The sequence below is a fragment of the Chlorocebus sabaeus genome, chromosome 9, assembly GCF_047675955.1.
Source record: "Chlorocebus sabaeus isolate Y175 chromosome 9, mChlSab1.0.hap1, whole genome shotgun sequence".
Taxonomy (NCBI): domain Eukaryota; kingdom Metazoa; phylum Chordata; class Mammalia; order Primates; family Cercopithecidae; genus Chlorocebus; species Chlorocebus sabaeus.
Window position 1 is genome coordinate 48,287,109 of NC_132912.1, and position 106,280 is coordinate 48,393,388.

At 48.4% G+C, this 106,280-nt stretch overlaps 4 protein-coding genes and 1 pseudogene across 8 annotated transcripts; 3 read left to right on the top strand and 2 right to left on the bottom strand.

Moving 5' to 3' along the window:
- The first annotated feature begins 3,614 nt into the window (after nt 1–3,614).
- Nucleotides 3,615–29,667, top strand: TMEM72 (transmembrane protein 72). The gene is made up of 5 exons (XM_007962486.3): nt 3,615–4,067; nt 20,232–20,298; nt 24,339–24,410; nt 25,976–26,115; nt 26,991–29,667. The coding sequence occupies exons 1-5, from the start codon at nt 3,764–3,766 to the stop codon at nt 27,470–27,472; spliced, it is 1,065 nt and encodes a 354-aa protein (XP_007960677.3). The 5' UTR covers nt 3,615–3,763; the 3' UTR covers nt 27,473–29,667.
- A 22,490-nt stretch (nt 29,668–52,157) lies between these two features.
- Nucleotides 52,158–86,466, top strand: RASSF4 (Ras association domain family member 4). 2 transcript variants are annotated; one of them, XM_007962488.3, is made up of 11 exons: nt 52,158–52,262; nt 62,869–62,964; nt 64,474–64,549; nt 75,231–75,373; nt 76,731–76,822; nt 77,508–77,665; nt 81,955–82,056; nt 82,344–82,395; nt 83,619–83,740; nt 84,578–84,675; nt 85,945–86,466. In XM_007962488.3, the coding sequence occupies exons 2-11, from the start codon at nt 62,903–62,905 to the stop codon at nt 86,003–86,005; spliced, it is 966 nt and encodes a 321-aa protein (XP_007960679.1). In that variant the 5' UTR covers nt 52,158–52,262; nt 62,869–62,902; the 3' UTR covers nt 86,006–86,466. The 2 variants fall into 2 exon arrangements, with proteins under 2 accessions (XP_007960679.1, XP_007960682.1); XM_007962491.3 differs by lacking the exon at nt 84,578–84,675.
- DEPP1 (DEPP autophagy regulator 1) lies at nt 70,127–71,601 on the bottom strand. Its single transcript, XM_007962493.3, has 2 exons — nt 71,377–71,601; nt 70,127–70,820 (listed from the first exon to the last, which is right to left on the bottom strand). The coding sequence occupies exon 2, from the start codon at nt 70,793–70,795 to the stop codon at nt 70,157–70,159; it is 639 nt and encodes a 212-aa protein (XP_007960684.2). The 5' UTR covers nt 70,796–70,820; nt 71,377–71,601; the 3' UTR covers nt 70,127–70,156.
- Nucleotides 86,467–92,946: 6,480 nt separating the features above from the next.
- On the bottom strand, nt 92,947–93,712 carry LOC119619975 (uncharacterized protein ZNF22-AS1-like; annotated as a pseudogene).
- Nucleotides 93,653–98,412, top strand: ZNF22 (zinc finger protein 22). Of its 4 annotated transcripts, none has more exons than XM_007962495.3 (2): nt 93,653–93,750; nt 96,401–98,412. In XM_007962495.3, the coding sequence occupies exon 2, from the start codon at nt 96,490–96,492 to the stop codon at nt 97,162–97,164; it is 675 nt and encodes a 224-aa protein (XP_007960686.1). In that variant the 5' UTR covers nt 93,653–93,750; nt 96,401–96,489; the 3' UTR covers nt 97,165–98,412. The 4 variants fall into 4 exon arrangements, with proteins under 4 accessions (XP_007960686.1, XP_007960685.1, XP_007960688.1 ...); XM_007962494.3 differs by having other exon boundaries at nt 93,694–93,802; XM_007962497.3 differs by lacking the exon at nt 93,653–93,750 and adding an exon at nt 93,979–94,061.
- Nucleotides 98,413–106,280: the final 7,868 nt, after the last annotated feature.

A 106,280-nucleotide genomic window follows, 5' to 3' on the forward strand; every position in this document is an offset into this window, starting at 1 on the left:
ACAACTTCTAGACCCATTTTATAGATGAGGAAATTAGGACTAAGAGAGTAAGGAATGACTCAGGCCACACAGCTGCTAACTGTGAAACTGGGCTTTGCTCCCCTCCCCTCCTCCCTCTTCCAGCTTCCTTCCCTTCATACATGGTTGCTCTGCCTGACCAAATACCCAAGGACCATGGACAAGAAAGAACTGGCAGCAAGGAAACCCCAGCTGTGGTCTTTTGCATGCCGGGGTCCAGCAGAGATTGCCTTCCAGAAGTCCTTTTCAACTTCTCAGAGCTCTTCTCAGAGCTCTCAGGGTTCTTTCAGGAATTGCAGATGCCCAGAATCACAGACTCCTGGGTCCGAATGGTTCAGTCAGTGTGTGAGAACTGTCCAGGACATCCTCCCCCACCCAGCACCAAAACAGGTTACAGGGTGTCACTACCTCCCGCAGCAGCTCAGCCTAACACCAAGTGGCGGGTTGCGGAGTGTCTTCCCTTATGTTGAGCTAAAACTCCCCTACCCCAGCCTCCCCTCACTAGCCCAGATTTGGACTCCTTAGGATGCAATGGCAATTGTGCGTTCTTTGTGTAATATCCACATCGCACCATTTTCCCCTGGCAGCTGGGCCCCTGTCCACTCTGCTTCACGAATGCTGTAACTTGAGACTTCCTTCTCATAGTACTTTTCCGCACTTGGCAGATTTCCACCTCCCTCACTGCCTTGGGGCTCTCTGTCCTTCCCTCTGTCCTTCCCCCTCCTCTGCCTCTCACAAGCCTGTTAGAAGCAGAGCTTCCCGGGCGTGTGCTGATTTCTCCAGGAAATGCCCCTTCTCTTTTTCCTCTGGGTCCATTAGCAACTGCTAGGTCAGACGTGGATGTCTGGGGCTTCACCACCATCTCCTCTAAGTTCTATTTTAGGCTGTGGCCTTTTGTTCCTGGCAACCTCTTCTCTAACTCTGGAGAGGTCTGAGGAGCACACCCGCCCAGTCAGACCTCCCCCTTCTCCGGGGACTCCACAGATGGGCTTAGATGGTAGTAGAGGAGTTGGAAGTTCCACAAGAGCCCTCTTTGTGGGTTCTTCGAGAGGGGCCTTCTCTGAGGTTCCTCCATATTTTGCTTTTTGCCACAGGCCCTACTTTCTTTCCACCATCACCCAACACCCGCCTCTTCCCTCCCTCTTATGGGGACAGTCCCAGGATAACCCCTCAGCCTTGTTAGTTCCCAGTTCCCCTAACCTGAGCCCAGTGCACAGAAAAAAAGCCTTCTGCAGGAAAGGCTGTGGGGAGAGCACAGCTCAGACACAGTCCACCGTCAGCAAAATGCTCTTAGCTCTAACTGGAAGCCTACACCACCCATTTGACAATTAGGAACAGGTAAGTTTAGCAGCTCCAAAACATCCTCCGCTGCCCAGTGCTGCTCCTGTCTCATGGGCTAGGCCCTGAGCTGGTCATGGCCTTGGCTGAGCCCCGCCACAACAGGAGACAGCTGGCCACCCTGAGCAGGTGCATCCAAAGGGAGGGCGTGCAGCTGGTCCTCTCCCTCTTGTTACAAGCAAGGGAGGCTTTCCCAGAAGCTCCTCAGCACACACCCTGTCTGGGCTATTTGACCAGAACTGGGTAACACCCTCTCATTCCTAAAGCAGTCTCTGGGAAGGGGAGACGGTGGACTAACCTGTGGACTGAACCAGGCCCGGAAGGAGTTCATATCTTCTGAGCAGGTGGCCGTCAGATACAAAACAAAAATAAGTGTCTGTTAGCCAGCAAGAAGCAAGTGAGCACTGCGGGCTGGCCAGAGCTTCCCGACCCATGTAGATCAAGGGTTCCTAAAGGACAGGGAGCTGCCAGCGCTGCTGAAGCCCGGCCCCCGCAGCTCCATCTGTGCAATTCAGTGCGTGCCACAGAGACCGGAACACCTGCATTTGGGGGAGTAGGTGTGCGTGGGTGTTTCAAAAGACCGAAGTTGATAGAGTCTGCTAATAGACAACAACAAACCCAGGAAATAAGTATGTAAATCATACACTTATAAACTTGATCTTGAAGATCACATGAGCACAGAGATTCCTAAACTCATTCAAGGCAGAAAAATACAAAAAAAAAGGTAATCTTTATGGAATGCCAAGATTCTTGATCAAATTAATCAATCAAATTAAAATAATTTTAATAGCAAAAATATCTGTTCATTATATATGTTGACGATGTATCATCCTCAACAAAGAAAAATGCAAGCCGGGTATGGTGTGCACCTGTAATCCCAGCTACCTGGGAGGCTGAGGTGGAAGGATTGCCTGAGCCTGGGAGGTTGAGGCCACAGTGATTGCGCGACGGTACTCCATCCTGGGCCACAGACAAGACCTTATCTAAAAAAAAAAAAAAAAAAAAAAAAAAAGAAAGAAAGAAAGAAAGAAAGAAAGAAAGAAAGAAAGAAAGAAAGAAAGAAAGAAAGAAAGAAAGAAAAGAGAAAAGGAAGGGGCAAGGATAGGGGCAGGGGCAGGGCAGGGTAGGGAAGGGAAAGGAAGGACCCAAACTAACTGTCCTTGAGTTTTCCATTATTATTGGCAGTCCCCAGCTTTCCATGGTTCGACTTAGGATGGTGTGAAAATGATGTACATTCAGTAGAAATTGTACTTTAAATTTTGGATTTTGATGTTTTCCTGGGCTAGCGACATGCAGTACAATATATTCTTACATGAGATATTCCACACTTTATTACAACATAAACTTTGTGTTAGATGATTTTGCCCAACCATAAACTGAGTGTTCTGAGCACGCTGAAGTAGGCCAGGCTAAGCTATGATGCTCAGTAGGTGGGGTGGATTAAGTGTATTTTTAACTTAAAATATTTTCAGTGTCTGATGGGTTTTTGGGACATAACCCCATCGTAAGTTGAGGAGCATGTGTATTGGGTTTGCTTGGAGTTGTTTTTCCTTATTTGGTTGTTTTGTTTTCTATCTTATATGAGCAAAGGGGTAAAAGATTTCAGAAAAACACCTGAGAGGTAATACCATTCATAATAAGATTAATGAATCTTAATACCATTCAATTCAGCATATCCATTAGTAAATTAAGAATGAGTGAAAGCCCCCCACTGGCTAAGTGTAAAGGCTGGGCTCCCTGAAACAGCTACAAGGACACTCCAAGTACTTTGAAAAACACCAATTCAGCCAAAACCTCACATTTATTTTCTCCAAAAGTTACCAAGGCTCACAGATGCCTTTGGGTTTCCCCAAGGTCACCCAGTTAATTATTGACATAGCAACTCCCCTCGCAAAGCAAAGAACCAAAATGATTTCCAACATCCCATGTTGAGATGCATGTTAATGAGGAAGGAAGGTCTCTGCATGGGGAGGCCTGAGCTAAGTATGTCTAGTCAGAGTCCAAATCCGGGACAAACTTGAAAAGCTTCCTAATCCACCTATATGCAGAAGAATGAAGCTTGGAACTCATTTCAAAAGTTGTTTCTACTGGTGATTTAAAGACATACTCCTCTCTCCCTCATGCACACAAGCACAGACCTGCAAGAGCACTGTCCCCTCCAGAGCCTGACGCTCCAGACCCCAGCAAGTGTGAAATCCAAGTGTGACTTTCTAGGCATGGCCTGGTAAGAAAGGGCCTGGCCCACTCCTTGGCTCCCTCCTCCCAGCCAGAAACGGTTAATTGCCAGCTCCAGGCTGCCTCCAGCCCAGCCCTAATCGCCGATCTCAGACGGCTGGGCTGCGCTGGGGCTGAGCGGCTCCAGCCCAGGCTGGGGTTGTGTGAGCAGCGGGAGCATTCTTCCAAGGTAATGATTAAGCTGAGTCCCCGGCAAGGGCACGGGCTGAGCCGGGAAGGTGAGCCCTATTCACACCTCGGCCAGGCTGCGGTGGCCAGGACTGGTTTGGGAAGGCAGGGCCCCGGTGTGCAGGGGCCCCGAGCCAGCAGCCACAGCCTCCTACCTGCACAAGGGTGTTCGGGAGCATCTCAGGGCCGGAGACTTTGCTGCCCGCCCTGCTGGGACTTTGTCCTCACCCCCAGCACCATGAAGCTCCAGGTGTTCTGGACTGGGCTGGAATACACCTGCCGGCTCCTGGGCATTACCACTGCTGCAGGTAAGACCCCGCCTCCTGGCTGCTAATCCTTGCACACTGGCACGGCAGATAGGGCTGCCTGAGGGGTGGGAGGTGGCCGAAAGACAGCAGGCACATCTGGCCACTTCTGTGCTTCAATTTTTTCCCAAGACCCCCAGAAACACTGCTCTGTAGAGCAGCAGCAGGTGCAGTGGGGTGAGCCTCAGGCCGGGGGCCAGAGGGCTGGGTGCTGGATCTTTGCTTGGCAACTCACCCTCCCTGTGACCTTGGGAAGCCTCAAGATCCTCATCTGCAAAATGATTCCAGGGGTCTACCCCACCTACTCAGAGAGTTGTCATGAGATAGAGGTGGAGACAGAAGGTGAAGGTAGAAAGGGCTGGGCCTTGCTGTGCAGCTACAAAAGGTCAGCTGAGCTCATCCTTCTTTACTCAAACCATAGCCCTACCTCATGGAGAGAGAATTCCCAGTCATGAGCAGCTCTGCCCAGTGGGGACAGCCTGAGCTAGGCTGGACATGGAGATCACAGGCTTCCCTCGGGCCCATGCTGGACCCTGTTAACAGAACACCCTGTAGGAACCCAGACTCCCGTCTGAGGTCTGGCTGCAGGAGTGAACTGTGGTCTTAGCAGCAGAGATGCTTCCCAGAGATGCTGGGCTCCCCTCCCTCACCCAGCAGAATCACAGGGCTGCTCAACTGGCCAGGAGGGCAGATTGTTAGAGCAGAGCCCACAGCCACCATCCTGAGCCCTGCCTCCTCACTTCCCCAGGGCAGGCCCGACCCTTAGCCCCATGCCCCCTACAGGGCCAGGATCTGTATTGGGGAAGTGAACGGGCAGCACTCTGAGCCCTTAACTCTGAGCCACATTGTCCCCTGGGGACAGAGAGGAGACACATCCCCTATCAAAGCCCTTCCCCACCACTGGGCAAAAGCTTACCCACGGGTCTTGCCAAATGGGGAAGTTCTCCTAGGTCAAAATCACGCAGTGCTGGTTCCTGCCCCAGCCCAGTCACTTGCCTGACCTTGGGGAGCCCCTGCCCCCTCGGCGGCTGCACTTTCTGATCTGTATGACGGAGATGCTGGACCTGCTGGCCAGGTGTTTGGACAGGTTAAGGATGCAGGAACTGAGCATGGCTAAGTGGAACTGAAGATGAAAACCTCTCAGCAGAAGCCCCCGTGACACACTCCAGAGCTCAATGGGAAGCTGGGTCATTTCAGGAGCACTGGGCTGGGTTCAGCCATGAGCTGGCCAGTAGGCTCTTCCAGCATCTAGGCCGTGAGTTAGATCATGAAGGGCTGCTGGATGGTTTAACCCCACCCCTCCTGCTATAGGATGGAGCACCCGAGCTCAAATGCGAGTGGTGACCTTGCCCAAGGTCATGCTGCATGTCAGAGAGATAGCCAGCCCGGAACCCTGGTCCTTCAACTTTCACAAAGGCCAGAGCTCTGGCCAAAACCTTCCCTGCCTTGCAGAGTAGGAAGCCCTGCCCAGCAGGCAGCAGGAAGAGGTTCAGAATTGCTCTGCTGAGGCTCTGAGTGGAGGTGCTGATGGAGGAGCCAGATCCAGCCACTTTCAGAATCACGTTGTCATCTACACAGAAGGGAATGATGGCCAAGATCCCCAACAAGCAAACAAGTCATCCTGGGGAAAGGAAGGCCACCCTAAATAGGTTTCCATATCTGTTGATCTGAGTCCACCCTGCTCCCTCTAGACTTTGGTTTCGAAATCTGTAAAATGCCAAGAATCCCACAGTTTCCCTAGCCACACTTCACCCAGAGCTGAGGCCCACCTCCTGTTGAGAGGCTGTTCTAAGATGTATGTACCTATCCTTCTAATGGATTAGCTAGAGACAGTTTAACAGTCTGATTTATCTCAGTCAATGGAAGAGTCTGTGGCCCTTGACACTCCCATGTGCATGCGCGCGCGCACATGCACACACCCACACAGACACACACATACACACACACACACACCTGCACGCGCGTATAGTGCTCATCGTAACCACAGCCTTTATCTCTGTACAGGGGACTGCTGTTATGCTGAGAATGGGCCTCCCTCTTGGTTTTGATAGGAGATTCAGACTAAAAATAGGCCATGAGTTCCCTTCTAATGGCCAGGCTTTCAAATGATCTTGCTTGGGCTTTCTAGAGTGCTGGGAGTGAATGGGAAACTAGAGAGAGGGGTTTGGTGTTCTTGGGCAAATCTCGAGTTTCTTCCAGCATCACTGAACGCCTGGTCTATTTCCAGTACACAAGATTTGCAAATTCCTTATTCTCCTAAGCCTCTTTTTTGTTGAAATCCTCTGTTGAGAACTCCAGGCTTCATTTACAAGGGCACTGCTGCTAGAGAGGAAATAAGACTGGAAATAGAGGGCCTCACTTTGCAGAAACCCTAGGGAGGTAGGGAGTGCGGATTTCTTAAAAGCTAGGAAGACATGTGACTCAAGGGCACTCAGAGTGTCAGCTGCAGGGACCAGGCAGCTGCTAAGAGGCTACAGCCTCTCATTAGCAGCCTCCTCCCTGGACCCCCTGCAGACAGGATCAGGGCTGTCAAAAGCACTGAGGGTACCTGGTGGGTGCTTCTGCCAGCATGTCAAGGCCCTATGACTGTGGATGAAGCCACAGCCTTCAGATGATGCCTCCTTAGGATTCCTCGAAGTCCCGCAGGCCATTCTTGCCCCACCTCAGTGTCCAGACCCACATCATGAGGGGTCCTAGAGCACATATGCATCATTGCCGCCACCAAATGGGGATAAACAGGCCTCGGGTAGTAGCACCTGGGTGGAAGTGTTTCTAAAATTAGAAAACTCGTTCCCTCTGAAAATTCCTTCCATGTGGTTTCCAGGACATCACAGACCACTCTCGCATTGTTTACACCGGGCTCATTTGCATCACCTCCCTGGCTCGGGATGCGGGGGTGGGGGGCAGGCGCACGTGCGTCCATGTGCATGCATGCACCAGTGTGATGTCTAAGTGCCTCAGTTGCTGACACGTGGCATCCACTGCTGCCCATGGAAGCAGACCCAGCTGGGAAATGGCACACAGGCTGTGAGCACTCCACATCCCCCTGTGCGGATGCCGGGGCTCCTGCCTGTCCATTCCTCAAAGCAAATTCTCCCTGTGTCCACTGCAGACAGGGTAAAGGTGTCCTGAGTGCGAGACTCAGGCCCCAAAGTAGGCTTAGCCCTGTGACAGGCTCTCAGCACAGACCAAATGGCAGGAAAGGGGGCCTGGGAAATGGGTTTAACTGAGCCTGGAGCACAGCGGTCCAGGGCGCTCCTCCTCTGTGAGATGAGAAAGGACCAATCCCACAGCATTGGTCCCGATTGCAGGCTAGGAAGGCAGGGTTGGCTTCCCTTAGAACTTCCGCCATCCTCTTACCCTTTAACCTCAGGAGAATCGTGAATAACTCCCTCACCACTCCCCAGCTCCTGCCAAGGTGGCCAGGACGAGAACGGGAAGAGCCCCCTGTGTGGGGCAGAGGGTGCACCTCTCAGGCTGTCCAGGCTGGGCATGGAGGGAAGGAGAGGCATGTCCCCCGGCCCCGCCTCGTAGAGAAAGGCCTCCCCTCCAGGCTGTGTCCTCACACACAGATGTGCATGGGCTTCCCCAAAACAGGCTTGCTCAGAAATGTCTCTGCCCGCTTGAGCAAGGCCTCCCAATTTCCCTCAGAGCAAAGAGCTCCAGCTTGGGGCCCCACTGCCCCATCTCCAGGGCTGAATTTCACTTTTCCAGCCTCTGCCCAGAGCAGGGATTGCTGAGAATGAACATGATTATTTGAGTGTGTATTCACATAATACTCAAAGCCCAAGCTTGGCACTACATATTTTAAATGCAGTATCTCGTTGCATCCTCCTGTCCTGGGAAGCATCATCATGTTCATCCTCATACCCACTGTACAGGAAGGGAAACCGAGGCCTGATGGGGTGAAGAATCTTGCTCAGGGTCTCACACCAGGAAGTAAGAAGACAAAGTTCCACTTGATGATGGTCTGCTCCTGAGACCCCACTCCTAATTGCTATTTCCTCCACCTAAATCAGGATTTAAAAGCATGTCTCGTAGTATTTTGATGACCCCAAGATGCAGGATGAAAAACACACAGAGCAGAGCAAGAGAGGCCTGATCAGAACTGCCCGTCCTCTACCCTCATGCTCCTGCCCTTAGCCAGTTCTGATCAGGCAGGTGGAGTCATGGTGAGGACACACGTACACTGAAGCACATAGTCAAGGGTCACCAAACACTTCCTAAATCTCAAGACACCGATATTCATTGCACCTGTCCATTCTCTGTCTCAAGATGCTTTAACCAGCGCCACCATGACCTTCTCTAGCCAAACCTGCTTCTGGACCCCATCTGGGGACAGAGAGATCTGCACACATTTCCAGAGGGAACTATCACGGTAGGGCTTGCCTTGATGGGTCCAGAGGTGCAGGGCTGACTGCATGCATTATGGTCATTGTCTCGCTCCAGCCCCACAAATGCCTGTGAGGCTGGAGTGCTGGGCTCAGTCCCATTTTACAAATGAGGAAACTGAAGCTCAGAACACTGAGGTAGCCTGGCAGATCTCACATAGCCAGGGGACAGAGATCTGGTGTTGGAACTCCACTCTGCCCAAACACAGGACTGTGCTATGGCAGCTCCAAAGCAAAGGGCATAGCAGAGCCAGCAGGGACATGAGGGGGATGGAGGCAGAGCCATCCTGAGCGACCTCTGCTTGTCAGGCTGACATGCTGTTTCTCACCAATTGCGTGCTTGGGAACAGCCTGGGATCACTGAGGGGTTTTGTTTTGTTCCAGGTTTTGACCCATTAACCTGTTTCTCTATATAATAGATGTGGCCACATTTTCAACTGCTCCCATACTTTCCACACAGTTAGAGCATTGGCTTATTAAAATAAATTAAGAGAAAAGAAGTGTTTAAAACCCAGCTGTTCTCATTATATTTTAAAGGATACAGCAAATGCATAGTTGACCTTAGCCCTGTTCAAAGCCTTCAGGAAAACAAATGCTTCTGAAGCGACCATCTTGGGCCCTCCATGCTAATTTCACCCCTCTTACATGTATATCCCCATGACCACTTCCTGCCGTTGAAGAAAGCGTCACGCACTCTAATGCCTCGCAGGTGATTTATCACCCAAGCGAGCCCATATTGCGTTTTCAGACCTTCCAAGTGAATATTGACTGTTTTCCTCTTCTGTTACAACTGGCTCCACGAGTAAATGGAATCTGCCTCCCTCTGTTCCCCCCACCTACCACCAACACGCAATAGGATTTGGTTCAAACATTTCTTTCTTCACAACTTTGTGCCTGTGCCTTGCTTCTAGCTTTATAACAAGAAATCTGAAACTTCAATTAGGTTTCATTTACTCGGCAAACTGTTGCTGAGTCCTCAGTCATGCAGTGTAGACACTTGGATTAGGATGGCAAGACCTCGCCCTGTGGGAGCACATAGGCCAGACAGAGAAGCAAACTAGTAAATGCACATCCGAGCACCAAGCACCACAGCGTAGTGTTTGGGAGATGGGTCTGTGTCCTGGGACAACCACTGTATCTACCCTCTGGAGTTGTGAGGACTCAATGAAACAATGGCTAAAGTAGCAAGCTGCCTGGCACATAGATTCTCACTCAACATAGGCTAATTTTAGAGGAACGTGCAGGGCATGGAACTGCATAGCATGAGTTATCGGCTCCTTTTGTAGGATGGAAGAAGTAGGAAAGTCTGAGGAAAGGAGCAAAGCAGTATGTGACCCATGAGGCTAGAAGGAGGAAGGGGCTACACTGTAAAGGGCATTATGCTGGGAAACATTTCTCATCACATTCTGAGCTTGGGTTGTGAAGATCAGCCCACAGGAACTTGGCTATTTCTACACCACATATAGTAAGCCAACCAGAAGAAAGATGGCAGCCCTGTTTTATTTTTCATGGGATGACAGCTCTTTCAAGATTGTCCTGGGTTCTATTCAGCCTTCAGAAGAGGGCTGTGAACAAAAAGAAATGTTGTCTGACATAAGTGGCTGACACTGTGGAGAAGGGGCTCAGGAAGCCCCCCAGGAGGCCAGGTAATGGTCAGATGAAGAAGCCTGGTGTGTGTGGAATGGACAGAGAACAAGGGGGACATGGACAATGCTTTCTGGAAACCTGTCATGTGGATGAGTGAGCAGATGCATTCTACCTAAACACTGAGAAGGAATAGGAAGTGAATACCTCAGTTCTCCCTGACATTGAGACCTAGAAGAAATTTATCCTGTGGGCCTGTATAAGTTTGTTTTCATGCTGCTGATAAAGACACATCCAAGACTGAGCAATTTACGAAAGAAAAAGGTTTAATTGGACTTAGAGTTCCGTGTGACTGGGGAAGCCTCACAATCATGGTGGAAGGCCAGGAGGAGCAAGTCACGTCTTACATGGATGGTAGGAGGCAAAGAGAGAGAGCTTGTGCAGGGGAATTCCTCTTTTTAAAACCATCAACTCTCTTGAGACTTATTCACTATCATGAGAATAGCATGTGAAAAACTTGCCCCCATGATTCGATTACCTCCCACTGGTCCCTCCCACAACAGGTGGGAATTCAAAATGAGATTTGAGTGGGAACACAGCCAAACCATATCAGAGTCCTTACAAGGGAGATGCTATTCTACGTGAGAGACTCTATCCTTAATACTGCCAATGAACCACATGGGTCTGCAGAGTCCTTCCTCATCACCAAAGAGTGGGGTATCAGCCCAGATGGCCTCACAGGTGAACTCTACCAACACTTAAGGAATAAATAATATCTATTCCACACAAACTCTTCCAGAAATTTGAAAGGAGGGAATACTTCTCAATTCATTCTATAAAATCAGTATTTATGTGAATACCAAAACTAGACAAAGATATTACAAGAAAATTATAGATTAATATTCTTCATCAACATAGATGCAAAAATTCTAAGCAAAGTTTTAACAAATACAAATATATTGAAAGAATAATATATCATAACCAAGTGAAGTTCATCTCTGAAATGCAAGCTTGTTTTAGTATTTGAAAAATCAATCAATGCAACTTACCATGTGATATGGACTAAATGTTTGTGTCCCCTCCACCCCCAGTCAAATTCACATGTGGAAATCTTAACACCCAAGATGATTGTATTGGGTGGTGGGGCCTTCTCTGAATGGAAATAGTGCCCTTACAAAAGAGACCCAAGAGAGTTCCCTAGGCCCTTCTACTATACAATGTGCGGTAATAGTGAGAAGACAGTTTTCTACAAGAAAGGGGTTCCTCAGACACCGAATCTGCCAGCACCTTGATCTTGCATGTACCAGCCTCCAGAACTGTAGGAAATAAATTTCTGTTATCTATAAGTCACCCAGTATATAGGATTTGGTTATAGCAGCCGAAATGGACTAAGACATCATATTTAAAAACTAAAAAAGAAAAGCCATATTATCATTTACATAGACACAAAGTTTTAAATAAAATACAACTTTTTTTATGATTAAAATAAAACTATCATCAGCAAACTAGTAACAGAAGGAAACTCCCTCAACCTTAAAAGGTCATTACAGAAAACATATATCTACTTAAATGTAAAAGGCCAGGTGCTTTCTCCTAAGATTAGGAACAAGGCAAGTGTGTCCACTCTACCACATCCAGCCAGCATTGTACTGGAGGTTCTAGCCAGTGCTAGAAACAGAAACAAAACGCATACAGGTTGTCGAGGAAAAAGAAAAATTGTATTCACAGATGACATTATCATCTATAGAAAATCTAATAGAATCTACCCCAAAAGCTACTTGAGCTAATGGAGGGAATAGCAACATTGCAGTAGACAAGCTCAATATATAATAATCAACTGTATTTCCATATATTAGCAACAAACAATTAGAAAATGAGATCTTTAAAAATACAATTTATAATAGCATCAAAAATCTGAAATATTTAGGGATAAATCTGACAAAAGATGTAAAACAAACTATACCAGAAACTAGAAAACATTGCTGAGAGATAATAAAGAAAATCTAAATGAATGGAGATTTATCTTGTTGATGGGTCAGAAGGCTCAATATCGTTAAGACATCAGTTCTCCCCCAAATTGCTGTACTGTTTCAATACGAGCTCAATCTGAGGTCTCTTCCAACTGAATGTCCAGAAATATCTACCATGAAATCCTTCCCTTTTCCCACACTGTCTCCGAACCCTGGCTCATGTATGTCAGCTGAACTGATCTCCACACGCAGGTAAACCTCCCCACCATGCTTACCGTTTACTACAACTTCTGAGCTAAGAAGCCTGTGGCTACTACTTACTGTCCCAGTGAATTCACAGCAACCGGCTCCAGCAACTCCATCTTGGAAATGGTACAATCTAGCTTTTCATCTCTACCCTGGCGGTGACCACCTCTCCTGCCCATTGTCATCAGCCTGGAGCATCTTTCCCTGAGATGTCCTTGGAGATCCTGAGTCCAGGAGGAGATGAGAATGAAGGGAAGCGGTAAATATACATGGTGGGCTCTGAGGCTGCCCTCAGCAACGGTGAGTACAAAATTCTCATCCAATGCCCAGGGCATCCAGTGCAAGGTCACTGCCTGATACAAAAACCCAGTTAGTGTGGCCTCTGATGACTGTGAAACATCCCATGTTGCCACCAAGGGCATCACAATGAATGCAAGACATATGTCACAATTCAACCCATGGAGTCAGAACGGATAAGCAACAGTGGACCATGAGGTCAGCCCTATGGCAAGAGCAGCAGCAGCCTGAGGCCAGGAGAATATCCCCTCAGTCGGCAGCCCCACAGATGGCCCCAGCCTCAGGAACATGCTGGCCTGAGCCCCGTGGGAACCCTAGCAGGGTTATGGAGGGCTAACACAAGAGATGTGGAGATAGATGGGAGTTTGGGTCACTTATATCCCAATTGGGCTTTGAGAAGGGACCTCAAAGTAAATTAGTGAACAACAAACAACATTGGTGCACAGGGAAGAGCTTTTTGGATACACACAAAAAAACCACAAGTGTGTTAATGGAAGCAAAGGATGAGAATAAACCCTCTCCTTTCCCTGGAGAACACTGATGGGAACCGCCTGCCTCTTATAATAGCTTTCCTAGCCATCGTCTGCATTTGTGCAGCACTCTCATTTACTTAGACTGAGCAGCGGTGGGCACCATTTTGCATGTTTTTATTTTCCCCATTTTCCAGAAGAAGATGCAGACCAGAGAGTTAATCACTTTCCTGAGGATGCAGGACTCAGCTTTTCTGATGCAGACCCCGTATTCTTTCTGCTCCGGTGCAGCCCCTTCCTAGCTTTCATCCACCCATGCTGAGACCAGAGCTCTAGGATGATAAGGATATTCACACAGTGGCTGCCTTGCCCAGGGCTGCACCACAGGTTCTTGGCGTAGGATCTCTGATCTCTGCTAAGCCTGAACTACAATAAACAGCTCAGAAAAGCAACACAGAAGCAAGCCCTGGCCCCTGAGAGAAGAAAATTCTTGTACCAAGGTTGGATCTGGCCCAGACAGGAGGGACAGAGACTGGAGGGAAGGAGCTAATGAAATGAGAGAGGCCAGGCTTGTCCATGAATGGCTCCATCAAGGTGCAATGCAAGGCACCTCCTGGGATCGTGCAGGGAGTGAGACAGAGGTGTGGGGTGAGCTGTGCTGGAGTGGGCATAAGGTACCTCTGTGGGGCTGGGGTGAGAGTAGCTGGGGAGCCTGAGGTGGGTTAACAGGGAGGGATGGAAGGAGTCAAATGCCACTAATGGCCGTGTCAAGCAGTGCTATTCAGTGCTTCCGTGCCCCTCCATCTGGGCAGGAAAGACAGCACAGCCAGATTGAAGCAAGTCTCAGGGTGATTCTTTCTTGCAGAGAATTTGGTGTCATGAGGCTCTGATTCTGGGGGTAGCAGGGTCTTTGTGCCATTGTTTGTCTCCATTGATTAGCTCCTAATCATTGATCTGCTAATCCAAAGATCAGCTCTTCAGTCCCTCGTCCCAGATCTGGGCAACGCCCCAGGGGTATCTTTTCCAGTGAATTGCTAATTCAGCCCAACCACTTCCACATTGGACTAGCATCCTGAGAAGGCAGAGTTTCCAAGACACAAGCCTCACTGCCCTGTGAGAAGGATGGAAGGCCAGAGCTCAGGCCAAATTCCACAAGGAGCTAGAAGCCCTCAGACCCTGGGCCACCCAAATCTCTGGATGCCAGGGCCAGGGAAGGATACCACTGTCAGGGCCAGGGAAGGGCCTGCACTGCCCCTGAGAGAGGGAGTGCTGCCTTGGGCTTAGAGTGAGGGCCACATTAAATTACAATGAGGGCCTCCTTAATTTTACAATAAGTACCCCCTTTATTTTAGGAGGAGCACCTCTTTCATTTTAGAATACCTCCTTAATTTAATGGCAAATACCGTCTTAGTTTTAGGGAGAACACCTCCTTAATGAACGAGCACCTATGTAATTTTAGGAGGCGTGACTCCTTAATTTTGAGCCCTGGTGTCTTTCTGGGCCCACCTTGGTCCTAGTTCTCTGGGTGCCATAATTTCTTTGTGTTTAACAGAGAGCCCCGCCTAAATCTGGAAACCTGGCAGAAACCTAAGGTCTGATTCCACAAAACAAGGAGTGGGCCACCCTCATCCATGGGTTGAAGTAAGGCCTTTGAGAGGGTGGGGGCCCACCTATGCAGTCTCTGGGAACAGACGCTCAGGAGACCAGAGAGGAGCTCCTTCTTACCTGTGCCAATCCCATCCTTCATTCAAGCCCACATTGAATTTCAGGCCACATTTCATGTTCACCTCCTGCCAATTCTGAAGACTAGTCCCCTGGAAAAAAAACTTTCGGGAAACTCCAGGCCCTGAGTGAAAACACTTTAGAGTCCTATATTTGTGTCATGTGGAACTGTGATACCTTCCAAAATATTTTGTTCCCAGTACAGTCCAGTCAGCACACCAGGCTACGGGCTTCCACAGCCAGGCCCAATGTGGCTGTCTGGGGTGAGTGTTGGATACAGTTCACAAAATTCCTACAGCAAGGAATCTCACTTCTTGCTTTCTTCACTTTTTCTACTGGGAATGTTTGCAAAATGCAACTGTGGGAGGGACCTGCTTTGGATGATACAGTGTTCTCCTCCACAGATCCTCTATGAAGTCTTAAGATATAAAACCACCAGTAGGATTCCATGACCCAGTGGAAGTCCCCAGACACCACCCCTATTCCTTGGAGTCTGAATCTCCAAGGCTGTGGGGCAGGTGCTGCAGGACCCAGAAATGCTTACTCCTCAGGAGTCAGAATATAATGTTTACTCCTAAGAAGTCAGACCAGACACAGAGACTTCCACGCCAAAAATCTCAGGTGACTAGATGACAGAATAAACTGCTTTTCCAGTTACCCGTGTGTGGCTGCCTAACAACCCACTCTAAAACGTAGTGATGTAAGACTACAATCATTTCATTATGCTCAAAACATTGTGGTTTGGGAATTCTGGCAGAACGCGGTGGTGGAGGTGGCTCACCTCTGCTCCATGATGACTGGGGCCACTGGTGGAGTCACAGATAGGGTGGCTGGCATGGCTCACGTGGCTGAGGTGGCTCATCTGGTGCTTTGGTTCTGATTGTTGTCTGGGTCCATCACTTCCAGTCTGTGTCACATCTGCTGGTGCCAGAATGTCAAAGATAACTTCTTCCATCATTTGATCCACATCCCACAACCAGCTGGGACTGTTGTGCCTCTCTCTTTCTCTCTTTCTCTCTCTCTCTCTTTTGCTTCCTTTCTCTATTTCTCTCTCTCGCTGTCATTTCTCCCTCTCTCTTTTTAGAAGTCTCTCTACAAGGCTGGCTTAGGCTTCCCCACAATGTCAGTCTCACTCCTCAGGGATTAGCAGGCGCGTCTTCACAGCAAAATCATTCTTAGCCAACTTTCCTGAGAGATGGCAGCCAGCACATCGCTGAGAAAACTGGGAGACTTTAGGGTTGGCAGTTGCCACTTGGGAGATGTGCAGATGAAACAAGACGTACGGAGAGGGCCTACTGTCTACATGGCGTGTGGTGGCACCTGGGTGAGAGGCAACAGGGCTGATATGCCCAGGAAGCTTCCAATCCCAGACACCTCCTGGCCAGCCCACACCTCTGCCCCCCACTGCCCGGATAAAGCCCAAATATTGACATGCAAGGGCAGGGCATGCCTTCTGCTTTATGCCTGGGAAACCTCCTTCTCTGGGTCCCCAGACAGAACAGACCCTCCACTCTCCTGAACCGCTATGCCAAGCGCCCTGCTGTGCCACTGGACAAGAAAGCCACCTGCACCACACCATCAGGAGCCACAGCCAGAACAGTGCTTCAACCCCAAGTCAACAAAGAAACTAGCAGATACCGTGTGCTGGGAGAGGAGGTGACCAGGAGCACCTGGAGCTTGTCTCTGTCCCTCAGCCACCACCAAATATCACCGAAGTCTCTCACCGTCTGCACGGGGTCAGGAAGCTTTCTGAAATACCAGTCTAAACATGAGTCCCTTCTGCTCACGCTGTACAGCCCAATATTTAAGAACCCTGCAGTCGCCTTGATCCACATACACTGCCCATTGCCCCCGACGGTGTCCCTGCTTCTGCTGTTAGGGGCCCCCACCCCCTGCAACGCCTGGCCCCTCCATCTGCACAGGTGCATTCCTGCGGCTTTTCTAGTCCACTCTGCCTTCATCTTTATTCATCTTCCCTGATAGTCCCATGGGCGGCCCCTCTTGTCTGGCCCCAGAGCTCCTGGGTGAGTCCCTCGTCCAGCCTGGGTCACTGCCCTCACTGAATGCACTTTTCTCAGTCCACATCACATCTCTCCCGCTGGACTAAGCCTACCCCAGCCGTGAGCCTGGTGCCTGGCCAACCAGTAACCACAGAAGACCAGGTGGGCCTAGGAGAAGTGGCCAGGAGCTGCCCCCCAAGGAGAGTGCGCCTGTCGCTCCCAGCAGAGCGGCCTGAACATCAAGACCAGAGGCAAACAGAGCGGAGGACAGAGGAAGGACTCAGTGTGAGTCTATGTTGTCTCAACCTGGCATGCTCTGCATCCAGGAACACGAACCCCAAAAGTGGGAGGATTGAGCAGAAAGCAGTGACCCCCTGGCCTGGATATCAAAGGTCTTTACAGCCTCCCATGAGCGCCCCACTGATCCCCTTCCACCTTGCATACATTGAGGAGCCATACTCCTGGCTCCCCACACTCTCCTCCTCCCGCCAACTGGCATCCCTCAGTCTCGACACGCAGAATCCAGCCGACTATGGTTGGGAGGGAGCTTGTGGGAGTGACTCCACACTCCTTAGTACAAAGTGACTGACTGGATACTGGGAAAGCTGCCAGGGCCAAGCTGGGGGGAAGGAGTCGCCTCTTTGCATTGATCACCTGACATCTATCAGGCACTAAGCCGTGCATTTCAGACTCCAATCCAAGCAATTTTCTCCAATCCAAGCAATTACTCTGAGTTATAACTTATTCTGCTGCTTCCACAGATGAGAAAACACAGCTTGGATGAATTAAGTACTTATCACTTGTGTGTAATAACACACAGAACTGGAATTTCCATCCAGCTCTCATTTCTCTGTTGCCATTTTTTGATATTTTTTTAATGCAAACCAGCACTGTTTCTACAGTGTTCCTCAAATGCCCCTCTGACCGCTGACCCCTTGTTTGTCTAAAGAGTACAAAACAAAAGCATCAAAATAGCTCTCCACATGCTAAATGGGTGCAGATCAGGGAAGAAGCTGAGTTCCCAAGACCCTTTCCTGCCATCTGCTGGTCGTCTGCCACTAGCCCCTGCAAATTGGCCAACATGACATGCCACGTGAGTGGAGCCCACACCTGCCCTACAGAGTGCTCAAAGCAGACATCAGCCCTGAGTCGAACACCCCTTCCCAGGCCCAGGGCAGCAAGTACTTCTTCCCCATCCAGTGATTCACTGAGCACCCGTAACATGCTTGGTATCAGTTAGCTCATGACCACTGTGTGCAGGAGGTATGATGAGGAACAGACTCAGAGAGATTGGGCGACTGTGCTATGAACTGGAAAATGAGAGACCGAAACTCAGGATCTGACCTGGGCCTCCATCCGTAGTTGGTTGGTTGGTTTGACTTACATTCTGTGTGCCTCAGTTTCCTCTATGTAAAGTGGGGATAACAAGAGTACCTTCTCATAGGACTGCTGCAATGATTCAAAAAGCAAATGAATGCTGGGTGCTGAGAACAGGACATGGTGAAAACCATTTAAGTGGCCATTTGCCTGCACGACACACGTATACTCACATATTCACACATGCACATTCACATGCATACACTCACATACACTCACACACATTCACACACACGCACATATATACTCACATACACTCACATTCACACATACATTCACACACATGCACTCACATACACACACATGTACACACACATACACTCAAACACACAGTCACATATATACTCACATATACATATACACTCACACACTCACACATACACTCACACATACGTGCGCTCAAAAGCCTACCCACACACATACACATGTGTCCACACACGCATAAGCACATGCTGGCAGGCAGCGGATAGCAGGAAACTGTGCACCACCTAGAGCTGGCTGCCTCCATCTGGTCTCTAGGCCCTCACTTTCCAGCATGTATCCTTGAGTGAACTACACAGGCCACTGAGCCTCACTGTCCTCCTCTGTAAAATGAAAAGAGTGGGACTCCTGTGCCACGGGCCTGCTGGAAGGGCCGGGATGTGTGCACCATGGTGTGGAAGCTCTGAAGTGCTCTGTAAGTTTGGACCCTTCAGTTAGGCTGACACTGCAGGGGTATGTGGCCCGCTAGCATCATCCGTCCTTGCCCCAGGTGAGCCAGCAGGGTAGCTGGAACCTGGCGAGGGTGGGAGACTCAGTGTCTGCCTCCTGTGAACCAAGGGGCTGGTGGCAGGTTAGTGTGGGCAGTCGCCCATGAAGCACAGCGGAGCCCCAGAGCCCTCCATCCATCACTCAGAAAATATGACCGCCTCTTCTTGCCTGCCTAGATCCAAGTGCTCTGTCCCCTTTCCCCCGCCCCATATCTCCACGATCACCCCTCCCACCCCCCACCCCTGGAATCGAGGAGTGGAGTGCTGGTCGCTTCAGTGCAAGGCTCTTCCCTGCTCTCTGGGAGGGGCGTTTCAGCATTGGATGAAGCGCCCTTCAGCTTGAGACACCAGGGGATGGAAGCCCACACAATGTCTCTGCCAGGGAAGAGAGGAAGCATCAGAAGCCAGGAAGCAGCCCCATGAGCAGCAGGGAGGAGGGGCCACCCCCAGGTTGCCAGGGACGACAGCCCAGCCCACCATCTTTGACTGGGAGGAAGAGAGGATGAAGCCACACTCCAGCACACAGCAGGGCCATCATCAGAGCCCAGAGAGAAACAGGGTGCCCAACAGTGTAATCAGTTAGGGATAAAAAGATGTCTGCTCAGCAGGCCGATGCACTGCCCCTGGAATGTTTCTGTCAGGGACTCCAAGGGTCAGTGCTGTGCTGGTTGTGGGAAGCCATGGGAGTCAGCAAATCCCTGTGAGGAGAGCACCCAGAGACAGCAAGTCTTGAAAGGCAGGTCCGAGATGAAATTCACCCAGGACAAATGGAAGGTCATCACCAACTGCCACAAAAGGGGAGGAGGAGAACTGAGGCTGAGCAACATTTCCTTGTCAGGGCGAAAGCCCAGGGGTTTAGTCAGCACTGGGTCCAAAGAAATGAGCAATGAGTGTGACCTTCAGCCACCCCTCAGCAAGCAAGACCAAGGCCACACAATAGCAACCAGTGACCCAAGCAAGAGAACAGAGTTGGGGCAGGGCCCATCCATGGCTAAGCACTGAAGCCAGACACACAGCACACACTGGGGTGGGCCCCAGCACGTGGCAGAGAACAGCTGTGAACCAAGGGGCTGGTGGCACATTAGTGTGGGCAGTCGCTGGAGGCACTAAGGGTGGCTGCTCTGGGGAAGCTTAATCAGAAGACCTCTGGGCCTCTGCCTGGGGTTCCAGGGACCAATCCAGGAGGCTTCCTGCTCTCTTGCACCTTGCTAGTCATAGCTGCCTGTGTCATGAAGAGAAGAACCTACCTTGGCTCTCAGTGCCCGGGAAGAAGACTCACTCCACAGCCAAGGTACCCCCAACAGGGCAGTACTGTAGTGTAGAGCTCCAGGCCCACTCTTCCTTCTTCTCTTGCCCCTTAGTGTTGATCGGCGTGGGCACTGAGACCTTCCTCCAGGGCCAGTTCAAAAGCCTGGCTTTCTATCTGCTGTGAGTATGTGTGCACGTGCCACTTTTGACCTGTAAGTTCTGCTCAACTCACCCTACATCTGTCTATGCAGAATAACTCAGAGCAGTCCCCTTCCCATGCTAATTCCATCCTATCTCAGGGGTGAAGGGAGTCGAGGGGGGCTTTAGAATAGCTCCTGGTTTGTGCATACCATCCCATAAATCAATGAATTATCCTTTCTACCCACCCATCCATCCACCAATTCATCCAGCCAGCTGCCCATCTATCCATCTATCTGCCCATCCATTCATCAACCCACCCATCCATCCATTCACCCACCAATCTATTCATCCATCCACCCATCCATTCATCCATCTATCCAGCCATCTACCTATCCATCCAGCTACCTATCCATCTATGCTCCCACCTCTTCATCCACCTGCCCATCCATCCATCCATTCCTCCATCCATCCACCCACCCATCTATCCATCTATCTACCCATCCACTCACCTATCCATCTATTCACCCACCCATCTATTTATCCATCCACCCATCCATCCATCTACCCATACATGCATACATACATATACACACCCATTTACCCATCCACCCACCCATTTATCCATCCATCTTCCAATTCATCCAGCCAGCCACTCATCTATCCATCCACCTGCCTATCCATCCATCTATGCACCTACACATGTATCAGTCCATCCAACTACCCGTACACCCAACCATCTATCCATCCACTCACCTATCCATTTATTCACCCATCCATCTATTCATCCATTCACCCACCCATCCATCCATGCACCCACCCATTATCTGTCTACCCATCTATCTATTCATTTACCCATCCATACATCTATCCATCCATCCATCCACCCACCTATCCATCCATCCATCCACCTACTCATTCATACACCCACCCACCCATGCATCTCATCAATCATGTATTTATTCAGCAAATATTAATTGAACTCTTGTTTTAGATAAAGGGGGATTGGGTCAAAGGAATATACATTTGAGCTTCTCTACATGTCAAACACAGTTAAATGTCTTAGTTGCATTATGTTCTTTAGCTTTCACAGCACTGTAGGAGAAGTGCATATTGGCCTAGTTTTACAGATAAGAAAATTCAGAAGGAGTAAGCAGGTTAGCCCACATCACCAAGCTCATGAGCAGCAGGATTCAGATTCGAATCCAAGACCCTTTTGTTTCCCAGACAATGTCCTTTCTTCTCCACCACCAGCTACCTCTGTAAATGTGCCCTGACAGGAAGGTGACCCCTGTGCAATGGTGTCCCAGGGGGTTAGAAGAACCTGGGTCTCTGCCACAGCATCTCTGCAGCCCCATTCTGAGGGGCTTCCAGCAGTTTCTTCCTAATGAGATAGGAAGGCTGTGTGTTCTAGCCCCACAAATCCTGAAGAACTTACTGAGCTGAGAAGCAATAGATAACAATTTGCCAGGCTGCCCCACAAATGTCCGGTTCTGCCTACAGGGTCCACCAGGCTGTGACCTCCACTCCCCTCCATCCTCAGGATCTGCCTCCACCTTCAGGTGGCAGCTGACCTGTGTTCTTAGCAGTCTCCACCCTCCCGCCTGAGAGCAGGCCCCTTGCTGTGTTTGGGGGCTCACACCTGCCATCTCCTAGATGCAGGCCACCCTCCAAGCCCATTTCCACACTGTCTTCTAGACACACAAATCTCTCTGACAGCCTTCAAGGGCTCCTACCACCTCTGGTCCACACCCTGTGCCATCTTTTGGCCTCTGCCTCACTTCTTGCCACTCATGTACAGCCCGGAGCTTCTGACTCTTTCAAACCCACCAGCACAGCCTCGCCTCCAAGCTTCACTCATTCCGTTGGGTGCCCAAGTACCTTCCACCCATTTCCACCTGCCCAATGCCTGACACTCCTTCCTGGCATTCCGCCCTGGCCATTGTGCCCTGAGCCTGGAGCCCCTGCTGGCTGGTAGTGACTTCTCCTTGTTCTGAACACCCTCCATGTCTAACTGACCCTGTCCCTGGCCGCTGTGCACCATTGCCCTGGGATCCAGAAGCAGGTGGGCCTTCCTCCTCTTCAGTGGGTACCTAATTCTCGGGTCAGGCCATGGCAGGTGAATGTAGGCTGCCTTCTGCCCAGAAATCTGTTCTGTCTCTGTTTTGAAGGGACCCTATACCCATGTGGTCTCTGGGTGGTCCAGTCCAGCCTGGGGTCCCCTGCCCTTCGCTGTGTCCTGCTCTCTAACACCTGCAGGATCAGCACGCACTGCCTGCCCTGTCTGTCCCTCCCTGCCACTCAGTAGCACCAGACAGGAAGTCTGAATGGGTTCCTTTATTCCCCAAGCCTTGATATATCCCTTTGTCCCAGGGTGTAGGAAAAGTCAGTGGAAATTGTTTTGCGAAGCACATGTATTGATGGGCCTGCTAGGCACACAAGCTCTGGAGCCTGAGTGCTGGGTTCTGATCTTTCCCCTGCTGCTGATAAAGGGCCGTCGGTGATGGGGCAAACTTCTCTGTGCCTTACTTTCCTCATCTGTAAACTGACAGTAATTATAGTGTTTATTATAAAATTGTTGCAAGGACTAAATGAGTTGATATTTGTAAGGCCTTTAGAACTATGCCTGGCCCATAGCAATCATTACATAAATGTTAGTGATTACCATTTTAAAACCAGGGGGTAACTTGGGAGGCATAGAGAGTGAGACACTGGGAGGCATAGAGAGTGAGAGGAGTAGAGATCACTAAATGATGTAAATAATCACATGGAGAGAGAAATGATAACAAGACTTGATATAATTACTGTGTGCCAAGCATGGTCCTAAGTGCTTTACAAATATCGTTTAATTCTTAGAGCAGTTTTACTGTTGATGCACTATAATAACCCCAGTTTACAGCTGAGGAAACTGAGACTCAGAAAGGTCACACCTCTCACCTGTGATCATACAATCTAGAATCACAGAGTGTTTCTAGATTGGTAGAAACACCCATGGCTCTGAGGAAACCCTGGCCCCGAACCACCTTCTGCACAACACTATCTACTTTCATTCCTTCATTCATTGCAATGCCCATTAATGGAGCCCAGTAAACCCAACTCACTGTGAGCATGGGCTGTTCAGAAAAATTAGATAGGGAATGCCCCCTGGGAGTTCACAGACTGGTGGCTCTGGTCATATGGTACCACGTGGAGAAGTAAGAGGAGGTCACCAGACAGACTGGAGAGGGAAGGGGAAGGCCATCCAGGAAGAGCTCACTTGTGCAAAAGCCCTGTGGCACCTGATAGCTTCTTGAGTTGTCAAGGGAACATGGAGGATAGGCAGTGAGACCCTCTGCAAGTACATATTCCCATTCCAATGATTCTAATGTGAGTCCAGGAGCAGCCTGGGAGCCATGAATTCTACGCATTCTTCAGGAGATGCTGATTGCAGGATCCCTGGACCACACTGGGAGCACGAGTAGACTTTGAGGCCTTCCGTATCAGGAGGAACATGATCAGATTCAGGTGTCACGCAGCCCAGAGTGACATAGTGGAGGAGCAGGAGACAGGGCTGGGGGAAGTGAGGAAGTGGAGCTGGTGCAGGGGTCCAGGGGGCAGGGCCTAAACCCAGGCAATGTCCATGAGGTCACAGAATAGAAGCAATTTGGAAGGTATTGAAGGAATGTAATCAACAGCTCCTGGTTACTGTTTGGACAATATGGAAAGGAAGAAGGAAAGGGTTAGGAACAGGTCCAGCTTTAAGGCTGGGACACAGGCAGTGGGTGTCTATCCTGGTGACCAGCAGGTAGAAGGACGTGCCTGCCAGTGTCACACAGGGTACCAGGTGAAGGCCATGTCACCTGCTGGCCACGGTGCCCTCCCCACCCATCTCTGAACCCCAGACCCCACCTCTCCCCAACATGGCCCAGTATGGAACAGGCCATGGCCTGGAGACAGCCCCTGGTGAATGTTGTCTGGGGGAATCCAGGTCAGTCCACTGGCTGTAGATGTGATGTCAGGAGGCCACGTGTGAGAAGACAGCCCTCAGGAAAGCAAAGGAGGACAGAGGCGCCAGCCTCCCTCTCACCTGTCTTCATCCGCAGGTTTACAGGAGCCGCTGTCTCCGTATGCGAAGGGGCCTACTTTGTGGCTCAGCTGTTGGCCATCTGCTTCCAGTAAGTAGTCTCCAGAAAGACCCTCCACTGTTCACCCCAGCCCCAGACACCACAGATGTCTCCACCCAAGAACCCGCAACCAAGGAATGTTCTGCTCCTGAAGCCACCGTGGACAGGATCCCCCCACCGAAGTACAGCCAGCCTGGCCTGGAGGTGGGCGCAGGCCCATGGGCTCCATTGCCTTCTTTGCCATGGTCCCAACCAAGAGAACCAACCGACACATTCATTCGGGGCCTGTCCTTGCTCAGAATCCCCAGAAAAGTCCAGCTCCCCCTCACCAGGAGCAACCAGTCACTGGGCCCCAGTGTCTGAGCCATCTGCCACGGGATGAGGACCCTTCAGAAGGCCCAGCTGGGAGTGAGCAGACCTGGGTTTGAGAACTGGCTCTGTCTCTTCCTAGGGCCTGGGGGCAAGTCAGGGGCGGTCCGTCTCTACACCCCTCTGTGGGGCAGGAGTACAGACCCTGCAGGATCTCGTGAGGCCCTTGCTGCTTCCCAGCCTATACTCAGTATGTGGAAGCTGTCATCGGTGAGACCAAGGACTGCGGCTCTCAGAACCTAGACACTGGTCTCTGGGTGGTCAGTGAGAGAGCCAGTCTTCATCCAGCTGTCCCAGCACCTTGCAAGGCCACTGGCTGCCTCTCAGGCTCACCAGCCCTAAGGCAGAAAGCTTTCCCCCTTTCTGCTGAATTCCATTGCCAAGGTGTGCTTGAAACTTCAGCTGGGGAGAAGGCTGGGGAGGAATGGACCCTGGATGGACTCCACCACACTCCCCCACCATACACACACAGGAATGGGCACCAGGGGGCACCAGTGAGCCATGGCAGTCCAGCCTGCTGAGCATAAGAAAGCAATGCTTTGGGCCACCTGGACAGCCTGAGCACTCCCTCAAAGCTAGAGAGGCAGGATGCGCCTGTGTAGAGCCCCAGCTCTAGGCCAATTCAGAGGATGAAGACGCTGGGTCTAAAGGCAGGCACTTGCCGCCTGTGAAACCTGGAGGCAGTGTCCCTGAAGGAAGCTACTCAACATCAGGCTTCTGCCAGGGCTATGTGTGGTCCCCGTGTATACAGTTAGGAAAGAAGCCCTTTTGGGCTGACACTGTCCTGTGCCTAGGCAAGGCTGGGTGAATAAGGCACAGCTGGATTCCAGCCTGCTCACTCACCTGGCCAGGCCTCTTGTGCAGTGCACTACAGGCATAACTGCCCCAGCCAGGTGGCTCCCGAACTGCACACTTTCTCTGCATTGGTGCAGACTTCCCAGTGAGCCCTGAGCCTCCAGCTCTCTTCCTCACTAACTCATGCAGCATCCTGAGAGCATTTAACTTGCTTCCCCCTCGACCAGAAAGACAGGGCTGGGCAGCCTTTCAAAAACTTGTGGACCCTCTCGATAGACTCAGGCAAGTCCACTCATTGTGGAACCCACACCAAGGACTGCTAGGGCCTCCTGTTCAGCCAGGGCCCACTGCAGAGCATGCCCACAGCAGGGCCCGGCCCAGACTCCATGGCATCCAGTCTTGCTGAAGTTTTCCTGGGACACATTCTGCTAACCTGGGCTCCCTCTCACCAGGTGTCAACCAGGATCCCTGGCAGACAGAGTAAGGGAGAAGGCTCACTGGCTAGGCTGCTTCCAGAAGTTCCTGGCCTACCTGCTGCTGTCGGTGGCCTGCTTCCTCCACCCTGTCCTGGTCTGGCACGTGACCATCCCAGGTAAGAACATGGGGGTAGAGATATGCAGCCCCAGCACAGGTGGGCTCTGAGCAGGAGGGGCTGAGCCCCTCAAAGTCTAGCTCCAGTGGTGGCTCCAGGGCCCTTACCTGCCCCACTGCCCTCTCTAACCTAGAGGGTGGGCATGAGGAATCACAGGAGTGCCAGACATCCTCCATGCCGACCAAATGGCAGGAATATCCCAAGAAGTGCATCCTTCCTTCACAGAGCCGTCCAGAAGTGGAACTGCAAAGGGGACCTCGCCTTTCCTCCCACTGACCGTGTGTGGTCTGAGTTTCCCAAGGGTGTGACATGGCCACTTCCCTGCCCAAACCCTTCCAAATCTCCTCAGTGCCTACCCATTCAGGTCCAAACTCCTCAGCCTGGGTTGAAAGGCACTTCAGGGTGGGATCCCAGAAAATCTTCACACCCTTATCCACTTCCACCTCACCAAGTGCACACCACTGGCCAGCCTGCTTTCTGATCGCAGAACCCAGAATTTCTTGCTCCCACCTCTTCAGTTTCATCCATGACTTTTTCTGCTAGTGTCCTTCTCTCTGCTCCCTATCTGTGAAAACTGTGCCCCCTCCTCATGAACCCGTCTATAATACAGGGAAGCCAGCCCTCCAGGGAGACCATGTTGAAAAGCAGAACCCCCATGCTTCCTGCCATTTAGCATCCCCGTCCCAGCCTCCAGGTGGACCTCCAAATCTGATGTGGGGTGTGAGGACAAGCCAGGCCAGAGAGCCAGGGCCACAGGGGTCTGTGTGTGGCCACACAGCGCAGGGTTACAGGAGCCCTGCTGCACGACATGCTCGCAAGGGCTCTGGATTTTCTCCGCGACTCATCTAATGTCCTGATCTCTGGCTCTTTTCCAGGCTCCATGCTCATCGTCACCGGCCTGGCCTACTTCCTTCTGAGCAAGCGGAAGAAGAGGAAAGCTGTCCCCGAGGTGCTGGCCTCCCCAGAGCAGTACACAGACCCCTCCAGCAGCGCCGTGAGCACTACCGGCTCTGGGGACACAGAGCAAACCTACACCTTCCATGGGGCCCTCAAGGAGGGGCCCAGCTCCCTCTTCATCCACATGAAGAGTATCCTGAAGGGGACCCAGAAGCCCAGTGCTCTCCAGCCCCCCAACACGCTGATGGAGCTGAGCCTGGAGCCAGCCGACTCCCTGGCCAAAAAGAAGCAGGTGCATTTCGAAGACAATGTGGTCCGCATCGTCCCCTCCCTCGCCGAAGGTCTGGATGATGGGGACAGTGAGCCAGAAGAGGAGACCACCTCTGACACGACACCCATCATTCCCCCTCCCCAGGCCCCAGTCTTCCTGTCATCTCTTACAGGCACTGGCCTGTTCTGAGCGCCTGTTCTTGCTCCAGCCTGGAGGACACTCAGTGAGGGGTCTACTTAGCTCAATGGCCCTCCCTGGAGTTTCAGGGTCTTCTCAGGTCAGCTTTTCAAGGGGTAAACAGACACCCCCACGCTGGCTGGGCCCCTGAGGCCATCAGGAGGTGTGACTGGCCAGCGTTTCTGCAGAGGCCTCGAGGGAGGCACAAACAAGGCTCATGCCACCTCAAGCCAGCACAAGCTCCTTCCTCCTGGCCACAGGTGGGGAAACCCTTATGCTTCCCCAACGAGACCATCACTCCCACTGCGCACGAGGCTGCAGGTGCCATTGCCTCAGCCCAGAAAGGACAGAGGATGTCTGCCCAGCAAAAACCTCTGGCCTTTTCTTACTCCTGATCCAGGGCCCAGCACTCAGTGAGGAACCTGTGATCCACCCATCTCTGAAGGCCCAGGGAAGTGTCAGCAACGTAAGCATCTCTAAGGCAGGAGAAGGTGGCCGTGGGTCTCGACCAACCGAGACTGCTCAGGGTTGGGAGGGGAGACTGCAGGACTCCAGTGGGAGCAGTCGGGCCATGGGCCGCATTCTCTGCATGCTCCAGGGCTGGGGCTGAGCTGCTCAGGGAAACAATGCCGCGCTGTGCTGACTGTGGGAAAGCCAGGCCAGATGAGCAAAGCTCATTCCAAAAACATTGCTGGGGGTTTCCAGCCTCCTTACCACATGGCCTTTCCAAGATTCCAAGTTGATGATGCAAACTGAAAGCAGTGAATGCCAGGGCCCAGAAGGCAGTGTCTGCTGTGTGCAGGACCACAGAGGCTGCCCGGGGGTGGCACAGCACAGAGAAGTGGCAGTGCCATGTTTAGATGCCTGGTAGCAGATTAGGTGATAAATATAAATTTCCTCAAAATGGAAGGAAGTGAGTGGGGAGGAAGAGGAGGGAAAATGGGAGGACAGGAGGAAGGTGGACAGGCAGGCAAGTTCTTTGCCATGGGACCACGGAAGTGACAGTTAACCCAGAAGGAACAAAGACATCTGAATCAGATATTCCTTTGTAAATCTGTAGAGGATTTGCAATATAGGCTTTACTTCTAAAAATTGCTGTCAGGTCCATGAGGCTGTTGCCAGGAAGAGCAGACACACCATTCTTTGTGGCAACTGCAGTGAGGGAGCAGTCAGGAGGAAGAGTCCTGTGGCTTCCCAGTCCCTGTGGGGACTAATGCCAAGCTCTGTAGAATGAACCTTAGAGCACATGCTCTATGGTCTAATGAGAAACTTGGGTTTGTGCTTTCACACATTTCAATGTTCCCTACGGGTTATTTTACAAAGGTATGAAAATAATGGCCAACGAGAAGCTAGTATCAGTTTGGGGCCTAAATGCAGCAGGTGTTCCTGATAAGCAGATAAGCAGAACTCTTCCTGCAGTAGCCCAGGTCTCACCAGTCAAATGACAAATGGCTAATCAAGACATTCCTGCAAGCCCTTGATGGTGAGAGCGGCAGAGCTGCTTCTTCAGCTGCCATCAAGGCAGGACCTCAGGACCTGACTGTCCACAGTCAGAAAAGAGTGAACAATATGGGATATGGGTATAGGTAGGTGGTAGGCAAGGATGGTGCCCCATGGTTGATGGGTCGGGTGTCTCAGGCAGGCCCCTGTGCATGGAAAGAGCCTAAGTGCAGAGGTGCCAGGCGTCTTTCCCATCATCCACGGAAGGAGAATGCGATGGCCACAGACACCCTCATGGCACAGACATGACCAGACTCTGACGTTCTTGTGCATCAGAATAGCTCTGTCCTCAGAGCCCCAGTCAGCAGAGCTGGAAGGTCAGGTCGCAAGAAGCAAACCACAAAATGTGACGTCAGAGCTGTCAGATCTCATTTAATAAACACTTCAGTAAACCCAACTGCAGAGTGTTGTTCTGGGTGTGTCTTAGAGATGTGTGTTGGGAGCACCCTTTTGGAGGTGTCCTAGAGTGTGCACTGGGAGTTCCAGTGACGATGCAATGGAATTCTGAGGCACCTAGGCTTCCTGGAGATTGCCATCAGTTAAGAGAGTGTCTACTGGTGTGCAGCATTACAGGACAATTATGACCTTACCTAGGTTAGTAAAGTTCTCAAACACTCCTATGGCTACAAAACAAAAAACAAAAAGCTGGAGTGAGATCATTAATAGGCCAGAACTTTCAACCATCAGTGGACCAAGCAAAAAAGTGGCACCTTTCTCATAAGTAGATGAGCACCACGTGTCTCCATTGATTCTCAGCCTGTGACTTCTATGACCACATCCTTGTCCAGTAGGATCCCTGCAAAGCAGATGTTGTAATGATCTGCATCCTTGCGAAGAAGCAAAGACTAGAAGGGCTGGCCCTGCTGTGATCCCCCTCCCTGTCTTAGCAGAGAGGGGAGCATTTTGTGGATGAAGAACAGAGTGACTGGTAGAAGAAACAGCACCAGGCTGAGCGCCATTCGACCTCCGCTAATACACGTCTGACCTTTCTCAAGCCCCTTCACATCTCTGGCTCAGGTTCCCCTAGTAAGTGGGAATCACAGCAGTAACTCAACAAGACAGGGGCCAGTGCTTTTCAGAACTACAAACAAGTCACTGTGACTGTACCACATCCCTATCCCCTATGGGAGACTCGCTGTGAGGGGGCACTGAGGAAGCACCACCCTGACTTGCATCTGTGGCAAGGGCAGTTCAGGTCCAAGAGCTCCTGTCTCCACTCCAGTTTCCACGGCTAGAGCCTGGGGACGGTACAGCCCCCAACGCCTACCTCAGAGGAAAGCCATAGTGGACCCCACATTTGTTAGCAACTGCACCCTGGGGGTCACACATGGGTCCTCTGTCTCCCTCTCCCATCAGCCCTAAGGTGGTTTTTTGTTTTTAGTTTTCTGAAATATCTTTATTGAGATATAATTCGTATAACAAAATTCACCAATTTAAAGTGTACAGCTAGGCCAGGTGCAGTGGCTCATGCCTGTAATCCAAGCACTTCAAGAGTCCAAGGCAGTGGATCACTTGAACCCAGGAATTTGAGACCAGCCTGGGCAACATAGCAAAACCCCATTCCTACCAAAAGTACAAACAATTAGCCAGGCATGGTGGCACACACCTGTAGTTCCAGCTACTCAAGAGGCAAAGATGGAAGAATGGTTTGAGCACAGGAGGTCAAGGCTGCAGTGAGCTGAGATCATTCCGCTGAGATCATTCCACTGCACTCCAGCCTGGGCAACTGAGTGAGACCCTGTCTCAAAATAATCTTTAAAAAATTTTTTAAATTACAAAAAGGTGTACAGCTAAACAGTTTCTAGTAGATTCTTTCTTTTTCTTTTCTTTTCTTTTTTTTTTTTTTTGTAGATGGAGTCTCACTCTGTCAACAGGCTGGAGTGCAGTGGTGTGATCTCAGCTCATTGCATCCTCTGCCTCCAGGGTTCAAGCAATTCTCCTGCCTCAGCCTCCTGAGTAGCTGGGACTACAGGCATGCACCACCATGCCCAGACAATTTTTTTATTTTTAGTAGAGATGGGGTTTCACTACCTTGGCCAAGATGGCCTTGATCTCTTGACTTCATGATCCACCCGCCTGAGCCTCCCAAAGTGCTGGGATTACAGGCGTGACCCACCACACCAGGCCTCTAGTAGATTCTTAAACTATGTTCATCACAATATAAATTCACATTTTCATCATCCTCCAAAGCAAACACAATCTAGCACCCATTCATACTCACTCCCTACCTCCCATCACCTGCTCTAAGCAACCATTAATCTACTTTCTGTCGTATAAATTGAACCGTATAATAGTGGTTTTTTTGGGGACTTTGTTCACTTAGCATGACATTTCTGAGGTTCATCCATGTTGTAGCATGTGTCTTTATTTTATTTCGTTTCATGGCTGAATAACACTCCATTGTATGGACATACTGCCTTCTGTTTTTCCATTCATCTGTTAATGGACACTGGGGTTTTTCCCACTTTGTCCCTATAAAGAATAACACCGCTATGAACATTCATGTACATGTTTTTGCGTGAACATCTGGTTTCATTTCTCTTGGGTATAAATCTGGGAGTGGAATTGCTGGGTCATATAGTAACTCTGTGTTTAACTTCTTGAGGAAATGCCAAACTGTTTTCTAGAGGGAGTGCACCATTTTACTTTCCCGCCAGCAGTGTATGAGGGTTCTGATTTCTCCACCTCCTTGCCAACACTTGTCATCATCTTTTTATTATAGTCATATATGCACTGTGGCTTTGTATTTCCTTAATGACGAATAGTGTTGAGTATCTTTCATGCAATTATTGGCCTTTGAATATCTTCTTTAAGAAAGTGTCTATTCAAATGCTTTGCCTTTTTTTTAAAAATTGGGTTATTTGTCTTTTTATTTTGAGTTCTAAGAGTTTTTAATGTACTCTGAATAGTATACCCTTTTCAGATACATGATTGGCAAATGTTTTCATCCACTCTGTAGGTTATCTTTCTTTTTTTTTTTTTTTTTTTTTTTGAGACAACGTCTCACTCTGTCACTCAGACTGGAGTGCAGTGGCACGATCTCGGCTCACTGCAACCTCCACCCCCCAGGCTCAAGTGGTTCTCCAGCCCCAGCCTCTCGATTAGCTGGGATTTCAGGCGCATGCCACTACTGCTTGGTTATTTTTGTGTTTTTATAGAGACGGAATTTCGCTATGTTGGCCAGGCTGGTCTTGAACTCCTGACTTCAAATGATCCACCCTCTTCGGCCTCCCAAAGTGCTGGGATTACAGGTGTGAGCCACTCTGCCAGCCCTTTTTACTTTCTTGATAGTGTCCTTTGAGGAAGAAACAATTGAATTTCAGTGAAATTCAATTTATCTTTTTTTCTTTGTTGTTTATTCTTTTGTGGTCAAATCTGAGAAATCATTGCCTAACCAAAGGTTATGAAGATTTATTTCTATATTTTCTTCTAAGACTTTTATAGTTTTAGTCCTTACATTTAGATCTATAATTAATTTTGAGGTAATTGTTGTACATGGTATGAGGTAGAATCTAACTTAATTATTTTACATGTGAATATACAATTGTTACAGCACCATTTGTTGACTTGAACTGTCTTGGCCTCTTTGTTAAACATTAATAGACTGTAAATGAAAGGGTTTATTTCTGAACTTGCAACTCTAGCCCATTGATCTATATGTCTATCCTGATGCCATTGCCACACCGTTTATTACTGTAGCTTTGTGGTAAGTTTTGAAAACAGAAAGTCTGAGTCCCCTCCAAGTTTGTTCTTATTTTTCAAAATAGTTTTGGCTATTCAGGGTCCCTGGCACTTCTATATGAATTTTAGGATCAGTTTGCCAACTTTCGCAAAGAAGAAAACTGGGATTTTAATAGGGATTTCTTTGACTCTGTAGATAAATTTGGGGAGTATTCCATTCCATCTGAACAATATTAAATATTCTGATCCAGGAATGTGGGGTGTCTTTCCATGTATTTAGATCTTTAATTTTTTCAACAATGTTTTGTAGTTTCCAATTGCAAGTCTCACACTTCTTTTCTTGAAATTATTCCTAAGTGTTTTCTTCTTTTCCATGCTTTTGTGATTGGAATTGTTTTCTTAATTTCATTTTCAGATGCTAGAATGTACAAATATGATTGGTTTTGTGTATGGATTTTGCATTTTGCAAACTTGCTGAACAAATTTAGTAGTTACAGTCCTTTTGTTTTGTATTTTGTTTTTGAGACAGGGTCCTTCTCTGTTGCCCAGGCTGAGTGCAGTGGCACAATCACAGCTCACTATAGCCCAGACCTCCCAGGCTCAAACAATCCTCCTACCTCAGTCTCAGAAGTAGCTGGGACTACAGGCGCATACCACCACGCCTAATTTTGTACTTTTGATAGAAACAGGTTCTCACTATGTTACCTAGGTTGGTCTCAAACTCCTGAACTCAAGCAATCCTCCTGCCTCAGCCTGCCAAAGTGCCAGGATTATAGGAGTGAGCCACCATGCAGGATTATACAATCTTTTTTTAATGGATACATTGCTATTATCTACATACAATATCATGTCATCTACAAATATAGAAAGTTTTACTTCTTCCAATTTGGAAGCCTTTTATTTCTTTTTCTTGCTTAATTTCTCTAGCTAGAACATCTAGTACAATGTTGAATAGAAGTAACAAGAGCCAACATCCTTGTCTTTCTCCTGATGGTTGGGGAAAGCATTTCGTCTTTCACCACTGAGTATCATGTTAGTGGTGGATTTTTCATAGATGCTCTGTATCAGATTGAGGATATTTCCTTCTACTTCCAGTTTGTTGGTGTTTTTATCATGAAATGGTACTGGATTTGTCAAATGGTCTTTCTGTACCTATTGAATTGATTATGTGTTTTTTTTCCTTTATTGATAAGGTTCATTACATTACTTAACTTTCAGATATTTAATCAACCTTGTATTCATGTAATGCATCCCACTTGCTCATGGTATGTAATTCTTTTACATGGTGCTGGGTTATATTTTATATATTGATATATTTTGTTAAGGACTTTTGTGTTTCTCTATATAAGGAATACTGGTCTGTTTCTGTTCTTGTGATGTCTTTGTCTTATTCTGGAATCAGGGTAATATTGCTCTCATAAAATCAAGAAGTGTCCCCTTCTATTTTTTGAGAGTTCGTGAGAGACTGATATCCATTTTTTGTTGTACTTTGGTAGAATTCACCAGTGAGGCCATTTGGGCCTTGGCCTAATTCAAACTCTTTACTTGATATAGAGCTTCAGATTTTTTGAAAATTTCACCTTTGAATCAGTTTCTACAGTTTGTGTCTTCCTAGAGTTTTGTCCGTTTTATCTAAGTTATCTAATTTGTTGGCATAGTATTGCTTTATAATTGCTCTTATTTCCATAAAATCAATAATCATGCCCCCTCTTTTTATTCCCCATTTTAGTAATTTAAGCCTTCTCTTTTTTCTTGGTCAATCTAGCTAAAATTGTGTCCATTTTGTCAATCTTCTCAAAGAAACCACTTGTTTTCATTGATTTCTGTTTTGTTGTTATATTCTCTATTTCATTATTTCTTTTCTAATATTTATTTTTTCCTTTCTTCTACTTACTTTGCAGTTAGTTAACTGTTATTTTTCTAGTTTCTTAAGGTGGAAAGTAGGGTTATTGGTATGAGATATGTTTGGGTTTTGTTTTGTTTTTTGTTTTTATTTTGTTTGTTTGTTTTTTGAGATGGAGTTTTGCTCTTGTTGCCCAGACTGGAGTGCAATGGCACAACCTTAGCTCATTGCAACCTCTTCCTCCCAGGTTCAAGTAATTCTCCTGCCTCAGCCTCCTGAATAGCTGGGATTACAGGTGTGTGCCACCACGCCCAGCTAATTTTTGTATTATTAATAGAGACGGGTTTCACCATGTTGGCCAGGCTGGTCTCAAACTCCTGACTACAGGTGATCCACCTGCTTTGGCCTCCCAAAGTGCTAGAATTACAGGCGTGAGCCACTGCACCTAGCCATGTATTTGATAATATAGACATTTACAGCTATAAATTTCTCTCTGAGCACTGCTGTAACTGCATTTCATATGTTTTAGTATATATGTTTTTGTTTTCATTCATCTCAAAGTATTTTCTATTTTACCTTGTGATTTCTTCTTTTGCTATGTTGGCTATTTAGGAGTGTGCTATTTATTAGTTTATACCTATTCTAACTCAATTCCATTGTGGTTGGCAAACACACTTGGTATGATTTCAATTCTTTTAAATGTATTGGATTTGTAGTATGGCCTACCATACTGTCTACCTTGAAGGGTGTTCTACATGCTCTTAAATAGAATGTGTGTTCTCCTGTTGTTGGATGGTGTGCTTTGTAGAGGTCTGTTAAGTCTAAGTGGTTTGTAGTGTTGTTCAAGTCTTCTATATCCTTGTTGATCATCTGGTTCGTTCCACTCATTATTCAAAGTGGGGTATTGAAGTCTTTCTTATTATTGATGTGCCTGTTTCTCCCTTCAGTTCTGTTAGGTTTTGCTTAATGTGTTCAAGGCTCTAATGTTAGATGCAAGCAAGCTAGTAATTTTATATCTTCTTATGCATTGACTTTTTATTATTATGGAATGTCTCTCTTTATCTTTAGTAACTTTTTTGTTTTAAAGTCAATTTTGTCTGATATTACTGTAGCTACTCCAGTTCTGTTATGATTGCTATTTGTCCAGGAAATAGTTTTCATCTTTTACTTTCAACCTGTTAGTGTCTTTGAAACTAAAGTGTGTATCAGGTTTTCATCTTTTACTTTTGACCTGTTTGTGTCTTTGAAACTAAAGTGTGTATCCTGTAGACAACATATAGTTAAATCTTGTTTTTTTATCCAATACAGTAACCACCACCTTTTGATTTGATCATTGAATTCATTTACATTTTATGTTATTGATATGATAGGATTTATATATCTCATTTTGCTTTTATATATTGATACACAAAATATTATATATTTATGGGATACATGAGAGTATTTGTTACATGCATAGAATGTATAATGATCAAGTCAGGGTACTTGGGTTACCCATCACCTTAGATATTTATCTTTTCTATATGTTGGGAACATTTCAATTCCTCTCTGCTAGCAGCATTGAAATATACAATACATTGCTGCTAATTATAGTCACCCCACTCTGCTGTCAAACATTAGAACTTATATATATATATATATATATATATATATTCTGCCTAGCTATATATGTGACCTATTAACCAACTTTTCTTCATTTTCTCCTCTACTCTGCTTCTACTTTTCTATATATCTTGTGCATTTTTTGTTTCTGTGTTCCCCTTTTACTGCCATATTTTGTATAAATAAATATTTTCTAGTACAAAAATTTACTTCCTTTTATAATTTTTAAAATTATATTTTTTAGTTATTTTCTTGGGGATTACTCTAGTGATTATAACACTATTTGTTATATCAACACATTCTGATATGTCTTAACATATCAAAATCTACTTTAGATTTATACTAACTTAATTCCATTGAAATATAAAAACTTTACTCCTGTATAGCTCCATTCTGTCTCCAACTTTCTATCTTATCACTAATATATATTAGATCTATAAATATTACAAACCCAGCAACACATTGTTGTCATTATTACTTCTTACAATCAAGTCTTATAAAGAAGCTGAAAGGAGAAATGAATATATATCTCTCACTTCTTATATTAACCTTTTTATTTACCATTTCCAGTTCTCTTCATTTCCTCCTTTGAGTTCAAGTTACTATCTGGTTTCATTACATTTCTGCAATGTAGGTTTGTTTCCACCTGTCTCCTTTGTGCTGCTGTTGTCATTGCCTGAAGAGATTTCTTTAGTATTTCTTATTAGGTGGATATGTCTGCTAGCAACAAACTCTTTCAGGTTTTGTTTGCCTGGGAATATCTTTATTTCACCTTTGTTTCTGAAAGAGTTTTGCTAGATATACTCTTCTTGGTCAACAGTTTTTGTTTTTGTTTTTTGTTTTTCCTTTCAGCACTTTGAATGTCCTCACACTGCCTTCTGGTCTCCATTGTTTTTGATGAAAAGTAAGCTGTTATTCTCACTGGGGTTCCCTTACGTGTGATGAGTCATTTTTCTCTTACTGCTTTCAAGATTTTCTCTTTGTCTTTCAACATTTTTACTAAAATGTGTCTGAATATAGGTCTCTGCATTTGTCCATATTAATGTTTTTTATCAAACTTGGGAATTTTTCAACCATTATTTCTTAGAATATTTATTCTTCCTCTTTTTTCTCTCCTCTCCTTCTAATACTTCCATTATGGATATGTTGGTGTGCTTAATAGTGTTCCACATTAGTTTGATGCTGTGTTCCTTTTTCTTCATTCTTTTTACTGTCATTCAAGTTGCATAATGTCTGTCAACTTATCTTCAAATTTGCTAATTCTTTCATCTGCTACCTCAAATCTACTGTTGAGTCTCTCTAGTGAAGTTTTAATTTCATTTATTGTAATTTTCAAATCTAGAATTTCCATTTGGTCTGTTTTAAAAAATAACTTATATCTCTTTTCTTTATCTGGTAAGATATAATCATACTTTTCTTTCATTCTTTAAGTGTGGTTTTCTTTAGTTCTTTGAACATATTTATAACAGCTGCTTTGATGTCTTTATCAGCTAAGTTCAACATCTGGACCGCCTCAAAAGTTGTGTCTATTGCTTGCAATTTTCCCTGTGTATCACATTCTCTCATTTAAACATTTTAGAACATAATTGGTATCAATTCTGGATACTGATTCTCCCTCCTTTTTCACCTGCTCTCTTATTATTGTTTGTTTATTGACTGGTATGGGCTAATTCTATAAAGTCAGTCACTTTTTCTCCACTGTTCAGCTTCTGAAGTCCCTGCCCCCTGTCCTTATCTTTTAGACTGGTTACCACAGAATTTCTCCTGGGTCAGCATAAGCCATTTATTGATTAAAAGTTGTGATTAAGCTCCCTTAACCGGTAAGATACTTACCTTTTAAGTAAGCATCTAACTAGGGGCATAAGGCTTGGAGGCCTCTACCAAAATTCAAAGAGGTTGCATTTATTCCTACATTTATCTAGGGACCAGTAGCTTGGATGTCTCTTCTCTGATCACTTCTAAGAAGGCACAATCTTGAACCTACAAAACTGTGATCTAGACTGCCTGAGATGTATGTGATTTTATTTTTTTGGTCTAGCTTTCTAGGAGTTGCCCCAGTCTAGTGTTTGGTCAGAGCATGTGCTTAAGCCCCTTGTGCCAGTGAGGCATCTACACTATTTTTTTATGGATGTGTGTGTAAATTGGGAAGTGTCTTCAAGTTGCCCCACATTCTGCTCTGATTGCTTCTGAGTGGGTACAGCCTAGTATTTGCCCAGCCTTCCCAATTCCCATAATTGTGAAGGCTGTGATGCCAAGAGGGCTCTTGGGATCTTGGTTGTCTCTTTTCCCAGTTATTTGTTAAATTTCTGGTTGTCCTGCCCTTTTGTTTTTTGCTACCAGTTTCACGGAGTTATGAGCACTCTTTTAATTGCTCTCCCCAAGATATTCATTGTTTTCAATAACAGTATGATGCACAGAATTATCCACATCCTGTTCTGAACAAAATCCTTCCTCTCAGGCAGAGCTATAAGCTCTTCATTCTTACTGTCTGCTTTCTCCCCGGGTAGAATGTCTGCAGCACTGCACAGGAGCTGGGAGTGGGAATAACTACCTGCTTCCCTGGAGTGACATCTCTACTCTACAGGTAGGTACTAGAGGAAGTGACACCTCTGCTCTACAAGTAGGTAATAGGGAAGTGGCCCCTGGTATTCTCAGCTTGACCCTTTCATTATGGAATCTCTGCCCTAGAAGTGAGTTGGGGTGGAGTAATTGAGGCTCCAGCATTCTCAACCTGTTGCTCTTGCAATAGAGCTTCTGCTAAATGACTTGGTGCTCAGAAGAGAAAGTAAACCTCAGTCATCTTGGCCGTGCCTCCCTAGAATAAAGCTTCTGCAACACAGGGCCAAGCGGGATGAGAAACACCAGCCTCTTTCGCCTCCCAGAGTGAAATTATAGCCTAGACTGAGAGCTATAGGGAGAGGAAGCCCCTGTGTTCTTGCCCACACCTGCCCAGAGTAGAGCCCTTAAAGCAGAGTTTCCATAAGGCACAGCTGAGAGAGGGTAGGGGAGTGGGTTACGGTTCAAATGCTATGGACTCTCCCTCACTGTTTTTACCAAAATTTAGCAGATTTTCTTAAATGAATGTTTCTCTATTTGCTGTGTGCCCTTAGGACATATTCCAGAGATTTAAATGAATTAATATTTATCATTTTCTCCAGTAAAATAGTTGTTTTGCTAGAAAATGGGGCATCTGAGCTACTGAATCCTAAAGTACCACTTCTAATTTTTACTTTTTTACCATGACCATGAGGAAATGGAAGGCACTGATGAGAACTTTGACCATCAAGTACACAAGACCTAGGCTTGAGCCCTATATCTACCCTTCACCAGCTGTGTGGCCAGCTGGTGGAACTCCTCTGAGCCTTTGTTTCTCCATTTATAAAGAAGTAATAATAATAGTACTGACCTCCACAAATGGCTGAGAATTAAATATTATGACATAAGTGAAGTATTGGCAGGATCCTCCCAGCCCCGGAATGCTTCTTTCCTGAGACATTGGCGCCTACAGCTGCTCTGGGGCCATTTGCTCCCTTCTTCCTGGGATGCAGCTCTCTCTGCAGGCTGGAAGTCATGCTCACCAAGCCCTATTTGCTGCTTTCAGCTCAGCCTAAAGCTCATACCTTGCTGATGGCATGTTTGCCTGAGAAACAAACTTCATCTCCTTTTCCTGGAATTCAACCCCATCTCACTCCTCGCCAATCTCTCAAAGAGAACTTACTCTTTGGTATGTCCAAATGGGAAAATTTCTTGCTCCATTCCATGTGTGCCCAAGATTTCAAGCTTTCTCTGCAAGCTGGTCACCCATCCAGCTGTCTTCTGTCCCTCAAAGCCCCAGGCTCAGCTGCTAGCCTGCTGGTGAACAGTCAGCTGTTTGACTACCTGGAAAGGGGAGCAAAAGGGTAGTATTCTCGGGAGATAAAGAGGAACTGTCTCTGTTGGCCAAAATGGGGATTTCCCATGGGACTTGCTTGACTGGCTGAATGTCTTGTCATTGTCCAGAGAACAAGGAAGAACTGAGTCACGATCTTTGCACAAAAGAGAAGAGGTATTTCGAGAAGCCAAGTTGCAGTTAAGTGGAATGTTATTCCCTGAGTTTCCCATTATGGCAAGGGTGAGACAGCTGCCAAGAAAGAATAGCAGCATCCAGGAAGTCAAGAGTTCAGGAGTCTGGTCCCACTTGACTCTACTGGGATTTGGAGCCTTGGGTCATTCCTCACATGCAACCCAAGGGATGAGGCCATCCCAAAAGGTCCTGCCAGCTCCAAGCCTCAGGGATGCCCAACTGTGCACATTACCAGGGAGCATTTGCCCAAACTTAAGAGCAAGCCCAAGGAAAATCCAGCACTGAGTCTAAACAAATGCCGTGCAATTCTTTTTACAGTATGAGCTTCTGGAAAGCTTGCATAGTCTCAGGACAGGGATCTGAAGGAAGTGGGGAGCATCAGAACCAGAGAAGGTTGTACTGGGAATAACTGGGGCAGGAGCAAGAGCCCATCTAAGGAGATGTTTACCACCTCACTGATATGCAAGCCACTGTGAGTTTCAAATCAAATTTCCCTTTAAAGAGCAGATAAAGAGTAAAGCAAGTGGGCCATGCCTTTGATTATTCATTTGTCCCTAAATAGGTGCTTCTACCTGAGCCTGCACATGCTCCACCAGGGGTGAGGGTGCCACCAGCCCACTATAGCTTCAGTTTCCAGCTTCCAGGAAACTGGGAGGTATTTCAGGCCCTGAGTCTTGAGTTCCTCTTTCCACATTGAAACATGTTCCTTTCTTTTAAACCAGCAGCACCAGCATAAACTTAGGAATAGGTTGCTAAGGGCAAAAGTCAGTTTAACTCAGCAAACGTTTATTAAGCACCTACTGTGTGGACCAGGCATCACACAAGGTGCTGGGCTGAAGGGGTGAGTCTGGCATGCTGTGTGCTCTCTAGACAAGCCAAATGTGTGACTGACATGAGGCAGATATGGCACTACAGTAAAATCACAAACAGTGTGCTATGTGAGAGGAAGTCAGGCAGAGCGAAGTCTGGGAAGGTAGATTTGAGCTGAGTTTCAGAAGCAGAGCTAGAATCTTATCATGCACATCATTGTCTATCTTGGGACAAAGGAAGCATGGCCAAGTCCATCAGAGTCTGAAGCAGGTGGATTTATTTTCCATACATAACAAAGGTGGTGTTTGTGTAGTACAAAGAATATAAGACAAGCAGGCGTACCAACAATGATGATAACCAGAGAGCACTGAGACCTCAGTGGATTCAGTGCTTACTTGCTTCATCTCCTCCAATCCCCAGAGCCTGTGAGGCCAGGTCTCTTACAGCTCCATTCCATAGATGGGAAACCATAGTGCATGGTAATTTGCACACAGCTAGAAACAGGTAGAGCCTGTATTCATTCCAGGCTCAGAGCAGAGATTCTTAATGCCATCAGGAAACCAAAGTCTGAGGCTGGCCACAGACCTCACCTGCCCTATGGCCTGGGCCTCTCTCCTCTCATCATCTGAATAAAGGGGATTTTGACCAGGTGACCCCAAAGGTTCTGTTTCACTCAGTTCGGGCTGCCATAACAAATACCATACACTAGGTAGCTCAAACAACAAACGTTTCTTCCTCACAGTGCTGGAGGGGAGGCTAGAAGTCCAAGATCAGGATGCCAGCATGGTCAGGTTCTAGGGAGTGCTGGCTTCCTGGGTCATGGACAGCTGCCCGTTTGTTATAGTCTCACTTGGGGGAAAGAAGACATCTCTTGTGTCTCTGCTTACAGAAGCACTAATCCTATGCAGGAGGGTTCCATGCAAATGATCCAATCACCCTGCAAAGGCCCTACCTCCTAACACCAACACACTGGGGATTAGAGCTTCTACATATGAATTTAGGGGAACACAATTCAGTCCATAGCAGGTTCCCTCCAGCTAAGTCACCTGGGATGCTAAGTGTTCAGGGTGGGGTGTGGCAGTGCAGAGGAAGAGGAGGAAAAAGTGGCTGATTGATGCGGGGGATAAAGGAAGCACAAGAAAGGGGAGCACTAGCTCAGGTGGAGAAGGCAAACAGAGCCACTCCCCACTTTGGTTGTGACTGCTGCTGACTTCATTCTCGCCTTTGTACAACCCTTACTCAGAGGCCATTTCTAATATGAGCACTAAGCAACCCGCGCCCAGACATACAGTGCCAGGAGGAGTGGGCTCTACCTGCCCTTGGCATGGCCCACACTGTGCTGCTCACACTGCTGGAGGCCTAGTGCCCTTTGGGTTTTCCCTGAGTGGCTGATAGTTCCTGAGTGGAGCTGGGTCCCAGCAGAGCCTGGGAGCTGTGCCAAGCTCTCCCACCAGGCCCCAGCCCTGCCACCTCCAAGACCAGAACAAGAATCCTAGCCTCAGCGGGGTCTCCCCAACACCATGCAGGTAAGAAGTGGCCAAGAAAATGTCACCTTAATATTCAGGAACACAGCATGGACATCCAGGCTGCTCCTCAGTTTTCTTCTAAGGGCCCAGGTCTCCTGTTATTCTTGCTTGCTGTGCTCCAATGCCTGGGACTTACAAAGAAGGCTGGCAAACAGAGTCCGCCAGCACTCAGCCTCCAAAAGCCTCTTGTGCCCTGAGCCCATTGCTTACTGCCACCTCCTCAAACCTCCAGCAGCCCGTGGGGGCTTTTCTGGCCTCAGGCCCAGCTGCTGCTCTCCCCTTCACCAGAGCATTTTCAGTTCTCATTTCTCTAGCCTGAGTGGCCCCCTGTGCTCCTGGCCATACTCCCTCTATCTCTCCCCATCCCTGGGTCCTCTCCCAGCTGCCCCAAACCTCACTCCTCATGCACAGTGGTCTCCAGAGGAGCTGCTCCCCCAGACTTTCATCTCTCCAGCCTGTTCCCTCTCTCCCTCTTGAGACCTAGCTCACACTTTGCAGGCTGTGATCTTGCCCCTGGAATTGACCCCCTCAGCTGCTGGGATGCTGCAGAGTTGTGGCAGGCATCGCAGGGCTTCTTCCACGGGACACTATTGACCCCCTGCTTTCTGATGGAGCTTGAATTGTCCTGGCTCATGTACCTTCCTCCTCTTGGCCAGCCATGTCCTGCACTGGGTCAGTCACAGTGGTCTACGCTCCCCAAGGTGCCTGCACCCTAGCCCTGGCCAATGGGAAGAAAGGGAAGGTGACGGGGAAGCTTCTGGGAAAGGTTTCCTTCCCTCAGTACTAAAAGGATCCCCAGGTGGGGCACCGTGGCTCACACCTGTAAACCCAGCACTTTGGGAGGTCAAGTCAGGAGGATTGCTTGAGCCCAGGAGTTTGAAACCAGCCTGGACAACAAAGTGAGACCCCATTTCTACAAAAAATTAGCCAGGTGTGGTGGTGTGTACCTGTGATTCCAGCTACTTAGGAGGCTGAGGTGGGAGGATCACCTGATCCTGGGAGGTCAAGGCTGCAGTGAGTTGTGATCGTGCCACTCACTCCAGCCTGGGCAACAGAGCGAGACCATGTCTCAAAAAAAAAAAAAAAAAAAAAAGGAGCCTCATTGGAACACACTCTTCCTCTTCTTCCCCTGAATGTGGGCATGTCTGAGGGAAAGCACAGAAATCATTTGCAAATATCAAGGAGAATTAAACCAATATGCTGAAGATGGCAATGAGCAAAGATGGAAAGAACTTGGGTCCTTCGAGATGACTTTGAGACATTGAATAAACTAAGTCTAGAGCTACCCATTGCTGGGGATTTTTATCATGTGAGGTCATAAAATCCCCACTGTTTGGGTTTTTTATTCCTCACAACTAAAAGTATCCCAGTCTGTGGTGTCACTTATCCATCCCCTTCACCATGTTTGGCAGGGAGAAAAGATCCCTGCCAAAAGGAGATGTCATACAAACTCTTCTTCACCTGTGGCCCAAATGGGGCCCTCTGCTTATTTTTGTAAATAAAGTTTTATTGGAACACAGCCACACTCATTCACTTACATATTTCCTATGGTTGCTTTTGCTTGAGCAGTTGCAAGAGAGATAGTGCGACCTGCAAATAAGAAAATATTCATTATCTGGCCCTTTATCGAAGATGTTTGCCAATCCCTAAGTTCGATTCATTAGACCAATGGAGTAGCAAAAATTTCTCAAAAATTGCCACAGGTTGCACAGGTAGATGAAATCCCAGGAAAAAGAGGCACCATTACATGCTAAGGAGCCTCGAAATGCCCTGGCATCAGGCCATGCTCTGCCACAGAGTCTATCCTGATAAAACATGAGTATGAGCTGTGGGTCAAACTCTCCACGCTTACTGGTTGTGATGGTTAATTCTAGGTGTCCACTTGGTTAGCCTATTGTGTGTTTGATCAAACACCAGTCTCGATGTCACTGTGAAGGTATTTTTTTCAGAAGACACATACATATAAATCAGCAGACTTTGACTAATGAAGACTTCCCTTCATAATGTGGGTGGACTTCATCCAATCAACTAAAGGCTTTAAGAGCAAAGATTGAAGTGCCTGAAAAAGAGGCGACTGTGCCTCAAGACTGCAACATGGAAACCCTGATTCAGTTTCCACCTTGCTGGCCTGCAGATTTCAGACTCAACACTGCAACATCAACTAACCTAAATCTCCAGCCTGCTGGGATCAGCCCAGCAGATTCTGAACTTGGCAGCCCCACAATTACAAAAGCCAAATATTCCTTATAATCTATCTATCTAGCTATATAGTGAGCTACCTAGCTAGCTACACCCATCTCTTTCTTGAACTCAATGGGAGATATATATAAACACATATACTGTTTCTCTGGAATAACCCTGATTAATCCACTAATCATTCTAATTCTGTCTCAGCTGTAAGGTCGACAGCTTATTCATTATTTTGAGAGCATTAGTTTTCAAGGTGAAAAGCCAGAGATGATCTCCAAATGAGACAAAACTTAAGACAACTTGCAATTACATGGCTCTATCCTTTCTTAAACACAAGTCCTTAGTTCACAGTTAGGAACACTGGGAAGGCAGCTTGGGCATGGGCAGCCCCCATCAAACGGGAGGCTTAACAGAGGTGGCTTTGATGGCAGGCTGGGAGGTGAGGTCAACTCAACTGAACACAGGGTTAACAGGTCAAGTCTAGCTAGCTGTGGGCCAGCTTGGCCCGTCCCCCTTGGGGAATGTTTTACATTCCTTGGAAGCTGCATACTTGAAAGAGATAGAGAGGACAGAGCTTCCCTCCAGGACATGGGAGCAGCCACACTGTCTGGCTGGTGGATTTTCCCAGAATGCCCTGAGGATGGTGTGTTTTAAAACATGCAGTCCCGGAGCTGGACAGATCGCCCTTGTTTGTGCATCTGTGCTGTGCCCTCTCAAGGTTCCTTTCCTTTTCCATCTGGGAGGTCTCCACTTCCTTTGGCTGTTTCACATCCTGGCTTGAGGGAAGGTCCTGATCACTTACTAGTTCACAGCCTTGCATCTCAGTCATATCTCACTATTCATAGGAATTCTGGAGCCCAAGCTGCAACACCAGGCTCTTTGTGGAGGAAAATCCATTTTTAAGACATTCTCCTTTGAGAAGCGCTGTCCTTCTGTAAACCTTCCTACACTGAACTGCTTTGTGCCTACTTTCCTTTCACAGTGCTGCTGTTTGTTAAATGATCAAAATATTGAACAACATAAAGTCGCTTTCTGATGTTGTTAAAATTAGTTATATTGAAAATGCAGTTTGTTCAGGAGTCTTGCATCACCGTAATTATTTTTGTCTTTTTTTAAGATATAACATCAGCAGTTACAACGTCCATTAATAACAATCAGCTTACCAGCAGCCCCACACTGTCTGGGCCCCACAGGAGAACAGCCCAAGGCAATGTTGGAGGGTGGTGAAGTGTGGATGGGTGGGGAGGTGACAGTCCTGGGGAGGCAGGGGCAGCCTAGGAAGGTGGAGAGATGTCCTTCTCCAGCCTTCCAGCTTGTTCTGTTGGATAAATCTATATCTATATCTAGATAGATAGATAGACAGATAGATAGATAGATAATAGATAGATATTTCCAGTAGCTGGAAGATAGGGAGGTGAGGATAAAGGGAGAAAGCTATTGGCTCATCAAAAAACCAGGCCTAGTTATGTTCTCTGCATGTGGGCTTTCAGACCGTCCTTGTCCTCATAGATGTATTTGGAGCAGACATGTGTCAGACAGCTCACCCTTTTCTCAGAGACCAAGTAGAGAAAGTGATTGAGCCAAGCACTTATTTTTTCCCCAAAAGGAAGTTTCAGCAGTGATTTTTAAGGATATTATCTTTTAAAACAAGCTCCCTCCCTCCTAAGAAATCTTGTGCTCACACACTTATTAGTTCTGCAGGGTAGGATGCAAAGGGTTTTCTAAAGCATAATCGTAATGGAAAAATAATACATAAAATCTTGCATTTGTGTGTGTGTGTTTAACAAGAAGGCACTTATGCAGCATATATCATTAAACTTTATGTACACTTGGAGAATAAATTATCATTTCTAGTCTGCCTCTGGTATGGGTTGAAGAGTAAAATATATTTACCTAAAGTTATTATTTATGTGCTAACAAATGGAGTTAATCAAAACTATTTCATGTAGAAAGAAAAGATAAGTGGTATGCAGATTTTTTGAGGATTCACCTGAAAATTGATGGTAAATACAAAGTCTTCTGTATATTAAGATCATGCAACGGGATGACCTCATTGCTCAACGATTTCGCCAAAGCAAACAGAGCAAGAAACGTTCTGTATGTGGTCTCTTCCTGCCAAGCACACACAATCATCAACTGTTTTTAAAGAATACACATTTGGAATCACACAGACTTTTTGAAAAATTGATTGAAAAAGTCATTTGTGGTGGGGCATCGTGGCTCATGCCTGAATTCCCAGCACTTTGAGAGGCTGAGGCATGAGGATCATTTGAGTCCAGGAGTTAGAGACCAGCTGGGCAACATAGAGAGACTCCACCTCTATAAAAAAAAAACTTAAAAATTAGCTGGGGGTAGTGACACATGGCTATAGTCCCAGCTACTCAGGAGGCTAAGGTGGGAGGATTGCTGGAGCATAGGAGGTCAAGGTTGCAGTGAGCTGTGATTGTCACTGCACTCCAGCCTAGGGGACAGAGCAAGCAAGACTTGCCAAAAAAGAAGAAGAGAGAGAGAGAGAGAAAGGAAGGAAAGGAAAGGAAAGGAAAGGAAAGGAAAGGAAAGGAAAGGAAAGGAAAGGAAAGGAAAGGAAAGGAAAGGAAAGGAAAGGAAAGGAAAGGAAAGGAAAGGAGAGGAGAAAAGAAAGAAGGAAGGAAAGGAAAGGAAAAAAGAAAGAAGGAAGGAAAGAGAAAGAGAGAAAGAGAAAGAGAAAGAAGAAAGAGAGAGAGAAAGAAAGAAAGAAGAAGGAAAGAAAGAGGAAGGAAGGAAAGAAGGAAGGAAGGAGGGAGGGAGGGAGGGAAGGAAGGAAGCAAGGAAGGAAAGAAAGAAAGAGAAAGAAAGAAAGAAAGAAAAAGAAAGAAAGAAAGAAAGAAAGAAAGAAAGAAAGAAAGAAAGAAAGAAAGAAAGAAAGAAAGAAAGAAAGAAAGAAAGAAAGAAAGAAAGAAAGAAAGAAAGAAAGAAAGAAAGAAAGAAAGAAAGAAAGAAAGAAAGAGAGAGAAAAAGGAAGGAAGGAAGAAAATAAAGAAAGGTAGAAGTCATTTGTTTTTAATGTAATGTTGGATACAATGAAGGGCAAAAATCACATAAAGTCATCCATAAAAGACCTTAAGGAATCAATCAGATCAATTAGAAATTAATTCAAAATCCCATTTACTGTCTTAAGAGAATGGTTTGAAAATGGTTCTCATTATTAATATCATTTACATCAAGATATATAAACCTATTTTTCAGGCCTCAAAAATCTAAATTACATCTCAACAACATGTGATTGTACCCAGCCTTTTCACCCTGGGAGCACCAAAGGGAAGAAGGTAATTTTTCGGTCTTTTGGAAGCTGAGCCCTGGTGCCAAGATGCCTCAAGCCAAAACCACACAGAACAGCCTGCCTGACAGACGGGCCCGGTAGGCTTTATCAGGCTTTTAGGTTCTTATGAGCTTCCCTACTTGCAAATCAAACATAAATTTGTCCTTTGTGGCTCTTTCATAAAAACATTGGCTTGTGAGTGTTTCCATTTGTCTTTTTATGGATCTTACAAGCCAGTCCGAACTGTTTGCAGAATAACAGCATTTCCTAAGTCTTTCTGAGGTAGGAAGGCCAAAAAGAATGCAATTGCCCATGATGAACAGGACGCCCTGCTCACTTAATGGACTCCCAAAGGCCTCCTTTACTGGGGTGGCGCCCTGGAGCAAGAAGTCTTGCAGGAACTTCTGTGTGGCCTTGGCTCCCCTGAGACCCAGTGTGTTCCATTAGAGGTAGATGTTGTTTTCCCTCACTCCCGGGTGGTACAGACACCACCACATGGGGCCACCAGGCACAAACCTGGACTCTACTGCTATCTGTACGTGTCATTTGGAGGGGGATTTCCGCCTGCCTGAGTCTGTTTTCTTACCTGAATCTGGCAAAAAGAAAAAAAAAACCAATCACATATCAAATATTGATTAAACACTGTAACAATTCAGACAGAATCAGCCTTTAAGGAAGTATAGTGTCCCTTCCTCTAGGAGCTCATGATAAAGAGCTGGAATATACAGCACACCAGAGTGGTACGCGTGGGTCAGGGAGGGGCATTTTACAGAAGGCCCAGGGAAGGCCTTAAAAAGGAGGTAATTTGTGATTAAAGACCTGAAGGAGGAGAAGGAGGAGAAGGAGGGAGTGCTGCGGACATCTGGGGAAACAGCCCTCCATGGGAAGGCATGACCCTGACAGGAACAGGCTGGGTGTGTAGGAGAAACAGTGTGATCAGAGCAGGAAGAAGGAGAGGCAGTAGGAGGAGATGAGGTCAGAGAGACAATTAGGGGACAAGATCATCTAGGAAAGGGGTTGGCACACTATATATAGCCCTGCCATCCATTTTTTAGAATAGTTTTATGAGAACCACAACCATGTCCTTTCGTTTACATATTGTCTATGGCTACTTTCAAACTACCCTAGTAGTGGTGAGTAGTTGTGACACGGACCATTTAGCCCACAAAGCCTAAAATATTTACTATCCAGCACCATACAGAAAAGGTTTACCAACCTCTGCCTTGAAGAAATAGGCGCTAATTTTTCTCCATGGTAGGGAGTCTGGAGTAGGCAGTGCAGGGATGGTGCAGAAGCTCCATGATGTTAAGAAGGATCCAGACACCTTTGATCTTTATGCTCTGCCAGCCTCAGCATGTGGACATGTTGCATTATGATCTCAACGTGGCTGCCAATGCTCCAGATATTACACATCATGTACTCATTTGAGACAGGCAAGCAGGAGAGACATCTGTTCTACCAGGAAATCAAAAGTTATCTTCAACATCCCTCAGATCTCTCCTCCCCCAGCACACTTTCCCCTGTCTCTGTGTCCAGAAGTAGGTCTCATGGTCACCTCTAGCTTCACTGAAAAAAGCTATGAAAAGGATTGTCAGGACTTGGACAGCTGGTTTTTTTTTTTTTTTTTTTTTTTTTGTTGTTGTTTTTTTTTTTTTAACTGTAACCCACAGTAAGAATGCAAACAAAAAGTTCCACAAAACACAACTTATATTTACTGTTTGTGCTGTATACTGATATTTTCCCTTGCATTTGTTTAAGTACTAGTCACATCATCAACTAAGTTAATTTCATGACCCACTGTTGGGTTGTAAGTAGAGTATAAAAAATACAAGTGGGCATGAGCCATAACTAGGGGCTGGCATGTTGCTGCTACAGACAAGTTGGTTTTTCTCTCTCCTTTCCCTCCCTCTTTCCCTCCCTCCCTCCCTCCTTCTCTCTTTCCTCTCTTCCCCTTTCGCTCTTTCCTCCCTCCTTCCTTCCTTCCTTCCTTCCTCCCTCCCTCCTCCCTCTTTCCCTCCCTCCCTCCCTTCCTTCTTGTCCTTTTCCTTCTTTCCTATCTCTCTTTCTTTTTTGCAAAGAAGGAAGTGGATATTGGCTGGCAACCAACAGGATCGGCAGCCTCCACCATAAGTGAGCTGGAGAACACACCCAGTTCTATTGAACCCTGAAAGAAAAGGTGAACCCTCCTTCTGAGGGAACTGAGGATGCTGACAATGGACACTTGTGTCCGATGTAAAATTCTAGCACTCGCAGCCATAAAAGAAAATAACAATGTGTCCTTTGCTGCAGCATGGATGCAGCTGGACACTATTATCCTAAGCGAACTAATGCAGAAATAGAAAATCAAACACCACATGTTCTCACTTACAAGCAAGAGCTAAATATTGGGTTCACCGAGACATAAAGATAAAAACAATAGACACTGGGGACTCCAAAAGTGGAAGGGAGACAGCGGGGCAAGGGGTGAAAAACTTCCTGCTGGGTACTACGCTCACTATCTGGGTGACAGGATCAATAGAAGCCCAAACCTCAGTACCACACAATATACAATTGTAACAAACCTGCACATGTATCTCCTAAATCTAAAATAAAAATGGAAATTTAAAGAAATGCAAGGAGTAACACCAACTGCCCAGGAGTGCTGAGGGAATTGCATGGGATCCCCAATGTAAAGCACTAGCATAGTGTCTGAGCCGCAATAGGTGCACAGGACACATGGGCTTGCTGTCCCAAACCCAGTCCTCACTCAGCCAGTCATGGCCCTGTGAACAGCATTAACTAGGTCAGAGAGAATGATTCACACTCGAGTTCCGGAGAGCCCAGGGAAACTGTTATATCACCCTGTGCTATGTTTACTTCTCCTATTAGGAGTGATTAACTTCTTAGGATCTCATGCTCAGAGGTTGACAGCTATATTGAATTTTACCCACTGTTTTAAAAAACCTTTGGAAGCACCCAATTATTTGTCTCAGCTTTGATGAGGGCTGTGGAACAGCAAATGTGTCATGACAAGTCATCAACCACAGGGACCCTCAGAGCTGTCAAAGGACGGGCCATTCTCCAAAAATTCAAGCAAACGCAGAAATGGGAGGCCCCTGAACCGGATATCTTCAGTCTTGTCACTTTTTGCAGGTGGGGATTGCAACATAAGTCATACAGCAGCCATGTAAGCATTAGCAAAGGCCCTCTAAGTCGGGGTTCAGGGACCCATGAGACTCAAATTCCAGGCTGATTTTGGTGCATGTGGCCACCTGCGTTTTCTAGAAGATACATATCAGATTCTAAAATGGCCATGAAACCCTAAAAATATTAGAAAACGCATGTTGAATGAAACTGAAATGATTTATGTTAGGGGTAGGAGAGAACAGGTCCAGGGGTCAGAGCTGGGAATGGTGAGAGAAAGCAGAAATTACAAATGTTTTCCATCAACCCCATGCCCTGCCTTGCCACCCCCACGCCCCAGAAACACTGAACTGTTTCCAGTTCCCCAAATGGCCTGTGGTTTTCTGTCCTCTCTGCCTCCGTGCTGGCAAACCTTCGTCCAGGAGGCAGTGACTGCGAGAGCAAGACTAACTTCTTATTCACCAGATCGGATTTCTTAAACGGTAAGAAGTTCTAAGAGGCTATGCCAAGCAAACAGCCAGACTGTACAAAGGTGCCCCTAGAGCAACAAATAGCAAATGCTCTGGGCTTTACTGATAAGCCTCCCCAGACTCCAAGCCCCACTAGGCATGCAGACAAGTGACTGCAGTGATTGCAGCGCCTGCGCAGCGGCCTTTGTTGGAAGTCCAGGAGCCCGCGTTACTCCGCAAAGTCCCTGGTCGCCGCCCGCACACCGAACCCCTCGGGGCTGAGTCGGACTGCTTTCTCCGCGCGTCCCGGGGCGCCCTCGGGAACTCAGGAACGCGCCGCGCGCTGAGCAATGGCCTGGGGACACCTGGCAGGTCACAGGCCCCTAACCTTTCCCGCAGCCCCTCCGGCACCGCCCGGCTCCCAGACCCTACCGGTGTTCCCCGGGCGGGGCGAGGCGGGGCGTACGGGGCGGTGCCATTGGCCGGTGCGGAGTGAGGGGCGTGCCCGGGGCGGGACGGAGAAGCCGGGGCGGCACCATTGGCCGTGCAGGGCAAGAGGCGGGGAGCGGGGCGGGGCGAAGGGCGAGGGGCGGGGCGGTGGGCGGGCCTGGTCCCAAGTAGCTGAAGCCGGGGGTCGGCAGGCGCTGCGGGGGCAGCTCCGGTGCAAGCGAGGGCACGACACATACAGTGGCTTCTGGACTGCGCGATGACTGAACGGTGAGTGACGAACGAGCAGGAGAGTGCTTGGGCGTCTATGGATCATCCCCTCCGACCCAGGACTGCCACCAGGCAGGGACGCTGAAGCCTGGGCACTTGTGCCCTTCGGCCGGCCGCAGCGCACAGGGTCCCTCCCCCTGCCAGCCTGGCGCATTGCGGGCCTCGGGCTCATTGCTGAGAGTGGGCACTGCGCCTGGCACCTCTGTTAAGCACTTTAGGGGCTACAACCTGAGCACGACAGGTGAGAGCGGCCACTGGCTACACCGTTTTTGTTCACCTTGTCCTTAGCCAGTTTCCTAGAAGTACTGATCCTAGAGTTGGGGAGAGAGCCTAGAGGCCTCTGGCACAACTCTGATTTCACTGATGGAAATCGACGGCCTAGATAAGAGCAGCAGGGGTCTGTCTCATAATCGCTGCCTGTAGAGGGCTTGCCTTGCTCTGGGCCAGGTGCTTTAACACGATATGCCTCTTACTCCTCACAGCAAGTGAGAGTCCTACTTTCGTTTTCCTGTTGTCAGATGAGGAAACTGAGGCTTAAAGAGTTACAAAATTGTCCACCTTTACCAGATGAGTTGGTGACGTAGCCAGGATTTGAACCCAAGGCCTACTGTGCTGCTGGGTCTCTTATTCTTCACCCCTAGTCTCCTGAGCTCAGCCTGCCTGCTGCCCTGCTCTTCTGGGCTCCTTACTCCGGACCCGTCCTGCACTTCCCACTTCCAAAAGATGCCTCAGTGTTTTCATTAACCTGGCACGGCGGAGGGAGGGAGGCCTCCTCTCACACCAGAGTCAGTGCCCAGGCCAGGCTCAGCACTTTCTCAAAACACAGTAAGGAGAGCTTCAGGAGCCCCATTTCACAGAGAAATTAAATAAGGTCGCACAGCAAATAAGGGCTGGGCTTCTGGAATTTGAACCCAAGCAGGTTAGACTACAAAGCTATGCTGTGCACTCACAGAAGAGCCCCTCACTGGCTTTGCTGTAGTTTAACTGCCTATAGTACTAAGGTGTCAATCAGGATTTGTTGCCAAAAACCATTTTTTTTTTAAAGTTAGAAATGAATTGGTGAAGTAACAGGAAAATGTAGACCTTCCTGCCTTCTGTTCCTCTGTGTGGTTCCTTAGCTACTGCTGCCAGGACAGCAGGTTAGGGGAGAAGACAGGGAGGGAGAGGGTCAGAGGAGAAAGAGGAAAGGAGAGAAGAGAAGAGATGAAACTCATTAAACTTGGTTTAAAAAAACGCCCGGAAATTGTCATGGGCTGTTTCAGCACTTTGTCAGTGTATGTGAAGGCTGTTGTCGTTAGTTCTAGCCATAATTCTTTCTAGGTGTAGTGCTGGTGATTTGACAATAAAAATGTTGATGCCACAGATTAAAATGTCTATCTGAAACTCAGGAGATGGGGCTGTATTTCCACCATGAAACTCCAGTGGGTGGCCTGGAGGTCGAGAACAGAATCAATGTCCAGGGTCCCCCTGGGTCAGGACCATGACAGATAACAAAGAACATGAATGAAACTTGGGTGTGTGTCAGAGTTCAGATTCTGGAAGTGCAAGGCCTCAAAGGGGAGACCCTAACTAGGAGGACTGCCAGAAAGCCCTCTGCCCTGGGCCTCTGGGGTCTGGGGCCTGGTTTCAGTGGTCAGCTCAGACTCTCTCCTCACTCATGGCCACTCCTGCAGGGAGGCCTCACATTCCCGTGTCTGGGGCCCCACTGTCTCTCCAGAGTCCCTGACTCCCAGTGTCGGTAAGAATAGTAATGGGAGCCTCTTTTCATTATGGGTGAGCCCCACACAAGGCCCACCTTACAGGTCTCCTCATTCGTCTTCACAGAAGTCATCGAGAATTATAGTTATTTAATTGATGAGGTGCCCAAGGTTCAGAGAGGGAACTGGACTTGCCTAAGGTCACAAAGCCAGGCAGTCACAGAGCAGAGCTTTCAACCCAGAGCCTTGCAAAGGCCAGGTGGTTATTCTCTCTCAGAGGACCTTTGGGGAAACTGTTTTAAACTAAGGAAAATCAAATAGAAAGTGACTGCACTTCCTAAAGCTTCTACAGTTTTTTTATTTTTGTTAAAGAGAAACTTGTTCCCAGGGTCTCCTTTTCCGGCTGTTCCACCTTCCTCCCTAGGATATACTGTGGAGGAAGAGGCCCAGAACCCGCTCCCTTTGCCCTGCCTGACCTGGGGAAGCAGGGGTGGGATGTCATTGAGCCCCATAGCTGCAGAGCTGGGAAGAGCCCTGAAGACTCTATATCAGCTGCCACAACAGCTCTGGCTAAACTGAGGCCCAAGAGATGGCACAACATGCTAGGATCACAGGCCAAGTTAATGCCACAGCAAAATTCACATGCCAGGCTCTACGATGCTCCTTTGCCTCCTCTTTCTTGCTGTGACAGGTTTCAGCAAGAGACTCCAAACCTGGGATCTGGGGATCTAGGAGCACGTGGACAAGAACTGTCTCATCCCCCTGCAGTAGTATGCAAATTGTGTGTGTGTGTGCACGTGCATGCAGATTGCAGCAACATGCACATACATGCATTTTCTGGGGAGAGTGCACTAAGCTTTCAAGAGACTCCAAAGGACTCTATGACCCAAAAGATTCTGGACCCTTGTGTCTCACAGGGCCCTTGTGTCTCCAGCAGTGGCATGTGGCACATAGGCCTGGGGTAGTGGACAGCATAGGTGAGGGCAGTCGTAGAGAACCTCCAGAGCAGCCCTGCAGCAGCAGGCACCCAGAGGGGTCTGCCCCTCTGCATTGCACTCCCAGCCCCAGGCAATTGGGATATTGGCCAGTGCCCATTTTGGGCACCTGTTTGGCCTGAAAACCATAGCTAAAAAGATCTTTGTTCCTGTGGATCTTCTCTCTCTCTCTCTCTCTCTCTCTCTTTTTTTCCCCCTGCTCTTGTTGCCCAAGTTGGAGTGCAATGGCACGATCTCGGCTCACCGCAACCTCTGCCTCCCAGATTCAAGCGATTCTCCTGCCTCAGCCTCCATAGTAGCTGGGATTACAGGCATATGCCACCACGCCCGGCTAATTTTTTGTATTTTTAGTAGAGATGGGGTTTCTCCATGTTGGTCAGGCTGGTCTCAAACTCCCAACCTCAGGTGATCCACCCACCTCGGCCTCCCAAAGTGCTGGGATTACAGGCATGAGTCACTGTACCCGGCCAGATCTCCAGGCAGGAGGTGAGCCTGGTTGGTGGGGAAGTTGAGGAGTGGTTCAGGGGTTCCGGGGCCAGGGATTGTATGTTTAAGGTGTACGGGGGAGCAGGAGGACTGGAAATGGTTTTCTTGTCCCAAATTGCTTTGCCTTGAAACAAAGGCAGAAGCCAGAAGTCTTGCCCACTGGGAAGGCTGGTCTGTGATCTACATGGGTGCTCAGGGCCAGGCTCTCAGAGGAAGGGGAACTGTTCAGGGAGGCCTGGATGCTGGACTGGACTCAGAGAGACCTGTCAGTGAGAGCCCAGGACCACAGCGGGGAGTAAAGATGAGCCGGGCCTGTGTGGTCAGCCCAGGGCAAGTCGGGAGCGGAGGTGGAGGGGAGCTCTGTGCCTGCCTCTTCTGGACTCCCCTGGTCTCCACCGTCTCTACCCGGACAGTGCAGAATCTTCCGGGGCAGGGAGGAGTGAATTGAGCCAGAGGGATGGTGGTGGGAGTGGAGAGGAGGGGTCTGGTGATTGGAACTAGGCAGCAGGAGGGGATAGCAGTGTGGAAGGAGGTGGGAGCGGCAGCTGCTGAGGCGCTGCCTGCCATCTACAACCAGACAGCCGGCTCTCGCCACAAAAATGCTTGGCTGAGGGTACCCCCTCAGAGGCACCTGGTGCTAACAGACACTGCAGCTTCTTCCCCGGCCAGGCTCCTGTCATTTGCTGGCTAACAGGTGCTGGGAAGGGCCTTTTAAAGGTTCATTGTCCTCTGTGCCCTGTTGCCGTTGTGGCTGGCATTTGAATGTGGTAGCCATGGACTGCAGCCAGGAACTTAGTCCCCCCGGAATGCCGGCAGCGTGGCCTGCACCTGCTCTGTGGCCTGCACTTGCTGTCCTCCTCCAGCAGGAGCAGCTCAGGCCCCCAGCTGTGCCCCACACCCTTGTCCTCCTTTCTTTTGCTTTCCAGGTCACTTTCTATATAACCTATTTGATTTAAATCATGCTGAAATAAGAAAATAAAAATCACAATTTCAGGAACTGTTAAAACAGCCTTCACAGACATGCTTAGAACATTTTAATTTGGATGCCCGTACGTTTTCCCTTTTGCCAAGCAAAGACACCACATCTATGCTGGCCATGTTTTATGTAAGAAGGGTCATTGTCAGACGGAAAAGCAGGCAGCACAGTCTTAAAATAAAAGGCTTTCAAGTGGACTCAATTTCGTGTCACGAAAGCCTCACTTCACTCGGCATCTTCTGTTCCTTTTGCCACTGACCTGTAGGAATTGGACCCCGGGAGTGACTGGAAGAATCACAGTCATCTTCTTCTGTAATAACTGTCCCCACAAACACAAAAAAGGAAAGACGGCCCATGCCTAGCAGCTCTAAAGCCCTTGGTGGCCTTTGTCCCTCAGTAGCGACAGCAGGCTGTCTGTCTGCACGGCTGGCAGAACAGCTGCTGAAGTGGAAAGGGAGAACAACTCACTGTTTGTTCACTGGGACAGGTAGCCATGGCTGGCATGCCGCCCAGGGGGCTGCTTCTGGGTTACAGAGAGCCCTGGCTGCAGTTGATCACTCTGGTTGGGGACAGAGTGTCCTCCAGCCTGGAAAACAGGCGTGGAGGCCTGAGCTGTGTCCTGGGACCTGGGGGAGGGGAGCAGGCCCAGACAAAGAAGGCTGAACTTTCCCAGCAGAATGGCACGGCTAGGGGGAGGGGAGGGCCCGCTGGCCGACTTGGCCTGTCCAACTGCATCTGTCACTCTGTGGTTTTGAGCCTGAGCCTGGGTGGCAGGCCAGCCCCAGCCCGTCCTCTCCTGACTCCTGCTGCCACCCATGCAGCCTCGCTTTAATCCATTTGTGTATTAGGCTTCTACCTAGGATCTAGTTTCAAGATAAGGTTGTGCCGTTTATAAAGGACTGGAAAATACGGTGGCAGAGATTCTCAAAGGCCCCACCTAGTGCACTTGGAGATTCAATGCAAAAGGCTGTTCCAGGAAAATGCTCCAAATAGAGACATGGCTCCCTTTCCTCTCCTGTTGGATGTGTGTGTTCCCCCTTGTAGCTCGCTCCTGCCACAGCTGTCTTTTAGACACCCCTTATGTACTCATGCAGCTTCCTATAGGACTCGCCCAGTGATGTCAAAACGAATGAAATTCATCAAAATGAAAGAAAGTCTGGTTAAGGGGATAGGGCGCAAGCTCAGTGTTGCGTTCTGCAGTGGAATTCTGTGAGTGATCCTGGAGCTCAGGGAAAACAGGTCTTCTTGCGGTGTTGGGTGTGAGAACCAGAGAGACCAAGTGACTTTTGTGGGAGCCATAGGCTCTTGGCCCCTGAAAGTTTCACTAAAAATCAGACATGAGGTAGATTGATTAATAGGAGAAAAGGCATACACATTTACTTAAGGTGCATGCATGGGAGCCTTCAGAATGATGATCCAGTTTCCCAGTGAGTTATATACCATCTACAGAGACTTATATACCATTTTGAGGTTACAGAAAGAATAGGGGCTTAGATTCTGGTGAAACAGGCTATGGGAGAAGGCTATGGGCTTGGCTAGTGAAAGTGACCTTGTTATGTAGATGAAGCCTCCCTCAAAGAGACTTTTAAAGGTGTGGATTCTCAATCTCTCCTGGATGTGGGGAAAGACCTGGAAAGGGGAGGGGGCCTGGTTTCATTAATGGAGATTCTCTACAGATGCAAATTTTCCCACTGAAAATACTCTACCAGCCACTTTTTTCAGGATGGGCAAGTGGCAGCCATTTAAGAATATGTCAAAGAAATGTATGTTGGGGATAAAATATTTTCATCTCCTTCCCTTGCTTCGGGCCATGAAGCTAATGAGTGCTGCAGGACACAGAAATGTGTGCCTCTCTCAAAGGAGAGACTGTCTTTGTGTGGAGCCGAGGTTCCTACCCTGTAAGGCTCAGGACCCAGCCCAGCAAGCTGGAAGAGCCTCCCTTTGCTGCAGTGGGCCCTGAGCCACCTCCCTCAGCCTTGTTTGCTGACCCCCCTGCCCTCCTCTGAGATGCCATGCCCCATTCTCTGCCCCAGCTGTTCACCCCACAAGCCCATCTTCCCCTTTACCCCTTCACTTTGCCATCTGCAGTCTAGGACTCTTCTTTACCTTCCTCCTGGTTTGTCTCCTCTGAGCAGCCGCCCCCAGCTGATGCCATTCAATCATGGCTGGAGACACTCAACCATAGTTGTGTCCTGTAAATAAGCAGGCATGCAGGGGAAAAGCACTCATGAAGGCCAGTGAGGGAGAACCATGCTTTTCAAGTAGTATTACCCAGAGTCCTAGGAGATGAGGCTGTCTGCCACCATCTCACTGTTAACCACGGCAATCCCCTTTAATCTGTTTTGCATAGATTTTCTATTTGAGCAAAGAGTTCCATAGTTAAGAAAATTTCAAACCCATTGGAGGTCAATATTCTTGTTGTACAGATGGGAAAATTAAGGCCCAGAGAGGAGAAGGCATGCAGCTAAGCACCCCAGAGCTCTTTAGGAAGCATCTTCTATGAATAAGTAACCACTGCCTGACTTACGGGAAATTCCACTTCTAAGTATTCCTACTACATATGGCAAAATGAACTTCTTCCCCACACACTATAGGAGACTGGAAGTAAATGTAAATCATGCCGTGTCGTGAATCAGAAGTCACAAACTGGAGCCTCACTGTCTAGTGGACTAGGAGGGGTCCCCAAACACTGGTGGGACTTTGACCCCAGCTGATGTCCAGGCTCTTGACTCCTTGAATTCCTTCTCGTACAAGTCAGAAAATAGTGAAAGTATACACTCAAGAAGGGAGAGTGTGCAAGGGAGTTGGGAGCTGCTGCCTTGATGGGTTTCTTTAACCAAGGGGTGGAATATCCAAGAAGATTCCTGGAAAAATGTGGAACTTTCTTGAAACTGTGGTGCCACCCATTTTTACGTCACATATTGGTGTTCTGGAACTGTCACGGTGCTGTGGGTGTGTGACTTAGCATCCCAGAGAGTTGCCTGGTTAATGAGTGAGGAGAAACCTAGGTCGAATCCAGCACCATGTTGGGTTCAGTTGGTCTTAGCCAACTTGGCCACGCTCTGATTTTTTAGAGTCTTATGACCCCTAGCTTCTTATAACTCCTATTTCAACAGTTTCCTTTTGATGGTCATGTGAAACGGCTGCCTGGAATTTTCTATTCTCCTGCAACCATCTGTATTATTCCTGTATCACCACTAGGTGTATCTGTCTTACTAAGGTGTTTGGTTTATTTATAAATATATTTAAATATAAAATATTACATTAAATACATGTTGTTTTAATTAGATTATGTATTTCATGAGACTTGGTCTGGGTTATGCTGCAGTAACAAATCCCTGATACACCAGTGGCTTGTCACGGCAGAGGTTTATTTCTTTCTCAGTCTATATCCAGTGTGGGTTGGCAGACGGTTCTGGTCCACAGTCACTCAGAGACCCAGGCTGACCATCGAGTAGCTGCACAGTTGAAACACGTGGCTTTCTGGGCCATCATGGCGGAGACAGGAGAACTGCAGGGTTGTGCACTGGCTCATAAAGCTGCTGGCCTGGAAGGGACCCACACACTTGTTCACAGCTCAGTGGTCAGAATGAGGCCCATGGCCCCAGCCAGCTGCAGAGGGCCAGGGTGGTGAGCGACCACATGGGCATTCCAGGGACAGTGCATGCCTCTGCCAGCCATCCACCTTTCAGTAGTGAAATATAGCCCGGAAAAATCCAGATTCCTGGCTTCTTATGAAATGCCAAAAGAACTGCCACGTCGCAGAAGGAATGTGCCCCCATTCCCTATGGACCCCGTGACAAGTGTCCCTCAGTGGAGTCACCTCCGTGGCCGTTGGAGACTTTTATATTATTTATTCTTGCTGTATTTGCACAGCTCTGGAAGAGTAGACTTGGAGGGAGTCTAGAAGCTTCTTGTATTTATTCGGCAATTTAACCATGTATGGACTTCCTGCGATGTGCCAGGCTTATACTTGGGGCTGGAAACTAGTGGTAAAGCACCCCACCCCCATGCTCCTGTTCTCTTGGGAGGGAAGTCTAAACAAGAGCTGGGTTCTGCAGGGCCCAGTGGGGAAATGGGAAGAGGTGATGGGGCAGAGAGGGGCTGCCCCGACATGGACTAGGGCTTTTCTGGCAAGGGTTTCCAGGAGGAGCTAACATCAGAGGAAGGAGTAGTTCTGGGTTCTGAACAGAGAACAGCACTACAAAAGCCCTAAGGGAAGAAAAAGCATAGAGCCCCTTAGGGGAGCCGTGAACTGTTCAGTGAGCCGTGAACTGTTCAGTGAGCCCAGGGCTTAGAGCAGGAAGTTGGGGTGGAAGCTGGATACAGAGGAAGGCAAGAGAAGAAAACACAGCCTGTTATATGGGGGTCAATCCAGCCCTTCCTGTAATGAGTTTGCTGAAAGCAAGATTTCGTTATGCTGAAGACCCACAGAAGCAGTGTGGGCTGAGAAACCCAGTCCCATGGCTCACCCCAGGCTGCACTAGGCTTCTGCCTTGCAAACATATGAGGAACTACCCAGAGAGGGGGGCAGATCACTTTTTCCACAGGCAAGCGGAGGTGCTGAGGAACTGAAACTTTATTTTGAAATCCCTGTTGCCTGGCCAAGAAAAATGCAGCAGGAAGTCCCCGGCTCCAGGCCTTGCTGCTGGGGGCCTGACATCCTTCCAGGCCCTGAGGTGCCTCACTCTGGAACATGGCAGAGGGGAGGAGGTATGGATAGGATGATCCTGAGGTGATCAGGAAGCCCACTCCCTCAAATCCTTCCCCGTCTCCAGGCCAACTGTATTTCCCTGCCTCTGGCATCACAGGCTCATGCAGGGCTGATGCTAGCACAGAGGGTAGGCTCATCACATTTGTGGGTGTCAAACAAGGAGGGAGAGAGCAAATTGGCCCTGTCCGAATGAGTGCCCGAGGGGATGGGCATTCTGCAGGGACGGGCTCTGAGGACATTAATAAATACGACAGCAGGTGGAACTGAGCTTGAGCTCCCCGCTCCCCGTGGCATTAGAACACACTCACGTCGGGAAGACATGATGGGTTTGTGTGAACAGATGTGGGGGAGTTGTGAATGAGTGGAACTCTGCCATGGGAAGGATGTGGTGTGGCCCCAGGCTGTGCCCCCTCCCAATGTGTCCTAACACCCCCAGCCCTGTGCTGCAACTTGGGAGATGGAAGGTGGAGGCAAGGTCAGCACTGCAGTGTGTGTGTGTGTGAGTGTGTGTGCATGAGATTGTGTGTGTTTGTGTGTATGTGCGTGTGTTGTGTTTGTGTGTGTGAGAGCATGTGTGTATGTGTTGAGTGTGACTGTATGTGTGTGTTTTTGTGTGCACATGAGAGTATGTGTGTGTGCACGTGATTGTGTACGTGTGTGCGTTTTTGTGTATGTGTGTGTATGAGTGTATGTGTGAGAGAGAGAGTGTGTGTGTGTGTGAAGCTTTACCTCCCTGCCCAGGATGTAGGAGGCCTTGATAAGAGTCCTTGGCCACATTGACATGGGGGAGTGAGAGGAACAGGAAGCTGTGCAGATGCCAACAGGATCGAGAAAGCTCTGGTGGATTTACCGTCCGTGAAAGAAACCTGGGGAGGGCAGGAGCGGCTCCTCAAACCAGTCAAGGCTGTGTGTGGAAAGAGAGAACAGTATGTGTGTGGAACAGTGTGTGTGAACAGAGTGTGTGTGGATCCACTAGTGATCCTGTGGGCTTGAGATTACTTTATTGCACAGACGAGGAAAGGAAGGTTTGGGGGCTTAAGTCACTGCCCGTGATCGATATAGAGAAGGTGCTAAGAGACCAGAATCAGGTGTCCGAATGCTGGAACAGTGGCTTTGCTGCTTACTTGCTGGCAATCTTGGGCAAAGTACGTAAACTCCTCTCTCTGTCTTCTCATCTGTAAAATAGGAATATGGTGATACTCATCTCACAATATTGTTGTAGGGACTGGATGAGATAACTCAGAGAAGATGCCAACCATCTACAGCACATAGGGAACACAGGCCGACTAACCCACTGCCAGGAGAGCCAGTGATGGGCCACTGCCTGGTTCAGTGGGAAGGCAGGAGAGAGGCCCAGGGTAGCTCTGGAGGATTACAGGAGCAACCAAGGCAGAAGCCGTCAGTCAGGCTGTCCCAGCCAAGGGAAGGAAGCATGTGGTCTAAAATGCTTAAGAGACGGATCTAGATTCCTGGGGATTATGGAGAGTCTTCCGAGGTGGGTGACTGAAAGGACCAGTGTCACTGGCTCAGCATGACCTTGCCCAACCAAGGGCAACTTGGCTGCCATGTGGCCATGTGGGTCTGGGCCAGACCCTTTCAGCTGCAGCCACCTTATGCCCAGGCAGTGTGATGCCAAGGCTGACAGTGTCTGTACCAGGGCTGCAGGTGTTGGGTGCTGCACTGGCCAGCACTCCTCTGGCTCACCTGTTCGTCCACCCTTCCTTGTCTTCCCAACAAGTAGCTTCTAGGTCTGCAGACAAGAGGAAGAGAAGATGAAGGAAGACTGTCTGCCGAGTTCTCACGTGCCCATCAGTGACAGCAAGTCCATTCAGAAGTAAGCCTTGGTGTGCAGGTTGGGTGGGGGAGTCTTCACATTTGCCATTCCCCTCATTCTGGGCAGCCTTTAGGTGGAGGGGTTCTGAGCACTTGTTCAGATATCTGATGGGGTGCCCTGGGAGACAGTGATGGGGTGCTTCTTTTTGAGCCTGTCCAATAGGGGATCCCCAAGCCACACATGTCCATGGCTGGGAGGCATGGGCAATAGAAAAGAGGCTCCAGATGGCAGGTACTTTATACTAAATAAGTGTGTACGAGGCCTCATTATAACTTTTACATTGATTGCATGTTGACAAATAGTAATTTGGATATATTGAGTTCAATAAAATGTGTTATTAATGCTAACTTCATCTGTTTCATTTTCCCTTCTGTATTAGGCCATTATTGTGTTGCTATAAAGAAATACCTGAAGCTGGGTAATTTATAAAGAAAAGAGGTTTAGTTGGCTCATGGTTCTGGAGGCTTTACAGGAAGTGTGGTGCTGGCATCTGCTCAGCTTCCAGGGAGGCCTCAGGGAGCCTCCAGCCATGGTGGAAGGCGAATGGGGAGCAGGCACTTCATATGGCGAAAGCAAGAGCAAGAGAGAGGGAACGGAGGGTGGTGCCACATACTTTTAAATGATCAGATCTCGTATGAACTCAGAGCGAGAGCTCACTCATCATCACGGGGATGGCCCAAGCCACTCATGAGAGATCTGCTCCCATGATCCAAACACCTCCCACCTGGCCCTGCCTCTAACCCTGGGAATTACAGTTCCACATGAGATTTGGGTGGGGACACAGATCGAAACCATATCACCTCCTAACATGTACTAGAAGATTGAAATTACCAGTGTGGCTCACATCCCACGTCTGTTGGCCTCACTGCCCCACAGAGCCCAGCTTGGGTTCAGGCAGCTGTCTAGGCCTCTCCTCCCTCCAACATTAGCCAGGGCTGTGGCTTTCCCTTCAGAAGGGAGACAGCATTGAGGGAAAGTGACTTACTGCAGACTTCAGGGCCTTACTCAAAGGACCATCGCCTTCTGCTGCGCCTTCGGAAAGTCAGGGTGGGGAAGAGGCAGGCACCCCTCAGGGTGGCCCACAGCAGCAACAGCAGGCCTAGTAGGAAGTGATATGGGGAAAAGCAATAGGCTGTACAATGCCACAAGCAAGTCCAGGGCATTTACTGTGAGGAAGCAACGCAGGTGGAGGACAGGGAGGCTGCCAGGGCCTTACCTGTGATAGTGAAAGTGTCGGCACCCTCGACATCCTGGACCAGACGCAGGCCTGTCCTGTGAGTCTCACCTCCTCCTCAGCCCCACCCCCATGTCTCCCACCAGGGCCATGTGCAAAACCATCTGGGTGCATCGCGATGGCACAGTCTGGTCTCCTCTGGTTATGCTTGGCCTGTGAGAAGGGTGCTGTCACACTCCTTTTACAAATGAGGAAAAAGAGGCCAGGGAAGCCAAAGGCCAGAAGCTGAGGCCCTGCCACTCCCCAGGAGTACATATGTGTCTTTCCCTTTCTAGGTCGGAGCTCTTAGGCCTGCTGAAAACCTACAACTGCTACCATGAGGGCAAGAGCTTCCAGCTGAGACACCGCGAGGTGAGCCTGTTGCTCTTGTTCATAGAGGTCACCATGCACCCTGGGAGGCCTTGCCTGACATGTGTTGTTTCAGGGTAATGATGAAGACCGTTCCCTTCACGCTCAGCAGTGACCCAGTTTGGACAATAAATTATATGGTCACTCTCATCACTCACCTCTGACCCTGAGCCAGGGATCAGGTTATCAGCAGCCAGGTCATCTCCTTGCAGAGGGTCAGCACATCCCTTCCAGAGTTCCTAGGGGCAGAAATCACCTTGGGGGTCTTCCTCCTTCCCCATTCCCCTGAGACTTTTGTCCAGGTGAACTGCTGCTGAAAGCAGGTCCTTCCTCTGCCCATCACACCACTCAGCAGACGAGAGGAGTTGGTCCCTCTCTGTTCCCTGCTGCCCCACCATGTATCTGCATGGTCTCACCTGTGGCTCCTGGTCCCCAGTGCTTTCATGTGTAAAGTGGAGTGTGGGGCTACACAGGGGCTTACAGGCTCAGGGGCTCACAGCAGGCAGTGCAGGTGTGGGCGGAGTCAGCCGCCCATCAGATCAAACCATCCCTGCTATGCAGGACCGTAGGCCTAGTGCAGCCAGACCCTTTCTGATTTTTCAAAAGAGAATAGATTATCTGGAATTTCATGAGGAATTTCCCAAATCTTGAAACATCATGTGGGCTAAATACATGTCTGATGCCGAACACAGCCCTCAGGCACTGGCTGGACTCTGCAGGGCCTAGGCTTGGGGGACCACCCACCGGGCAGGGCAAGTGGAGCCCTAGTCTTGTGGTCATTCACATCCTCCGATGTTTCACGCGGGAATCTTGGTTGGGCTTTGTGGCCCTATCTTGGTCTAATTGAACATATTTGTACTGCCTAATGGCAAGTCTATCGTGGCAAGGCTGTTTTTTTTGTGTGTGGGAGGGGTTCTGCAGTTGAGATTGGGTTGGCTCCTGGAATTTCTCCCATCCATCAGCATCTGACCAGGGCTGATGGATTCCAAGTGCCCCTCTGTTGTTGAACACAGGAATGGGCAGGGCAGCCCCAGGAAACCCAAGACCTCCTCACTAGTCCTGGCTCACTAGTCCTAGTCCCCCCTCTTCAGTCATTTAGACACCCTTCTACAGCTCCCAGGCCAGAGCTAGCCCAGGCATCCAGGCAGCTCTGGGCAGCGGGGGGTTGCCAGTCAGTGGCAGGTCAGAGGGCCAGCCAGAATCTGCTGCCAGATGGCCTCAGCCAGCCCCTGAGGTGTCCCCTTGGCCGGCCAGGCCAGACGTCACACCCTTCAGGAGCTTCTGGCTCCTGGTCCAGGCTATACTGGGCTGCCTGTGACCACCAAGCATGGTACAAATCTCACACTCCACCTCCTTGACCTGCCCAGGCCACAGGGCCCGAGAGCTTGCTCCCCTCCCTCTCCTGCCATCTCACCTCCTCACGCTTGCTTCTGTGACACCTGTCTCACCCTGCCTGCCCCCATCCTGCCCTCCCTAGGCCAGGCACCCTGTGGGTCCGTGTGTAGAGTTGGTGGGTGACTTAAGCAGCAGGTGTAGGCCTGGAGAGAGCTGGGGTGAATTCTCAGTCCTGAGCTCCAGTGTGCTGGGCAGAGGGAGGCACTGGGGAGAGGGTGTTGGGGCCACAGGGATTTCCACCTGTGCTGTTAATACATGCCACTTCATATCTCCTGGTGGAGGCCTGGGGTGTGGTTGCTGCTGTTGAACTGGTTAGATATGCAAATTCCTACCATGCCCCTCCCCCGGCCTGCTGAACCAAAAACACTTAGTCCTCCTGTCCATGTTTTAACGAGCCCTCCAGGGCATTCCGGTGGAAGGTCAAGTTTGAAAACCACTAGTAAGAGCTTAGTTTTGGCACTTGGGATTCCCCAAGATAATCCCCTCTGTAGGAACGGTTGGCAGGGGCAGGGGCGAGGGGGGGGGGGGCGGGGAGGGGCGGGCAGGAAGCCCCAAGAGCCTCCACCCTGCGTTTGTGGTTTGTGTATGCTGCGGGACAGCCCACATAGAGAAGCAGGGGACTCTAAGGCTGGGAAGAGGTGTTCTTGACAGCCCTTAATGATAGAAAGTCAACCCACCAAGGGGATTTTCCTGTCCCTAACTCTGAAGAAAGTGTGAGGTTTGACCTGGTCTCCATGGAGCCAGAAAGTACCTTTCAGGAAACTTCTGTAGCCTTAACAGCCCAGGGGGCACCGGCCTGAAGAAGTGTGCATTTTTGCTGGGTCACAATCACCATATAAGACGAGGCTTCAGGCTGTGACGCTGATAGGCCTCCAGATCTCACTGCGGCCCTGTGATGCACCCGGCAGGACGACCTCCTGGACCTCTGGGCACTTGCTACAGGGGCAGGGCCATCCCAGGCCAGTCTCCCCTCAGGCACCACAGGCCCCAAGGGCTGGGCAGACAAGAGGAACGGACACTTCCCCGGGGAACCTCCAATGCACCAGGCGCTTTGCCTCTCCTTTATTTAGTATAAGGTGATACAGGAATGATTATTTTCCAGGCAAAGAGATCGAGGCTCCCAGAGTTTAAGTCTCTAGACAAGGTCACATTGCAGTAAATGAAAGGTGCTGGCCATAGCCCCAAGATTACAGCCACTCAAAACGGCAATACCATTTCCAGCATTAGGCTTTGGAGGTCTCAACCCAGTATCAGTGAACAGGTCTCAGGGACACAGGGAGCTGTTTGTTGCCCTTGAGCCCCAAGCCAAAGGGCTGTCAGGCTGGCGAGGGGCTCACCACCCAGGGTGCGCTCCCAGAGCCGCCTGAAAGAGACCCCCCCCCCCGCCGTGTTCTCACTGCCCCTCCCCGCTGCAGCACCGGCAGCCTGAGCAGTACGGTTTGGGGTGCCTTCTCCTCCACTGTCTCATCCCACTTCTCCGAAGGTGGGCAGGGCCACGCCCTGGGGCCAGCGTCTCCTTGTGAGCTTTCTCCCCGCTTCCAAGGGGCCAGAGGAGGGACGCCTTCTCTGGAGGCTGAGGCGCCGACTTCCTCTATCATGAACCTCACCTTTGGGATAATTTTGCTTGTATTACAACAAAAAGCCTGAACAATGGGGAACAGCCTGTGCCTTTTGAACATGGCAAAGGACTGTAACCAGGCTGGCTGGTATCTCAAAAGAAAAAAGGACTGCCAGGAAATGTCCTTGTGTAAACCCACCGCTCTCGGCTCTCAGCAAGCAAGGTAGCCCCAGGCGGCGGAACCCTCTCCGGGGACTGCGTGCCGGCCCCGCCCGCCTGGGGCGCGGCGCCGAGGCTCGGGGGCGCCCCCTGGTGACCGCGGACGCGCTCCACACCTAGTCCCGCTCCTAGGCCCTGGGACCCCCCTCAGCAATGCGAGAAACGGAAGGGGCTTCCCTTGGTCCGGGGGCTCTCTCTCTCCCAGGGGTGCGGAAAACCAACATCCCGCCTTGAGAGAGTTGCCCAGTCCCCTCTCCGAAGGCCTGGCAGACCACTGGCCCCCGGAGTGACTGACCAGCTCCAAGAACATCTGTTTTGTGGGAGCCGCAAAGCGCTTCCCAGCCTGCCCGCTCTGGGCAGGGCCTTGTGTCCCAATCACTCCCTTCTTCACCTCCCACCAACACCTCTCACCCCCCACCCCCACCCTCCCTCCACCTCCCACCCCCACCCCCACTCTCCTCTCCACCCCCAGCCCCACTCCCCTCTCCACTCCCACCCCCACCCCCACCTCCCACCCCCGCCCCCACTTCCCTCTCCATTCCCTCTCCACCCCCAGCCCCACTCCCACCTCCCACCCCCACCTCCACTTCCCTCTCCATTCCCCTCTCCACCCTCAGCCCCACTCCCCTCTCCACTCCCACCCCCACCTCCACTCCCCTCTCCACTACCCTCTCTACTCCCCTTTCCACTCTCCCCACCCCCACTCCAGTGGCAAGTAGGAAGGAGAATGCAACTGCTCTACAAGGGCCCACCAGGAGGCTTAGCTTGAAGGGAAAGGAATTCCCCTGGGCCTCTCTGCAGGAGCTTGGGACACTGCCAGAGGCCCCCACCACAAACCTGTATTCGACGGGGAGGGAGCGCCTTCCAAAGATGCCATTGACCTCTTTCACAAAGCTGGGTATTAGTGGGGAAGCCCGGGGATGGTGGGTCTCCTCAAACTGCCTGACTTCCCCAGATGCAGTGAGGCAGCTTCTGAGCATGGAGGAGTCTGCTGACCTCATCCTAGTTACTGGACTCTTCCCTCTGACCCAATTTCATGATGATTTGCAGAAGGGGCTGTAGTGAGGCTGGACCCAGCAAGCCTGGACCTCGGCCCCTCTGCTTTGGTCGGGGGCCCTCCGGATATCTTCTGAGGGTGATGGTTGGCTAAAGGCTGCCCTGGCTAAAAGCTGCCCCACACGTTTGCCCAAAGTCAGGAACCTGCAGGTTTGAGACCACCACAGAGACACAGTAGGCTGTGACAGATACAAACATTTGTCTACAGTGCTCACAATTGCAGCTCCAAGTTCATATGAGCAGGTTCCCAGCCCTTGCAGGGTGTGAAGGACACTGTTGATGTCTCCATTTTATAGATAAGTAAACTGGGTAATTGCTTGTCTGAATGTAACAGAAGACAAACATTTAACAAATCCAAAGCAATTAAAAATAGCCACAAAAAAAGAGAATGACCTAGGTTGACAACTCGCAAAGAGGTGGCAGAGACCCGCCCAGGTGAGCTTGGCTGTCGCCCCCAGCTCAATCTTCCTCCTCTCCTCTCTCTGTCCCTTTGCTGCTGACCAGAGGCAGCCTGATTCCCATTCCCTGATGCCTCACCTTCTTGCTGCCAGATGCCTCTAGGAATTGGGGTCCTTCAGACTCCAGATGCCCTGGCCTGGGCCTTAGAACATCTGGACTTCCCCGGTGAAGGACAGCTGGACAGTGCCCTGCTTCTCACCCACAGCTGGGACCCTGACCATGCCATGAGCCCCCTCGGTGGAGGTGAGATGGGAGTGGGGATGGTAGGACTGAGTGGTACAGATTCTGTCTTGGCCCTCGTCATGGGGGAACTCTCCCAGTGCCACGACAGGATGTATGAGTTGTAGCCAGCAGAGTGCCCCAGTGGTGCCAGGTGACAGTCCCCCTGGAATACCTCAGTGCATTTGCTAAGACTCCATGTGTTCTCTTGGGCCTCACACAACATGGACTTTGAGAGTGGAGGCCAAGAGGCGGACTTGGGAGTGCCTGAGGCCTTGTTCTGAAACACCTGGGGGGCTGGCACCCCACTACCCTCATACCCTTACCACCAGTTTCCCCACCAGCGATGACGATAGCTACTCAGCGAATGGGCTCCTACATGCCTTTACGCGTCAGAATGGCCTGGGAGGCAGGTGCCAGTAATTAGTCCCATATTACCCACGAGAAACTGAGAACACAGATGTTAAGTAACTTGCTCAAGGTGATCAGCCAGCAAGGCAAACGGGATTGGTAACATCTCCTCATGTGAGACAGGCTGTTATCATATTCAGAGGGGGTTGGTCTCACTGTGAACTGCCCCAGCAGGGGCCTCTGCAGAAAAGCATTTCCCTTCCAGAGACCTGCCAGGGACAGTGACCACCATGGGGGAAGACGGGAGATGTAGACCCACCGAGCTCTTTACAGAAGGCTTTATTGGGCAGGGGTCAGAGTTCATGGATCACCGGGAGGTGCGAGTAGAGAGTTCTGAGGACACTGCTGGGGCGGGGGCTGCGGGGGGAGGCCATGGCTTGGGCAGGCTGCCCCAAAGTCCAGCTTCTTAGGTCAGAGCTCTGCTGCCCATCCCGCGATGGTCTTGCTAGGGAGTGCCCAGGCATCCTGGCTTCACAGAGCCTCCCTCTGGGGGTCCCCCTGGTCTTGCTGCTGTCCATCTGTCTGTGCAGACCCCAGAGGCCAGCAGAGGGGCCAGTCCTCCTCGGCAGGTCCCTCTGGCTTGGCTGCTTTTCCTGGGACTCCCCAAAAAGCCAGTCCAGGGGGTCCACAGCATCAGCCGTGGGCAGTGTGGGCTGCTGGCCACTGAAACGTGCGGTGATGTCCCGCAGGGACACAGCAGGGCGGCCCTTCCGGCAGGCCTGGGCTGGCCTGTGGGGTGGCCTGGGTTGGCCCTGGGCCGTGGCCTTGTTCAGCACAGAGGTGGGTTGTGCCAGTCGAGATATGGATCTCACGTAGTCATCCAGGCTAGGAGAGGGCGGGGGCTCCTGCCCAGGACCCCCAAGCAGCATCTCCTCCGTGGTCTCCCGAATTGTGGGCAGATGGGCCACAGAGAGCAGAAGCCGGGACCTCATCACTCTGGCGAGAGGAGGCGGCAACCTGTTGGGAAACAGAGGCCAGGTGGTGAGGGCCTGCCATGCGTCCCACCGCCCCTCAGTGTCCCCACACTCCTCTGGGGCGTCCTGTAGGAATCTGGTGCCCTGAGAGCAGTTCGAAGTCTACAGAGCCCAGACCAGAGCTCAGACTCCTGGGCTCTTTCTTCCTGTTTAAGTTGAAAACCCAAAGGCTTAAGATTTTATCCTTATTGTTTCAGAATGTGCACAGATAAGAGAAACCAACCTAACAAACACTGGTCAGAGGAAAGCTGGGTTTAAAACCAGGATCGGCCACACACCTTGGGACCTCTGGCAAGGCCACCTCTCCAGGCCTCCGCTTACCCATCCATTAAACAGGGTTATAAATACCCCTGGCAGGGATGTTGTAGGAAACACATGAAATAACCCCTGAATCCCTTTGTAAATGCAAAGCCCTCTACAGACAGCCCTTTTCTCTAACCCATAGGGAGGCTGTGCAAGTTCAGGCTGGGAATTGCCCTCAAACATAAACAAAGTCCTTGTGTTTTGTCTCAAACCCAAGGGCAGCTGCTCCCTCTTACCTGGAGCTGAGAAGGTCTGGGGGTGGCAGGAGAATGGATGAGCAGGGACAGTCCAGTCCAAAGGTAGCCCCTGGGAAGCTTGGAGGCCAAAGGGTGGAGGGTCCGGCAGGGGGTCCAGGGTGGGGTCGCTGGGAGGAGGACGGTGCACTGAGTCTCAAAGAAAACCGTGCCAGACTCTTCCCTGAGCTGTCTGAAGAGCTTCGGCAGGCAGCCGCTTTTATACCTTCCCACCAGCTATCAATCACTGTCACGAGGACCAAGAATAGCCTGCTCAGGAAGGCTCTCTTAGGAAAACAGCTTGGTGGGCGGGGCCTGGCCCAGCTGCCCGCTTGGAGGTGTTTTTCTGCCAGTAGGAGGCTGGGGAATGTTTACGCTGCAGGGCAGGAAAGGGGTGGGTGCACTGCTGGTCACCTAGGGGCACTGGGAGAGGGAGGGGTTCCACTGGGCCCTCATAGGTAGCCCCAGGGTCAACCCTGCCCCAAAGCTTGTTTCCCACTCTGTATTACACCAGCCCATCATGACTCCTGTGAAGTTGGGCCAGCTCCTCGGCAACTTTGATGAAAAATCAGCAGCACAGGACCCCAGCCTGGAGGCAGCTGAGGCTGGGTCCCTAGGCCTGCTCTTAGGAGAGACACACCTTGCTCCCAAGGGACCAAGGGCAGTCTGCGGGGTCTGACCCTGGTCTTCTTACACCCCAGATGGGGTGCTTTCTGAGGATTTGTTTGTTTACTTGTTCACCAGATGTGAGGTGCTACTGTGTGCTGTGACTGCACACACAGGTGTGGCCCCCTGGAGCTCATATTCTAGTAATGGAGATAGAGCCAGAGATGAATGGGTGCTGTGATTCAGGCAACAGCAAGAGCTGCCGGAAGGAAAAGCACAGCAGCACAGTGGGGCGCTGTGGTAGGCTGCCGCCACAGGAACAGTGGTCAGGGGTGTCTTCCCTCAGAGCAGATATTGGAGCAGAAACCTGAAAAAAATGGGAAAATGCACATTCCAGGTGGCGGGGGCAGCACGTGCAAAGTCCCTGTGGTGAGGTGCTCCAGACGGACCTGCCCAGGGCACAGCAAGGCGCCTGCAGACTGGCCCAGGTAGGAGGGAGTCAGTGAACCTTGGCGTGGATGCTGTGTTTCCCTCCAAGAGGGAGGCAAAGACACTGCAGGGTTTGAACAAGGGCACTGCAGTCTGGCTTCTGCTTCAAAGGATCGCTCCAGTTGCTGGGCCTGGGCTGGGGCTGGGGGGCTGCCAAGGAGCACCTGGGCAGCATTAGAAAGCCACTGCCTCTGTCCAGGAGTGACCATGCCAGCAAAGGAGGCTGCCAAGGACGAGGGAGGCAGTCCCTGGGAAGCTCCTGCACTCCCCCGACAGGCCACAGATCTTCTGCGCCAGCCACAGTCCCATCTGGAGCACGCCTGCCTGTACTGCAGGTGGGGGAGAAAGAGGAGTCCCCCAGAGGTAGCCCAAGCCTGAGCTCTCAGTACTGGGCAGACCCCAGACTCCCTAGGCAAGCAAGAGGAACTGGCAGTCCCAAGTTCTTGAATTCTAGGTGGGAACTCCATGTGCACAAAGGCATCGGGGCAGGGAGTGCCTGAGACAGTGAACAGGATTTCAGTGGCACATGGCACTTCTCACCTTGCCCAAACTCTTATATCTTTTGTAGACCCTTTGTCTAGTTCGCTGGCTCTTCTTTGAATTTATTAGCAATGAGCAGATTAGTCAAGAGACTAAAAGGAGGGAGACAGAGAATTTGCTGCTGGCTAATAGGACTTTCCCTCCATTCAGATGCGGCCAAGCTGGGGGAGGGTGAACGGTGGTGGGCGGCAATGTTGGGGGCACACACGTCACCTGTGCGGGGGTGGCTGGCCTGAGTCATGGCTAGCCAGCCTGCCCCAGTACAACCAAGCCCCCGACCTTGTCCAGGCAGGTCCTGTTCAGCTTTCCTCCCTGTCCTCCCTCACTGGTCTTCCAGAGTGCAGTGCACAAGCACCCTCCCCAGGAAACTCCATTGCATCTCCTTCTGCGTCCTGAGCCCCTGGTGGCTGGGGCTGTGTCTCCTCCATCTCCCTCTGCCTGGGGTCCAGGGTGGGGCTGGAGGGCAGTGGGTCTCCATGAGTGAGCCCCACAAGCTGTCTCCACTGAGAGGCACCGGAGACCAAGAGGCAAGAACAGAACCCGCCATAGACCTTTGAACTCCATAGATCCATGCTGGCCTCTCCTTCATAGGGAGCTCAGTGACACATCTATGCTTGTAGAGCACCAACGAATATCAAAAACAGCTCTGGTTTCTGCTTGTTTGTTTTCCTTTTTAGCGGATAATGCAAGGTCATATCTGGAAGCTGTGTGTATTTTTGATAACCTTTGGATACACTGTTTTCTCTGTGGATGGCAGGATGTTTGAACCCAGAAACCCCATTGCTAACTTACCATGAAATCCACATTGTGCAGGGTCTTCCTGAGTGCCGCCAGGGATACGAAGAAGTTTCCATGGCATCCCTGTTCTCACGGGGCTTTTAGTGCCAACGAGGAGAGAGAAATGGGATTTGTGAATCTAAAATATGGGTCAGAAATACTGCATGATTCCTTTATATAAGGAATCTAAAATAGGCTCATAGAGGCAGAGAGTAAAAATGGTGGTTACAGGGCCTGGGGCAGGGGAGGAGGAAGTGGGGAGTTGCTGTGCAGCTGATATAATGTTTCAGCTATGCAAGATGAGTAAGTCCTGGACATGGGCTGGACAACATTGTGCCTACAGTGAACAATACAGTATTGTACACTTAACAGTTTGTTTAGAGGGTTGTTCTTATGTTATATGTCCTTACCACAATAAAACATAAATAAATAAGAAAATTAAATGTTAATTGAGATGGCAATGGGAGAACGATATTCCAAGTTAGTTGTGGAAAGACTAGTGTCAGAGCACATTAGGAGTATGTAGCTTCAAGACCGCGGCTCTGGGTAGAGGGCAGCCGAGGTTGCTGGCAAGTATTCTGGCAAATGACTCAGCTTGGCCAGGCTTACACACAGAGTGACTGGGATTGGCACAGAGGCCTGGCGTGGTCTCGCAGAGACAGAGGCCTGGAATAGGTCAGAGGCACTGAATCAAGGGCCCAAGGGGTGCCAACCAGCACTAGCAAGGTGCCTGCAGAGGACTCTGTTGATTAGGGCCCCAGGTTGGCAGCAGGAGAGGAACCATGTCACCTGCAGACCTAGGGACACTGAGGCAGGTTGGGGACATGGGATGAAGGCTGTTGTAGAAATTCTGGCATGGGATATAAGGTTAGTGATGTCTAAGCAGTGGTGAGAAAAGCAAGCCCGTCTGTCAGCCCTGGCAAGTCGACGCTGCTGCTTTCGGGAGGCACCAGGAGAAGGGTGAGGCTGAGACACAGCTAGGACAGAGAGTGCCCACTTCTGCTCTGGTGGGCGTGGGACCCTGCAGGGCCTGGTGGCACAGGAACTGGTGGCACAGGACCTCCCTCCCAGGTGCAGTGTGGGCAGAGAAGTCCCCTGCTTGGCACGAGCAGACAGGCTGTGCGTTCCTGGAACCGCTTCCTCACTGCAGTGTGGACGTGTCTGCCGGCCAGCAGCCGGGTTCCTGTGGGACACCTGACTCAGCCCACTGCGTTCCGGGCTGTGTCCCTGGCCAGGCATGAGCTGAGCACATCTCAGGCTTCCTCCCACAGGGCCTGGTCACGCGCCTTAGGACACGTAGTGGCTGATGGTCCTTCCCCAGGGGATGGGGCCACTCAGGAGGAGGGATGTGCAAGGCCTAAGTGTCCAGAGCATCCCATCCCTAGGGGGCACAGGGAAGGTGGGCAGCTGCTTTGGGGGAAGGGCTGATGGGTGTACCCCCACAGGAAGAAGGGACTCTGATCATCGAGGGGCTCCTCAACATTGCCTGGGGGCTGAGGCGGCCCATCCGGCTGCAGATGCAGGATGACCGGGAGCAGGTGCACCTCCCCTCCACCTCATGGACGCCTGGACGGCCCAACTGCCCTCCGTGAGTACCCGGTAGCTTCTGTGACACCTGCTCAGCCTCAGCTCCCTGTTTGGGGTGTGGGTTGGGGATATCCCGAGCCTCAGGGTGGGAGCCCTGTTCCCTTCTGGGACACTGGCATGGGAGGGTGACCCAGCCTCATCCCCATGCCGCGTGACTGCCTCAGTCCACAGCCTCACCCAGAGTGGCCTCTCTCTCCCTCCTGGAGAATGTTCCAGGCTCCCATGACCTCCATTTCGGTTTCTCAAACTTCCTCCAAGCCACCTTGCTGGCAAGAAGGGACGACTGCAGCCAGCAGGGCTCCCAGCACCTGTGCAAGCCGAACATGTCTCACCATCTCTTGTTCTATCTTAAAAATGCACACAAATTTAGCCTCTTACTACTCTGTTTTCATTTTAATATCAAAATTTTTAAAATAAATTTATCAGAATTTCACATTAGATTTGTTTAATATCAGAAAAATGTTTCCGTCAGGAGGAAATGGTCTCCTGCCTGCCTTACTGTTTAATGCACATTTATCTCCTCCTCAGCCCACTCCCAAAACATGCAGTTAGTAGCTGGGCCTTGCCTGCTTCTCCAGTAATAACTCCTGTAGAGGGCACACATTCGGAGCTTTGCCCCCTTCAGATTTCACATAAAACCCATGCTGTGACAGCACTCACCACCCTGATAGCCCTGGCACATCCCTAGGTGTCCCGTCACTCAGTGAATTCTGAGCCACACAGAATTAGATCATAAAGTCAGACTCCTTAGGAAGGCTGCAAGTGTGACTCACATGTGCCCCTCCTTGAGGTACAAGCAGTCACAGACAGCAGTCGCGGCTGGTGCCCATGTGTTCTCCAGGATCCCATCTGTCTTCTCCTCCCCAGGTCCCCTGGGCTGCAGGGCTCTGTCCCATCATACCCACTCCTTCTCCAGCCCACCACTGGCTGCCCTGGCCTGGGGTTCATCCTGCTAAGAGGCCTGGAAGTTGGGCCTTCTAGGTGGCCCCTGCCTGACACCCCACCAGGCCTTCGGGAAGCCCAGCAAGCCTGTTTGGCACACAGCTGCTGGCCTGGCTAAGCCTGGTGCCTAGGAATGTGCAGGCGCTGACTGCGTTCATGCATCCATGTGTCTGTGCGATGCAGTCCAGCACAAGCCCTCAGGCCAGGCTCACTTCCATCCAGCAGATGCTGGGGGAGGCCTCTACTTTTCTTTTATTGTTTCAGACTGACTCTCTCGGTTTGAAATCCAAGCTTCACCTCAGCCTGCCTCGCTTCCCGCCTGTGTCGTGCCCCAGGGGCTGCTGGTCTCTTCTCCTTGGCCTGAGCTCCCTTTCTCTGCCAGCAGCCATCTCAGCACCGCAGTTGTCTCTTTTCAGAAAGGAGCCATCGCCCCAGGATGGGAACATCACAGCCCAGGGTCCAAGCACTCAGCCAGTGCACAAGGCTGAGAGTTCCACAGACAGCTCGGGTAAGCGGAGCCCGCAAGCTGCCCAGACCCCTGCCTCATCCAGGGTAGGAGGAGAGCGGCTTGGCTCACAACCACAATCTCCGAAGGACAGCTTTGTGCCCCAGCAAAAGAGGGGCTTCACCTGCTGGACCCCTACCCAGGTGCCTGCCTGTGAGGCGCTCTGCCCTCATTCTCACTCCTCTTTATGGAAAAGTGAGCAGAGGTTTGGGAGGTGACAGTGTAGGGGTGGCCTGAGTCCCCTGCCCTATGTGTGCTATGGGAAAGGAGCTTCCACAGAGGGCGCTGCACCCTCCTGGCCCCTCGCCTCCCTCTGGGACCTCGTCCTCATCCTCTGTACCTGCTCATGCATCCTCTTTGTGCCCCTTCCCTTAGCACTCTGAAGGGCCTGTTTCAGAGCAGGGGCTCAGCAGACAGGGCTGGGGCCACCAAAGACCTCCGTGGGCACCCTAAGACAGAGACCAAGAGGGGTATGGCCATGTGACATTGTGACCCAGGATACCCTGTCTGGGTCTCACCTTCCTATCTGCAAGCTGGGAGTATCCAGCATCCAATCCAGGAATGGCCCTCACATCCCTATCTGCCCCAATGCACATGACCACAGAGCTCTAGGGAGCCAGACCTCCTGACAGCAGGCAGTTGCTCTGTCAGCATCACCCACCCTGCCATTCTCTCATTTCTCATGCAGGGCCCCTGGAGGAGGCAGAGGAGGCCCCCCAGCTGATGCGGACCAAGAGCGACGCCAGCTGCATAAGCCAGAGGAGGCCCAAATGCCGTGCCCCCGGTGAGGCCCAGCGCATCCGGCGACACCGGTTCTCTATCAATGGCCACTTCTACAACCATAAGGTGATGCCCCAGCCTGGCCTGCCCCTGGGTACATGGGGAACCAGCCCTGAGCACAGGCACAGCAAGCACCATGACCTGTGTGGGGGCTGCTGGCATTCCTGTGCCCTCAGGAGGAAAAAACTCCTGCCAGGTTGCATCCACATAACAGCCCCGTTTATGACCTATGCATTTTCCAGCACATTCTCACTGTCAGTCCATCCTCATAAGTCACACAGATTTCTGGCAAGTAAGCGAGGATGCCCTGGGCAGACAGTAACGCTGAACGTATCTTCAAAACGAGGGCGCTTTCTAGGAGGCTTCCCCCCAAACGTGATTGGTTGATCCCTGGGAATACTGTGTATCGAGCCATCACTCACACTGAGTAATTAAGCAGGGGTGTGCCCAGGGCACGTGTGTCTCTGCCCCAGAGAACCTGGACGACCCCAGATTCCCACCATGCAGCCTTTTGTCTAAGGATGCATTGTACTGACCTCAGGGAAAGCTTTCCTTCCCCAAATTACATCATTCTATAAACAAACTGAACTGTAACAGGATAAGTTGATTGTTACTATAAATAGAATGGTTGGCTGTCTGGGCAAAGCCCTGGATGGAGCATCCTGTGACAAACCACATACTACCCACATCACTGGGAAATGCAAACTGAGATTTCCAGTTGAAGCAGCTGCCCTTCTTGATAGAGGATGACTTATGGCAGGGAGGGGGCCCCGGGGGAGGGTCTCAGGGTCCGATCTGAAGGAGCAGGTGTCCCAGGTTAGGCCATCCAGGGGCCATTCAAGCCACACTTGGGGTGCCCTGGACTTTGGAATGAAGCCGAATTCTGCTGGACAAGCTGAAGGGACCCTGCTTTAATCTCAGGATCTCCCTTCCATCGCCTGCTAGGCTTGTGGTGAGTGAATGAATGACAATAGGGTTGCCTTTGCTAAGTCCAGAAAAATCCAGGACTATTCCAAAGTAGAGTTTCCCGAGAGAGTAAAGGGGACCCAGGGTTGAAGTTAGGCAAAGATTAACAACGGTGTAGATTAGCCCAAGGACACATAACATGACTTGAGTATTCTTTAAATCTTGTTCCAAAAGGGGTTTAGTGTGTAATGTGTTGAGTACCCATTGTTAGCATTCAAATAAAGATTGATATGCTAGTTTAAGGAATTACTCAAAAATTTTCCAAAATATATGCATGAGTTTAGGTATTTTCCAGTTCTATGTTCCTTACCAAAAAATAGCCAGGCAGGGGGGATTCTTTTGCTCCACTATTCAAAGTACTGAATGGTGGGGTTTAGCACTGGTACATTCGCTTCTTCTCGAAGGGTCTCATTCATCACTAAGAAGTGTGTCTGGCACAGTAAACCTTATTGTAGTGATTGCCAGTGTCATAGGAACACCATGTCCTAAGCAATCTGCAGCCTTTGAAATGAACAGTGAGGGTTTTCATCACAGCCTCTCATTTCCGTCTGAACCACACTATCGGGAAGAGCTACTCAGCCAGACGACATGGGGTCTCAGCCTGTCACCCAGTGAGGGCAGCTTTTCCTCCTAGTGACAGATTTGCCTATGGAATGTGAATCGATTCTTCCAGAAAAAAGTACTGCTTTCAAGGACAGGGAATAATATCGTAAGCATTTGGGACAGCAGCTCCCCCATCTTCTGGGTGAGTAAGGGGAGTCCCAAAGAAAAGCACTATACAAGAAGCCCTTTGTCACCACGCTCAACATCCATACAGAACTAATGTCCTTAGAAATTAGGACACAGATTCCTTGAGTCAGAGGCAACAATTGAAAAATAAATAATTCCTAGCATTGAATTTCTGAGATAGTTCCAGGTTTTGTTTCTTAGAACTGTGCACTATTACTTCACTCGGTCATTTTCCAAAACTGTTGTGATTCCCAGAAATGTTGGTTTTATTTCCAGACTGGGTAAAACTTTGTAGCTGTTTCTACTGCCTGACCTGTTGGATTCCAATGCATTTGTTAGAGAGAAACCGTTTATGGTTAGAGATGAGAAAGTAGCCACGGGGCCTTTTTTCCTACTTGGAGTTGGTTGGTATCACCTTAAGAAAAGGCTTCATGCAGAAGAAACACAGTGTCTTGTTAACAAGAATTTTTGTCTTTTTGAAATAGCCTAACTCCTCTCTTCTATATTTCTTTCTTTTGTTTTCTTTCTTTTTTTTTTTGAGGTGGAGTGTCACTGTGTAGCCCAGGCTGGTGCAGTGGCATGATCTTGGCTCACTGCAACCTCCACCTCCTGGATTCAAGCGATTCTTCTGCCTCCTGAGTAGCTGGGACTATAGGTGTGCACCACCATGCCTGGCCAATTTTTGTATTTTTTGTAGAGACGGGGTTTCACCATATTGGCCAGACTGGTCTCGAACTCCTTGTGATCTTCCCACCTTGGCCTCCCAAAGTGCTGGGATTACAGGCATGAACCACTGCACCTGGCCCTCTCTTCCATGTTTCTTTGGACAAGAAGGCCTAATCCCAGTCCTGGCTTTCTGTGTAACTGAGTCACTCTGCACCTCAACTAGAATCAATCCGGGGGAAGCAGATCAAGGTTGAGTCTCACTCTGGCACAGCATGCTTCATTTACTGTACCTCACAGATTGTTACAGATGGAAGGTGTAAACATCTGCTTTTTTTTTTTTTTTTTTTTTTTTTACTGCACCCGCGTTTTCTGCAAATTGAAGGTGTGCGGCAACCCTGTGTTGAACAAGTCTGTCGGTGCCGTTTTCCAACAGTGTGTGTTCACTTTGTGTCTCTGTGTCAGATTTTTTAGCAATAAAGTAGTTTTAATTAAGGCATGCATATTTTTGAGATGTAATACTATCTCACCCTTAAGAAACTACAGTATAGTATAAACATATCTTGTATATGCCCTGGGAAACCAAAACATTTGTGTGACTCACTTTATTGAGATGTTCGCTTCATTGTGATAGTCTGGACCTGAACTCACAATGGCTCCCAGATGTGCCTGTACTTATCAGAGCAGGGACCAGTGGGGGATACTGAATAGGTCCTTGAGCTCTCTGAGCCTCAGCTACCTCCTTGGGAAAACAGAGCTAGGATCAGAGGAGGAATATGTGAATCTAAACTTGAGTTTGAAAAGCTCAAAAGGGGAGGTTCACCTGCAGAGAAGTCACATTCGCTGGGAGGCACCAGCACCAAGGGGGTAACATGTAGGTTTTCAGGAATCATGGAATCCTTTGAGTCAGGGCTCTGTCTTTTCTAGATGAGTGACTCTGAACAAGCTGGGTAGCCTCCTAAAGCCTATGATTCCTTTCTAAGAAAAGGGGACTGGTTTTAGGTGCCTCGAAGGGTTGTTATGAATGTTAAATCAATGATTGTATGTAAAATCTTAGCGGGTTCAGTACACAGCTAGTGTTTATTGAGGACCGACCTATTTCCTTATGTGTCAGGCAGAGTCCTGGTTGATTTCATATATGGTGTCTTTTAGGCAAAGGCAAGATACCTGCAAAATATAATGTGCCCCCGCCGCCCCCAGCCAGATTGTGAAAAGCTCTATGACTGGAGCACAGGGTGCTTGTTAGGCAACCATAGTGTCATACGCACATGGCAATGAGAAGAACTACAGATGATATTGCACAGGCCCCAGGAAGCCTTCAGATAGTTTTAGATCCATGCTTTCAAACAATGCTTCTCACATTGAACTGCACAGATTGCTTGGCCTTGTGTTCTACAAACGCAGACTCCGATTCAGGTGGTGTGGAGCAGGGTAGGGAAGGGAGCCGAGACTGTATGGATGCAGCTGGGCTAGACCTCACTTGGAGGTGCATGGGTTTTAGAAGTCTGTGCCTGTAGGCAAGCGGTGCAGAGTACAGATTAGAGGGACTGAGACCAGAAGGGAACAAATTGGGAAGCTGATGGGGTGTGACCAGTGCCTCTACTAGGCACCGCTGGGAGAATGAAGAGGAGGGAACAGACTGGGGAACTTTCAACCTTAGAATCAACAGACACCTGGTGACTTGATCAATAGAAAGAGTGAAGGAGAGACTGGTTCCCCCACCCTTGTGAATGACTTCCATAGTCCTGGTTCCTCGGGTCCAGAGTGCTGGCCCTTCTGGGTGTGTAGACATCTTCCTTAGGCCTCTGGAAGGCATGCACTACTACAGCTTCCCGGAGTGTCCCCCAGGTCTGGGAACAGCTTGTGTGTGCATCAGCGTGAATGGACAGGTACAAGTGTTCCCAGCGTCACCTGCTGCCTGGGTCTGTTCACCATCGTGATGTCAGCCCCTCGTCCCCTTGGGGCCTGCCCTGAACTTCTCTCCCTTCCTGGTACAGACCTCCGTGTTTACTCCGGCCTATGGGTCCGTGACCAATGTGAGGGTCAACAGCACCATGACAACCCTGCAGGTGCTCACCCTGCTGCTGAACAAATTTAGGGTAAGCCTGGCCAGGAGCGGCCTTGCCCCAGGATGCCAGTGATTTGCTGTTCTGTTGGGGGTGGGGTTCTGGGGAAAGTTGCCCGTGGCTCCTGGGCAGAAGGTTTAGCAAGGGTCCCTCTGCTGAACTTTTGTCTCTCGGATTTCAAGCAAGAGGGGTTTGGGAGAGGGCAGGTTCCTTGTGGCTTGTGTGTGTGTTACTGGGGGTGTAGTTACTGTCAGGGGATCCTCTCAGTTCTCTCCCATCTCAAAGCACTGTGATCTGACTTCCTGTGACTGCCTGTGCAGGTGGAAGACGGGCCCAGTGAGTTCGCACTCTACATCGTTCATGAGTCTGGGGGTAAGTACCTGCCCCACTTCTGGATCATAAAAGCAAAAGGTCTCTGCCTGTTCAGCAAGTCCCCTCCCCACCAACCACCGACTGTACTCCCTCCCAGACGGGCTCTGGGCTGGCTTGCCTAGTGGGCTGGGGCACACTGTGCCTCCCAGTATGAATATTTCTCCCCCACCCAAAGCCGGGCACACTATGGAAGCCTTAAGAAAAAGAAAACATACTTTTGGCTTCAAATTTAAAGCACATTAAAATGTTCTTGGATTTTCTAGGTCGCTCAGTACATTAAGTTTAATTCTTTCAGGATTCTGAAAGAGAATCCCACCAAGCTGTAGGAAGCCTCCCTCTCCGCCTCTTCCAGTAAATGGATGGGTCCCTAGCTCACTGGGGCTGAGTCAGGAAGGGTGGGGTGTGTGTCACAGTGCATCAGGCCCTGGCCCTCCCATCTCAGCTTTTCTTTCTCCCACCCCCTCAGATCTTGTTTCTCTTCAAGCTGCACCTTTGCGGAATGACACTGTCGGGGAGGAAAAATATCTTTTCCTTCTACCCATTTAGGTTCATTGACTGAGGCCCTGTATTTAGATTAACAAAAGACAGATTAAGGAGAAGGACAGACAGAAGTTTGTTAACACTTGCATCATGCATGCCCTTCGGAATATCCAGGGATGAGCGGTTAGAATTTGGGCTTAAATAGCATATTCACAAAAGAGCAGTAAGTTTTTAGGGAAGTGACAGGACAGAGCAGAAGCGCCTGAGTTTCTGGGGAGGCGAAGGGCCGGAAGGCCACTGCATGGGGAGCTGTCGTCCCAACAGAAGGGCTTCACCGGGACATGCTGTGCAGGTATCTCTGGTGCCCTCTCCAGACTGAGGAGGGGCTCAGGTTGTCTCTGGTGATTAACTCCATCCTTCCCTGGAGAAGGGCAGGGGCACACCTTGACAAATTTATGTCCTGCTTTTCGGCAAATAGGGGAGGGCAAAGAGCCTCACTTTCATCATCTCCTTCTCAATTGCCAGCTGCTCCACTTAATCCTTATGCCAAAGTGGCAGATTTGGGGGCCCCGTTCTGCCTTCCTTCAGCATGAGCAGGGATCTCTCAGGGCAGGGCTATTAGCGAGGTCTGTGTTCTTAGGGTTCCCTTCGCCCCTAGACGTGCATTTTCTATCAGTTCGTAATCTGGAACAGAGAGAGGTGACTAATCTGCCGTGATTTTTGTAAACCATCTTCTTTTTCAGAGCGGACAAAATTAAAAGACTGCGAGTACCCACTGATTTCCAGAATCCTGCATGGGCCGTGTGAGAAGATCGCCAGGATGTTCCTGATGGAAGCTGACTTGGGCGTGGAAGTCCCCCATGACGTGAGTGAGGGCTGAGGCTGGGGAGGCCTGCTCTAGGGTGAGGGGTTCTTGGGTGACGGGGCCTACCGAGGACTCCTGGCCAGAGCCCTCTCAGGTGATGTCTCCAGGAGCTCCACACCCTTCCGAAGGGCTCCCAGCCCAGCACAGGAAGGCACCAGCCCTCCCTCTCCCATCAGTGACCGCCAGCGCCAGCAGCTTAGGGAAAATAAGAATTTGAGTCCTATAAAACCATGGCCCTGTCCTTTTCCTTTCAGGGAAGTAAAGTCTTTTCCTTCATTGGAATGTATTTTGTTGTCATTATGTGAGAGACCTATGCAAAGGGTTTTTAACTAGGCCCTACCTTGCACCTGTGGAAGACAGGGAGCTATTTAAGTCTTACCAATAGCCTGAGTTCTGACCAGACAGTGAGTGCATTTCCAAACTCCTCTGCTTAGAAGACGCTTCCAGGGTTTGAACCTCAGGTAGGAGGCCCAGTGACCCCATATCCCTCAGGCTGCTGCAGTTGCATTCCATTGTTAGAAACAATGGTGCTCCCACTTCCCTACCCCCCAGCCCAGAGGGCACCCGATGTGACAAGGCTGCTGTACTGAATGCTCTTCCTAATATTCAGTTTAATATTTCCTCCCAGGGATAACAGTTGCCTTTGAGATAATAATAGGCTCCTGTCCTGGCATCTGTACGCAACCCAGCAGTGTGGGGGTGGGGTGGGAAAAGCGGCAGCTCCTTCCGTGGATACAAGATGTTGGCTGGATGGCCACGGTGGAAGCCTTGAGGAAAAAAAAAACATACTTTTGGCTTCGAATTTAAAGCACATTAAAATGTTCTTGGATTTTCTAGGTCGCTCAGTACATTAAGTTTGAAATGCCGGTGCTGGACAGTTTTGTTGAAAAATTAAAAGAAGAGGAAGAAAGAGAAATAATCAAACTGACCATGAAGTAAGCAGCACTGAAACAGCCAGCCATGAGTCCTGAACATCAGGGCAGGTCTGCAAGGCACAGCACCAGTGCCAGCTGGGAGGTCTCTCTCCTCCATGGGCACCGGTGCCCTGGCATGGGAAGGCCTGCTAACCCTGGCTCTCTGGCATCGCCCTCTGGCCCCCTGCTTGGTATTGCCACCACGCTGGGGTGACAGCTTGCCAAAACAGTGGGACGCAGCCCTGATCACCCATCCAGCCTTGGCATCCTCACCAGCATAGGCATGAGCTGCAGAACACCTGGCAGGAGACTCAGGCAGGAACCCAGGTGGGCGCTGGGTCAAGCTTCTGAGGTCTGCTAGTGATGCAGCTCCAAGGGGCAGGCATGCTGAGGCAGACTTGGCCTGGTCAGGGCCTTTCATCCTAGTGGGAATTCTGAGCCTTCTCCAAAGTGGCAGATGTTGGAACTCCCAGCCTCAGCTGATGTTTTCAGGTGCAGAGGGCCAGTTCAATGAAAAGGTGAGCAGGTGTCACCTGCCAGCTCCTGGGGACACCACGCCAGGGTCTGGCTGCATGAGGTTAACCAGCCTGTAGTCCCACTGACGTCTCCCCCTCAGCAAAGTGAACTGTGGTGCAGGACTTGAAGAGGGCACCCCACCCAGGGCTGGCAGGGAGGCAGCTAAGAAGGAAAGGGCAGGAGCTCACTGAGAGGGCCTGGGGTGGGTGGGAAAAGGATGGATATTAGCTTCTGGTTGAATGGCCCACGGAAAGCCATATCCTCCACAGGCTCTTGTCTGTGCAGCCAGACCCCACACAGACAGAGGAGACCAAAGTCAGAGGGAATCTTCCACTCTGCAGTCGGTCCTGACCCTGTAGGATTTGAGAGCTGAAAGGGATCTGGGGGTCAACTAGTGGGTCCACTTAACGTACAGAGTGGACACTGAGGCCAGCACAAGGAAGGTTGCTGCACAGCTTACGGCATAATCTGGGCTGAAACATGGGCTTCCTGATCTCTGCCCTACCGCCCTGTCCACTCCACTGTGCTGTTGTCTGTATTAGAGTCTTTGCAATAGAAATGACAACACTCCGCTTTGATGCTCTGTGCAGTCCGCAGCCCGGTTTCACTGCTCCTCATGAGACGCAGGCCACAGCCTTCCCTCTCTTTGGCAGAGGAGAGATGAGGCTGCTGCAGGGATCTCCTGAGCTGGCCATCTGCAGGTCCCTCGCTCTGCTGCCCACCTCCCTGCCCTGTCCAGCCTCAGTGAGTCCTCTTGGCGATGTCTCCCTCCAGGTTCCAAGCCCTGCGTCTGACGATGCTGCAGCGCCTGGAGCAGCTGGTGGAGGCCAAGTAACTGGCCAACACCTGCCTCTTCCAAAGTCCCCAGCAGTGGCAGGTGCACACTGAGCCCTGGTGGCTGGCCCCGGCTGGTCACATTGACTGATGGCCACCGCCTGAGGAATCGAGCGCCTGTGCGTCTACCTGTCTGAAGCCTGAGCACCATGATTCCTACAGCCAGCTCTTGGCTCCAAGATGAGCACCCACAGGAAGCCGACCGAGACCTGTGGGGCTAGGAACTTGCTGGGTCTGATCTGTGTGGCCAGCCCTGTCCACACCATGCCTTTCCTGCACTGGAGAGCAGTGCTTGCCCAGCCCCTGCAGCTTTAGCTTCATCCGCTTGCTCAGTGCCTGTCCTGGAGACCCTGTGGATCCACAAGTCCCTGTCTTCTTCCTTCATGTGAGATTCTTGTCTGCCCTCATATCATGCTGCCCCACAGGAACACTATTGGGAAAAGCAGGGCCTGCCAGCAGGTATGAGATCTAGCCTGCTTTCAGCCATCACCTCACCACAGCGTCCCCGGCTTCTAAGCCTCCAATGTCACCCTGTGAGTCTGGCACAGCTCAGCCCCAGCACAGAGGCGAGACCAGGAACAAGGCCACAAGTATCTCACTTTCTCTGCAGAAATCAGTCTTTACTTCATCAGAGAGACCTAAAGGGATTCTTACAAGGAGCTTGCTGCAAGAAACACAGCCATTCAGTCACATTGACGAGGGTCCACATGGCATTGAGAGGGTGCTGCCCTGTGTGGATGAGAGTCCACGGCTGCCCAGCAGCAGCTCCGGAAGACAGTGCTCAGCCCCATCACCACTGTCCAGTGGATGCCTGTGTACCTCTTGCCTTTCCTGGGCTTGTGTTTCTCTCTTCTAGTGGGTGGGGATGACTTTCAATACTTCCCCGGAAGGAAGAATGATAAGGAGAAATGTCTGTTTTGAGGAAAGGGCTTTGAATTCCCTAGGGCCAGATACTGAACAATTTGTGTTTGTGACTGATGGAGAATTTCAGGAATGAATGAGACAGCCTTTGTGAAACTATGCAACAGTTTACATCAGTCATGTGAAGTATTTGTCTAAAACAGAGCAAACTGAAGACCAAATTATTCTGCTGTTGAGGTCCATGGATGGCAGATTTAAAGGGAAGAACCACAAAGGCTTGCAAAGATAGGAGAAGCTCCATCTCTAAAGCATGTAGAAGCTCCTTACGGGTGCCCATCAAGAGCAGAGCTTGGAAGCCACCATGCTGTGCGGAACTGCTCGTCAGGGCAAATGTCACAGCAGGATTTCCCCAACCCATCTCCACCATCACAGACACAGCTGCAGGGGAGGCCTGTTCACTGTTTCGGCGACTCTGCCCTCCTTTGGCAGCATAGATCCTTAGGTGCTCAATAAAGGCGTGCTGTATTGAACTGAAGAAGTGAGAACCAAGCTTTCTTTTTTTTTTCTTTCTCTGCGTCTACCCTGACTCCCTGCTCTAACTTCTGAAACTCTTATCCTAAAGGATGTGTGGCAGAAGAGCCACAACTCGCTGCTCTAGGAGCCGACATGACTCCTTCATTTCTGTGCATGCCCTGAGGACTAGGGTGGTGCCTGAGGAGAAGCTGCCATGGAACATGCAGGCGTCACTGGTGGGAGCCTAGAGGTGACCTGGATGATGAGCAATAGAGTCACCCTGAGCCACAGAATCTTAGCATCAGGAGGGCCCCAAGAATCTTCCAGGCCAGGGGCTCAGGTGGGATGGAAGCAGGGCCTAGGAGAGGGTACAAAACAAATCAAACAGGAGCTCCCAGGTAACTGCACTCCCAAGCTATTTACAACCTCAGGTGTAGGACAGCTCCTGTCCCATTGTTCAGCTGTAACTGAGTGACTGCCTTGTGCCAGGCCTGTGCTCAGCCCTGGAGGCACAAAGATGGAGCCAGTCTGTCCTGTGTCTAGGGGTCTCCTCATCAGGAGAAGAAGGCCAGACACTGGGAGGGTCAGGAGATAGCTGAGCAGTGAGCCGGCAAAGCTTCTGGGAGTGAGGGGAGGCCGAGGCAGAGTTGGCTAAGAAGTGCATGTGGTGTCACAGGTCAAGATGCACCTGCCAGCCAGGAGCAGGCCAGGTCCTGGCACACAAGAAGCCAGTGGAGCAGGAGACCCTCTCTAAGCACCAGCCTGTTTGGTTGGTTGGTTTGCTTTTGCAAGTTATTACAATATTACTTAAGACCTTTTTGGATAAGTGTCACTTTTAAGGTAGGTGTTATCAATCTAATTTCTGAACATTACGGGTCAGAAAAATCACTAGCAAGTGGCTCAGAAAAAGGGAAAAGGTACACTTCTGCAATCAGCTGAGGAGTTCACACTTTTTTTTTTTTTTTTTTTTTTAATCGACATGATATTTGCTGTTCAGAGGCAATCTGACAAGCTGCAAATTCAGCTCACCTCAACCCCATAATTTCAAAGGTTAGAGGCTGGTCTCTGTGGTTTCCTACTGGTTCCTGTGGGGAGCTCCCGCTTTCTTTCTCCATAGAGCTTAGGGTATTTCTCATATGCCCCGTTGGCTACCTAGTGTCTCAGGTAATAAACATATTCGAAGATAAAGCAAAGATCCCTATGGGAGAGTGTTGTCTCCTAAAATAGGACTGTCTTGCCAGCACAGGCCTCAAGAACCAGAGAGAATAATAAACAGCACAGGATGAAATCAGCATGATTGCAAAAGGACTGGACTCAGGAAAAACAAGTTTGTTTGCCCAGAACAAATTACCAGAAGGGATCAAAAACATCTTGTTTTTCCTCGGTGATAACCATATGCTACCTGCTTGGAATGTTTACCAGAAAATGGAATAAGACCTTCCCACTGGCAAAATACAGCCAGGGTTCACCCAGGATACATCTGGCCCCTTAGTCCCATGGAAACAAGGCCCAAAGCATATCCAGTCTGACCAGACGATTTGTGGAGGAACCAGCAGTGCAAAATGTGTCCCTGGTGTGTAGGACGCAGGTGCCTTGCAGCTGCGGAGGGGCAGCGGGATATCCTTGCCAGGTGCAGTGGTGGGCAGCAGCCCCCTGCCCTCAGTTCCTCAATGGAGATCAGACAGGAAGCTTGGTCGATCAGAGCCAAGCAACTGAGTATAAAAACAGCCAGATGCATGGGCTATATTTAGGTCCTGAGAGCTGCGATTGTTTGGGGTCAGGCTAGCTGCTCACATGCCCTGCCGAGACTCATGTTGTGCAGGGTGGAGCCCTGTGCCCTCTTGGTCAACTTTTAACAGAGATGTTTTCTCAGACCTAGGAATGGGAATTCCCAGGATTTTCTTTCCCAGAGAGTCCAAAGGAAACAGCCAAGTCTCAGGCTTGGTGGAAAGAACCATTGTTCAGGATCCCTGGGCTGAGAGTTCTTGGTGGGAGACGGACCACTCTAATTATTGCACATGAGCCACACCTATAACTGCCTTTCTGGCACTTGGGCTGGGGATCCATGTTGCCAAACACAGACCCAAGGCAGCAGTGCTCCCTGCTGAGACAGCGTGTGTGTGTGTGTGTGTGTGTGTGTGTGTGTGTAAGCTAGTGGGGTGCAGGGGACAAAGACACAGGAAAATGAAACTGTCTTGCCAGGACTTTGCTCACCCCAGAAGACTCTTCTTCCTAGAATGAACCCTTCAAATACCACTGGGCTCAGGGGCACACTGGCCCCTGCTGGGTAGTTTCCCAGAGACGCCCCAGCCACTAAGGGATCTGGCCTCTCTTGGGCCAGAATCCCCAGAAATATGTGCAGAACGATTCCCAGACTGTGTCCACCCGCTGGCTCCCACGCCCTTGTTCCCTTTCTCCCTTGTGTTTTGTAAATATCATGTGTGACCATTTTCAGTAATTTGCATAACAATTGCCTAGAATTCCATTTGGGAGATACACTGTTATAGAAAGGTTAATAGGCTCTGGAGCCAGACTTTCTGATTTCAAAGTCTGTCTTTGCCACTTATAAATGTGCATGACCTTGGGCGAGTTTCTTGCCTCAATTTTCTCATCTGTGAAATGGGGATTCTGTGTGGAAGAAAACAAACTCAAAGTGCTTTCTACTATTCTTTCACTCAGCAGCAATAATCACAAAAGACTTCTGTGATCAAATGGGGTGGGGGGTTCTCCCCACACACCAACCAAACAATCATTTCTGCAGGGACACCAGCTGGGTGTCCTCTAATTCAGTTTTTTTTTTTTTTTTTTTTTTTTTTTTTTTTTTTTTTTGAGACGGAGTCTCGCTGTGTCTCCCAGGCTGGAGTGCAGTGGCGCGATCTCGGCTCACTGCAAGCTCCGCCTCCCGGGTTCACGCCATTCTCCCGCCTCAGCCTCCCAAGTCTAATTCAGTTTTGACACTATCTACTTGAAGATAGCATCACTTCTCATAGGTAGAGGGCTCAGTCCCATAAGGTGATCTCCACCCGTCCCATTAGTTACAAGCCTTGGCCTCTGGAACTTGTGAACTACCCACTTTAAGTTCGGATTCCTATGACCCCCTCCTTGGGTTAATTTGCAAGAGTGTTCACAGAACTCAGCGAAACACATTTCCTGGTTTATTACAAATGATATTCCAAAGGATACAGAAAAAGAAATGCATAGAGTGAGGTATGAAGAAAAGGGTGCAGAGCTTCCATGCCCCTTCCCCTTTGCACCCCCCAACCCCAGGTGTCACCCTCCAATAACATCCATGTGTTCAAGTATCCAGAAGCTCTCTGAACCCAGTCCTTTTGGGGGCTTTTATGGAGACTTCATAACATAGGCATGATTGATTAATTCATCAGCCATTGGCAATCCACTTCACCTTCAGTTGCCCTCCTCCCCAGATGTTGATAGGGTGGAGCTGAAATTGCCATCCTTTTATTCCTGCCGTGGTCTTTGCAGTGACCAGCCCCATCCTGAAGCTACCCAGGGGCTGCCAGGCATCAGTCAACTCATTAGCATATAAAACGACATCACTTTGGAGATTCTAAGGATTTTAGAAGTTGTATGTCAGGAAATGGGTAGAAGACCAACTATTTATTTCACAATATCACAGGATAATAACAATTCCTATCTCTTAAGGTTGGTGGAGGTACATTAGTCAACTTTAATGCAGTAACAACACCAAGAATCTCAGTGTTACAAGAGCCTTTGTTTCTCTAACGTTACGTGGGACTGTTGTAGCTACGTGTGAGCTTCTGTGGCTCTGCTCCATGTGTCTTATCATCCTGGGTCCTAGACTAAAGGGACAGCCCCTACTTGGCACATGCTATTCTCAAGGCAGAGGGAAAGAGCAGAGTCCTGGCAGAAACACAATGACTTGAAGCTTCTTCTGGGATGTGGTGTACCCCTTGCATCCAGTCACATGCAGTCGGCCAATTCAAATCAGTGGTCAAATCAACATCAGTGGGACGGGCATGTGGTTCACAAGGAGGCACCGGAGTCACACCACAAAGCGCAGGGACCAAAACCAGAGAAGGTGGAGCAAACTCTCAGGAACAATCATGCCTCAGGAATCTCAAATGCTGCAAACAGTGTGCGGCACACAATAAGCACTCAGTAAGTGTTAACTATTATTATATTAATAGCTAAGCTGAAGGCATAAAACCCTACCTGCTTTCTCTCCTTGTCTTTTTCCCATTCTCCTTTACCCTCCTCTCCCTCATATCTTTCTCCGGCTCTCCCTCCTCTCCATCCTTACTGCCTAGGACTCTGTCCACACTTAGAGACACACACCCCTTTATTTCCTGACTTTTATTTCTCTCTTTTTAAAAAATCCATCCTTGTTTACCTGATGCTTTAGTCGACATGCCTCTGGGCCTTCTATGGCTGGCCCAGTTTTCAGGTATAGGAAAAAGGGATAATCCACCTTTATGTAGACATGAAAAGAGTTAGTTTTAATTAGTAACTACCTTACTAACAAAATGGTTTTTTAAAATTATCTTTTTATTTTAGTGTACATAGAGCAGACACTCCCAACAGGTCACGTTTGCTCCTGACACTTTTCCTAAACCATTTCTACATATCTGGCCATTGCTCTTTACCCCCAAACTCTCCAACCACCAGCATCAACCAACTTATAATAATTTAATAATAAAAGTAACAGCAATGACTGTCATTTCTTCTGTGTTATACATTATGCTAAGTGCCTTACATTATCTCATTTAATCACTGCAATAGTCTAGATACTCTCTAGATTGTGAGTGGAGCTTTTTGTCCAGACCTCATTCGGCTTTGTGCTTTGCCATATGCAGAGACAGCTCCCTACAGAGCAGAAAGCCTCAGCTTAAGAGAATGAACCTGTGACTTAGTTTAGCCTCCACCAACAACCCACTGTATTACTTCAGGCAGGTCAGCCTCTCTTGCCTCAGTTTACTGATTTGCAAGACAGATATGATAATCTGTGCTTCATGACACTATGGTGAAGATGAATAACCAGAAGACAAGATGTAAAAGCACTTTGTAAACAATAAGGCATCTTATAAATTCATTCATTCAACAAATATTTACTGAGTGCCTGTTCCCTGCTGAGCACTGTTATTAGCACTGCAGACACAATAAAGAACTAAAGAGACAGATCATGACAGGCATCGTGTGCCACTGCAAGGCCCTTGACTTTGCTCTAATAAGTTGGGAAGTCTTTGAAGGTTTTGAACAAATGAATGATATGATCTGACTTAGGTTTAAGAGGATTACTCTGGGGCTGTGAATAGACTGTAGGGCAACCAGTCAGGAAGCCAGTATAATAATCCAGAAGGTGGATGAAGGTGGCTTGGTGGTTATAGCAGTGGAAGTGTTGAAAGTGGCTCGATAATGAATATATTTTAAAGATGAAGCCAACAGAATTTGCGGATAAATCACGGGTGAGTTTTGGATGAAAAAAAGAAGCGACAACAATGACATCAAGGTTTTTGGCCTGAGCAACTGGAAAGATGATGGGATCTTCATCCATCCCTGGGAAGAAGACTGTTGCAAGAACAGGTTAGGTAGATATCAGGAATTCATTTTGGGGTATGTTAAGTTTGGGATGTCCATTACACATGCAAATCCAGCTCTTGAGTAATCAGTTCGATATACAAGTCTAAAGTTCAATAACATTCACGTCCCACGGTCAGACTGGAGTTACCAATGCGGGAGTCTTCAGCATGCAGCAATTGGAAGCCAAGAGGGAGGTCAGCTGGTCAGATGACTGAGCACGGCCAGGATGGCTGAGGAGGAGCCTGGAAGGAAGAAGAACCAAGAGAGATCATTACTAATGAGCAAAAAAGGGGTGTGTTGAAATCAGACTTTGGAACCATAAAGAACCACTCCAATTCTGGGTCGTCCGCTTACACACGGTGAACGGAGCAAATTTCTTCTCTGAGCCTTGGTTCCTTTCCTGTAAATGGAGTATAACCGCTCCCATCTTACAGGTGTTTTTCGGTGATAATTAAATAAGGTGACTTCGTGAAAAGTACCAAGCTCTCAAAAAGCTCAGTATTTGTAGAAAGTATGCAGTTTCTAGGTTGGAGAAGCCGGAGTTTGTTTTCAAAAGCCTCGACCACACACAAGGGCGGCTACAGCTCTTGAGGTCCTAGGGGGTCACAGGACGCCTTCCGAGTGGGGGTGGGGGGAGGAGAAAACAAAACCACAAGAAAAAACGAACAACGCTTTCGGGTGGGTCCGGGACCATAGAGGGTCGCTCCGCCTCAATCCTAGAGCGACCGCGGCGGCGCCAGAGCGCGGCGAGGCCCTCACTTCCGGCGGCGCGTGAGGCGCCCAGCGAGCCAAGGTGGTGGCTGATCTCGCGCGGTGAGTGGGCCTGTGGCGAGTGCGGCGCGTCGGGCCCGCGTCGGATACTCAGGTCAGCTCGGGAGCGCGCTGGCCGTAACGAGGGCGGCGCGGGCCGGGGCGATGGCGTGGCTGGCGTCTCCGGCCTCCGGGCTGTGCCTGGCCGCCGGGCGGGGGCGGGAGGGCCACGCGGGCTCAGGGTGGGGCCGCGGCCTGCGCGGCGGGCGGGCCGGCCGGGTCAATGAGGAGCGGCCGGCGGAGTGCTGGGGACAGGGGAGGCTTGGAGTGAGGGCCCGGGCGAGGCGCGGCCCGCAGCGGGTGGAACCGGTCGGGTGAGCAGCAGCCCCGGCCCCTTCCGTCGCTCGGAGCGTTCGAGGACTAGATAACGTGGAACAAATGCTTAGGCGGCACAGGGCTGCTCTGAGCGGTTTTCAGATTCAGACTCATTGCAACTTCTAACATCCTGATGGTGTTGCCACTTTATCATTACCCTCCCCATTTTACGAGGAAACTGAGGCACATTCCAGTTAGCTGGGTGTGCAGGAACAGCAGCTTCTGTCACTCAGGTTTAACTTGGTGCTTGCCCCTGCTGCGGAGCTGTGCAAAGCACGGGTCGCCGCGCTGGACTGAGCGATGGAAGATGTGGCTGCCACTAAGAATACAGGCCCTGGAGTCAAACTGCTAGGATCTGGGAACCCGGCCAGTGCCTTCTAGCATTGTGCCCTCGTTTCCTTAACTTCGAACGGAAATAACTGTATAAAGGTACCGGGAGAATTAAAGAGCTAGTACAGAATCAAGTTACACGGTGTCTGGCACATACTACCTATTAGTATGATTGCCTCATCCGTAGGTGGATTTGACAGTCTGAGTTTCTGACTACATCTGACTTCCATTGTATTCAATGCATGTGCTTTTAAAAATATGTATAATGACCATTATAGCTATTTAAAAAAAAAAAAAACTCAACAACACCAACACCATGTACCAAACTAACACAGTGTCTCCTGTGTGGTAGATGTTCTGTAAATATTTGCTTAAGTTAAGGACTGAGTAGTGCTAACTGTAATCTTGTGTTATATGCAGCTTGCTCTTATGCTAACCATAATTACAGCTGATGTAATTATTAAATATCCAGATAAAGTCCTGGGCTTAAAGTCTCAATTATACAATAAGATGAAAGGAAGGCAAGAAAAATGATGTTTTTGTTTTCATTTATTTGCTTATATGCTTGTATGCAAAGAAACCCAGAGTAATTGTTTCTGTTTTAAATTCCACATTCTGACAAAAGATAATGAAAAATAGTTCCAATAATTGTATTGCTTTTGAAGTTCTAGATTTTCCCACATTGCCACCTATGTGGGGTTTGTAGGGATTTTTGTTGGTTTGTTTTGGCTGTTATTTTAAATAGCCACAAGTCAGCCTTATAAATAAATAAAATTATTTCAGATTTTGAATTTTGCAGCATTTGGGTATTCTAAAAATTCCATCCTACTTTTAACATGTAAACTCATTTTCTCCCCGCTCTCCTTTTCTTGTGTCCTACCTACCATGCTTTTTTCTACTCAGTTTCATTCCACTATCTGGTAAAAGTTCTTTTGCAGTTTTCCTCTCTCCGAAAACAATACTTTTGTTTTGGGTTTTCAACAGATTGCTTTCTTGGATCATTAGGATCTATAAAAACCAATAATAAAGCGTGTCTTCATAGACTAAGTAAACCTACCACTCCCTATAGAGAAGTTTCAATTTTCTTTTATTTATTTATTTATTTTTTATTTTTTTGAGACGGAGTCTCGCTCTGTCGTCCATGCTGGAGTGCAGTGGCCAGATCTCAGCTCACTGCAAGCTCCGCCTCCCGGGTTCATTCTCCGGCCTCAGCCTCCCGAGTAGCTGGGACTACAGGCGCCCACCACCTCGCCCGGCTAGTTTTTTGTATTTTTTTTTTTTTAGTAGAGACGGGGTTTCAGCGTGTTAGCCAGGATGGTCTCGATCTCCTGACCTCGTGACCCACCCGTCTCGGCCTCCCAAAGTGCTGGGATTACAGGCTTGAGCCACCGCACCCGGCCAGAGAAGTTTCAATTTTCAAAACACTTTATGCTACAGAATCAGAGCTAAGCTGTCATCTAGAGCTATGGAAATCGAATGCTAAATACAGATAAATAGGAATATATCATAAAGTAGTATAATGTGTCATTTCTTATTCATTTGGATACTTTAGGCAGTTATTAGTGAGTAGAAGTTTAACACGGAACTAAATATTAAAGCATAGTGATATTCTATTACACAAATTTTGATTGTCTTTTGGAGTCATTCCATTCCCATTAAGATTTACCATATCTCCACTTTTTAGTCCTTCAAAATTATGTACTCATTTGGTAATGCCTAGAAAATTTATATTTCACCTCATCACTTTGTTTTTATCCTGTCCCAATAGAAACTCCAGTGGTAAACTCAGTCAAAATTTGGTGATATTTGTTAAGCTTAAACTCTGGAATTGTTAGAATTACTTTGCAAGTATTTCCCCCCATATTATCTTTGTTTGCATTTATACTTTTAAAATTTAAACATGAATGCAATTTTGGTGGTTTGAAGAGATATTAAAATTGAATAATTAACAGATACCTATATATTTTTTTCTGATCATCTATACTTTTTTTTTTCCTTCTACACACAGAAAATTCTGAGCTGTGCACTGCTAGGAAATGAAACAGTAGTTCAGAAGAAGCCTGTAAACTCTCTTACAAATACATTTGGTTATTCACCATGAGGTTAGCAAAGCCTAAAGCGGGTATTTCTCGGAGCTCAAGCCAAGGAAAGGCCTATGAGAACAAGCGCAAAACAGGCCGGCCGCGGCAGAAGTGGGGCATGACTATTCGATTTGACTCAAGCTTGAGTAGACTCAGAAGAAGCTTTGATGACAAACCCTATAAATGTACTGAATGTGAAAAGAGTTTCAGTCAGAGTTCAACTCTTTTTCAACACCAGAAGATCCATACTGGAAAGAAATCCCATAAATGTGCTGATTGTGGGAAAAGTTTCTTTCAGAGTTCTAATCTCATTCAGCATCGACGGATCCATACTGGGGAAAAGCCCTACAAATGTGATGAGTGTGGAGAAAGCTTTAAACAGAGCTCAAATCTCATTCAGCACCAGAGAATTCATACTGGAGAAAAACCCTATCAGTGTGATGAGTGTGGCCGGTGTTTCAGCCAGAGCTCCCACCTTATTCAACATCAGAGAACCCACACCGGGGAGAAACCCTACCAGTGCAGTGAATGTGGCAAATGTTTCAGTCAGAGCTCTCATCTGAGGCAGCACATGAAGGTGCATAAAGAAGAGAAGCCTCGTAAAACCCGGGGCAAAAATATCAGGGTGAAGACTCACTTACCCTCTTGGAAAGCTGGTACAGGAAGGAAGTCTGTGGCTGGTCTCCGTTAAGTATAGGGCTTTTTGACAGCTTTTTGAGCCCCCTTGAGAAAAAATAAAAAGTAAAAAATGAATCTTTTTTAGAAATAGAGATGCTTTATAGTAGATCACTTAAATACTGGATCTTTTGCTAGTGTGAAAACATTGGGAATTTAATGACATTGAGCTGAAAGAAATTACATGAGTCCAGCTACCCTCATTTCTTTTTTATGTGACATGGAGCACAAAGAACTGAAAATACGTTTTGAGGGAGCATGACATTGTTGACCTAATTTGAAATTACTTCCGTTTTCAAACACCATCATGATTTGCAGATACATTTTGAGAAAAACCATCATGTTTTGAGGATACTTTTGTGAAAGTGCAGGCATGCCAATGATTACTCAGTTTTAGGACTGTGGAAGAAAAAATTAAAAGGGAGAAGAAATTAATTCCACTACTTTTGAAGTTCTGCAACAGACGAGATTTTGTTTGTAAAGTTTTGTAGTATATTAACCATTGGTTTATGACTCTAGATTCAACATATTAAAATGTATTCAAGCTCACAGATTTTTAATCAGTGAGGCCCATCTATATTAGTTCTTTTATTTCTTCTCCTTGTCGACAGCTGTTAATTAAAGGAGTAAGGATTTCCCTGTTTGTTTTTTAACCAAATTCTTAGAGATGCTATAGAATCTAAATGAGAACTGAATTGAACCTTAAGTCTCCTATTCCTACTAATAGAGTTCTTTGTGATGGTAACTGCTGTGTCATTTGTTTTCCACAAGTTGGGATGGATTCATGTTGATCCATTCCTATGTCCTTGACCTCTTCTGGCATTCTCTTGTGCTCTGACAAACTGAGCCAGCCTTTTAGATCTACATGAATAAACGAACTATTTTACCAAGAAAAATCTCAGCTTGCTTTCTGCTAATTAAAAACCTACAATTTAAACACCTCCCTGCCTTCAAGACTGTGAGCTTTAGATAGCCCTGCTTAAATGTTTGTCAACAACAAGAGTCATGTAATGTGTCAGTGCATTGTAGCTCCTTTGAAATTTAACTCTTTCTATGTTACATGAATTGTTTTAAGGAGTCCGGCAAACATGTTTATTCACTTCCATGAGAATGGTGCCAAGTGTCAGACTCGAGCCCTCAGCTCAGGTTTTAATTTCTATTGAATGCTAACATTCTTCTGATTTTTTGGTATCTTTTATATCGGTTTCTGCTGTATTAATGACAATTATTCATGAAAATAAAAAATGAAATATTTTGTATACTACTACCTTCTGTTTATTTTTCTCCTGGGGAATTGCTTTAATTTTTAGACACTAGATCTAAAATCACAACTTTTGGATGGATCACTAGTTTTGCCTGTTTTTGATTTCCTCACACTTGAACTTTGCCTTCCTCCTGGCCTTGCATTTGAGCATAGGGCCATAGAAGTTGGCCTTGTTATGGCCTTGTTGACAAGTGTCATTCCGCAGAATATTCACAAGGTGTTTTGTAAGCATGAGGTGATCACAGTTTTTTACGAAAGAAGTGATCTTTGGCCACCCTGTTACATCCAAGTCACTCCTTGGCAGGACTGTGGCTATGGGGCCTTTTTGAGGATTTATCAATGCTCTTCACATTAGTTTTGTGTCTGGAATAGCTTCAGGCCAGGGCCAACACTTCTTTCCTAAATTTCAGGAATTTGCCCATTCTGACAGCAAACAGGGCTGTGCACAGTAGTGATATTAAAAATAATTTAACAAGCAGTATGCCCTTCAGGACAGTAGAAGAATTGTCACAGACTAAGGTCCCTTGTGTGCTTTGAGCATGGGGATGCATTACTCTGTTCCTCCACTGTGCTGGGGAACATGTGGAGAGGAGCACAGATAAGGGGTATTTTTGGTTAATAGAGCTCTGGACCAGTGGGAGATAGATGGAGCCAGTCTTGATCTAGAGATGTCCCAGGGTTTTCAGAGTGTAGTGACTATATGGGATTTGGGATTATCTTCCTTGGGTAGAAGGTATATTGTGTGTGGAAGGAGGAAAGAGGGAGATTTGGTGAGATCCAAATCTTGGCCCCATGTTTCCTGGCACCCTTAGAGTGCTGTGAGAAACAACACTAGGTCAGGCCATTTGAGTTAGTGATGTTTTTAAAAGCTGTTGTGTGATTCTCTGTGCTCATATTTCCCAGGCCAAAGTGGAGCTGACATTTAGGTAGTTCCTGAGCCTCTTGCCAACCTGCTTTGGGTATCACATGAGTGAGAAACTGTTGAGATAGGCCACAGATTTCAGTGTAGATTTGGTACCTGTCCTGATTGATGCACCCATCCTGCTGTTTTTGTGCGTCTCTGGACCCAATCATCCGTCTTAAAAGTTCTATCCTTTCAGTGGCTTGATGAGAAAAAACAGCTTTTTGAGGTTCATAGTTGAGAAACACTGCCTCGCCTCCCCTACATTCTCTTTCTGTTTCTAGCTGATACCCTGTATTACTTCCTTTTTTTTTTTTTTTTTTTTGCCTGGGGACCCTTCTCTTTGTTCCTTACTGAGACTTAAAGGCAGCATTAAAGCTTGTTTGTGTGTTTTATTTGTATCCCATGACTGTGGCCTGAGGTGAAAGTCCCCACACATAGAGTTGCCGGAATGTCCTCTGATGTCAGCCCTGGAAGTTGAAAATTTGTCCTGAGACTAATATGCTATCCTCAAACATGGGAGAAAGGGGTGAGTGTCCCTCTACCATGCACAGTCTGAGTGTGGCAGGACCCATGAGAGGATGCTGAGTGGGTGCCAGGAGGACTCACCTTCAAGAGCAAGAGCCTCCGGTCCCTGTTCCACATTGATTTCAAACAGACCAACCAGCTTGGACAATTGAAATTCTTAATTGCAGTCATGATGAACTGAAGACCAGAGGACCTTCCTCCAATTTCCCGGTCCACATGAAGCGCTAGATTGTAATGTAACCCTAGATATGTTGAGGGAACTCCGAAGTAGGATTTCTCACCACACTAGTAAAATAGGGGGACGGTCTATTTTAATCTCATTTAGAGATAAGTATGATGGCTGTTTCCTAAATTCAGAGTTCTGTAGTAAACTGATAACTAACAGATTCTTTTCTGTCATTTTTCAAATAAACCATTGTGACATCTGGTAAAAGAATTACTTTTGTTTTTCTTGTTTTATTGTTCAGAAGAAGTGCAAAATAATCCAGACCAGTTTAAAATTGATAAATTTTACTGCTGAGTGATGGAAAGAGACAAAAATGACAGAAACATTATTCATAGCTGCATTCCTTACAGTAAAGCCAAGCACAAATAGCTGTATTGCTTAGAATCATTGCATTTAAATATAGCAAGATCAAATCTTTCATAGTCTTTATGGATGATATTTTTTTCCTTTGATCCACATGGTTGGTAATGTGTCAGAATAGATTCAGCAATTTTGTCCTACTAAGTAATGACATTTTATAATTCTAGTGTTATAATATCTGACAGTATTTTACTTAGAACTTTTACATCAATATACATCAACTGACTTAGTTGCAAGTTTCTTTTTGTATGTTATCTTTGTCATAAATGTCAATTACATCGTAGAGCATTTCAGGAACTGTGTCAAGTTCATAATACCAGGTTACAAATGTGTTACGCTATATCCCAATTTGTCAAGAGACCTCTCAGGCACAGATTTTTGAATTCAGGAATTCAGGATGGGTATGCCAATTTAAATGAAGCTTCTGAGATGAATAACCTTAAATCCCAGAGAGACCCTGGTTATATCTTTATGTTCAGGGCAATCTAAATGGGTCCCCTAGGATACAAGAAGCCTGTCTATTCAGTGGGATTAAAAGGCTAAATATCGGAATTTAGGCAGGTAAGTCAAAGAGGGGACACTATGATGATTGGGGGGCACACAGTCATGAAGAGAAGCTCAGGTTCAGTGAGAAAACTGAAGCCATTCTGTGTATTCCACATAGTTTAATATAGCTAGTTAGACTTTCTGTTATGTCCATGTTTCTTCTTTGCCTGATAAGTTCACCAATTCGGTTTAACCCAGCACCTGCATTCCATTTTCTCTATTAGAATAATTGGTCTGGTTTCTCTTTTTCTAGCTAGACTTTGGCTGAAAGGACAATAATAAGAGAAATAAAACTGCAAGGAGCTACTATTTCTTATGTATCAGAATGACCAATAGTGTAAAACCTACTCCGTTGGTGAGGCTGTGGAGAGCTAGCCAAACTCAGACACTGATGGTGGGATACAAAATGTTACAACCCATACTGAGGAGGGATTTGGCAATATCCAGAAGTATATATGCATTTACTCTCTGATCCAGAAATTATGTTTCCAGAGCAAAGATACAGTACCAACAATATAAAACAATGTATACACTTGGCTGCACATTTTTATAGAAAAGACTCATTTCTCAGGCATCTGGCTCCAATGGAGTGTCATATATTTGTTCGATAATGGGCTTTTTATGATGCTCTCATAACCTTTGCTTGTGTTGTAGTTGTACCATACGTCATTTTCAGAGGTCAGCTTGCCTCGTTTTGTACAGGACCCAGAGTGTAGTTTAATAAGTGCTCTCGAGGAGATTAAGTGTCACTGCTGATGCAAACCAGCAAATTAAATTCCCAGGCTCAGCTGGAAATACTTCAGTCCAGTGAGGGCGCTGGGTAAGAGGAAATAGCCACATCAAGACTTCATTGTTAGAAAACAGACTTTTTCTATTTGACGTTACATAAAACTGTCACTAGATGGCAGCAACGGAGAGATCATGGAAAACAGCCTGTCCTGTAGTTTCTCCACATTCAACTTGTACAGGTTGAGTATCCCTTATCCGAAATGATGGCGACCGGAAGTGTATCAGAATTCAGATTTTTTTTTTTATCATTATTTGGGAATATTTGTATATACATGATGAGATAGTTTGGGGATGGGACTCAAGTCTAAACACCAAGTTCATGTGTTTATTATACCCCTTGTATACATAGCCTGAAGGTAATATTTTTAATAATTCTGCACATGAAACAAAGTTTTCACTGTGACCTATCATATGAGGTCAGGTGAGGAATTTTCCACTTGTGGCGTCACATTGACATTCAAAAAGTTTCAAATACTAGATTTTCGTATTTAGGGATGCTCGATCTGTGTTTTCCTTTGAAAATACCATGCTCAAAATGTAGAGACTACTCTTTACAATCAACTAGGGTTCAGTTAAATGTCTGAAAATACAAGCATAATTTAAAAAGTTGAGCACATTTTAGTCAAATTACCTGAATGCCATTTCTATTTCCACTGTAACTTAGATGTTTAATAACTTACAAGACACAGGAGGATAGGCAAGTCCTTTTCTTATCCTGGTAGAAAAAGAAATTATCCAAAATGTTTGCTAAACAAATAATAGCTACTTTCTCAGTTTCTCTTTTGCTCTTTTCTACAGCCAGCTCCATGAAAGATTTGTCTACATTTATCTTCCCTGTTTCCTTACCTGGCAGTCTTCCCTTAGTCTATTTCCGTCAAGCTTTCATCCATCACTGTGCTCAAAAGCACTCTCTCCAAGGAGTCTCCATGAAAATCTGTGTAGAAAGTGGCCCAGACTTTGAGACGATGGCTAGAATGCAAAGCCAGACCCTTTGGGAATGAAATGCAGCTGTAGAGACTGATGCAGGAGCTGCAGAGTTGGGAGAACAGTTTACTTTTCATAGATAAGAAGCTGTTTGAACTTCTTATCATGTGCAGACATTCTATTTACAGTTGAAATGTAAATTAAAAGTGAATTACATTCCAGTAGCAAAACAGAGATTGGGAACAGCCTAGGGAAACAGGAAAGTGGGTCCCAGAACAACACTTAGGTCCTTTCTCGCCTTTGCCTGGTAGATGAGAAGTCACCACTGAGAAGCCAGTTGTGAGCACTGAACTCATAAAGTGACCATCTCATCTAGAACTTACTCTAATCCTTCTCCTGGTGCTTTTCTTCTCCCTTCTTCCAAAAGGCTGAGCTGTACCACAGAGCCTACACATGTGAACCTCTTGGTGGTTAGCAGTTGAGTGCATCTGGGGTGGGATGTAGAATCTGAAAGGCAGTGTGATATAAGAGAAAAGTCTCTGAACTGGAGTCATTGGTCCTGAGTTCTAGATCCAGTTCTGCTATGGAAAATCTATGTGCCTTTAGGCAAGTCATTTTTTTCTCTCTGGTCTTAAGACCAGATGAAGCCAAAGTTGGCAAGTAAACTTGTTTCAGTTATGATCCTATGGCTTCAAGGTGCTAAAACCAACAGTCATTAACCAAAGCAAAATAAAGAGAAGTAAAGAAAGATGACTGAAGAAAGAGTTGAACCAACGGGACTAGGAAGGGTAGCTAGGGCAGCCTCAGGTATCTCAAGGTTATGAATGGGTCTTCAGGGGAGTACCATTAGAGTTCTCAGCTCTAGCTACAACCTGCCCATAGCTGTAATGACAGGGCTCCTTCGTGTCTTTAATGTGTGTGTTTTGTAGGGGAGGAGTAATGTTGTTTCTAATGATAAGAAAGAAAGTAGAAAAGAAAGGAAAGAAAGGAGGGAGGAAGAAGAGAAAAGAGAAAACAGAAAAGGGATGGAACTTATATTCTTGAAACTTATTAGCTCTGGAGGCAATTTCTAAATTTACAAATTAGTATTCTAACAATATTTTGAGCAATCGCAGCATTGCAATGAACATATAACTTTCACATACGACTACTTTGAAAAAACAATAATTAGTCAAATATGTAAGTCTTGGTAGTATGTTTTGTTATGTAAGTCTTGGTAGTGTGTTTTATATCCATTCTTGCAAAAACTAATAACTTTTTATATTATTGAGTCAGGTCTTCTAAGGACCTCAGTAAGTGAATCCTATCTACTTAGAAACAATAAAACACAAATTTATAGGTATACCTCAGAGATAGTGCAAATTTGGTTCCGGACTACAGCAAAAAAAGTGTATATCACAATAAAGTGAGTCAGACAAATTGTTTTATTTCCCAGTGCATATAAAAGTTACATTTACACTATACTGTAGTCAAGTGTGCAAGGGCAAGATGTCTAAAAAACAATGTGTGTACTTTAATAAAAAATACTTTATGGCTAAAAAAAAATGCTGAAGATGATCTGAGCCTTCACAGACTCAATCTTTTTGCTAAAGGAGGACCTTGCCTTGATGTTGATGGCTACTGACTGATCAGGATAGTGGTTGCTTAAGGTTGTGGTGGCTGTGGCAAATGCTTAGTGAAGTTTGCCACATGAATTGACTCTTTCATGAAAGATTTCTCTGTAGCATATGGTGCTGTTTGATAGCGTTTTACCCACAGTATAACTGTTTTCAAAATTGGAGTCAGTCTTCTCAAACCTTGATGCTGCTTTACCAACTAAATTTATGGCATATTCTAAATCCTTTGTGGTCATTTCCACAATGTTCACAGCATCTTCACTAGGAGTAGATTTCATCTCAAGAAACCACTTTCTTTGCTCATGTATAAAACACAACCCCTCACACATTCAAGTCTTATCATGTGATTGTAGCAATTTAGTCACATATTCAGGCTCCACTTCTCATTCTAGTTCTCTCGCTATTTTCACCACATCTGCAGTGCCATCCCCCACTGAAATCTTGAACTTCTCAAAGTCACCCATGAGGGTAGGAATCAACTTCTTCCAAAGTTGATATTTTGATCTTCTCTCATGAATAATAAATGTTTTTAATGCCATCTAGAATGACAAATACTTTCCAGAAGGTTTTCAATTTATATTGCCCTGATCTGTCAGAGGAATCAATATGGAAGCTACAGACAAAATATATTTCTTAGATAATAAGACTAGCAAATAAAAATTAGTCCTTGATCCATGAGCTACAGAGTGGATGTTGTGTTAACAGCTGTGAAAACATTAATCTCCTTGTACGTCTCCATTAGAGTTTTTGGGTGACCAGGTGCATTGCCAATGAATAGTAATATTTTAAAAGGAATCTTTTTCTAAGCATTAGGTTTCAACAGTTGGCTTAAAATATTGAGTGAACCATACTTTAAACAGATGAACTGTCATCCAGATTTTGTTCAGTTTACAGAACAGAGTCAGTAAGATTAGTACAATTCGTAACTGCCTTGGAATTTTCAGAGTGGTAAATGGGCACTGGCTTTAACTTCAAGTCACCAGCTACATTAGATCCTAATAAGAGTGTCAGCCTGTCCTTTGATGCTTTGAAGCCAGGCATTGACTTCTCCTCTCTAGGTATGAAAGTCCTAGCTAGGTAGTGTGGCCACCTACATGAGTGATCTTAGCTAGATCTTCTGGATAACTTGCTGCATCTTCTTCATCAGCACTTGCTGCTTCACCTTGCACTTTTATGTTATAGAGATGGCCTATTCTTTTAAACTTCATGAACCAACCTCTGCTGGCTTCCAACTTTTCTTCTGCAGCTTCTTCACCTCTCTCAGCCTTCATGGAATTGAAGAGAGTTAGGCCCTTGCTCTGGATTAGGCCTTGGCTTAAGGAATGTTGTGGCTGTTTTGACCTTCTATTCAGACCACTAAAACTTTCTTCATATCAGTCATAAGGTTGTTTCTGTTTCCTGTCATTTATATGTTCACTGAATCCACAAATGATGATTTTTTAAAAAAACATTAATTTCCGGCCGGATGCAGTGGCTCGCGCCTGTAATCCCAGCACTTTGGGAGGCTGAGGCAGGCGGATCACCCAAATTCAGGATTCGAGACCAGCCTGACCAATATGGTGAAACCCTGTCTCTACTGAAAACACGAAAATTATCCAGGTGTGGTGGCAGGCACTTGCAGGAGGCTGAGACAGGAGACTTGCTTGAACCCAGGAGGCAGAGGTTGCAGTGAGCCAAGATCGCGCCACTGCACTCCAGCCTGGGCAACAAAGTGAGACTCTGTCTCAAAAAAAAAAAAAAAGAAAAAGAAAAAAGAAAAAAATTAATTTCCTCAAGAACATTTTCTTTGCATTTACAACTTGGCTCACTGCGTAGCTTTTGACATGCCTTCCTCACTAAGCTTAAACACTTCTAGCTTTTGATTTAGGATGAAAGACATGCAACTCTTCCTTTCACTTGAACACTTGGAGGCCATTATAGGATTATTGACTGGCCTAATTTCAGTATTGTTGTGTTTGAGATATTGTGAGAATTACCA

Excerpts from the sequence above, each read along its gene's own strand:
- ZNF22 (XM_007962495.3), top strand. The coding sequence starts at position 96,490 with ATGAGGTTAGCAAAGCCTAAAGCGGGTATTTCTCGGAGCTCAAGCCAA.
- RASSF4 (XM_007962488.3), top strand. The coding sequence starts at position 62,903 with ATGAAGGAAGACTGTCTGCCGAGTTCTCACGTGCCCATCAGTGACAGC. Across the intron at positions 62,965-64,473 it reads GACAGCAAGTCCATTCAGAA|GTCGGAGCTCTTAGGCCTGC; the intron begins GTAAGCCTTGGT and ends TTCCCTTTCTAG. Across the intron at positions 84,676-85,944 it reads ATAATCAAACTGACCATGAA|GTTCCAAGCCCTGCGTCTGA; the intron begins GTAAGCAGCACT and ends GTCTCCCTCCAG.
- TMEM72 (XM_007962486.3), top strand. The coding sequence starts at position 3,764 with ATGATTAAGCTGAGTCCCCGGCAAGGGCACGGGCTGAGCCGGGAAGGT. Across the intron at positions 4,068-20,231 it reads GGGCATTACCACTGCTGCAG|TGTTGATCGGCGTGGGCACT; the intron begins GTAAGACCCCGC and ends CTTGCCCCTTAG. Across the intron at positions 26,116-26,990 it reads CTGGCACGTGACCATCCCAG|GCTCCATGCTCATCGTCACC; the intron begins GTAAGAACATGG and ends GCTCTTTTCCAG.
- DEPP1 (XM_007962493.3), bottom strand. The coding sequence starts at position 70,795 with ATGAGGTCCCGGCTTCTGCTCTCTGTGGCCCATCTGCCCACAATTCGG.